Source organism: Equus przewalskii, chromosome 15 (assembly GCF_037783145.1).
Source record: "Equus przewalskii isolate Varuska chromosome 15, EquPr2, whole genome shotgun sequence".
In the NCBI taxonomy this organism is placed as follows: domain Eukaryota; kingdom Metazoa; phylum Chordata; class Mammalia; order Perissodactyla; family Equidae; genus Equus; species Equus przewalskii.
Genome location: NC_091845.1, coordinates 48,079,926 through 48,191,671, shown reverse-complemented (window position 1 = coordinate 48,191,671; position 111,746 = coordinate 48,079,926). Strand labels below are relative to the sequence as shown.

The following is a 111,746-nucleotide window of genomic DNA, read 5'->3' as shown; positions in this document are numbered from 1 at the left end:
AAAAGAGTGTTTTCTCATCTAAATTGAGTGGGGCACCACTGAGTTCTACAACATGAAATTCAAGGGCTAGAGAAAGTATCCATTCTGTCTCCCTCTACCACCAGTTTTCCCAGTGGAGAAACAGGTTCAGAATGGAAAGGGTTTGGCCCAGGTTCCCAGGCAATCAGTGGAAGAGTTAGGATTAGAACTAGTTCCCAGGACAGCGCTCCTTCCTGCCCTACCCAGTCTCGAGCTCAAACTGCAAGATAGCAGGAACCCTGAAAGTAAAGGAGAAGTGATTTATGACACGTGTCAGTCTCACATAATGTAAAAAAAATAATGCTTTAAGGTATAACTTCAGTCTTGACATCCCTTTAAAAATATTTATTTTAATGGATATCTCCGAGGCCTTTCATGACATAGGCCACAGGGATTACCCTGGGCCAGAGCAATTGTCTGGCAGCTCTCAACATGCAGTCATGCAAAATCCTAAATGACATTGCCAATCTCTATGTGGTGTTTCACAGAGGACTACCTTGGACATTCAGCAACATCCCTGCCATATATCTTTGAAAGTTCTGGTCCTGAGAAGTTTGTCTTGGTAAATGTAAGCTCTGGTCGCAATCAAAATAAAAGGACCAGGGACATTTTCTGGATAGTAAGGGAACCCGTCATCTGATATTGAAAGTCAAAAAGGAAGTCACAGTGGAAATTCTCTTGGCTTCTGACTCCTGTTGGTGTGTGTGGGCTTCTCCAAAGGTGGGTGCCAACTGCATTCCCTGCCCAGTTCTGACATTGTGACCAGTGGCATGCATTGGTAAGGTGGTAGCTGGGTGCCACCTGTAGTGGGAAAGAGTTATCACAGAGCAGAAGGACACATCAGAACTGGACATGTCCATGGTGGAGTGTCCTCACTAGGGCCCAGGGGCAGTGGCTTCCTTACTGGCAGTTTCATCCCCATTTTGTAATGAGTTAGATGTGCTCATGTTGACTTGATCACTAAGACCTCTAGTGACACTGTCATAAGATGGCGGGAAAGATGTGGCAGATGCAGTTTCAGATTTGTCTGGGAGCACACAATTTTCGTTTGCCAAGAACGCAACAAAGCCTTCATCTGGGAGTGACACAGCCTCCTCCTCAGCCCTGGGCACACCCGGGGCATTGGAGATTGTCATGGAGCGGTGTAGCACATAGCTCCGATAGGCCTTTTGAATAACAGTGGCTGAAATGTCTTCTTGCTTCCATCGGAGGGTGGTTGCTATTGGTTCATAGGATGCTTTTGAAAGATTAGTTGCCATGAACTTCTCCTCCATATTTGCCTTCAGAGAATCCAACTCCCCAGATTCTCCCAGAACGTTCTTGGTAAAGGCAAAAAGGATGTCCAAACAGTGGATCTTATCCCCAGGGACCAAGGGCAGGTCCATCTGGATTAATATATTCCGATTGGGTTTTGGGATTCGCAGGGGGCCAGAGAGGGTGTCTGCAAAATCTGAGAGGGCAGAAAAGGTAATAAACTGGGTGGCCTCTGGGTCGAACTGCTCCCAAGTCTTATAGAACATGTCAAAGTCGTCCTCACTCAGGGGCTCAGTGCTCTCCTCTGTGGCCACATTGAAGTTCTCCAAGATCACTGCAATGTACATGTTGACAACGATGAGGAAGGAGATGATGAGGTAGGAGGTGAAGAAGAGGATGCCCATGGCTGGGCTCCCACAGTTCCCCTGGGAGCCATTGCTGTTGGGCAGATTTGGGTCGCAATAGGGGGGCCCCGTGTTGAGGATGGGGCTGAGGAGACCATCCCAGCCAGCTGACGTGGTGATCTGGAAGAGGCAGAGCATGCTGTTGGCAAAGGTCTGGAAGTTGAACATGTCATCAATGCCAGCCTCCCACTTGACATGGGGGAAGCTGGACATTCCAAAGATGGAGTAGATGAACATGACGAGGAAGAGCAGCAGGCCGATGTTGAAGAGGGCAGGCAGGGACATCATGAGGGCAAAGAGCAGCGTGCGGATTCCCTTGGCTGCTCGGATCAGCCTGAGGATGCGGCCAATTCGTGCCAGGCGGATGACTCGGAAGAGTGTTGGGGATAAGAAATTTCCAAGTGACGTAAGAATTGCAGAAAACATCAGGCCTTTCAAAGAAAGGGGAAATGATCTAATTAGTACTTCCAGCCGTGAGTCCTGACAAAGTTGGCCGTGATCACATTCGCTCATCCCTCATCTCTGCTCCGTATGGACCTCCACATGAGCATCTGAATTCAAGGACTCTGGACCCTCTGAACCTGGCACTGTGGTTGGCCTAAAGTAGGGGCTCAGTGAATGTTTATTGTATAAATCCTCTCTCCCTCAAGCAAGCCTCATTCTTCCTACCATGTTCTTATCTTTCCCTTTACTTGGAATATCTTCTTAGTCAACCTCCATGGTCAAAACCTGATGTTCTACAGCCTAGCTCATCTGGAAGTGATTACACCATATTCCATATGTACACTGTCCTTTATCTGTTTCTATATATGACAACAGACCCTGCTCGTCCCTGAAAATTCAGCCTTTGGATCATGCCTGTTCCTCCACCCTGGTCCTGTGCTTTGTGAAGGCCAGGACCCCCTATGATTCATCTCTCTATCTCCTACTGCGAAGATTGACTCAGTTCCTGGCACATAGTCCTGTGGATAATTGTACAGAGCCTGGTTTTAATTATAAGGGGGCCTGAGGAGTTGGGCAACTTGCTGACAGCTAAAGCAAAATGGCTTTGAATGGCCAGCTGTCTGCATAATGGCTTTTATTTGTTTCTTTCATTTCCAGCTATATTTGAACTCTATGTTAGGACCTGGAGATGAGCTCGTTTAGGGTCAGTTACAGCCCCCCATCCCAACTATGAACGAGGTTGGAAAGATGAAGAATGTATATGACTTCCTACTTGATATCTAACTCGAAGATTTGTGGAGTGAGGTCTGGGGGATCTGTGAAGGCCTTGGGACCACCAAAGATTAGGCAAAGCCTTTGGGTAAGACAGGATTCAAAGCCTCTCCGGAAAAACGGTGAGGGCGTGGCAGCAAGCTCTCTCCTTGCTACAGTTCGCTTCACCTTCTTCCCCTACTTGCCTTTTGTCATATGAACATTGGTAGTCACAGTATTGTGTTGGAAGGAGGAAAGAAATGGGAGGACACTTTGGAAATAATTATAATTTTGGATTATAAAATCTTTACAAAAGTCCCTCTCAAAGTTCAGTTTAACTGGGACATTTTTTCATAGTGTGGGATACGTTATGTGTCTATATAATCTCCCAAGTTTCTGTCAGCCAACTGGTCTACATCTACTACAAGGGAGAATGAATCTTCATACTTGTGAACAGTATGTCTTGCTGGCGGGAAGGAAGAAATGGGGAGAGGGAGAGAGGGCAGAAGGAGGAACAGGTGGGTTCTTTCACTTGTTTTCTAGTTCTCTGTCTGAGTGATTTCTGCCCTGTGGATGGTGTTGCTGTGTGGGTTATAGGAACTGATAGTTAAGGTGTCCCCATTATAGAATTGAGTACTCTGAGTATATTTTATTCCTATAGTACTGATGTGGGAAGTCACATAAGAAAGCTCCCCTCTCTAACATAAAATCAAAATGGCCTTTAGAATCTCTCACTTTGGGAGGCAAACAAATAAACAAACAAACAAAATAAACCTCCTACAAAAAATAGCAGCAACAGAGAAATAAAACAAAACAAAAAACAAAAATAAATTTAAATCCCTCAAACAAACACAACCCAAGGCTGTGTTTCAGCAGCAGGGTAGGGAGACGGATTAAGTGTTGCCAAGTTGTATTTAGATGCTATTAGCTCTTCATGGTAAATCAATGGGTAATTAAATCTACAGCCATGCCCTGACATGAAGAGTGAGCAGGTCATGATATAATAGATCAAGGTAGATTTATAATGCAAGGTAGAGCTGGTGTGCTGCGATTTGGCCTTCATAGGGCCAAACTTCGGCTAAACCACAGGAAGGCCAGGGACAGTCTCCTGGTTGTTGCTGGGAGGCGGCTAGTTCATTAGAAGAACATTAGCCTGGTCTAAATTCAGCTCCGCCCTTTACAAACTCTATGTCCTCGCGTAACTTTCTTAATCTCAGAGGCTCAATTTTAAATGTATACAATGAAGATGGTAACACTCCTTCACAGGGTTGCTGTGAAGATCCATGGCGCCTAGCCCAGTGCTCAGAACTCAGCAAGCACTCAATTATGTCGGCTCCATTTCCCACTTTAGCCTCTGACTTTATTCGTTTTCTCTGAACTCCACTGACCTCAAAATACTGGGCTTGTCATTCAACACCACCCAGACTAGGCCATAACAGCACTGATCTCTTGGCGTTGATCCCTTGACTTTTCTATCGCTCATATTCCCTAAGTAGACAGTTATATAGAGATTTAATTCCAGACCCTTGACTTAAGAATCTCTTTTGAACAGTCTCCCCTTAGTCTTTTTTTAATCTGCTTTTTCTCCCCAAATCCTCCCAGTACATAGTTGCATATTTTAATTGTGGGTCCTTCTAGTCGTGGCATGTGGGATGCTGCCTCAGCATGGCCTGATGAGTGGTGCCATGTCCATGCTCAGGATCCGAACCGGTGAAATCCTGGGCCACCGATGTGGAGCGCAACAACTTAATCACTTCGCCATGGGGCCAGCCCCACCCCCTAGCCTTTCCTTACTCTTCTGGAAACCCATCTCCCTTTCCAGAAAGTATTTTATGGCTCACCTCACATCACATCAACCACTCTCTGCTTTGAAGACCACAAAGATAAGGCCCACTGGAAACTCCATCATTTTAGGTTCTCTGGAAGAGTGATTGTTCCCTATCAGCCCCCAAAGTTCTGGCAATGGCTGTTCACCCAGTAGGTGCCTGAAAACACTTTGTGACAGCATGAAATGGAACCTCTCCATTTCACTGAAAGGCCAGGGGCAATTTAAGTCTGCTGCTCCTAGAAGGCAGCAAATATGGGTCTCCTCTGGCATATAGCATGTGTTTTAAAAGTTTGTTGGTTGTCCCCTTGATTTTGCAAGAGCAGCCAAAACAACCCCAAACAGAGGCTGGGCTTCCCCACCATGTTTGATACCAACTTACTCCCAATGGAGAGGACTACAACAATGAAGTCAAACACATTCCAGCCATTGGTGAAGTAGTAATGCCTCAAGGCAAACATCTTCATGACACACTCGCCCGTGAAGACAGCCACAAAGAACTGGTTGATTTTGTTAAGGACTCTTGTCTTTTCTTCACTCTGCTCATCAGTCTCCACCATCATGGTGATCATGTTGAGGCAGATGAGGACCATGATGACAATGTCGAAAGTTTGTCTGGTCACGATGTCAAAGACGAAGCCCTGGTACTTGTTCTGAGAAAACAAGAGATGGTACATCAGGACCTTTCGACCAACATAAACCAGGCATCTGAAGGGGCTGTGTTGTTCTCCATAGATGGGTTTTTTTTTTTTTTTTTTTAATGTTTGTGACTGTGTATTTATATATACACATATATTTTATTTTTACTAATCACCTATAAAGTTTAAGTTAGTCTGTTTAAAAATATAATTACCTTCTGTTAAAAAATGTTATAGGTGATATTTGCACAGTCTTGAAGTGGGAAGGCTTACTTGGGAAAGTATAAAGGGAAGGAGAAAATAGCCCATTGTAGCGAGAAGGAAAAGAGCATAAACTGAGCATGTGACTACTGATAATTTGTTGTTGCTGTGTCATAAAATGCATGGCAACAAATGGTAAGAGATAAAGCTGGAGATTGCCTAGGTGGTAGGTTAGAAGCACACTACCATCCGATACATAGCAGTTTTGGAGGAATATTCTTCATTGATCCAATCACATAGTCACTGAGCAAACATAGATTGAGGTCTTATTCTCTGCTGGGCACTGCTTGTGGTGTTTTGGTCGCATGGCCAACACAATCCTCACATAGAGCTTATTTTTCTAGTTCCAGTTTGCTTTACGAAAATGTTTTTTTTTTTGGGGGGGGGGAGAAAAAGCAGAAAAAAAAAAGATTGGCAACAGTTGTTAGCTCAGGTGCCAATCTTTTTTTTTTTTTATTGAGTTATTGATAGGTTACAATCTTGTGAAATTTCAATTGTACATTAATGTTTGTCAGTCATGTTGTAGGTGCACCACTTCACCCTTTGTGCCCACCCCCCACCCCACCTTTCCCCTGGTGTCCACTAAACTGTTCTTGGTCCATAGTTTTAAATTCCTCATATGAGTGGAGTCATATACAGATTATCTTTCTCTCGCTGGCTTATTTCACTTAACATAATTTTCTCAAGGTCCATCCATGTTATTGTTATTGCAAATGGAATGATTTTGTTCTGTTTTGCAGCTGAGTAGTATTCCATTGTATATATGTACCACATCATAGATGGGTTTTTAAAGTCTGAATCTTTTGTCTCCCTCACACCATACTTCACATCCAAACAGAAGCCAAGTCCTGTTCTTAGCCCTTCCAAAATCTCACTCTTAGTTGATTCTACCTCATTGCCTCAATTTAAGTCCTCATTACCTCTCCTGGTCCCATGAAGTCACCAGGCACTTTGTCCTTGGCCATGCTCTACCTTCCATTTGCAATGCCCTTCTAGTCCCCTATCTTGGCTATCTAAATCCCAACAGTCTTGAGTGAGCCATCTCTCTTAAGTCCCACTTCCTCCAGAGAATTTTCCTTAATCACATCATACCACATTGTTCCATCCTTTCTTTGGGCTCCCACAGCCTTTACAGTCAGTCTTGAGTTCTAGCGTTTCAGGTATACTTCCTGTCTTCTCTATTAGACAATGAGCTCTTTGAGGATGGGGCCATGTCTTATTTAACTTTGTGTTCCTGTAGTGCCCTGCATATAGCAAGAGTTCAAGAACTGCTTGCAAAATTATTGACTCGAGGGTAAAGTTAAGTGTTATGGTACAACTTAGTCTTGCAAATGTTTTCTTTATGCCTGGGGCTGTGCAGATGTCAAAACAAATGCAGGTACACGGCATGGGGTCAAGTCTTGGTTGTTTGCATCCTTGGAGGGAGGCAGAGTGGTCTGGATAACCAAGAGATCATTTCTACCTATCTATTTTTATAACAGATTTTTTAAAAAACTGTTTTTAAAAAAGTTCCTAGTATGGCCCTGTAGTCTTTCCTGTGCTGTTACCATCTTACTGTTCTGTGAGTACTTGATCCCAACCCCATTCTCCACCCCTCACCTTCTCCCAAACCCTTCTCCTGACCTCTTTGGCACTCACTCTCCTTGATCTGCGAGTATCTCTTCCTTCTCAATGGCTGCTCATTCTTCCCCACCCGACCCATGTACCCCAGGCATATGGGGCAGGCCTGAGGTCCTTCTTGTTTCCCCTTGTCACTTCCAGACCTTTGCTCCTCCTGTGTCTTGTAAAACCCTTCCTCCTTTGAAGCTTGTGTCATCTAGCTAGCCTACCTCCACCTCCTCTTCATGCTGCCACTTACCAACATTCCGGCCCCTTTGCTTCATGACTAGTGAGTGAAGCTCTTAGCCACACTTGGCCACTCTTGGCTATTATCCCTCACGTCCTTAGCTAAATCTCTAATGACATAGTTTTTCCTAACTTGAAGAAAAGTCTTCCTGAAGTTCACATCTCCCTCCAGCTACCACCCTACTTCTCTCTTCACTTTCACCGCGAAATTTGTTAAAAGAGTTGTGTGTCATCATTGTTTCCCATTCCCTCTCTAACCCACAACAGCATAGCTTTTGTCCCCATCCTGCCAGTAAAATGGTTTTGGTTAAGGTCACTGATGACCTCTGTAGTGCTAACCTGAAGGACACTTGTTGACATTGCTTACCACCCCCCCCACTTTGAAACTCTTTTCTTGGTTCCCCTCATGCCTTACTTTCTTTTTTTCTCTCTTTCCTTTCTGGCTTCTCTTTTTTGCATCTTCTTTACCCAACTTTTAGGTGTTAGAGCTCCTCAAGGCTCAGTCCCAGGCACACTTTGCTTTTCACCCCATTCTTTCTCTCTTGGCAATGTCTCAAGCCTGTGAATTAATATGTGTGTGATTTTTGCTAATTATTTTCCTGTGTCAATGGACTGTAATCTTTGTGAGGGTAGGAACTTTCTCCATCTTGCTCACTGCTCTATCCCCATTGTCTGCATATTGCCTGACACCAATAAATGCTCAATACATAGAAGGATGAATGGATGACAGAATGGACAGCTCTGTTATCCACACCTCAAATACAATTATAAGGCCACCCTACTAGATTTGATTAAATTTAATTCTGTACAACAGGCAGTCACTGAATGTGTACTATGTGCAGGGCTCTGCATGAGTAGCTATGAGGGGGAAGAGAGGAACCTGTCATGAGTTTTACCATGGAGCTCCCAGGAGCTGCAAAGCAGGCAGAGGGAAGAAGGGCTGTGACAGAGGCTGGTTCCTGCTGTCTGCTTCATGATGGGGATGTGTTGCTACCCTGTGGGGTTAGAGCAAAGAATCAACCCCAAGTGGGTCTGGCTCCAGGTATAACTGCTGGCTCACATCTTTTCTGGGGTTGGAGGGGGATTGCTGGATCACTAATAGCTTTCATTTCATCACTGAAAACGGTGAAAAAATATAGGCCCATTCGTGGCCACATGACTTCTAATTAAACAGATCAGGCAACAACATTGCTAAGCATCTGGGTGTCAGATTTGCCCTGGATATTAGGATGATGGGGGTGGAGCAGCTTGCTGGCTGCTCTTGGTTTAGCCTGTGGGCAGGGATCACTCCTTTGCAACCCTCGGTGCTCTCATAGATGATGAAGTGGGTGACTGATGATGTGACATTCTGGAGCCTATTATTTTCCTATAAAGTGGAGTATGTGAAACGTCCTTTTAGTGATTTCAATAGCAGGGAATGTTATAGAATAAAATTTACCAGTCTTGTGGAAGCTGTAGTCTTTGCTATGGATGAAGCATAATATTTAGAACTTGGGCTTCGCTAGTGGCGAGAGGTAGTATGTATGTGCTACACATGCATGTCCCTATGTTGACCCAGGTTGGTCCTGCCATGAAATGGCACCCACGCACCTGTGGGGCAGAACTCCTGTGCCAATGCTCTGCTTATCTGACTAGCTTGACCTGTTGGGACTCCTGTTGGGATGAAGATGAGCATTCCAGTGCCAATAATCTGGTGAAAAGGAAGCTGGATCTGGGAAGGTGGGTCTTAGGTGGAGGAGGGAATTTCTCGTTTTCCTTGGGTTTCTTTCTTGGCTCTGGACTTTAGGGAGGGCAGATGACCAGGCTTGTGCCACTGTGCTGTGTGTGTCAAGATGTTGCCTGCTGTATGGATGCTGGCCAGGAGCTGTGATGGGCCAAGGCCTGTGGGCTCTGGAGGGCAGCCATATGCAGTTGCTGCTTGGGCCCTGCTCTGCTAGTTTCTCTTTTGGCATCCTTAAGATTTCAAAGTTTTGTTTAAATGTTCCAGCCTTGCCTCAGCTATGCTAAGGAGAGAGTGTTTGCCATGCTTGGACCTGAATATTAAGGAAAGAGCCATGTTCCTCCCCCAAAGCTAGTATACACCCCTACCATCATGAAGGATGGTGAATTTTAGGAACACAGTTCGGCTATGAGGCCTTTCTTCTCTTATCCATATGGAGGACCTCCACCAGTGCCAAGGTGGGAGGATCTTGGTTATGGCTTAGCTAGAAGAAATGGTGATTTTGTTGTACATCTTCCTGCCCAACCATTGAATTCCACTCCTATTGCAGTGCCTGGAATTTCAACATTAGGTTCCTACCTTTATATTAAGATAGTGTCCTCTCCAGGGTCCCTTTTTGAAATGCAGCCCACCCTGTCCCAGGGAAATTGCCCTCTTTGAGAGGAGGAAGCTATAGTGGCCTGTGGGATTGGTTGATGAGGAGGGGAAAAGCTGAGGCATTATAGAGAGATTGAGAGTGGGTTAGGAAAGGTACCAAAAACTGTCATGATTTTGCCAAGGTTGCCCCTTACACAGAACTCCTCGGTGTCTAGTTCAAATGTGGATTCAACATCAGTCCAGCAACCGGTAAAGGTCAACATGCACTCAGCTGCTGGTTTCTCAGGATCCTCCTTCCTTTGCCCCTGACTTGACTCTGTTTGGCTGAGCTCAGCCTTTCACCTACATCTTTTAATTTTGAGCCTATTCTTGCCCATTGGACTGGCTGGCAGAGCGGTACTCAATGAACATTAAGAACTTTCCCTCAGGCTCACCTAAGCCCAGTTATCTTTATCTCCTGGGGGATTTGGGAGGACCCTCTGCCCCTGCAGTGGTCTGAACGTCCTATCACTCCCTATTGTAACAGTTCTTTTTTTTTTTTTTTAAAGATTTTATTTTTTTCCTTTTTCTCCCCAAAGCCCCCCGGTACAAAGTTGTATATTCTTCGTTGTGGGTCCTTCTAGTTGTGGCATGTGGGACGCTGCCTCAGCGTGGTTTGATGAGCAGTGCCATGTCCCCGCCCAGGATTCGAACCAACGAAACTCTGGGCCTCCTGCAGCGGAGCGCGTGAACTTAACCACTCGGCCACGGGGCCAGCCCCACCTATTGTAACAGTTCTTATCAGAATTAAGAATAGTAATAAATTCATGACTCCGGTTTCCAAGTAAGGTATATCAAAGTTTATAACATTTTTTTTCTCTTGTAAATGTTTCAAGATTCTGTGCTCATGAAGTTTTTAGTGACTTATGCAAACCTCATGTCTTGATTTAGAAATCCTAATGCCTTGGCCAACAGAATGAAAGTCTCCATAATCTGTTCCTTTGTTGAAGGTCCTTAGGCTTTGCCCTTGCGTGGGGAAAGGCTAATGGGATTGTGCCATGGGCAGTACCTGTAGTTTCTTCATAAATGCTGCATCTTAACCACAGAAAGGTTATGTAAAGGGACAAGATGCCAATTCCATTCACTGGAGTGGATGGCTCAGAAATTCTCTTAAGAGGTTCAGTTGTATGTTTCTGACTTAGCAATACTCCCACTCACAAACCTGTTCATCCACTCCCAACAGGGGCCAACCAGAGGTTGTTTTCCATCTTCTGGCAGAGGGCTGAGAAGAACTTAGGTGATATTGTGTATGGTTTGGGTGCTGCATTTAATGGGGGGAATAAAAGGGCATGTCTCTTAGGGTCTTTGAGAATAAAGTGGAGTATGGCACTAGGTTTTGGTTAATCTTTAAACACTAGAGTGGGATAATTTTTGGTTCCTGTTGTGCAACCTGGCCGTGACCAAGAATGGTCCACAGATCCCAGGGGTTTTGGGTTTTGGCCATTTCCTCTGTCTACCTGTAGGCATGAGTTGGAATGTAGGGTGAAGCTAGAGATCCATTGCAACCTAGATCATGATGTGTAACCACACAAATGTTTCATCTCAGGGCTCTAACCACCCTTACTATCATTTAGCCTCATTTGCTCCCAATCCTATGCTTGAACCCTAAACCTGTTGGGGAACTCAGTACTTCCCTAAGCAGGTCTATGTGGAGCACCTGTAGGAGCTATGTTCACTGCAGAAGATCAGAGTTGCTTCTTGTAGACTTCTCATTCCCCATGCCTGGGAACTCTCATTACCTCATCCCCAAATTCAACCTAGATCTCCTCCTCCAGAGAGGGCACTGGCCAGACCCCCACCCAGCACAGATATAGGCTGGTAGGTTTGATTTCCAGACACACTTTGCTAGAGGGAAGCTCTGGGGCTCACCAGGGGCCGTGGGATGGGCTTCTGTGGTTTCTTGGAGCCCAGCTTCTTCATGGCGTTGTAGTACTTCTTTTGCTCCTCTGTCATGAAGATGTCCTGACCCCCTAAGTGCAGGAAAGGGTAACACACACTCCTGTTATTAAAGCAACAAGAACCCCCAGGGATACCAAAATCAGAGCATGCTGCAGGAGAAGGACATCTCAACCTTTCCCCTCTCTGCAGAAAGACATGCTAAGGCCAGGATCAAGCAGTGTCCTGCCCGGGTGCTACAACTGGTGACAGAGCAGTTGAGACTGAGCCCCAGCTCTGACTCCCTGCCGGGGTCTCTGGAACAAAGCCTGTTTCTCTTCTCTAGGAACCCAGCAATGCTGCCTGGACAGAGGGTGGAGAGGGTTTGGGAACAGAACCCAAGGAGAAGGTACATATCAGTCTAAAATTTGAGCCTTGAATCCAGCCTGCTGGTGACAGTCAAATCCATTGGGTTTCTAGAATCATAGTCCCTGCCAGGAGCAAAAGCTTCCCTCAGGGCCTCCTGGAGCAAAGACCCTGGGATCCAGCCCTTTGAGCCCTTTCTGGAGAAGAGGAGCTGGGGACAGTTATTGCCTTATCCAAGGGTCCTTGGAGAATCTGTGATTGGTTCCCTTAAGGCCCTGCCAGTTGCACTGCCCTCTGCTGTTACAGTGCCAGAAATTCCACCAGTGAAGATGTCTTCCTCCCTTAGGATTAAGTTTTCTTTAAGAACCCTTTGGACTTTCTTCATTCAACCCCTCACTTTTCACTTGCTGACATATATGAAAGCCTCCCATTTCAGTAGCATGTTTGTGTAAATTAGTCATTGCAAATGCTGGGGAAATGGGCTGAGATCTGTGGCATTAGGGAGGAGATTTCAGAAAATTCATGGACACAGAGGACTTCCTGGAGGAACATCTTGGTGAGGATGGGGGCAGGGCCAGGGACAGGGGCAGAGTGCTGGCAAGCGCTAGGTGGGCCACACTGACAATTCTGGGAAAAGAGTCAGCAAATACAGTTTCTGACCCCAGCTTGATCACTGGTTTGTCTCACTCTATCACTTAACATGGCCAGCTCCCTGTCTAGGCCTCGGTTTAGACATCTGTAAAATGGGAGAAAGAATTGCTTGAATGATCTCGAAGCCCTCTAGGGTACTGATGACACTGGTCAGCACTTCACAGCTGTCTCACTGAGCCCTTCAGTGAGGGCTCCCACAGCCCTGTCCTGCCCTTCTCATGCCCAGGACCCCGGCTGAGGACTTCCTGCAGGTGGGGTGCCCATCCTATTAGATATTTATTCTCAATTATAAAAGTAACTAACAGTTCTCCTCTAGTGCCTCCTGTGTGCCCAGCCCTAAAACTAGGTGCTTCTTTTTCTTTAAAAAAAAAAGATTGACCCTAAGCTAACATCTGTTGCCAATCTTTTTTTCTTTTCTTTTCTTCTTCTCTCTAAGCACTCCAGTACATAGTTGTATATTCTAGTTGTAGGTCCTTTCTAGTTCCACTGTGTGGGATGCCGCCTCAGCATGGCTTGATGAGCGGTGCTGGGTCTGTGCCCAGGATCTGAACCCACGAAACCCTGGGCTGCCCAAGCAGAGCACGTGAACTTAACCAGTTGACCACGGGGCTGGCCCCAACTAGATGTTTCTTACACAGGGTTTTATTTACCTCTCACCAGAACCCTGTGAGTGGGTATTATTAACTCCATTGAATGGATGAGAAAACTGAGGCTCAGAGAGATTTAAGAAATTGTCAGCGTCACCCATCCAGCAAGTAGTTCAGTGGGGAATGCAAGCCCAGGCTTGTATGATGCCGAGGCCATTGCTGGGCTCTCAATGCTGGGTTATGTGACTTGCCAACGTGACCTCTTTTTTCCTGGATCTTGGTTTATACAAGTCTAAAATGGTGCCCTATGTACCTCAGAGGAATGGAGGGTATTAAGTGAAAGGATCTCATGAAAGCATTTTACACTTTTAATGCCCTTGTATTTTAATATAAATGAGAGAGATTATCTGGGATTGGGTTCCTATTCATTAGAGTCAGCACCCATAGAGGCAAGGGTCTTCCTTCCCATCCCAAAGAGGGTTGGGACACTGCCAACACTGGGGCTCTGGCCCTTCCTGAGGTGTCCTGATTCAGTGCTCTGGGGATGAGGGACCCAGACAGAGGCAGCAAGTGCTGGAGCCCTTTCTTTCTCTATTACTATTTCCCAAAGAGTTACCTGGGACACACCCAACACTCCTGGCTCCAGCTGGGAAGACCGTGGCACTCTGGGAAAGAGGATGAGGACCCCAGGTGGGGCTCAGGGGCATTCCTGATACAGAGAAACGCAACTCTTCCAGCAGCAGCCCTGGACACTAGACAGGGGTGAGGGCTGCAACCAGGGGACAAAGGTCTGTGTTGGTGTTAAAGGCCAAAATTGGGCTCCCAGTCAGGCATGATGGGCTCTAAGTAGGGCTGGCTTTAGTCTTGAGGCCAGGGGACAGGAAGTATAAGATTTGCCACTACTGCAGAAACGTCCCAGCCCCACTTATCTTTTTTTTTTGTTGATTGAAGTTGTCAATTATGACCCCAACGAAGAGATTGAGGGTGAAGAAGCCGCCGAAGATGATGAAGATGACGAAGTACAAGTACATGTACACATTGTCCTCCCACTTGGGCTGCAGGTTCTCCTGTGGCCGGACAAGGTGGGGCGTGGGGAAGACAGGTGTCTTAGTTTGGGTTCACACCAAAAGCCAACACCAAGACAAGGACCTGGGTGCAGGGGGTTTATTTGGGAGGTGATCTCAGGAAGCAGGAGTGAGGGAAGGGAGGGCAAGCAGGAGCAGCAGAAAGCCAGTGAAGAGGGTGTTGTCAAGCAGGCCATTTTCATGGGCAACTGGCTCTCTATCCTGTTGGGGCCCTCTAAAGAACTGTGTAGAACACAACTCAGAATTGTACCACTGAGGGACAGGGAAGCTGGAGTATTTATCTACAGACTCTCAAAACTTTTCTATGAGGATTGCCCCGGGGGACATTAAATTCCCCGCCCTTGAGGGAGGGGCTGCTGAGCCAGCTCTGAACCACTGAAGAAAGTCAAGTCTCACATGTAGAATCAGAAATGCAGCACACGAGTGAACTCAGAGGTGGGCTGAGGGAATATGGGGCAGGTCATACACAGTGTCTGCCACAGAGGGAATACGTCTTTCCCTAACAGCGTCCCTCTTTTCCACCTGGCTGCCACGATAGTATCTGAAATGCCATCTTGTTCCTTCTGATGCTACTTTGTTCTTGCTACTGCCCCTACTCCTGCTTCTGCCCAGGGAGTGCCCTTACACACAGTCCTTTAGAAGTTATCCACTACTTTCCTCATTGGTGAGCAGAGGAAGATCTTAAGAAGCCTGGGGAGTGTGCATGGAAAGGGAACAGGCTAGGTTGGCTAAATATCCAACAGAGGGCCAGCTGGACCCTGCTCCAGGAAAGGATAGTGCCAGGCTGCTGGGTGATCACCGCTTGTGGTACCAAGGCACCTTCACTCCATTTCAAATAGACTGGCATGGGCATGTCACATGGAGGGGAAGGCCGTAGGCATGGCGGGCTGAGACTCACCTCCCGGGAATCAACAGCTGCATACATGATGTCCATCCAGCCTTTAAAGGTTGCCTGGAAACAAGGAGCAGAGGCCATTCAGTGTCTTCCCATTTGTCTATACTGGAATCTGTTTTGATTCACTTATTTGTTTTGCTCATAGAGTATCAGCCCCCCTGGAGCCAGTTCTGACATGTCTCTGTATCTCCCAGGGCTGAGCACGGTGCCGGGCATACCATAGCTACTCAGGAATTATTTTTTGAATGAATGCATGAACAAATGGTGGAATGCAGGAACTTGTGGGTAACTGCAATGACAAATGTATAAGCAATTGCATCAACACTTCAATGAATGGAGGACTGAATGACCAAGTGGATGAAGACAGGGGATAAATGAATGAATGGAAGTGTGAATGTGTTTGACTGTCATCATCACCAGTATTATCTATCATTACAATAGATCTGGAACATACTTTATTATCCTTTGGGAGATGATCTGCAGCAGAAGACTGAACATGTGGCTATACTATGTCTATTTTGTACAGCAGTGAATTCTAAGCCATCACCTGCTACAATCCCATGGCAGGCCCATTCTTTTATTCTATTCTGTTAGCCCACATTGGTCTAAGTGCACCACTGTGAGATCACATTCATTGGTAAGACCCTCTGGCCTCACAGTGTAGTCTGTAGGAATAGGAAATGACCTCAACTCACACTGAGTGCTACCCTTTTCAGTCTTTACAAAGCATCTCTGGGAGACCCCAGACACTCCATGTTATTGAGCACCCAAAGAAAGAGATGGTTGATCTCAGGACTCACCACCTGCAGAAGTGCAAGGTAACCCATTGCAACATTATCAAAGTTGACCTTCACATTGACCCAAAAGAAGTTGCCGGTGTAGTTTTGACGTTCACAGTCAGATTTGTTATTCACGATAGACAAAGGCACAAGAGAAAATTCTTCATTGGTGGTGTTGATGCACTTCTTAAACTTCCCTGCAAAGAGGTTCACGCCCATGATGCTGAAGATGAGCCAGAAGATGAGGCAGACGAGGAGGACGTTCATGATGGATGGGATGGCGCCCAGCAGGGCATCCACCACCACCTGGGGGGAGATGCAAAAGGACCTGGAACCCCACAAATGCCCCACCCCTCCTTGCTGGATCCCACTTCTTTCTACACTCAATCAGGCTGCTTCATGAGCCAGTGGCCTTTGGAAGCAAGAGAAGTAGGTTAATTAGTGCAATAATTCAGACTCAGAAAACTGAAAGACAATGGGCAGCTGAAGATCGGTTTATACCTTCTCTCTAAATTTCATTCAGGGCAGGTTTCTGTGACTTTCCTCAGGACTGAGGAGATGGATGAATTTACAAGTACACACATGCTCATTTAGAAGTGTGAGTACGTATGCTGTGCTTGCACATACAGAATTTTAGAACCCTGCTTTATTTTCCTTAAATACAACACACAAAATATAGTTCACAGCAAGCTTTGGTCAAGAATCAGTGAAAACTTAAATCCACATTCACAAACGTGCTTATTTGTAAATGAGCAACATGGAGATAAAATAAATATCAAACTATTTCAATCATAAGCTCCTACCGTTTGTAAAGGTACACGTTAATTTTAAAAGCCCACGTTTGTTTTTTGAAGACATGATGTCTTTGAGTCAATGGTGGAGGAAGAAAGCAAAACCTCACTTTCTGTACCAGGAGACTTCTGTAATTATGGGGCGGGGGAGGAATTAGTAGTCTCTCATCCCCCCATAAGACAAGTTCCAGGCTTGTGAGCATTCCATCCTGAGGAAGACAGTGAGGGCAAGGTGAGGCTGATATCGATGGATGAGGAAGGGATGGATGAAAGGGAAAAATCCATAGGACCCAATGACTGCGTTAGCTTGGGGAGAAGATGCATTTCAGTCGTTGATGTCTGAGGTGCTGAGCTGATGATGTTACTACATTTAAATGGAGAGTCAGAAGAAAGGCTCATTTGTCATGGAAGGATGAAGAACTTGGGATGTTCCAGATATTTTGGCAATAAAGACAAGAGGCAGGGTGGGGAGATTGAGGTAAGAGATGCTTGTGGAGCCATGAAGCAGGATCACTTCACCGAAGCAGGAGAGAGAGAGGTCTGAGCCCTGGTAGATGTGATAGTTGAGGTGAGAAGGGAAGAGGGCCTCACAAGGGGAGTAGAACGAGAACTAGGAGAGTGAGGACACTGCAGCACCACCAGTGTCTGGGCAGGAAGTGAGGACCCAAGAGCCAAACTGTGGGGTTGGGGCCCAAGCTCATGATCAGTGGTGTGGAGGGTGTAACAGGGAGAGGGGTACCAAATGCTGCAGACCAGAGTGGTTTAGAGATAGGGCTTACCCGCATGCCTTCAAATCGAGACAGAGCACGCAGTGGCCGCAGGGCACGGAGGGTCCGAAGGGCTTTGATGGATGCCATATCGGAATACTGCAGGATCTTCGCTATAAGGCTTGTCAGTGAGATCTGAGTGCAGGCAGAGAGCAAAAGCATTACTCTAGGGTCCCGGAAAGGTGGTCCTGGTGAAAGGACACAGGAAATCCCTCCCACCCCCTACTCTGTCTAAGCCCTTGTCTTGGCTCCCACCTTATTCTGAATTCCTATGAGAGGTCTAGAGAGAATCAAATCCCTTCTCTTCTATTAAAGATTTAATTCATCACTTATCTGAACCTCCAGGCGAGAAAAACTCAGTCTCCCACATTGCCAGCCCCTGGTATGTAGGTGGTCAAGCTCACAGTGTGTTAAATCAAGCTTCCCTTTCCCCTCAAGGGCACCAGCCAGCCCCAACGGCCTTGAAACTTTGACTTTCAGAGACTTGGAGAGATGATGCTCCCTCATGGAGGTTATGCTGAAAGTCTTTTTTGAGGAATATAACGTGAGTCTCAATTGCATGTCCTCAGAAAAGTGGGGTGGAAAGAGTCCTGGCCTGGGTGGGGTCTAGTTCCCTCTCAACCCCTGATTTTTTGTGACCTTGGGTCAGTGCCTTGTAGTCCAGGTTGCACTTTCACCCTTTGTAAAATGAGAGTCAGACCAAGAGAATCCCAAGGTCCTTACAGCTCTGCAGTTCTTCAGTGAGAGGGACTGGCATGGGCCCATGAGATCCAGCCTTGACAGAAAGCTGAGATATAGCGACTGAGTTGTGAGTCCCTGTTGCTCTGTTGGTTTTTCACTTTTTTAAAATGTTGGACCAAGGACTGAAATGGATACAAACTGATGGAAGAAGGGTCACACCTTCCGGGAACTTTGCAGGTGGCAGGGAGATACCATATGCACAGGCTTGAGCTTGCCAGAGACTGTGACCCTATCCTGTGAGACCCCAACTGCACCATGACTGGTGGGCTGAATTCAGGCTTAGCTTATCCGGGCAGCTAGGTAGAGATGTACACCAGAACTTCTGAAAGGGAGGGGTTTACACTTGGGTGCAAGAGCCTCAAACAATGCCTGTTCTCTAAATGGGTAGTGTATTCTACCATGACAAAGAACTGGAATGGAAAGGACCCCCCTTCCTCCATCCATGCAAGGCTCTAGACACCAGTAGGTGTCTGGCTGACTGAAGGCAGGGAGATTTGGGGCCAGTTCCCTCCTGAACACTATTCAGTCTTTTTCTCTGTCCACTGGGAAGGCTGCCTCATGTGCAAAATCTGCAGTTGGGACAGTCAGGAGCTGGCGCCTCTCCATCAAAGCCCTCCCACCCAAGCCCAGCTCCGCTCCCACTGCTCAGGCCACTAGCTGCCCAACTGGTCTCTAGGCCTCAGTAGTGCATCCATCCGACTGCAAATTTGATTACAATCGTGTCTCTCTCTTACTCCTAACCTTCTCTAGTGCTTTATCATCCTCAGGATAAGCTCCAGACTCTTTAGCCTGTATTATATGGCCACAGCCTGCATTTCCAGTCATATTTCACCCATATGTTCTACCCAAATCAAACTGTTCCTTAAATGTGTCTGTGTCTTTGCCTTTGCTCAGGGTCATCTTTTAATTAAGATTGGCCTCCTCCAGTCCTCTTTGCACCTCACTACTCTTGCTCATTGTATGCCCTATGTCTAATGCCACGTCCTATAGAGGAATGAAAGCAGAGTCATGTCTCTGTGTCCTTAAGACACTACTTATTTCCAGCAGTGCTCACCACATCTCCCCTTATAATATGTTTATTTCTCTCTGTGTGTCTTACCTGCCGGAAGATTAAAGTGTAAACTCCTGGAGATAGGGACAATTTATTTTGTGGCTTCTATCTCTCCCAGAGCACATCATAAGATAATTTATATTCAGTAGTTATAAGTAAACATTTGATAAACTGAAGAAAAGATAGAAGCATGTTGGGTGGATGGAAGGAAGGAAAGAAAGAAGGAAGAACATCTGGATGCAAGGTTGAAGGACGGTTGGATAGAAGAGTGGATTAAAGAATACAAAGATGGATAGACTAGATAGTTGAAAGGAAGGATGAAAGAAAGAAAGCAAAGAAGAAAGGATAAAATATGGAAGCATGGAATAGTGGATGGGTGAGGGAAGGATGGATGGCTGTATAAAATGGCTGATGGATGAATGGAAAGATAGAGTTGGATGGACAGATGAATGGAAGAGATTAGAGAATGAATGGAAAGTTGATTGGATGGATGACTGGATTGATGGATGAATGGAAGGAAAATGGATGAATGGACAGATGAGTGGAAGAAATGAAGGATAGATGAACAGGTTAAAGGAAAAACAGAAAGATGGAAGAATGAGTGGATAGAAGAATGCTTGGATGGAAGGTGCATGAATGAGTGAATAGAAGGTTTGACAACTGAATAGTTAGACAGAAGGATGAATCAAAAGATAGAAAGATAGAAGGGTCAAGGACCAGTTGATAAATGGACAGAAGGAAGGTGAGGCTGAATGTATGGGTAGAAGGGAAGAAGGAAAGAAGAATGAGAACGGATGGATGGAAGAGGATTGACAGAGAGGATAAATGGAAGAAGTAAAGATGAATGGATGTTTGGAAGGAAGGAAAAAGGAAGGGTGAATGGTTAGATGATAGGAGGAGGAATGTATGGAAGGAAGGATGGATGGTCAGAGGAAAGAATTAGTAGGAGGATGGATGGAATGAGTGAGTGCCCATTTAAGGTGATCAGGACTGAACCTAGTGAGACCTACGTAGATAGTAGTGACTGTGCCCCCCAGAGAGGTCGGTAGCCAGATTATAACATTTTCCCTTCATTTATGAATATGATATATGCACAAAATTATCGCCTGTGACTCAGATTTCAGGCCTCACAGTTAATCCCTGTGGTGCAGTGGCCTGTTGCTGCTAGCACGTTGGTATCAGGAAAGAAGAGAATTGAGTGCACAGACCTGTTGTGGAGGACCTGCCAACACGGGAGATGGACAGAATGTCCTGTACTGGACCCATCTAGCTTCAGGGGACAAGCACCAAATACAGACACATCTTCTGACACCTCTGATGTGTAGCTTTGGTGCTGGTGGCTGCTGGAGTGTGCGAGGCGGAGACAAACACAGCATGTGCCTCCCCCTGCCTGCAGGGACCCTCAACTGTACAGCAGTGAACAAATAACTCAGGCAGCCATCTTGCAAAGCCAAGAGGGCAAAGGCCTGGACAGAGATAGAGGGTAGTGGTTAAGATGAGGGGGAGATCACTCCTGGCTTTTAGGGGCTAGGAATGCTCCTAGGAGACTTTATGGAGAGGGTTTCCTCACAGCTTTAAGGAATCACAAGTCTAATGTGCAGGAGGCACTGGGTAAACCTCTTCATGGACAAGCTGGTGGCCACAGGTCAGGGTGGGTCCGAACACACGAGCTTCAGGTCATCACCTTTCCAAAGGACCCTCTGTCCATGTTAGTACCACTGGGGAGAAGCCAGCCGTGTAAGGTCAGTGGTTCTCAATCTTGGCTGCACATTGGACATACCCCTGAGCTTTTACAGAATACTAATGCCTGGACTCCACTCAGGACCAGTCATATCTGAATCTCTGGGAATAGTAGTGTTTGTTCCTTGTATTTTTAAGAGCTCCCCAGGTGAATCCACAGTGCAGCCAGGGCTGAGGACCAGCGAGTCAGCAGGTGGGCAGATTCTCTGTGCTCTGCCATCCTCAGCTCCCTTAGGTCCAAAAGCACCGTGAGTGGAAGCAAGGTCATAAGACCATTGAAAGCCTCAGGTGGCATCTTGCTTTGGATGTAAATACAGAGGGCAGTAAGTAGTCTTTCTGGCTGGAGACCTAGGAACTTGGGACTCCCCCAAGGGTCATCATTATGTCAGAATCATGTACTGCTTGCATCTTACCACTCACAGGTGTGCAGGGCTAGTCTCAGACTCCTTGCTAAGTGCTCAAGACTTTTCTTTGGAGTAGCCCTTAAGGACCAGGCCTCCAAGCTCCCTGTGCACTAGCTGCAGCCATCAGTCAGAGGTGAGGATCCCAAACCCCACGTGTGCCCACTGAGCCACTCACGTTCACAATGAGGAAGTCCAGCCAACACCAGGCATTGGTGAAGTAATTTTTGAAGCCATAGGCCACCCACTTGAGCAGCATCTCAAACACAAAGATAAATGTGAACACCCTGTCCGTGTACTCCAGCATGGCCTTCACCGTGGGCTTCTGGTCAAGGTAATAGTCTTCAAAGGCCTGAAAGGAAGGAAGCGGGATGGCAGGCTGCCTGGACCCACAGCTTTGGGGCTCAGGGACAGGGAAGGATCCAGCCAGCCCTGCCCTCCGCCCCTGGGAGGGCTTTGGTAACCAGCTAGCTTGTATCACGTTGTTTCTTCTGCTCTGGGGACGGAAGGTGTGAGAGTGAGGAGGCACTGTGAGATACAAACCATGACTGCCCCAGAGCCCACGGGGACACACAGCTCTGCTCATCTTTGCAGGGCAGCTGAATGCAAGTGAGAAAGGAAACCTTCTCGAATTGGATTTTGGAAGTGAACCAAAGGGATGCTAGCAGTGACTTGGTTTAAAAATAAAAGCATCAAAGGATGTTCACAAGCAGTTCACAAAAATGAAAATAAGAATCGCCAATGACCTCTGAAAAAGAATGTTCTGTCTCACTGGTAATCAAGGAAATTCAAATGAAAAGAAGATGCCTTTTTTTTTTTTTTTTTATCAGGTTGGTGAAGATGGAAAAGCATGGGTGGCAGGGGGTGAGGGGTCCCAGTGTTAATATGCCTATGGGGAAGCGGCTTCTTTCATACGTGGCCTGTGGGAGCGAAAACTAGTTCGGTCTTTTGGGAATCTAATTTGGTAATATGACTCAAAGCTTTTAGAAACCCAGCAATCCAGCAATTCTACCTTTAAGAATTTATCCTAAGGACACTAGATGTTGTTGGTGCCCCACCTAGATCCTGTTTGAGGGGCCAGCTGCCATGAATGTTGGCTGTGAACAGCTTGCAAACGTACCCCTTTCCTGAGGACTTCCCTGGGCTGAAGGGACCTGCCTCCACCTTTGGGGGTTCTATCCCCACTCTGGGGGCAGCGCTCAGCCAGTGACTGACTAAGGGTTTAAAAGGCCTCAAGGTGGGAGAGCTCTGGGGCGTCCTTTATGCTTCAGAGCTCCAGAGGGATCAGACTGAGGCTGGACTTCATCGGAACCCATGTCTTTTCCCAGCTCCTTTCCCTGTTCAGTCCTGCTTCCCTCACAGGCTCCACCTTGGAGCGCTCCCTCCACAAACTTCACAAGAATCTCTGCTTCCGATTCTGCCTCTATGACTAGACCTAAGACAGGAAATAAGCCAATGTCTCCAAAAGAGTGTGCTTAAGGATGCTCAGTGCTTATTAGAAGTAAGCACAGGGATGAGTTAAATAAATTATGGCACATTCCTGTAATGGAACACAGTCCTTAAATGAGCTAGGAGGAGCATATTTACTGAGAAATTACAGAATGCATAAATGTGGTTTCAGTTTTGTAATATTTATGTAACATATGCATAAGAAAGATGGGAAGGAAGTATACCAAAATGTTTTCAAAGTGAGATTCTCTTTGAGTGATAGGAAAATGGGTGATATTTTTTCTTTGCATTTTCCCATAATTTCCGAGCTTTTTTTTTTTTGCACTTTACTTTGTCAGATGAAAACTCATGTTATTTTTTTAAAAGCACTCAAAGTGAAAGCATAAGGAAGACTAAATTTGGTGCCAGCCTGTTTAGTCCCTTGGGGAAGGAGATGAGGGGGAGAGGGGAGAGTGGCTGGGTGGGGCCAGCAGCTGGCACAGGATGTGAGCACCCTGCTGGGAGGAAGGGGGAGCAGCTGGGTGTGTGGAGAAGTGGTCTAGAGAGAAGGGAAGGGGCAAGGGAGAGGGCAGAAGAGAAATGGGGAGAGAAGGCCCATGGGGAAAGGCTGGAGCCAGCGGGGTAACGAGGAAAGTGCCTTGTCAGCAGCAATGGGGTTATTATTTTCATCCAGGAGGACAGGAAGGAGGGAAGGGTAGGTGTGGAGAAAGCACTGCCCAGCCTCCTCTTGCCCTGCATGGTGGCCTCTGCACCCAGCACTGTCCTGAGACTGCCATTCCAGGTGGAATCATTTCTCTGGGCCGGGGCAACGGGCGCCTTCAGAGGCTGCCACACCCTCTCCACTCACCCAAGATGGCAGAGCAGCCCAGCTCCTGGAAACTCTCTTCTCCCTCAGCACAAAGCCATTGCTGGCCTGGTTTTCCTCCTACCTCTCAGATCATGCCTTCTCACCTGCCTTTGCTCCCCTCTAAGGCGGAGGCCATACTCTGAGCAGTGTTGGCACCTTCCTGGGAAATCTGGCGTTTAAGTGGGTGCCCAGATATTCAGTAGATTGTTTTCAGGAGTAAATGACACCTGATGGGTAAGACAAGTGAAAACACTTGGAGCCGTGTGTCAGGAGAGTGGGGCTCTAGTCTCAGCCCTTTAATTAATTAGCTGGGACCCCAGGAGGGTCCTCTCATGTCTTTGGGCTGTGACTTCCTCATCTGGAAAATGTGAACAGCTGGGAATGATGAGTCCCTTCCTATGTCTATGTCTACCTAGGTCCATTGGGAAGATCGGTTGAGATTGTGCCTAAGCCGTGGTATGGAGAGAAGCATCCTTCCTCATCCTCCAAAGCCAGGCCTTCAGCAAGGGGTTAGGAAGTGTCTCCTAACTCAGAATCTCTATGCCTGTAAGACCTCATTATTCATATGTGGTCTATGGACCAGCAGCATCAGCATCACCTGGGAGATTGTTGGAAATGCAAATTCTCAGGGCCCACCCCAGATCTACTGAATTAGAATCTGCAGCTTAACAAGCTCCCCAGGTGATTCAATTTTGAGAGGTGCTGTTGTAATGATTTGCTGTGAGTAACGGTATGATTTGATTTGAATAAGTAATAGTATTTGCAAGAGGCTTGATAGGAGAGGGAAGGATGGTCCTGTTTGCACTGGGCCTTCGGAGAAGGCCAGTGTGTTTGGGAAGTCAGAGTGGGAAGTCAGGGGCTTTGGGGTCAAATGAGGGCAAAGTTAGGTTTGGCTACTGACAAGCCGGGTAACCTTGGACAAGTTCCTTAAGCCCTTTGAGTGTCAGTTTTCCTGTCTATAAAGTGGGGTGCATACACTCATTGCTTGAAATACTTGCAGCTAGGTCTAGCAGGCCATGACACGGACACCTCAAGCACCTGCCATACCCTGCTGCTAAGAGGAGCCCGTGCTGGGCGGCAGCTCTCCTTCCAGCCACAGGTTGGGAACTTTCAGCCCAGGAATCAGGGGAGCCCCCGATGCAGCTCCGGCGCCTTTGGATGGTGGGTTTGGGGCAGGGACCCCACCTTCCCTTACCAGAGACCCGCTGCTGAGCAGGATCATGAAGATGATGAAGCTCTCAAACCAGCTGTGCTCCACGATGCGGTAGCAGGCCTTGCGCACCTGCCAGCTGGTGGCCCATGGAGACTTGGAGGTGTTCACTTTGCAGCAGGGACAGTGGCGAATGCAGCCTGTGGGGAGAGGTGACTGATGGTGAGTGATGTTCTCCTGAAAAAGGAGGAGCATTTTTGCCCTAGCCCTGTAGGAAAACTGCTCTGCTGGGAAACCCACTTGCCACCCCTTGGGAAAGGAATTCTCTCCTGGAATATGAGAGAAGCAGGGTTCCTTTTAGGCAGTGACTCAGTCCTGCGCTTCAGGTGTTCCTCTCCACCATAGATCTTGCCAGTCATCTCCTCCCCAACCATCTTCCTTCTTAAAGATCCTATTAGTGGTCCCTGTCCTTATGTCCACTCATCTCTGGAAGCCTGACAGGCCATCGGGCCTGGGCCTGGGGATGTCTGAGGGGCTACGTCTTGAACCCATGCTGAACATGACTGGGATGGGGCCTGGGTCCAGCCCAGCCCAGGGTCATGTGCAACTGGAAACTCAATGAAGTGTTTTCTTTTTTTTAATTTTAATTTTTTATTATTGAGGCCACAATTACTTTCATAGTATGAGTTACGTGTTTATTCATTTATTACACAAAGATCTGTTGAGAATATAATGTGCCTTGCAGTTCTAAACATTGAGGAAAAGGAAGAGTAAGACACAGTTCTGCCTGTCAGAGGTACACAAAGGACTGAGGGGCACAGATACGTCATGGCCCTCCTCTGAGTCCTTTATGTCCCCGATGGAGAGCGTTTATGGTGGTGACCATGTTTTCTCTTTTCAACCTCAAGAGGGCTGGTTTATACCTCAGGGAGGTGTTTTTGAGGGTGATGAGGAAGGCACAGCATCCTTTGTCATGTCTGACGTGGCACAAGATACAGATCCCACCAGTAGGCTGCTGCGAGTTGTGGCATTTGTGTTTGATGCTGGCCCTTCAAGCGGGAGTGAGGCAGCAAGGGGCCCTGTTTGTCTGTCTCTTGTGGACCCCCTGCCAGGGCCCTGGACACAGAGGTGCCAGATGAGTGCTTGCTGAACCGGATTCTGGCCCAATTAACATCAGTGTGAGGAGGCCTGGGGCTGCCACTTTACCTTCTGTGAAGCAGTCATCTGGCTCTTCAAGGTCATCCGCCAGCTCAGGGATCTTCCTCAGGATCTCCTCAGGGTCTGGGAAGTCCACTGTGCTGCCTTCTGAGGAGCTCGTGTCATCCACTCCCTGCAGGGCAGAAGCCCAGGGCAGTGAACTCAGCTTTCTGAGGGGTCAGTGACTCTGCACACAGTCACTGCAGGTCTCACTGACCAAGAGCCCCGAGATGCAGGGAGAGCCCCTGAGGCTGGCCCCCCCAACGGCGTCCCTTGCGTGTTTGGTGCCTCTCCAGCCGAGGCCCGGAGCAGTGATGCTCTCTGCGGAGCCTCAGAGGTTTAGCTGTGCAAGGCTTTAAACCTCCAGGCCCCTGATGGAGTGCTGGCGATGGCCCGAGACACCATAATTACACCCATAAAGACTCTCAGCATTCACTGGGCTTGAATATTTAATCATGGAGCAATGCTGTGGGGGCCCTGCTGCCCTCCTGGCAGCTCCAGCCCTATAATGTCTCCAGATGAATTCAATTAGGAGTTGAAGCTGCTCTCACATTAGTAAACCTGATAGCTTGGCTAATGGACCCAAATGGTGGGTGGGTCCCCATCTGTCACTGTCAGGCCCCTCCCTGCCTGGCCAGGGTTGTGGACAAAAAAACAAAAACAAAAATAAAACCAATACCCAGCAGTGGTGTGCTGAAAACATTGAGTAGAAAAAACTAGCCAGGGGAGCCCTTAGCATCTCAGCGGGAAAAACGACATCCACGTGTAGAAGGTAGCAACCCTCACCCAGCCAGAACCAAGCGGCTCGTGTTTACTCAGGGCCCCCAAATCCCATCTCAGCCCACCCTCTTATCTTACCCTGCTGGGGTCAGCCTGGCCCAGGGGCACACAGCCAGTAGCTGACATTCCTCAGGCTGAAGGGCTTGATAACTTGGGGATGAATGATGTCTCCCTTATCTTTGCCCAGCCCAGTGCCTGTTCCAGTGTCAGCGCTGAGTGGCTAGGTGTGAAGTGAAATCCCTGAGTTTCATACAGCGCTATTAAAGACGCTAAATCTTTACAGACACCTCTTTCCCTACAGCTTGTTTTCTTTAAAGGTTTGTAATGAAACCACCAAGTTTATTTTTACCTCTATAAGACATTCCTAAACCCTGATTCTTGTTCCTGCTCCGTCTGCGTAAGGCTGTCAGGACACCACTCACTACAGACAGCCTCTCCAGAGCACCAGAATGTTTTTGGTTTGAGAAAATGATGCCGACAAAAGAAAGCCGGGGGTGCGGGTCACAGAGAAGACTTCCTCAACCACGGGCCACACCCACTTTCATCTGCGGGCTTGGAAAGATACTTAACTCTCCCTGTGCAACGTCTTTTGTTTCCTTTTTTCTTGGCTGTCATTTTCTGGGCATTTATTCCATTTCAGGCAGGAGCTAAACACTTGACAAACAGCATCTCATTTAAGCTTCCAAAGAATCCTAACAGGTAGGCATTACCATTCAGTTTCACAGATGAAGACACCGAGGCTCAGAGAGGTGGAGCAACTGGTCCTCGGCGCCGCCCCGCCCCCCCCCCCCCCCCCCCCCAGCTTGTGGAACCTCACTCTTCCCGCTGAAATCACACTGACTGGCCCAGAGGTTAGGAGGGACTTTGAAAATTCCCAGAAGGAGACATGAGGTTATGCGATAGTCTGGAGACCCCCTCCTCCAGCTCCCACAGTCGCAGGGGACAGTGTCCGGCAGGCTGTTCAACCTCTCTAGCAAGCTCACATACCCACCTCTGCAGTGGCCTGAGCAGCAGCCTCGTCTTTCCACTTCTCACCCAGGTAGGGAGCCAGGTCCTCAGAGGACATTCCAGAGCCTGGGCTCCTGGGTGCCAGGTGGTCCTCACACTGCCCGACTTGCTGCAACTGCTCCTGAAAGTGAGAGGAGGTCCCAGCTGGGTCCCTGTGCCCACCCACAGCTGGCCACTTCTAAATTTGAAGAGATCTTGTACTTCATGGTCTGCCAGAGCTGAGGACCTAATATATGCAACTAATACACATTTATATATGCACACATACACACACTTGTGTGAAGTGAGTACGGAGATGCTATGGCCAGATAGATGTTTAACTCTTGGCTGCATTATGTATGAACTGTGTGACCTTAGGCAAGTTATTTAACCTCTCTGATCTTCATTTTTCCCATCTGCAAAATTGAGAAGGTAAGATCAACTTCATTTGGTTATTTTGATGACTGAATATGTTGATGCTTGTAAAACACTTTGCATGAAGTACTTGGCTCAATAGACATTAGCCATGACCATTATTACTTGTCTAGAGGTCACACTGGTAGCGGACTTGGCCATCTGGAGTCCTCCGAGAATCCCAAAGTAACTAAAAATGCCTGTGAGTGGAGACAGCCGTCACAGAGTTCATGTCCTTTACTCTGGGGATGGTGACGCTCTGCCCTAGGCTGTCACCCAGACAAAGGCATGTAAAATATGGCAGCTGATAACAGCAGCTGCTGGAACACAAGAGAAGTGACAGCTGCAGGGGACGAAGGCTATGGAAGAACTACAGACTCAAAGCACAGCTGTCTGAGGCCACTTAGTGGCCTGGCCAGCGGCCCTGTGTGTCCCCAGGCCCCACAGGAATCCCTGCCTTCCCACATTGTGCAGAAGCGCGTGCCCCGAGTCATTGAGAAGAGGTTAACGAGGGTTGATCTACGAGCTCAAGGTAGTAGGGAACTGTGCAAAATGTTTACAAATATATATTACCAAAAGGCTTAAGTGTGCTTTAAATTCTTTGGTGTCAAAAGGAACAGGTGTCATTTTCCTGCGACAACCCTGTCAGGAAAAGCTGGATAAATGAGTCACATAATGATCAGGACTCCTTAGGCTTCTGGTGAAGATTAGACCGGCCTTGCTCTTGGACAACATCCTGTTCTTAAAGGAATCTCATTAGCATCTCAGCACAGAGCCTGGTTTGGGCGGATGAAGGGCAGCTGTGTGAAAGACAATCCAGGCACCTCAAAGTGGCCTGAGGTGCACACGCCACCCCTGCGCCCTGCCTGCTTAGGGGAATTCTGATTTTTTCTTCCAGGCTCTGCCCAGATGCTGCCTCCTCTGGAAAGCCTGGCATGGCTTATGCTTCCTCACGTCAAGGGCTCCTCTGCCTGGCTTTCCCAGGGCTCTTCAAGGCTGTGCCAGCCCTGATGTTGGAAAACCTCTTATCATAATTTCCCTTCTGCTCCCGATCCCTCCAGCCCTGAGACCCCTCCCTGCTTCCTGTGGCTGTCCCATGGGACAACTCTCACCTGCCCTTGGGGGCTCGCTTCCTCCCCGGAGCTCCGAGCATCCTCCTCACCATCCTCCTCCAAGTCCTCCAGGTCAGATTCACCCTCGGCAATGGGCACAGAGACCCACACATTAGGATTGGTGATGAAGTCACTGTGGTCATCCCTGGGGCCTGTGAGAGCCGGGACCCCTGCAGGGCTCCCCATGGCTGTGTTGGCAGCAATGTGGTTCTCGGCTTTGGGGCTGGACAGTGGGAGTTTCACCACGAGCTGGGGCTCTGCCTTGAACCGGGAGAGCAGGCAGGGCCTGCTGAAGAAGCTGCAAAGGGCCTTCCTGGTGCGACGGCCAAACGCCTGGATTCGTGCCAGGGCCGCCTGCAGGTTGTTCACCTCCCCGTCGTCCTCTGGGGCCGTGAGGTTGTCAGCGCTGAAGGAGTTCAGCAGCAGGGCAATGAACAAGTTGAGCACCTGGAGAGGAAAATTAGAACAGGAAGATCCCTCAGTCACTGAGCTGAGCCCCCATGGCCCAGGAGGCTGACAGCTGGGTACCAGGACGGCCACACCTGGGCTTCCCCCTGCCTTCCCAGGATGCTTTCCCTCTTGGGGGAATGGGCATTCTGAGAGTAATTGGGAGGAGCCTTGAGGATGTCCCAAGTGTCCTGCCTCATGTGGACAAGGCCTGGAAGCACATTCTCCCCCAGAGAGGAGGATCACCCCTGCTGAGTGAAGGGACATTCAGGGACAATATATAAGAGCAGACAGGGCCTGCCCTAGGACCAGCCTCATGTGCCAAAGCCCTGGGTTCACTCTGGAATGCTGGGCACATCTCCTCACTGCTTCCAACTTCACGTTCTTCACCTGTAAGGAGGAAATGGGGACTCCCGACCTTTTGGAGTGGTTGTGAAGAGGACATGACACGAGGGATGTAAAATTGCTCAGAGAGGCAGACTTCCTGCCTGAGGCTTAGGGGCCCTTGTGGCTCTGCAGGGATGGGGAGCTCAGCCTGGAAGAGAGGAGCTTTGGCCAGCCTGCCACTTGGGGATGCGGACAGAAGGTGTCTCTGGCTCAGGGAACCTGGTGGGAAAGACTTCTGAAGAGTCTGGATTTGTGTTTTCATCCCTTTCTTGGTTTAGCTTTCTCTTGTCTGTAAAAACTTTTATGGGAAAAGAATCTAAATTGGGTGACTTCCAGGGCAATGAGAAGGGGTCTCCTAGAAGACAGGCAGGCAGTGCTGGGAGACCAAGGGCACCCAGAATTGCTGTGGGTGGAGACAAGCTGAGGGCAAGGAGCCTGGCTGGGACAGAGAAGGAGTGCTGGGCCAACTGGCAGGAGGGGCTCCAGAAGGGCTCCCCCCAAACCTTGGAGTGGATTCTGTTATTGTCATTGTGGGCTGGATGTTGTGCATGACCCAGCTTCTCTCTTTCATCTTGTCCCATTGTGCATGCCCTCCTGCTGCTAGCTAGGACCTGTGTAGCTTGGAGAAATCAGTCAGCTCTTACTCCCTTGAAGGAAAATATCTTCAAAGACCCCCTGGAACGGGGAAGGAAATTTTTCCTTCAACAACTAACAGCTAGCATTTATTGAGTTCCTGCCATAGCCCAGACACTGCACTGGGCAATTTGCATATGTCATCTCCTGTAATTTAATTCTTGCAGTAAGCCCATGAGTAAGCACTATCTGCTTGATTTGAAGGAAATTAAAGCTCGGAGAAACTGTCTCTTGCACTGGGTCACCCAGCTTTACTAGTGGTGGAGCTGGGATTCTAAACCAGGTGTTTCCTTCTCTGTCCTATGTGCTCACTCTAGCAAGTCAGGATGCCTCCCAGGGGACAGTTCTTATAATGTAGCCCTCATGACTTTGAAAAGGTTGAAGATGTTTCAGTCAGGGAGGTACAATGTGGGCATAAAAATGTGCCGTGACAGAGTCGTTTAGGATAACCCAGGAGTCTCCTCCATTGCCCCGAAAACAGTGCTCCCGGTGAGGGTCAGCACTCACCACCAGGTTCCCCAGCAGCATCACCGACAGGAAAAGGATGAGGCATATGGATTTCTGGCCGACTTCCATGCAGGCCCACATGTTCTCAATCCACTCTCCACAGAGGATGCGGAAGACGATAAGGAAGGAGTGGAAGAAGTCATACATGTGCCAGCGTGGCCATTCCTCATTGGGTGCAGAGATAATGTGCCTCTTGTCACAGTAGCTGTCCCCGAGGAGCTGCTTGCCAACCAGAGCGAAGACAAAGACAATAATGGCCAGGATGATAGTGAGGTTCCCCAGAGCCCCCACTGAGTTTCCGATGATCTTGATGAGCGTGTTTAAGGTTGGCCAGGACTTGGCCAGCTTGAAGACCCGCAGCTGCAGAGAAACAGAATGTGTTTGGTCCTGGTGGCTGTTCTATCATCTTTCATCTCAAGTCCTGGCCAGAAAGCAAAGGTCTGGGAAAAGCACAAGCAGCTCATTCCACTATTTTGGGGTGCTCCCTGGAAGCTGCTTGCAGAGACCTTCCTTCCTGTGTCCTCAGTTAGCCAGAAATATGACCAGTCCTCTATGGTCCCTACATATCAGTGTGCTTCACTGATTGTGGCAAAGTCAGGGGTCTTACTCTAGGCCGATGGTCTTGCCACATGTACTCTGCTCTGTAGCCACAGGCATCCTGAATGTGGGCCTATGCTTTGTGGGATGGAGCTGACAAATATGCAAGAACAGTCCACTTTTGAGCCAAGAGAGGCTAGTCTCCTGCAGCGGGGCCATGGCCCCTGCATTTGAGAGGTACTGGCTACTCGCCTGTTGGGGCATTTCTCATCTCGGGGCTGTGGACACCATCTGTTGCCCCCACCAGCTCTGAAATGGTAGGTATCTGTGATTTTATGGACTCAGCATTCATATGTTTATTTAATTGACCAACCAAACTGCCCATCTTATTGAACACCAGCCATGTATGTACGTGACACCGTGCTAGCCTGTGAGGTGTATGGAGAGAGGTATGTGGACTCCTGCCCTCGTGGACTAATGGTTTAGTTACAGAGACAAGGCAAAGACCCAAAAAGTCTTCATTGTAAACTCAAATGTGCTAAGTCCTACAAGACAGTGAAAGCACCGTGTACGAAGATGTATAAACACTTAAAAAATACATTTGTATGGTTCTCCAATTTGTTAGAAAGAAATGTCTGGGCTTGGCTGTCATGGGGTGTTTATGAAGCACCTGCTAAGAGCCAGGCTCTGCCCTAGGTGCCAGGCTGCCCTGCTGAGCAGAACAGAGCAGTGACAGTTCTGGCTCCCACACAGCAGTGAGTAAGTCCTCAGGGAGGAGGTTTAATGCTCTTATACAGGAAGTTCCACATCTGCTTCTCCATGTGATGGGGGGGTCCATGTTCACTTTAAACCTAATCTGGAACTCATTCTCCTCATACTGGAAGCAGAGCTTAAAACACCAGTTCTGTGGGGCTGGACAGAGGCAGCTGACAACACAAATAAAAACCAAGTGTTAATCACTGGACAGAGCCCTTTTGTGGAGAATATTGGGAGAAGGCAGTTTCCTTAGCAACGTGATTGATAAAAGTTTCCATCCTCACAGTAGACTCTGGATAAGTGCAAGAGCAGAGGCTGGAGTAGGGCCCTGACACAGGATCACAGCCACCCACCACGCCACAGAGCCTGTGGGGTGCAACTGGAGACAGTGAGGGTCACTTGAGGGACACTTGAGCAAAAAGACCAGGCGCTGCCTCTTGCCTTAATTGCACTTGGCTAACAATTTCCACTGGTTCCGGTGGGGTGGGAGGGGGAGAGTTTAGAAATGACTATTAGAATCCCCTTAGATAGCAGTTTGTTGTCCGTAATTAAGCTTATGTTAAACTGTAAACAAATTGTGTATAATTCTCATTAGAGGGCATGAATGGAGTCGTTCTCTATTAATTCTTTTGTTGTCTTTATAAAGGGTAAGAAAACAGGATCCCTCTACTTGCTGTTCCAGAGATGTCTGGGGTTGGAGGCCCCTACTGTTAGTCAGTCAGTCAACATACTCTTACAGAGTTTCTGCTGCTGGGCTGTGGTGTCCCAAACAACATGACTGACTCTTGCTGATGCCTAGAATGAGTGGTCCCCCATCCAGTTGTTCTCTGTAGTTTTTCCCAGCTTAGCATTACATTAAAGGAATTTCTTCATATTATCACATAATATTTATAAACTATTGCTTTTAATAGCTGCTGAATATTCCTTCACATTTAATTAACCATTTCTCTCGTTAATCTCATAATTAATATAAAAATTTCTATTTAGAGGGAAAAAAGACTGGCAGGAAATAAACCAAGTTGGTAACATGGATATATTTTGTATAGAAATATATCCAAATATTTCTAATCTTCGAGTCAAACTTTTCTATATTTTTCAACTTACTTTAATGAGGTTGCTTTACTTTTAGAATAGAATGAAAGGTAAGTCTAATATCCATCCTCTACTGGGAGGTCACCACTTGGTGATGACGTGGGCTTTGCACTTGTAAAAACTATCAGAAGACAGGATAATATGGTAGACTACATTGGGCCCTCCTTGGCTTCCTCTTTCCATCAAAAAATTACTAAACGTGCTGAATGACAAAATCTTAAGTGTATCGATAATCTGTCAATAAAGTAATTCTTCAGTAAAAAGCTAAATAAATATGGGAATTCAGAGATATAAACAGATTACTGAAGCTAGCTTTTTCTCTGAAGACATTTGCAAACTTGGGTGAGTCTGAGCATAGGTTTTAATGGTCTCATGAGGCCTGGGGAGCAGGAAACACAGCCCAGGGCCTGGCTAAGGTAGAGAGTCTAACAGGAATTTCTCCCCCCATTAGGACTAGATTCCAAAGAGCCAAACCCTCCATGTGAGGACAAACTAGAAATAAACCCAGGAGAAAGCAAGGAAAAGTAAATGTGTAGTGCCAGACACCAGGCAGAGGGGGCAAAAATTGATACCGAGAATTTGAAACCCCGAAGTGGTGCTTACATAGGACTTTAGCAGGAACTCACACTTCCTAGGTATTTCAAGCTGAGGCTTTGATTTAGAGCAATCCTACAAAGTGCCCTCCAGGAGTCAACATAAACACCCTCTGAAGGAACCAACCTGCATCCCGGGTCTCAAAGCATCCCCCTCAAAGGGCCTAAGAGTTGCAGTAAAAAACAAACGAGTACAGAAATAATGAGGCACCACGAGTGAGGGAGATCCAGAAGAAACCAGAGATGTGGAAACAGCCATTCCATTTCTTCAGGTAATAAAATTATTAGCCATGGATGACAGTATAATTAGATACAATATGCTTAAAGAAATAAAATACAGACTTGAACGTGTGTGCGGAGAACAAGAAACTATAAATAATAATCAAGAAGTTTTGAAAGATAACTAAATGAAACTTCTAGAAATGAAAATATAACACAACATCAAAAACTCCATGGAAGAGTTTCACACCAGATTTGGGGCAGTGATTAGTGGTTCAGAAGAAACTGTCCAGAATGCAGCCCAGAGAGATATAAGATAGAAAATATCAAAATGATGCAAAAGACGTGGAGGATAGAGTGAGAGAGTTTAACATACATCTAATTAAAATCCAGAAGGAGAAGAAATAGAAGGTAGTGGAGCCTATATTTGTCCAGATAATGTCTTGGAATTTTCCAGAACTGAAGAGAATCAAAAATCTACAGATTGAAGAAGATTGGTGAATCCTAAGCATTACTAATAACAAGAAAACCAGACCTACACACATGATAATGAGATTGCAGAACACAAAAGACAGAGAGAACTTTTTAAAAGCATCCAGAGAGACAGGAACAACAGTTGAATTGGAAGCTGACTGCTCATCAGAAACAACAGAGGCCAGAACACTGTGGAATAATATCTTCAATGAATTGAGGTCAAAGAATTATCAACTAGAATTTTATGTCCATAAGAAATACCTCTCAAAGACAAGGGCAAACTGAATGGCAAATTTCAGATAAACAAAACTGAGAGAGGTGACTGCCAGAAGGCACTCACTAAAAGAAATTCTAAAGGTGTGCTTCAGGCAGAAGGAAAGTGAACCCAGAAAGAAGATATTATATGAAGAATGTATGAAGAGCAAGAACATGCTAAGGATGGGAATGAGTCTAAACGAACGTTGAATGGATACGGCAATAATGTCTCCTGGGGATGGATACGGCAATAATGTCTCCTGGGGTAGGGCAGAGACTGGCTATATGGTCACCACTCGCTTTTGCTCCTCTCAGCCACAAAAGGAGACCACTTTCCAGCTCTCCTTGCATACAGTTGAGGTTATGTTATTAGATTCTGGCTGATGGAATAGAGATGGAGACAAAACTAATGTATACTACTTGCAGGCATAGCCATCAAACACCACGCGCTTTCTCTTCCCCTCCGGTGGCCACCATAGAGCCCAGCCATTGTAGACAGTGACTTCACACCATCCTGGATCCCTGAGTCACTACCTGGAGCAGACACTCCAGGAGAGCTTCCCAACCAGCTTTGAACATGCTGTGAAACATAAACCTCTATTATGTTAACTCACAGATTTAGAGATTGTCACTTCAACTAGGCATACTTATCTTGAGTAATGTAGAAATTGATACCTTGAAAAGAGCTTTTGCCCTTTCAAAAACATTGAATGTGTGACCCTGGCCTAGTGATCATGTGATGGACGACAAGGAAACGGACATAGGAAGGCTTGGAAAGTGTTGATCTCTGTTGCAGTGGCAAAACTATTACCTGCAAAAATGCTGGGGCAGGTCATGAGCCTCCTGAGCCAGCAGTCCTAGGGGAAGCTTTTCTAAAACAGAACCTTAGCATTGTGCCAGTTAGAATTGTTTATGTCTGTTCAGATGTAATAAGAAAGAGATTAGCTCAGGGGATGTTTGGCTGATTAATAAGAAACAAAAGGAAACAGAATCCAGAAGTTTAGAGGCTTGAAGTTTTAGGAAAGTACACTGCTTTGGATCTTAAACAGTAAACGACAGGATTAAGTCTTTAAGGGTTGAAGACCAGTTAAGTTTTTCAATGAAATGAAGTAAATCCTAGCAAAGATTGTATTAATGGTGTAGCCACCATTTGCGAGCCACCAGTTGAGAGAGACAGGCGTGGGGACAAGAAAGCAAAAAAAAAAAATAAAGTGAAATTGAGAGCCGTGTCAAAGAAAGTACCATGGGTGTGTGGGATGCAGAGTGGTCTGAAGCCGTGTAAGTTTTGAAGAAATTATATTACAAAAGAAACCGTGAGCCCTGACTGAAAAAACCATTGACTGTTTACAACTTAAAACAAGCCTTGGCCATCTTTCCACAGGGAGGAGGCAGGCTTTGAAGGTTATACCGAGGCAAAGTCACTTCTTGAGGAGTCACACCTACGGCTGACTGGTTTGCATCAGACTATGACGTGAGTGAGAAATAAGTCTTTATTGGGTTAAGCTACTCAGTTTTAGGGCTTGTTTGTACAACAGATAGAATTGTTTATCATTGATTAAGTCATATAGCTTTTTAAAAACAAGATAAAATGAAAATACGTAAAGTAATAGTAAGTTGGGAAGGGGTAATTGGAATGAAAAGTTGTCCTGGAAAGTAAAGATTTTAGCTAACTTTTGGCTTTGATTAAGTTAACTACTCATTCTGTAATTTCTAAGTTAACTACTCAAAAAATAAAAATAGAGGTTCCCAAAGCAATAAAGGCGGGAAATGGTACAAGGGAAAAAACAGTCCAAAATAAATCAAGAAGAGAAAGAGAGCAAAAATAGTAGGGCAGATGAAGGAAATAGAAAACCCAAAATATAATGATAGATATACATCCAAATATATCAATATTCACAGTAAAATAAGTCGACCAAATGCTTTAGTTAAATGATCATGATTTGGATTGTTGTAACTGAATAAAAACCCAAAATCTATATGCTATTTATAAGAGATATATAAAAACCCTGAAGATACATAAAGGCTGGAAGTAAAAGGATGGATAAAGATATGTCAGGCAAATTCTAAAAAAATTAAAACATGGATAGTAATACCAGGCAAAAAGATTTTTAAGGGGCTGACCCAGGGGCATAGTGGTTTAGTTTGCACACTCTACTTTGTCAGCCTGGGATTCGTGGGTTTGGATCCTGGGCGTGGACCTACATACCACTCATCAAGCCATGCTGTGGCACTGTCCCATATACAAAATAGAGGAAGATTGGTACAGATGTTAGCTCAGGGCCAATTTTCCTCACCAAAAGAAAGAAAAGAAAAAAGAGATTTTTAAGGCAAAAAGCATTTCTAGGGATAAAGAAGATCAATTTTTACTGATAAAGGTTTCACTTTACTGGGAAGATATAAAACTTAAAATATGTATGCATTTAATAACGCAGCCTCAAGATAGAACCATAAAGAGGAACAGATCATGCCATAATCATAGTGGGAGATATTTTTATACATTACCCTCTCAGTAATTGCTAGAACAAGCAGACAAAAATAAGCAGGGATATAGAATATTTGGACCACACGATGAACTGTCTCTACCCAATGGACATATGCGGAGTATTGCACCCTTCAACTGCAGAAGACACATTCTTTTCAAGTGCATAAGAAACGTTTTCAATATACTGAGCCAAGAGGAAATTACCAATAAATTTCAAAGCATTAAAATCATACAGTGTATGTTCTCTGACTATAATACAGTTAAGCCAGAACTCAATGGCATAAAGATAACTAGAAATACCACGTATGTTTTGAAATTAAGAACCATGCTTCTAATTAACCTTTGAGTCAAAGAATAAATCAAATTTGAAATTAGGAAATATTTAGAACCAAACAATAAGGAAAGTTCTACATATTAAAGCAGTTCTTAGAAGGAAACTGAGGTCTTAAATGAATATATTGGAAAAGAAAATAGGTTGAAAATTCCATCTTAAGAAGCTGGAAAAGAATAAAATATGTAGAACAGAGGATAAGTAAGGTAAGTAAGATAAGATGCAGGATTAATTGAAGTAGCAAACATTAATGAAGTAGAGAGGATCAACAAGCTAAAAGTCGGTTCGTTGAAAAGACTAATTAAATTGACCATCTTTGGCAAGACTAATAAAAAAATGAGAGAAAGCACAAATCACTACTTTTAAAGAAAGAAAAAGGTAACATAAGTCCAGGTGATAGAGACCCTTCAAAGATAATAGCATAGCACACACAACTTTCTGCTGATAAACTTCCAACTTTAGATAAGAAGGAAAATTTTTAGAAAAATACAACTTACCAAAACCAATTTGAGAAATAGGAAACCTGACTATTTCCAGAGCCATTAAAAAAATTAAATCAGTAATGAAAAATCTTGACCTCCAGATTGTTTCATTAGTGAATTCTACCAAACCCATAAGGAACAAATAATTCCAATCTTACCCAAAGATTGAGTGTAGGAGAGAGAAATATTCCTCACCTCTTTTTATGGAGATGAGATAACCTTGATACCTAGACACTAAAGCCTGTCAAGGACAGTGCGAGTAAGAAACTCACAGGCCAACTATTACTTATCAATATGGATGCAAAGATTTTAAGTACATTATTAGCAAACTAAATCTTCTAATATATAAAACATCTATCAAGATCAAGTTGGGTTTATCAAAGAATACAAAGTTGATTTAACATTAGAAAATCAATTAATATAATTCACCACTTCAACAGATTAAAGAAGAAAATCATGTGATTGTCTTAACACAGAACAATTGTCTGATAAAATTCATCATTTCTTCGTGATAAATATTTTTAACAAAAGATAGCTTCCTAAACTGATGAAGTTTTTCTTTTAATCTCTAAAATAATCTGCCCTCAATATCGGACTTGATGAAATACTGAAAGCATTCTCTTTGAGATCAGGAAAATGGCATGGATGTCTACTATTAACGCTTCTTTCCAAAAGTGTGCTGGATGTCCTAATCAGAACAATAATGTAATAAAAAACCCAAAATAGTGTAAGAATTAGAAAAGAAGAAACAAAACTCATTATTTGCATATGATATGATTGTGTAAAAAATTTAAAAGATTATATAGATAAATCATTAGAATTAAATGAGAGATTTCTGGATACAAAAATATCAAATAGCAAAATGCTACAAAAAGAAAAAAAAAGACAGAAAAGGACATTAAAAAGAGATTTCGAGGCCAGCCCAGTGGTGTAGTGGCTAAATTCATGTGCTTCACTTTAGTGGTCTGGGATTCACAGGTTTGGATCCTGGGCGTGGACCTGCACACTACTCATCAAGCCATGCTGTGGTGGCATCCCACATACAAAATAGAGGAAGACTGGCACAGATGTTAGCTCAGGGCCAATCTTCCTCAAGCAAAAAGAGGAGGATGAGCAACAAATGTTAGCTCGGGCCAATCTTCCTCACACACACACACACAAAAGAGAGATTTCATTTAGAACAGCATAATGAACTAAGGAGTTTCTAGGAATAAATCTAACAAAAGATATGGAGAAAATCTTTTGTGGAGAAAATTATAAAACTTTATGGAGAAGTTATAAAACTATTGAAAGATTGAAATAATTGGAGAGTATGCTATTTTCATAGATTGGAAGGCTACATAGTGTGAGGGTATATTTCTTCCTAAATTGATCTGTAGATGATTGCAGCCCCAATAGAAAAAGATAACAGCTTTGTTTGTATGCAGGAAGTTGATTTTAAAATGAATATGGAAGTGCAGGGGCCAAGATATTTTTGAGGAAATAAAACAAGGTGGGCGACATGCCTTATAGACACAGATTCAAGGCCAGTGCAGTAACTGAGACAGTGTAGTATTGGTCCAAGGACAGGCCAATGGATTAAAGGATCAAGGCCTTAAATGATAGGAAGAGAAAGAATGGTACTTTAAAAGAGAGGAAGAAGCAAGAATGAAGACACAGAATTGCCGTTTCTTCCTTCTTCCCTTTTTTTCTTTCTTTCTTCAATCAGTAAGTATTTATTGAGTTCCTACTATGTGCTGGGGCTCCTGCTAGGCCCTTGAGATAGAATGGTAAACAAGAAAGCTCTGTTGTTTTTCTCATGGAATATCAGAATAACAGTAAACTGTGGGGGAAAAGGTTAATTTGATGAGAGAATCCAACTGTAGAGAATGTGGTTGGGGAGGATCTTTCTGAGGGGGTGATGTGTGAGTTGAGCCAGGAAAGATGAGAATGAATGAGCTAAGTAAAGACTGGCGGAAAAGCATTCAAGGCAGAGGGAATAAACGTGCAAAGGCCTGGAGGCAGGAACAGTTCTGTTACATGTGAGGACAAGAAAGGAGGCCACTCTGGCTGGAGCAAAATGGGCAAGAGGAGATGTTTGGAGAAGCAGGCAGGCCCTGACTATGCAGAACTTTGTAGACCATCACGGGGACTCTGGATTTTTTCCTCACAGCGATGAGAAACCACTGAAGAGTTGTAAGAAATGCACCACACGAATGCAAGATGCTAATAATCGGAGAAACTGTGTATGTGTGTGTGTGTGTGTGGGGGGGGGTAATATGGGAATTCTCTGTACTATCTGCTCAGTTTTTCTAATAAATATAAAGCTGTTCTAAAAAATAAAGCCTCCTAATAAAAAATATGAAACTGATGTCTGGGCTGAGTGAATTTTCTGTGGTAATGTTCACAGCTCAGGTGCAGACATGGCAGAGGGAAATATTGGCTTCAATTCCATGTTAGGGTTTTGCCAAACACAAAAGTGTGAAGCGGCAGAGAGGAAAGGTGGTTGAGTCTGTTTTCAAGGGCATCATAATATTGGTGGACCGTGAAATCTAAGGCAGGTAACGAGGGAGGTGGAGATGATGGAGGCGGAGGACCAAATGATGCCAAGAAAGTGTGGGGCTGGTGGCCGAGGCGTTGTGAGTCAATCAGGATCAGGACGGGGGCATAGGGGAGACACCTGGAGAATTCTGTAGGCCCAGGCTGTGGAGTAAAACTGCCTATTTTTGGTTGTTTGAGACTGCTGGCTTCATGGAATCCCAACAAAAGTAGCACATAGACTTTAAAACACCAAGCTTGTGTTTTCCAAAGTATTCCAAAAATGTTCATATTTTATTAGGAAACTAACTTCGGGCCCTCCCAGGGCACAGGGAGGATAGAATAGTGCATGGATGGTTTCTGATGACCACTAGCTTAGGGACCCGCCTCTTGTCCTCATTTTCTAGGTGCTTAGAGAAATCTGTCCATCTGAAAGTGTGATCTAATTCTGATCTTCTCAGGTTTCCAGGTTATGCATCAGGAGCTCTGCAGGCTCGCTCTGCCCTCTCCTCCACAGGATGGTGAGAGCACCATCCTCTCAGGCAGAGGTCGTAAACCAATGGCGCATGGCACAAATGCATCCAGGAACATGTTTTGTTTGCCTTTAGAGTCCTTCGTATAAAATTGGATTCGTAGCCAATATTAAAAATATTCACATAAAGATCTACATTTCTGTTTCTTGTGAAAAATTGGAAACTATGGCAATAATGGACAAAATCACCTCTTTGGCTTAAGTCATGCTGATTTCTGTGTCTATGCCCCTCCCTGGAGTTGTCCTCCCTGTTGGCTCTGCCCAGGCAGGACCGAGTCGTCCCTGTCTGTTTCCATGGGACAAATATCCAGGGCCAATATCTCTCCCTTGCTAGTTTGATTTCATTGCCCACCTGGTTCCTTTAGGGTTTGAGTTTGCCACCGCGATGCGAGTAAATCAAGTCCAGGAGCTCAGTGCCATTTCGCTGGCTCCCCCAAGAGGGCCCCAAGCAGACCTTCTGGCCTAGAAGAGGACTTGGTGAGATTGCCAGGCATGCTTTCCTTCATCTCTCTCTGAAGCAAGACACAGGGCCCCCTGTTGGCACTGAGAGAATACTGAGAACAAGGGGCTCATGCTAAGAAGCCACACGATTTCTTCAAGCCTCTTGTCTACTCCCAAGGGTCGGTGAGGTGCCATGCTTCCTCCAGATGGCCTGGGGAACTGCAGGACCCCAGTTATCTCAGACTGTCCTCTTGGGAATCTGACAAATCTGATAGATATGGCTCTCATAAGAGCGGGTGACCTGTGGGTAGCGGGGCACTAGCAACTTGAATAGGGGACTCCTCCTGTAAAGGGTGTCCCGGAGCTGAGTTTGGAGAAGAGCCAGGACATGAGGGTACTTGGAGGCAGTTTTTGAGGTGCACAAGACATTGGGGCTGTGATTCGGGGCACCAGGAATCAGGATGACCTCCTTGAGGCAAGAGAATCTGGGACGCTGGAGTCAGGCAACCTGGCTTTGAGATGCAGGTCGCTCGGCAGCTGGGAGACTTCAGGTCACCATCTAACCACTCTGTGTCTCAGTTTTCCTCCTCTATTCATGGGGATAAAACAACTCTCTCCCAGGGTCATCATAAGCATGAAATGAGATATGTTTTGTCAGGGGTTTAGCACTGTGCCCGACACATTGTCAGTGCTCAAGAAACAGTAGCTGCTATGATTAGTGTTGTTATTTTTATTTGAAAGAGAACAGGAGCATGCTGGGAAGTCCCTTGTTGATGCAGGTGAGGGGACCCAGGCTCAGAGAGGAGAAGGCATGCTTCTACGGTAAGTAAGTGGAAAGCTCCAAGACTCCAGCTCCCAGGAGCCATGCCCTGCCCCCCTCCCATAGGGATAAGAAAGGAAGAAGGAGCTGGCTGGCCGGGTCTCCAAAAGACAGTGTCTGTTTCCAGGAGTGAGCCTCCCTGGATGTGGGGGTGGTTTCCCCAAGTCACCAAGCGAAAACATTACCAGGCGAAAGGTCCGCAGCACTGACATGCTTCCCTTCTTGGCTGCGCCCAGCTCCATCAGGCTCACAGTGACGATGATGCAGTCAAAGATGTTCCACCTCTTCTGGAAGTAATAGTAGGGGTCCAAAGCAATGATTTTGAAGACCATTTCAGCAGTAAAAAACACAGTAAAGACCTGTGGGTGGAAAAAGGATCCATCTCAGCAGTGTCTGGGGGGAGGGGACAATGACAAATAGGACAGAAGGAAGATGTCTTGTGTATAAAACAGCACATCCTTTTATCTTGTTTTTATTCAGTTTCTATATTTTCCGTAGGCTCCTGAAGGATTATGGATGGGAACATTCATGTGGCCCATAGAGAAATCTCTGGACCAGTGCTCAGGGAATGTGCGTTAGAACCCATGGTTCAGTGTTTCCATATGAATGGCGGTAGAAGTGGAGTAAGTGGATAATCATTAGGATAATTCTCATATAATAGTGGAAATGAGAAGTCAGTCTGGTTCAGTAGCTTAAAAGCATGGATTGTGGAGCAGCACAGACCCAGATAAAAATTCCAGCTCAGCCATTTCCTGGCTTGTGTAAGGTTGGACAAGGAATGCGTCTTCTCTGTTCCTCAATTTCCTCATCTGCATAATGGGCATATAAAATGAGATGATGCCTATGCAGTTCTCAGCAAAGGTCCTGGCAGATAGTAATTCATTAATAAATAATAGCTATTAGCAAGAACAATGGGAATACAATGTCTCCAAGATTCTTTCAGCTCTGAGTGTCTCTAATTGTCTTAAACAGGATGGAAGTCTGACATTGAGAGAGGTCAGGAGCAGGCTCAGCCATGCAATAACCAGCAGGAGAGGGAGGCAGAGGAGGAAGAAAGCAAAGATCAGGGCCAGGCGCTTTTCTCTCATTTGCTCTCATCAAAGCCTCTGGCCAGCCTGGAAAACAGAGACGATTGCGTCCCTTTTACAGTCAAGGGACTGGCTGAGAGTTTAAGTGACTTGCCTATTGCCACAAGACTGCAACTGTGTAATTCAAAGAGCATCTACTGAGCGCCCGTTGTAGAGAAGCCCTGTGGTGTGGCAGGGGTTGGGGGTGAGGTCCTGTGCCCTAGAGAGACCTGAGTCAACTCTGGCTCCAGCTTCACCTGCTATGCCACCTCAGGCACGATACTTAACCTCTCTGAGTCTTAGTGCCTTCTTTTGGGCTGTGAGGGTGACTGATAACTTCATAGCATTGTTGTGATGCAGAGATAAGACTTATAAAGCCCCTAACTCATCATAAGCACCAAACAATGCCTGCCTTTCTTTCTAGAAAATGGCACTGTGCTCTTTCACAGGGGTAAAGTCCTTTTCTCTTTCTTGCCTCAACTTTTCCAAGGTAAAATCAGGGCGTGAGCTCAGAGGTCTCTTTCGTAAGGCTCTCTGTAGTCTATGCTGACTTCTTGGAGAATGAACTCTCCCTTCTCTTTCCATTTCCTCTTTGCAAATCAACTTTAAATAGAATGTGACTCTTAGGCTAGGGGCTGCCAAAACTAAGGCACGCTGGTTTCACAGTATTCCAGAACCTACTGGAATCTTTTTCACATCTCTGGATTTTCAGGGAGTGGGGAACTTTCTAAGGAAGAGTAGTCACATTTTCTGGGACCTCTCCTTCTACCTAAGTCTGCAGCCTACGAGAGGATTCAGAAGAGCTAGAGGGTCCCGGTGGACCTAGTGGGCCACCTTTTGCGGGGTGAACACTGGTGTGGAGGACCACATGGTATGGGGTGAACACATGGAGGCAAGACCCTGACCTTCCTAGGTTCTGCTTATCACTTGTGTGTGTGCATGTACACTCTCTCGTTCGCTCTTGTGCACATTCCCATACACCCACATACATACACATACATTCAACACGCAAACTCTCTCACACACATCAGCAGGTCCTGTGAGGGAGTTTAGCCCAGGAGTTGAGAAGTGTGAGCTCTGGAGCCAATTGGCCTAGGTTCAAATCTCGATGCTGCCACTTACTCACCTCTATGACCTTGGGCAAATTATTTAATCTCCTGTGCCTCAGTTTTTCCTTCTGAGAAATGGAATAACAATAATACCTACCAGGTACCTACTGAGGGTTGTTGTCAAAATAACAGTCTACCAGGGTTGTTGTGAAAATACAATGAGATAATCCATGAGAAGCATCTGAGACCAAATCTGGTTTTGAGTAAGTGTTCCAATAAAGTTGGCTACTGTTATTATCCCTGTGAGGGGTCACAGGTTGAGGACACTTGTTCTCCCTCTGAGTCAGATACTTTACTCGGCATGTAGTGAAATCCAGTATGGATTTTATCTTGTTTAAAGCAAATAATACTAAAAAATAATGGAGGAAAATTTAAAGTTGCATCATGTATAAGCCAGATACAAAAGAAGAGTTCTGACTCCCTGACGCTTTTGTTACAACAGCAACCAGGTCTCCATGTTCCCTCCCTCTCATTATCTTCCCCTTCCCCTCCCACTCTTTGTGCCCTTTGATGACAGCACTGAAAAACCACAGTCACTGTGTTTTGCGGTCATAAAAGCAATAAAACAGGAAGGAACTTGCAAGTCCATAGGTTGTCTTTAGTTGGGAAAGGGACAATTATCCTCATTTCAAGGTAGAGGCAGCTGAGATCTGGAGAATTCAAGTGGCTGTCCTAAGTCCTGTAAAGGGGAGCTAGATGCCCCTAGGTCATGGCTCTCTTGGTCCACTTCTCTGTGCTTGTTCATCCCAAAGCAATTCCCACCAAATCAGCCTGGTCCTCCAGACTTGACTTCCTGCACTCAATGTCCCTACCTCTCCTTCACTGCTCCTCTGCTCTCAGCTGGCTAGATCAACACTCTAACAAATGACGGCATGCTGTCACCCACCCAAAGCCCCCCAGCCATGACAGCGCAGGCGATGGCTGGCACTGCACTCACAATGTTGCCTATCTGGAGCATGGCTTCGAAGGTGGAACTCATGCCGTGGTGCTCCATGGCCATAAAGACGGTGTTCACCACGATGCACAAGGTGATGGTGAGCTCTGCAAAGGGGTCCGTCACAATCTCGAAGAGAAATGTCTTGAGCTTCACCCACGTGGGGCAGCACTCCCAGATCAGATACTTCTGAGCCAATCTGGTCAGGCAGGGTGGGCATCTCTGCTCAGACTCCTCGAGTTCTGCATCACAAGTGTGGTCAATGATAGCTGTTAGCCATGCATTGTCTCAGAGTCCCGTCCCATGGCCATCCCCTAGACCTTTCCATTACTAATAACTACCACCTCCAATCTCCACTTCAGCACCCCCTCTCTCTGATTTCCATTTTCTATTTGTTGAGCTCCTCCAGTTTAGCAAGTGCAATCCAATCTCTGTCCCGTTCAGTCCTCTAAACCATGGCCCCTACACTTTTTAACTGTCCATTGCCTATGTCTCAACTTACCCAGCTTAGGTTTCATGTCCACCCCTCTACATACTCCCTTGCAGATATCCTCAATTCCCTTGCCCCTCTCCCTCTTCATTGTACTTCTTGCAAAACCCCAGCCCTGAATAAACCCAAAGTGCAGACTGTACCCAACAAAGTGAACCTAGTTGGAAAAATATGCACCCACGCTGACTGGTCCCACCAGAGATTCATGAGTCCCAGCTTGTCACTGTCCAGAAATCCTGCCATGTTTCTCCATTTCAGTCCACTCCTTCAGTCTTCCAGGATAGCATCGTCTCCTCCTCTCTCCTCCAGCCTGTACCTCTCCTTCTCTAATCCTCACTCTCTGCTGATGAGCTCCCTTTGATTCCCTCAGAATACAGAATCACTCACTCAAGAACTTCCTCTTCTTCCTATCACTGAGTCTCCAATGAATCTCCAAGTCCATCCCCACGTTCCGCCTTGTGCCCTGCTTAGTGCCTGAGCTCGCTGGACTCCTCCCACCTGTGGAGGGGCCCCTCCGTCTCGCACCTCCTCAAAGCCTGTGTCCTCCCCCTTCTCTCCTCTCTGGGCCATTCCCATCAGCATGTGAACATGCTTTCATTATATCTCTACTTTTAAAAAGGTCTCCTTGGACCCTACGTTATCTATCGTGTACTGTCCCCTTAACAGCAAAATTCCCTGTAAGAGTTTTCTACACTTAACCATCGCCAGTTTCTCACTTCCTATTCCCTCCCCGATCCCTGGAATCAGGGCTTTACCCCTTCTAAATTCAAATCCTCAGTTTCCAGTCCTCGCCTTACTCTGTCTCTCAGAGCATTTAACAGAATTTATAATGCTCTCCTTGAAACCTTTTGTCTATCTGGCTTCTGGGACATCACAATCTCTTGGTTTTTCTCCTGTTTCAGTGACTGCTTCTTCTCTGTTTCTATTCCTGTCTCTGTCTTCCCTTCCAGCCTCTACATGTTGGAGAACTCAAGTATTCTTTCCTTAGTCTCTCTTTTTTTTCTCTCTCTAAACCATCTCTATGCTGATTCCCCTCAAATTATATGTCCACTTTCTGATCTCTTCCTTAAGCACCAGGTTCATCTCTCTAGCTGCTTCCATCAACTCCCCACTTGGATGTGTAACCGGGACCACCTCTGTGGAGGGCAACTGAGTAGCTTTAGGGCTGTCTATAAATTCCACTGTAACATATGCACCCTGCAGATAAATCCAGCCTATCTGGGCAAAAAGAGGTGATGTCCATCGTTTATAAGAATAATAAAAAAGGGAACAACGGGTAACGTACCTTATGAAAAAGGATGAGACAGATTTAGTTATGAAGATATTAAAAAAATCTGTGAAATGTGTGTGTGTGTGTATGTGTGTGCATGTGTGCTTATATATGTATAGAATATTGCTTGAAGGACACAAGAGAAACTGGTGGAGCACACTGGAGCCTGAGGAGCAAGGAGGATCTTTGGTGGAATGGAGACATAGTTTTCATTGTACACACATTTGTAGTATTTTTTTTTCAATGCCAGCCTAATCTTTTTTTTTTAAAGGTTGGCACCTGAGCTGACTGACAACTGTTACCAATCATTTTTTTTCCTTTATTTTCTTTTTTCTCTTTTTTTCTTTTCTTTTCCTTCTTATTCTCCCCAAAGCCCCCCAGTACATAGTTGTATGTTCTAGTTGTGAGTGCCTCTGGTTGTGCTATGTGGGACGCCACCTCAGCGTGGCCTGACGAGTGGTGCCATGTCTGCGCCCAGGATCTGAACCGGTGAAACCCTGGGCCACTGAAGTGGAGTGCATGAACTTAACCACTCAGCCACGGGGCCAGCCCCTCATTTGTAGTATTTGAATACTTTTTTTACTACATGCATTTTAAAAAAAAAATGAGTTTATAGAAATAAATATATGCTCCAAAATTCTGCTGTTTCTTTTTCCCATAGATAATTTAAAAATTTATATGTAGCCAAATTTGTCAGTGCTGTTCTTTATGTTTCTTGCTTTCATGCCTTTTAAACAAAGCCTTTCTCACTGTGAGATTTAGAAAAATCTATCCATGTTTCTTCTAGTTCTTTTGTAGTTTTGCTTTTTTCATTTAAAATTTTGGTGCATCTGGAGTTTATTTTGAGTATGGAGTAAGATATTGATCCAGTTTATTGTTTGGAACCTCTGGTTATTTATATTAACACTATTTATTGCATAATACCTCATTTTCCAAAGGATTTGAAATTTCATTTTGGTCACAAGTTATTTCCGTATGTTTTCATATACACTTGTGCCCATTTCTCTTCCATAGATCAGACTGTTTATTTTTACTATCACATTGTTTTAATGACTTACTGTGGATTTATAATCTTTAAAACATTTGGTCAAATAAAGTAGAAAAATGAGAAAAATAATCATGGCTCATATCACAGACAAAATACTAATTTCATTAATAAATAAGAACTCTTAAAAATCAGGGAGAAAAAGACCAATCCAACAGAAAAAGGATCAGATAGTTTCCAAAAAGAAAATTCAAATGGTTTATAAATATTTGAAAAGATTGCCAACAATACTCAAAATAAGAGAAATGCAAAACAAGACTGTACTAAGATATTATTTTCACTGATCAGATTTGCAAAGATAAAACAGTCTGGTAATTGTGTTTGGGAGGGTGTGGGTTGAAAGGCAATATCGTCTATTGCTTGGGTGGGTGAAAATTGGTACATTTATGCAAAGCATCCATCATGTTTCAAAATTAAAAATGCATATCCCTTTTGACAAAGCAATTTCCCTTCAAGGTGTTTAACCTATAGTTAAATTTGTGCATGTAGAAAGTGATGTATTGGCTGCGGAGTTTGCTTCCCATCAAGAGCGGAATGGTTAAATAAATTATGGTACATCCATACAATGTAATACTAACTGTTATTGGAAAGCATAAGGATATTTACGTAGAATGATTTTCAAAATACATTAACTGAATAAACTGTGGTACAGAATAACATATGTGATATGCTACCATTTCCAAAGAAGGAAAGGCTATAGACTTTTGATTGAACGTATGTAGAGTATTTTTGGAAAGAAACACAAAACAGCTGGTTTGAGTATTGTTTCTGGGGAGGGGAACTGAGTGGACAAAGGGATATTTCTTTTTTATATATGCCCTTTTTTATATGCCCTTTTGTATCTTTTAAATTCTGTATAATGTATTGCCTATTCAAACAAAAATGTTCTAAACAAAAATTTGATAAAGAGAGTCTATTTAAAAACAAGAGAGAGAAGGTCTATTTAAAATAGTGGAGCAAAAAATGTACTGACCTTTCTACTTCCAGGAATCAACAAAGCTGTCAAGGAGACTGAGAAATAGAAATGCAAACTCTTGGCAATGATTTTTTGGATTTGACACCAAAAGCAAAGGCAACAAAAGCAAAAATAAACAAGTAGGACTATATCAATCTAAAAAGCTTCTGCACAGCAAAGGAAATCATCAACAAAATGAAAAGTCAACTTACTGAATGGAAGAAAATATTTGCAAATCATGTATCTAACAAGGGGTTAATATCCAAAATATTTAAAGAACTCACATATCTCAATAGCAGAAAACCAAATAATCTGATTTAAAAATAGGCAGAGGAACTGAACAGACATTTTTTCCAAAGGGAAGACATACAAATGGCCAATAGGTACATGAAAAGGTCTTCAGCATCACTAACCATCAGGGAGATGTAGATCCAAACCACGTCACACTTGTTAGAATGGCTATTACAAAAAAGACAACGAATGAGTGTTGCCAAGGATGTGGAGAAAAGAGAACCCTTGTGCATCGTGGATACGAATGTAAATTGGTGCAGCCACTGCAGAAAACAGTATGGAGGTTCCTCAAAAGTTAAAAATAGAACTATCATATGATCCAGCAATCCTAATTCTGGATATGCATCCAAAGGAAATGAAAATAGGATCTCAAAGAGATATCTGCACTCCTGTGTTTATTGCAGCATTATTCACAGTAGCCAAGATACGGAAACAACCTAAGTGTCCATCAATGGATAAATGGATAAAGAAGATGTGGTACATATATTTATACACAAGAGAATATTATTCAGTCATGAGAAGGAGGGAAATCTTGGTGTTTGCCCTCAACCTTGAGGGCTTGATGCTAAGTAAAATAAGCCAGACAGAGAAAGACAAATACCGATACTGCATGGCATCACATATATGTGGAATCTAAAAAAAAAGTTGAACTCATAGAAACAGAGAGTAGAAATGTGGTTGTTAGGGGTTGTTAGGAATGTGGAGAGTTGGGAAAATGGGGAGAGGTTGGTAAAATGATACAAACTTTCAGGCAAAGATGAATAGGTATGAGGATCTAATATGGTGACTATAGCTGATAACACTGTGTAACTGAAATTTGCTAGGAGGGCAGAACTTAAGTGTTCTCACCAAAAAGAAAAAAAAAGATAAATACATGAGGTGATGATTATATTAATAACTAGATGGGGGAATCCTTTCACAATGTATATGTAAATCAAATAATCACAATGTACTCTTTAAATATCTTACAATTTTGCCCATTATATCTTAATAAAACTGAAAAAAAATCTTGTCAATTAAAAAAAGAAAAGGATGCGTTACCCCTTCTACTTTCTGAAAGCACCAAAGGTATCAAGGAGACTGAGGAAGAGAAACGCAAACTCTACTTTTGCTCAAACCAGGTAACATCTGTAAACTCAAATCATAAGTGATGTGCAAAGGCTTTCATATGCAGCACAGGTCAATCAGGGTGCAGGAGACGCTCTGAAGGGGCACTCGAAACTGCAGATACCAAAACTGGCGAAGCATGGTTCTCTAAAGAAGTTAGCAAGTCCTGGGGACAAAATCAACAATCTCTGGTTAGAGCAAAAGCAGGAGCTTCCCTGGACCTATTTTAGCGCTAAAAAGAAGCACAGGAAGTAGGACTGAATGAGGAATCTTGCAGATACGCCATTATGGCAGGAAACAGCCTGTCTGTGAGGAAGGACAGGAAAAGAGACTCAGCCTTGTAAACAGCTTTAACATTGCTGATCTTGACTGTCTGGGGAGATGCAGAAGCTAAAAGAATCACGCACTTGCTAGCTTGCAATGTGATCACGGTTCCTCCCCAGAAGAATCTCCAGCAAAAAGCTAATCCAGAAAGAATTTTCCTCCTTTCCTTCTGTTACGATTAAAGAGGTGTCCCCCCTATGAGCAGCCAATGTCCCACTCATGCATCCTCTCCTGCCACTTCAGGAATCTATTGAATATTTTGTCTGTTTCCTTCATCTTCAGTCTCTTCCATTGTCACAGATCCTCCCCCTTAGCAGGTAAATATGCTTAAAAAAAACCCATGCAGGAAAACCAAAAAAATCTTCCTTCAATTCTACTTACACCTTAGTGTTATTTTACTGTCTCCTCCCCTTCACAGGCAAATTTCCTGAAAGAGTTGTCCGTATACAATATCTCCATTTCCTCACCTCTCATTTATTCTTCAATCCCCTCCAACGTGGCCTCTGCCTACTTCCCTACTCCACCAATCCTGTCTTGCTCAGATCACAAAGATATTCAAGTGATTAAAGCCCCTGGACTCTTTTCAGGCTTGATCTTACTTGATCCTTCTACAGCATTGCCTCTTTTGACCTTTCTATTCTTCCTGAAGGAATTTAGCCCCTTGGCTCTGCATTTTATTTTTCTGGGTCTTCCTGTATTTCTAGGCATTCCTTCTCAGCCTCCTCTGCTGGCTCCATGTCTTCTCTTCAATCATTAAACATAGTAGTTTCTTAGAACTCTGTTCCAGACCTTCTTCTCTTCTTACTTGATTCTGTCTATGTCACCTTAACTACTTCCCCCATTTCAAAATTACCATCTATATTCAAACTGCCTTCAAATATGTATCTCAAGGTCACCCTTGTCTTCTGAATTCTAGACCCATTTATCAAAACTCAACTTCCTACTGGACATCCCTACCTGGATGTTTCAAGGGCGCCTGAAACCCAATGTGTCCCAGACTCAACTCATGATCTTCCCCTCTCATCTTTCCTCAGTGAACCCCCCTGCTCCCCCTAAAGTGTTCCCTTTGAGTCATTGCACCAGCATCCCTCCAGAACCATATGACAACCAAGTCCTGAATCTTATGCCCCTTACAGAATCCTCCCATTTCCTGTCATCCCCACTGCCACTGCCCCAGAGCTGGGGCTCCACCATCTCTCACCTGGCTTCCGCCTCACCGGTTTCCCTGCCAACACTCTGCTCCTCTTAATTCCATTCTCTACGTGCATTCAGAGTAACATTTATAAAATGCAAATGTAGCTCCCCTGTCTGCAGTTCTTTAATGGCACCTCACTGCTTTTAGGATGAAGTCCAAACTCTTTGATATGGTGTAGAAAGTTCTGTGGGTCTGGCCCCAGTCCATCTCTCTAGCCTTATTTTGAGCCCCTGTCCTCTTTACTCTCTGTGTTCCAGCCACATCAGGCTTTTTAATTTCTTCAAGTGTTAGGCTCTCCTCTGCTTCAGGGATTTTGTGGTCCTTTCTGCCTGGAATACTTCTAACCCCAGGCTAACCTTACTGTATTTCCCTTAGCATACTGAACTTCCCCTTCAAGACACTCAGTACCTGGTAATAACTTGTTCCCCATCTTTCTCTCACTCAGCATGAGGGCAGAGACTAGGCTGTGCTCACTGCTGTGCTCCTGCTTCTAGTCTTCTGGTTTGGACAACTGCCAAGTCTTAGCTTGTATGCCGAGCATAGGTGGCTCAAGTGCCCTGAGCTCAGTGAATGGCCAAGGTCTTATTGGATTGAGCCAAACTTTCTCAGGCATGATCACTCCCAAAGAGGTGGCCTTTGTAAATCCTGTCACAACTCTGGCAGCATCAGGCATCTTTCATGTATTCCATGGGTGTAGTGGATAGATTGTCTGGCCAGAGAAGATCACACGTCACCTGCCTTATGCTCAAAAAACTTTGACCTAACCTAAGGTCATCTTTACCCAGATTCTCTGAAAAATGTCAGTGTTTCTCTTACCTGTCTTAGTCTTTTCTCCAAGTGTCTTCCTTGAGAGGAAGTCTTTCCTACCTCAGGATATCTGATCATTCCTTATTCTCTTCCTGTTCATCAGTTCAAGTCACTATAAATTAGCATCACCCTCCTTCAACATCACCTTTGTGCATCACACTCCTTCACCATTCTTTCAGCAACTGTTTGTTGAGTGCCTACTATGTACCATGCACTGCTCTTCTAGGAACTGGAAATCCTGCTGTGAGCAAAACAGACAAATCTCTGTTCTCATGGAATTTACAACCTAGTGAATAAGAATAGCCAACGTCTGCTGAGTATCTATTATGTGCCAGTCATGGATGTAAGCACTTTATTTGTGCTAACTCATTTAATCCTCATAAAACACCCTAAGATGTGATGTTTCCGCTTCTTTATAGGTGAGAAAACTGAGGCACAGAGCAGATAATGGAGCTCCAAGGTTGCACAGCTTACCATAAGGGATAGAGCTGGGATGCAAACCCAGGAAGTTGGGCTCCAGGGTCTGTGTTCTTAACTACTACCCTCTGTTGCCTCTCACCCATCTCAAGACCTCCTTTGTTCTTATCTAAATTTGGATGTGTTTAGGACACTCATTTTTTTCATTCCTGTCTAATTCCTGCAAAATGCATTGCATTTGCTGTTCATCTGTCTGGAACTCTCTCCCCCATGTTCTCACAAGTCTTCATTCAGATTTCTGGTCTCCTTAGAGAGAACGGCCTTCTGCAACCACCTTATGTAAAATGGCCCCTTCTGCAGCCCCCTATTCTCCATCTTCTTCCCTATTTTATTGTTTCTCCTACTTCTCATCACTACCTGAATATCTGTTTGTGTTTAGCATCTCTATACCCTGGCCCCAGGATGTGGATTCCATGAGCACAGCCTTCTGTCTTGTTCACCACTGAATCCCCAGCACCTGGAACAATGCCAGACACATGGCAGTGCTCGACAAATGTTTGCTGATGAGTGAAGAGATGAACAAAGAGGGAAGGAGGAAGGTTGATAGTTCTGAAGAATAAATGAGAAAGCAAGCTGTTTGTATTTAGTATTTGCTGTTTGATGGCTAACAGCAAAAAAAAAAAAAAAAAAAAAAAAAAAATTCCAAGCAGCCCACATAGCCAACAAAAAATCATGGACAGAGCAGCATGGTGAAATTCTACACACCTGTGAGAAATGTTAAGCATGCAGACAGCATTCTAATGAAAACAGATTGCTAAATAATTATCAGTGAGGAAAAATCATGGAAGAGGATGTGCACACTGTTGTTATTGGAATGTGTACACATTTCTCAAAACCCAAACTCAGGTATGCAAGAAATGTGATTTAAGAGTTGTTTTTCCCTGTAATTGAATTCAATTTGTACTTCAAGTCCTCAACCTGGGGACTTTGTTTTGGTTAATTCAATATCTGCTACTACTGCATTATCTGATCTGGTGTCTGAGTTCTGGGGGGCTCAAGGTTGGTGGGAGTTGAACTGGTCCCTAGTCATGGCCAGGTGTATTTCACTTGAGTCATCACCGTTCCCATCTGGTCTCTGGTGGGAGAGCCACAGAGATGGCTGTTCCCTCTTTGCCTCTCCACTTTCCCTTTTTGGCTCTCACTCAGTTTCTTCTGTAGCCTTCAGTGGGGGTGAGGTCATCATCCAGCTACTGTCCTGTCATGCCAGGGCCACTGGGCCCTCTCTGAGTCTGCCTCAGGCCTTCTCTACCAGGTACCTTACCAGTCCATTCTACACCACAGTTTCTGTGCCATGCTGGGCATGGAGGTATCTCTCTAAGGCTTGCCACCTCTGGCTTCACCTAGAAAGAGGGCACAGATTGGCTCTGTTTTCAAATCCCTCAAACATTTTTTTGGTTTCTGTCATCCACCATGCCTTTCCCTCACAATTAGGATTCAGCCCAGGCTTGGAGGAAAGCACACAGACCCCTTTCTCAGGAACACACCAACATCCAAGCTCCCTTCTCCCTCCTCTGGCCCATGACATTTTAAATGTGTCTAGGGGAGATAAATAACCAGCTATGACTAAAGCTGTATTTTCCATACCCCGAGTCAAAATAAAGCCTGGATAAGAAGAAAGGCCTTGTACTCAGGGTGAGGAGGATGCAGCCACGCTCTTTGGGAACTCCAGTGTCAGGTGGACATGACCCAGTGCCATTCTTTTCCTCCACCCTTGCCTTGGTGTAAGCAACTGGAACTTGGATGCATCCCCGGGGAGACTGAGTGGATTCCAACTTAATTGATGGAACCCTGAATTAACAAGGATTTAGTTAAATTGCCTGATTAATTTATTTAAATTGTCTTCTATTACTCAGCATAATGGGGGCTTGAGACAGAAATTAAGTTATAACCGTAAAAGTTACAGCCATGAGAAACATCAGGATAATTTTGCCATGTTTGAAAATTAAAGACTGTTCAATTTCTTGTCTACCTGCGGTAGCTTGAAGTTCTCTGGTGCCTGCCAGATCACTTTTTAAAATCTAGTTTTGTGAATATATATGAAGCAGATGTTAATCTGAATAAAAGATGAACTCGGGCATTTCATTCATTGGATTCTATTGTTTTTGCAAAATTATCCACGTTAAAAAAAACACATTGATAAAGGGTGATGGAACCAAGGGCATAAAAAAAGAGGAGTATTAGGATCCCAGGGCACAGAGATGGGTGCCCTTTGACGCCTGTTTTGGGCATCCCCTCTGCTGCTCATGTGGGGACTCATCATGGCACAAGGGATGGATATTCCAGCAAACAGTACTTACCCTCAAGGACAGAGGTCATGATACTGACAACACTCATTGCCCTTCGGACTCGGAAAGGTTCATTCAAGTATTCTGCTGATAAAAAAGTCTTCTTCTGTCCTGCATCAAGTGCCTGCTGGGACACAAACAGAGTCAGGACACTCTCCCAACCTGAAGTCTTCAGTGGCGAAGACTATCACTCAGCCTCTTATTGGCCAGTCTCTTGGGGTTGTGAGTTGCCCAGGGAAGCTATGAGCCTCTGCTTGGAGTCGTGCTTGGAGAAACAGGCTACTGCTTGAACTTGGGGTAGGAGCTCTAGCGTGAGGACCAGGGCACAGAGCTGGGGTGCAACCAGAGCCTAGGTTTGCAGCTAATGGAGGGACCTGGGCTCACCTGAGGTTCTGCAAACTCTTGCCCCAGGACAGGTACCTGGGTACCAAGGTGGGGACTGGGCTGCCTCCAGGGTCTCTGAGGTTTCTACCAAAGGGAGGTGACAGCTGCAGGAGCAGCAGGCAGTCATTATGAGACTCTGGGCTGTACACAGGACTTGAGACAGAATTCTTACTCCACAATGGGTTTTCTTGACCTCCCTTCCAATAGGCCCATTTTCCTCCCCAACACACAATCCCGTTCCAATTCCACCCAGTCTCTTTCTTTCTGAGGGGATATTTATGTGTGTGTATTGTCCAGTTTTAGTTGTCTGACACAATCCTTTCGACTTTTCCCTCTTCGGGGCTTCACCGGAAGTTCTGTCTGGGTTTTGTGCCAGTTCCCTACTTCTAGTCACAGACACACCCTGGATGTGGGGAGTCCGAGGCCCACGGCAGCTGATTCAGCACTAAACAAACCATTCAGAATCCAAATTCAACAAGCATCTGTTGAGCACCTGCCATAGGTGAAACTCATGGGTATACGGTAAGCGCTTGGTCCATATAAAGAAAGTTTAGAAAGTTTTCAACAGTTAGGACTCAACAAAAGACACTGACAGCTACTGTTGTCATTTGACAGATACATGTATATAAATGTAGGCACTTTATTATTCTATTTAACTCTTCAGCTATTTAGAAACCTTTTTATAAGGGGAGACACGGAGGCTTGAAGAATTTAAGGACTTGCTAAAGGACTCAGTAAATGGCACAGCTGTTATTGAAACCTGGGTCCACGCAACAAGGAAGGGCTTGAAGACTTGGTCTTCATGCCAAACAATTTAACTAAAGTGAATCAAGGTCAGAATATCTAGGAAATAACAAGGTTCTTGAATGAGGCACTTTCTAGAGTGTTCTGGCACATCCTGCAGGCTGGCCTTGACTTTAGGACTGTGCTGGCGATTCTCTGTGGCTCTTGGAGACCCGCTCTCCATCTTCTCTGCCCTGCTCTATACCCTCTGGTTCTGGTGAGGTTTGGCCAGTGGGAGGCACAGATAGGAGATTAGAAGCTGGAAGGAGAGGGAGTTGGCTATCTGTCACCTGGCTTCTTCCCTACTGGGCTGTGGCTGGGCTGTGGCTGGGTTGTGGCCACAATCCTCCACCTGAGATCACAGGTTCTGTCTGGCCGCCTCTCACACACAGCTGCAGCTCTTGCCTTGTTCTGGTTCTGGTCCTTTCCCTCATCTCCCAGCCAAGGTATGTCACAGCATCCCACTTTTGCTGGTCTCTAGGTGCCTCACTGTCCCTTCTTAGTTCCAGAGTCCAGCGCACACCTCTGTAAATACTTCAATAAACTCTTTCCCCTTGCCCATTGAAGTGGTTCATCTGTCTCCTGCTGGGACCCTGAATTACATGGCGTCCAATCAGAGAGGGAGCTAAGGTAACTCTGTAAGACTTATCCAAGTCAGTAGAGCCATATATTGGTCAGTTCACCACTCTGTTTGCAAACTGCTCTGTGTCCCTGGTTGGCAAGAGAGGGCAAACGAAAAACACTAGAAGCATCATTATTACTGAAACTGGAGGGAGAGCTCAAATTAAATCACAGCTCCCAATCCAATGAGGAGTCCCTGGTTTGCCATTATATTCTGTGATTATTCTGTTAAGAATGCTAGCTAGCTGGTCACCGTTGCCTAATTTGTGCATTTTGGCAAGTTATCTCTGAGTAAAGCAGGGAATACTTAGCTTCTGCTGAGATCTGTCCAGGGTACCTCCCAGGATTTCTCTGGGTCCCATTTGCCAAGCCCAGGGTAGTGTGCACAGAGCTACAGGCAGGAACAGAAGAATTTTCAATTTTTCTCCTACTCATCCAGGGAGCAAGCAGGCCCATCTTTAAAGCAGTGATATCGACCCTGATATCAGTTTCCCCACATTAAACCCAGCATATATGGGGTTAAAACCAAAACACTCATTCCCTGCTTACTCTCTGGCTTCCTGGCTCCAGAATCTACTATCCTCCATGGAGACAGACACCGTCAAGGACAAGCATCTGGACTATCTCCTCCCCACAAAGAGATACAGACTGGTGGGAAAGCTGCTGACCAGCAAGGTCACGGGCTCCCTCCTCTCTGTAGGTGTCTCAAGGCCAAAGACAGGCTGGTAGGAAACCTCCGACCAGCAAGACCATATGCTCCCCCTCCCCTACCTAAAACCCCAAATAAAAACCCTTCCTTTTAGCTATTTGAGGAGTTTGGGATTTGAGCGTTAGCTGCCCTCTCTCCTTGCTCAGCGCTGTGCAAAAATAAAATTCCTACTTTCTTCCACCACACCCGGTGTCAGAGATTGGCTTGCTGTACAACGGGTGAACGAACTCACTTCAGGTTCGGTAACAGCAGTGGTGTTGAGAATGGACAGAGAAATGCTGGAAAAAATATGGGATCAACCGGAAAACAATCTGTATCACTGTACTGCAGAGAAAACCAGAAAACCTGTTTGACCTCAGGTGAACCCAGTCTCTCTCTCTGGGTATCACTTGCCCTGTCTGTAAAATGGGGGTAGATGGGAGGTGTTGAGCCGAGTGAGGTTTAAAGGACCCTTGTGTGGGTGACATTCAGGACCTCTTGGCCATAGGCCTCTAGCTGGAGGGCAGCCCAAGAGAGTCTGGAGCATTCACAAACTCACCGGAACTTCGATGGCTCCAGGGGCGAGCTCACCAGTGGGCAATGTGGGGTGTCCATCTTCTCCATGCCCTGAACCAGGGTTGGGGGGTTGAGGCAGCGGACTCGTGGGGAGGGGCCCTTGCTGGCTGGCACCTCTATTCAGCAACAGGGATCCCCGAGGGCTTTCACTGCCTTCAGGAAAGGCTCCATCATCGATGACCCCATCAGGGAATGAGACGTCTTGGGCAGGGGCCCGGACATGGAACACACTGCCATGGCTAGCCCGGCGTCTTCCAGAGGTGAGGCCTAGGAAAGACTGGACATTGCCCCAAAGGAGCAGGAAAGAAGGCAGGCTGGCAGCTTGTCCTGCAGGCAAATCTGGAACTCAGCGCTTCCCTCCACCCACTCCCATTTCCCTGCCCTTATTCTCATGACCTTCCAGCAGAAAATGAAAGACACAGATCCAATGGGTATTCTAGATAAACATGGGTAGAGAACAGGGAAAAGAATATTCTTGACACAGCCTGGGAAAAGGCCAAGAGAGATGAGAGATTACAATACTTAGGATCAGCAAGTAGGTCAACATAGCCAAGGGCATGTCAGAGGACAATCTTGTCACCCAGATTGGTCATAGTGTTGGACAAATCTGTCTCCAGTTCCCTGCTCCACATGCAAAGTTATGACCTAGAGAGACTATTATGCACACCAGTACTGGAACAACCTTGGTAAACGGTTGTTGAATGAACGGGTGCACTACATTGTCTGAAAATTAGGTTCTACAATTCATTAGACTCAGCCTATATGGATGTGAGAGTTTGTGTTGCAAAGGAGGAGACAAGAGCTTTGTAATGTAATGAGCCTCCAGGATCCCTCGAGGCAAACTGTGAATAGTCAACAATGGGGAGATTGAAGATAGCATAGCAGCCCAATTTCCTGGAAGAATAATGCCATTCCTCCAAATCAATAAACATTTCCCATCAAAATCTTCCTGTGAGGGAAATGTGTGGCTTACAGTTGCCAGAGAAAAGGAGCTAATTTATAGGTTCAGAAGCCCTGGAGAGTTAATATGATGGGTTGGCTAGTTCCCATGACCACTGTGGGAACCTGACCATAACAAGTTATCAATTCTGTCCTCAGGTCATATAAAGTATTTCTAAAATCTAACCAATGACTTCCTACCAAACTCCAATGATACTACTGAATTTTCCTCCCCTTCCTTAATTCCTTTTATTTACTAAACTACCAAAGTTGGGACATTTTATCAATCAGAATCCTCTTTACTTATCCACCTATCCCACAGAACTGAGGTTTTCTTTCTTGATAATTTGGAGCTCAGTACTGTTCAGCAACTACCATTGCAATCCTGGTATTCTAAACTGAGCACCTTTGGCCTAGAATATCTGCCCAAGGACTGTGGAACTCATAAAAATCCACAAATCCTTCACACTTTTTGAACTGGCAAATCACACTTTAAGAATTGGCGGATCCTTATTAAAGACAGGATAACTGAATTATTTGCACTTGGGCACTAAGCAAACTAATGAAGAAACTAAGAAGAAAATTTTGGTCCCATATTTGACAGTCTGTGCCTCCTTGGCCACCAATTAACATTTCAGAATTAACCTATTTGACAAGCGGTGGGCAATGTCCTCTGAATCTAAGTGTTAGACTTGCCTTAAAATGCATCATCCAAGCTGGCCATCTGGTATCCTGTGGGTTCCCCCAAACCCTTGGTGTGTCTCTCCTAGGTGCTACCCCCAACCTTTCTCTCATTGCTGCTGGTCAGAAAATGGTTTTATATAAAAACTGCCTATGGCCTATTTTCCACATGAACACACCTGGAAAAAGAGGAAGGGAATGTCTTCTTGAATGGGCTCCACTCAATCAGTTAGGATTAAATAAGTGCCCAGATGGTGCCTCCTTGTCTTTGCACTTACATATTCTTCTTTCTGCCTGGAAAATACTCCTTCCCAAATCCTCCTAGTCCTCAATTACTGGAGGAACCTTTACTCACTATTTACTATTCATTTCAATTATCCCCTCCTCCATGAAGCCTTCCCTGACATACCCCCACCCCCATACATCTATTTCTAAAGCACCATGTATGTGTCTCTAATACAGTATTTAACACATAGCTGTTTTTATATCTGCCTCCTCCACCCAAATGGAATTCCTTGAGAAATGGACCATGTTTTAGTCATCTCTTTATACCAAGCACCTAGTATTGTTAACTTAACAAGACACAGTTCCTCTTTTTTCCCTCTGAAGGTAAGCCCGGATGGAGAGACAAGCACACACATCAAACAATTATTGGATATCCAGGCACGAATCTATGTGGGGCTAACTGAATGGGGGAAATTAAAGTCCAATTCAGAGCATCATTGACATTCTGTGGATGCTGTGGTTCATTCTGATCTATGATTGCCAGAGCCCTAGTCAAATCTTCTTTGAAACATCTTCTGAACTGTGCCCATGATGCCAGGTACTGCTCAAAAGAGGCAGAGCAAGGGGCAGGGCAGGCAGTGCATCAGTTAAGTTTACACATTCCACTTTGGTGGCCCGGGGTTCCCCGGTTTGGATCCTGGGTGAGGATCTATGCACTGCTTTTCCAGCCATGCTGAGGCAGACAACTCACATATAAAGTAGCAGAAGATGGGCCTGGATGTTAGCTCAGGGCCAATCTTCCTCAGCAAAAAAGGAGGATTGGCAGCAGATGTTAGCTCAGGGCTAATCTTCCTCAGGAAAAAAAAAAAGAGGCAGAGCAAGGAAAGGAAGAGCACAGACCTTGATAAATGCTGAAATGTGAGTATCACTGAGGCCAGTGTGCATGTGAGCACATCTATGTACATTTATGCACACCTAAGTCTGGGAGTATAGAGATAGGATTCCAAAAAGTGGGACATCCTTCAGATGAGCACAGGAAAAGAGACTGAGAGGGAAGTGAGGGTCAGGAGGCCCGAAAAATAGCCATGTTGATCCCCTTTCCCATACCATTAGTCTGGGAACTACCCTCCACAAGGGGGTTATTATCTCTAAAGCCTGTGGAAAAGGCATAACTGGGGTACACAGGACTTTCAAGTGAGAGGGAGGCGGTAGGAGGAAACTTTGTGAGTACAGGGAATCTTGGAGTGGGAGGTAGAAGGTTATGATGTTAGGCAGAATTGCTACAGGGTCTGAAATGAAGTACTGAAGTTGTTCTTAGGCTGGATTGCATCACAGAGATGAGTGCTGCGTTGCTCTGTGCCAAGGAGAGGTGAGAGTTTGAGCTGCGGGGGCTGAGGTATGAGGTCAGAAAGAAGCTTGTAAATAATTTCAGCACCATGGACAATGACACCCGTCCCCTCCTCCTGCTCCGGAATTGCAGGTAAGAATGTCAGGAGGAAGACGACCCTTGATGTCCACAGGTCCACAGACACCTCAAGGTCAGAATGTCCAATGTGAGCTTACCATCTTCCCTACAAAGCTGGGTTCTTCCTCAAGTACTCCTGTTTTAGAATCATTACTCATCTAATTGCTCAATCCCGAAACCTGAGAGTCATTTTGGACTCCTCTCTCTTTTTTCCCACATTCCACAGTCCCAATCTTGTTGATTCCTCCCCACCACCATAAGTCTTTATAAGCCACCCCTTTTCCCCATTCACAATACTCCTGTCCTAGTTTAGGCCACCATTGCGGGGTGGGGGTGGGGTCTGGATTACTAACACATCCTCTTAATCTCTGTACCTCCAGCTTTTTCCCTGCTACAAACCTCTTCCCACTTCAACCTATTGTTCATGGAAGCTGCCAGGGTGAGTAATCTTTGGAGCACAACTTGAGCCCCTTACCATCCTGCGCTGGTTGTAAGGCTCAGATTGGGGCGATTTGTTGTCATCTGTGGAGTTCTCTGACACCCTTGGCTTCATTCTGTGCCTTCTGTCATTGGCATTTTTGGAGGCTAAAGGTGATGCATTGTAGGAGTGGAGAGAGGCTGTGTCAATCCCCAGTGCTGCCAGCATCTGAAGAGAGAGAACAGCAGTTGAATCCAACAGTATCTGGTTGAACTTAGCATAAATGTATTCCCTAGACATGGGGTGTCACAGAGGTGAGGGTGTCTGAAACAGAAGAGATCAGGATTAGGACCTGGGTGGTAGTGGGATTGAGACATGACAGGAAGAGTCACCTCTAGGTCACCTCCCTAGCTCCCACCTTGTAGTAGACCCTATTGATGCTCTGCCTGGATCCCTTTTACCAGGTCAGTACACCCATCTCCAGCTGCTTGAGTGTTAGCTGATAATGGACCACAGCTGCAGCATTCTGCAGAAAATTTCATTTGACTACATTTGTCTGGGGAAGGTGTAGGGGTACAAAAGGCCAGCCCTCTTGCCTCAGAGTAGGGCTAACTCTGTGGTATGTCATGCCCCAGCACTCCCCATGGGATCAGGCTGAAGGTAGTCTTGCTGAGGCCACCTTCTTGTGTAATTCTTCCCCCGTCCCATGTGCTTCCTTCACTCTCCTTCTTAGAGAACCCCTCAATAAATTATTTGCATGAGATCTTTGCTCAGGTTCTTCTTTTGAGAAAACCTGCCCTGAGATCATCCCTGAGGTAAGATGAATCTTCCTACAGTTTTCTAAAATAATAGCCTTAATCTAAGTGGCTGATCCAGACCTCTGCCCAGGAATGTACAGCTTGCAACAGCCTTCACAAAGCTTCCACCCCTCACAGACCTCCTGCTCCTTCCGGAGCCTCTCAAGGGCCTCCTGGAATGTCTTCTCCTTGGCTTCAATTTCATCAATAGTTGCCTGGTTCTGCTCCTCATATGCCATGGTGACCACAGCCAAGATCAGGTTGACCAAGTAGAAAGACCCCAGGAAGATGACGATCACAAAAAAGATCATATATGTTTTCCCAGACACCCTCAGGGTCTGCAGATTCAACAGAAAGAAGAGAGATATATACCCAGAGTACAAAGGCTCCTGACATTGTCAGGCTCCTCCAGGAAAAATGTAGCCATACAGCTGACCCCCCTCCAACCAAGTCTGTAGGGAGACAGGCAGATCAATACCTGCTGGTAGAGGCGTTCCCATGAATCCTGTGTCATGAGGCGAAACAGTGAGAGGAAAGCCCAGGCAAAGGAATCAAAGCTGGTGTAGTTAAAATCCGGGTTGTCAGATGTTTTAAGGCAGAGATAACCTTTAGGACAGTGGCTGTAGCAAAAATAGAGAAGGTCATCAATTGCACAGCCCCCTGCTTATTGAGGGTAAAGCAGCCCAGGGCTACAGGAAGACCACAGGGTTTGAAGCCAAAGATTGGCCTTCCTCTTATTAGCTGGATGACCTTGGACACTTAGTCTCTTTAGGTCTCATTAATGGGACCATTGCCCAAATGGTTTCATTGCCCATTAAATGGGGTTGATAATACTTTCACTTCATAGTTTCATGCACAGGGGAGTGGCTTGGGGATGGCCAACTGACTGCCCAGACATGACCCTATAAGGTGGTAAGCTCTTTGCAAGTTCACACCAGGGGATGGAGAGTTAGTACCAATAATGGAGATTTAAAACCTGAGCCAGTTGGCATCACCTGCAGAGTTGTCTATCAAAGGAGGACTCACATTAGCCAAGTCCACTGACCAATTATACATAACAATGAAAACAACACTTTCCAATTACTGAGCACTTACTGTGTGCCACTCTCTCCCCTAAGTGCTTCAGACACACTATGATTTAATCATCTCAACAATCCTCTTTTATAGATGTGGAAGCTGGGGTTCAGAGAGAAGAAGTCAGTTGCCTAAAACCACACAGATGCCAATGTGTTTATTTAAAAGGAGAAATATAACTGTCAAGTAGCCTATGAAGACTGACCTACGAAGGAGGGCCAAAGTGAAGATGACTGCTTGGTGAGTATTGGGGTGAGGGTGCTGGACTCCTCTCTCTTATAATAAGGGGATAAGTTGGTGTCAAGAAGTATCTCTAAGCTCAGGGCATGCGAGGTGCTCTCGTACATTCTAGTGGGATGATCTGACTGAGAAAACAGTCATGGCTTGTTTATAGTTTGGGGTGCTACTGCTCCAGGATTCCTCCACCAACACTGACTTCTGGGGCTCTCTTTATTCCAGACAACCAGGCAAACACACAATCTCAGGGCCCATACAATTGACTAGGGTCCCAGCAACTTGATTATAATCATTCCCAATTCTGTCTCCAACTTTGGTTGGAGATGTGCGAATTCCCAAACTCTGTAGGCCCACATGTAAAGACGGTCTCTTGGTTTGCTCTCCCAAGGAACTAGCCAACCCATTACCTATGTTACCCATTTCCAGGTCTTCCATGGAACCTCTCTATAGCTGCTCCACATCAACAGCTAATGGCTCTAAGAATCAAATGAGACCACAATGCAAAGCTTCTTGCATGGTACCTTCAGCATAGCAAATATTATATGTAAAATGCAGAGTTAAAATCCCTGCTGTTTTTGACCTGAAGCTACCAAAAGGATGGACTGGAATAACACATGTGAAAGAAAGCTGAAAATCATCAAGTATTTCCTAGTACTTGTTCTCCACCTTGAGACCTCAGACTTTCCTCCCACAATGCCACTGGTCAGTGCAGGACTTCGCTCAGGGCTCTGGCTTCTCTGTGGCCCAGCACAGGACCCAGCTTTGGTGTTCACAGCATGCCCTTCAGGGCTCACTCTGCCCATCATCCTGAGCTGACCGCCACTTACCATCCCAGACCTACCCACTTCTTTGCCGCCTGGCCAGGACCTGCCCTGCAGGATGTCTGGTCTCTCTTGGCTCTGGAGCTGGGCGGGCAGCACGGATGGAGCCCACAACTTTACTACGAACAGCCCTTGGGCTACTCTGGAGCCGCCACCTTGAGAAATGCCATTATCCTGACAGGAAAAGGACATTGAGGGGGCCCTATGTTTAAATTTAAGTCAAAGGCAGGTGAAAATTGACATTGGAACAATCCTCTCCCTGAGCCAAACAGCCAAATGCCAAGTGCATTTGTGAAGAAAGAGGTCAAGGAGCCTATGTTGATCAAATTCTCCTATTTGTCCCCACTCCTCAGCTGTATCAGAGATTGTTTTCCTAGTGAGCTGAGTAAGGCAGAGCTCCACACAGGTCTCACCCAGCTCCACTTGGGCAATATGGGGCTGTCAGCCATTCAGGGAGTGGGATCATAGGGGTTTAGCGTTCCAGATCCCCAGCCATGGAGATGAGAGAGATAAGCCTTTCTAATCTGTTGCCTGGACCCTTTCTGTCCACGCCTGCTCCAGTGGTCAAAGCAGCTGGCAGACCTGAGGGGTCTCTTACCCATTACTTTGTCTCACATCTTGTTCTGCCACCTGGAATGGCTTCCATCCAAACTATCTTGTTCAACCAACCTGGAGACATCCCGCCTGCCCTTCATAGCTCACCTCAGCCCCCACAGACAGCCTTCCCTGACCTCCTCCCCTGCCTCACACCATCGCCTCACTGTGTTTCCCCAGCCAGTGGGGCCTCTAGCATGGCACTGGTTCTCCATCGCGTAATAGCTCAATGGATATGCATCAGAGCTCACAAACTGGCAGCTTGCAGGCTGACTTTGGCTTGCAGAAATATTTTGTTTGGCCCACAATATGGAGACATTTTTTGTAATTGGTAGAGAATATTTATAGTTGGGAAATTTCACGGAAAAATCTAAATTTCCAGTCTCTCTTTTAAAAGTTGGAAGAGCTGGAAGCGGTGGACCCACATGACAACCAAAGCTGGACTGAGCAGTGGCTGTCCCCTTTATCTGGGGCATGAACTCTCACTGCCATAGTTCCGCCCAGCCTATTCCTCTCATTTGTTGTGATGTGTCTGACCTTTGTAAGAATCTGAAATTGTGAAGTTGGGTGCATGTGTCTCTTCCTCTTTTGTGTGAGGATAATGAAACCCACGTGATTGCATTGTGATGATTAAATGTAGAACATTTGACACAAACTATATTTAATAAGTATTAGTTCCTTCCCATGGTAGATTGTTTTCAAAAATGGCCACAGGAATGCTGATGACAAGAAGGAAAATGAACTACTGGGCATTGGTGATTTGTCGTGGGTTGGGCACTCACCCTGCATCAGATCCATTGCCACACAGTAAGGGATCAGAAGTGCCCTGCTTCATGAAGTAGAAATCTGCAAAACAGAGGAGGGAATGAAAGCCTCATCTATTGTTCTGGATGTTCCAACCCAAGCCTTGTGTGGTGAGGGCAACACCTCCTAAGTCTTCTGCCCAAGCAAGGTGAGTTCCCTCAGCTACGTGCACTCAGTGGGCATGCTGGGACACTTGGAAGGGGAAAAGTCCCATCTGGGGACAGAAAAGCTGAGCAGTGACTTCAGCTGCGAGCCTCCCCCAGCAGAGGCAGAATGGTCTGCCTCTGGATTTATAGCTCATTTCCTTGTCAAAGGGACATTGGGCAACAGAAAATGAAGGACCCGCTTCAGGAGAAGCACTTCAGCAGGAAAGAGGAATGAAAATATATGTCTCTACAGGTCTGCAGGGGCTTCACACCCCTTGCCAACCAGACCTTTGTCCGTATGGCAGAAATTCGACTGGAGTTTTTCGTAAGAGGAGTAATTGGCAGTCTCGTTGAGAGTTGTGCAATCTTTGACACATTTGTTCTTGAGGTTGCCCTTGAAGAGCTGCAGGCCCACCAGGGCAAAGACACTCAGGCAGAAGACGGTGAGGATGGTCACATCAGTCAGCTTTTTCACCGAGTGGATCAGGGCCCCCACGATGACCTTCAGCCCTGCGGAAAGATGACAGCGACACTCCCACATGGATGAGGTACCACACACAGAGCATGTGTGCCTGGCATGCTTGCATCTTAGCCATCCTACCCTCTCCCTACATGCAGGTGGGAGGTATTTTACAAACTCTAGGGCAGTTCCAAGCCCAGTTCCTCAGCGGAACCTTGCAATAACCCTGAGAGGCGGGCAGGCAGGCAAGCAGAGATTATTGTCCCATTATAAAGATGGGGCAACTGAGACTCAGGCAATGCATTTCTTGTCATCTTAAGCTAATAAATTCCTCACAGTAGCAGTTCAATTTAAAAAACAATTGTTGAGTATCTGCTATGTTCCAGGCACTGTGCTAGACGTGAGGCTACTAACTTCACTCCAATCATTTGGCATCTGTCTCTCTGCACTCACCTTAGTTCTGGGAGGCAGCTTGAGGCTGGGGACACATGAGCCTCAATGCATGTGTGTGTGTGTGTGTGTGAGAGAGAGAGAGAGAGAGGGAGTGAGAGAGAGAGAAAGGCATACAGGGGAGATAGACTGAGACAGAGAAAGAGCGACAGAGACACAACAACACTAAGAGATGAACATCACAATAGAGTGAGACCATGAGAGACACTGAGAGAGTTGCTGAGGCAGAAACAGAGAGAATCTAAGAAGGAGCTATCCCAGAATCAAGTACAGCTGGCAGCAAAGATGGGGCCCCTGCTTATTTGAAGAAGGATAATTTGTTGCTCTGGCAAAAGAAATCAGCTTCTTTGGGAAAGCAGCTTCATGGGTAGCAGGAAGAGCTCTGACCAGGAAAGCAGTCTGGGATCTATCCTTGCCTTGTCACTTTGTTCAACAAATAACCCACTGAATATGACCCGTGTTAGTCCCTGGGCTGGGAGCTGAACAATGGTGAAGGCACTGGCATGTGGTGGGGTTGTCTGAAGACTGAGGGGAAACTCTGTAGGATTATCAAGCAGGTGGGCACAGATAAGAGCAGCCCCCAACTGAAGCCTGGAGTGGGGATGGGGTGAGATGGAGGGTGGGGAATTGAGGCAGACCAGGGAGTCTCCTCGAGGAGGTTGGCAGAGCCCTGAGGAGCGAGTATGAGTTGAGTAAAGAGAGGAGGAAGGACTCTCCTGATGGAAGGAGCAGCATGGTCAAAGGCTGAGGGACGAGCAGAAGTGTGCAGTATTTGTGGAACCACAGGTAGATTTTGGAACCAGATCTGAGGCAGACAGTGGAGAGAGATGAGGCAGGAGAGGGAGTCTGGAGAGGGCAGGTCTTGTAAACAAGACTCAGGGTCTTCCTGGCTAAGAGTAGGTAAGAGTGAGAGCAAGTGGCCGAACTGACTGCTTATTGCTAATGCTCTCTTCATGAAGAAGCTTGTCCAGTGGGAGCTGGCGAACACTTTCCAGTCGCTCCCTGCAGAGTCAGACATAGAGTGGAAGAAAGGGACTTCCTCTCCAGCATGAGTGTTGCTATCTTGCCGATGAAGGAATGGATTCTCAGGTGAGGGAGGGGAGATAATCCATCAGGCCACGAGGGGGAAGCGTTGAGTCCTGTCTCAGCGCTGTCACTCTCCCTCCACCAGTCAACGAGGAGTATCACTGGGCCACTTGTGACAGCAGAGATCTTGGAGGCCCAAGAACGTGAGCTCTGGTGGACTACTTTTGTTTACGAACTCTCTGTAATCAAATATTGCCTAATTGTTTTCTCCTCTGGGGGTCCAAAGATAGAGATCAGCCTCAAGGTTTCGGATCCATGGACATGGCAAAGACATTCAGCAGAGCCTCCGACTGCCTTCTCCCTTCCTCCCTGGGTCCAAGTTTACACCTTTGATTTAAGGTATAAATGAGAATCTGATTGGAGGCTCGCTGAACCCCACAACAACATAAAATGAGGACATGACCTTCTTGTCATGGATAGTGAGGCCATGTGGCACCATGAACAGAGTATTGGCCTAGGAATTGAGACATTGGGTTTCCAGGTCACACTTTACCTCCTACTAGTGATGAGGACTTGGGATTGTGTCTTCTGCTCCCTAGGCCTCAGTTTCTTTGTCTCTTAAGTGGGGACAATAGCCCATGCCCTGGAACTTTATAGGGCTCTGGTGAAAATCAGAGGAAGACTTTATGCTGTGGAAATCAACATGTGCTCTGAATAAATGTGCTGGTTAAGGCAGCTCACCCGGGATCACAGAAACTGTTTTTAAAGCTCTAAGAACTCTGAACGTCCGCAGGCCTGAGATCCCTCGGAGATCCATCACTTCACCAAGGTATCTGTAGGACCAGAAGTCAGTCAGCATCTCTGTAAGGGGAGGGTCCTGGGAGTGCATGCAGCATAAATGAGAACAATTTTGGGAACACGAGCCTAGAAAGGACCCAGAACAAACACAGAATCTAGTAGCACTTCCACCTATAGACCGACACTAACACTGATTCCTTTATTGCATTATCTTTCAGAATGGTCCCTTTGGGAAGATGCATTGTGTGTGGGGCTCTGTGCACTACACATATGGATGGATATTCAAGCATGTGGGCTTGGCCAACCAGTCTTCTCAAACACTGATTCCTCAGGGAAAGCACTTCATGCCAGGTAGATGCAAGGTTGAGCTTTGTCTGATCCACTTCGACAGGCCAGTTATGGGCTCAAATTTGAGGTCTCTGACTTCTCCCTGAGGGTGTGGAACTAACCCTGGAAAGTGACTCCCAAAGCAACACTTGGTGGCAAGAAAACCCCAGGCCGCGCAGTCCCAAACGAGGAAGCTGAACGGAGATAAGGAAACACCTCCAGAGCCTGAGCCTAGACACACCCAGAAGCTCCACACAGACACACAGACACATCAGCATGGAGAAATACTCACGCCAGAGTAATGACGCTAAAATCCAGCCAGTTCCAAAGATCTCGCATGTACGCAAACTCATTTAGACAAAATCCTCTTGCCAGTATCTTGATCAAGGCTTCAAAGGTGTAAATGACAGTGAAGATATACCTGGGAGTGAAGGTGGAAAAGGAGAGTTGACTGTGCCTGGGGAGAGCTCTGGGGGAGAGCTGCTGTGATTGCTCCAAAGGCAAGCATGCAAAGATCATCACCAGCTGGGAAAGGGAAGATGGGAAGGGAAGGAGATAAGACACAGATGGAGGAACTTAAAGGAGTCACACAGATGAGCAAGGTGGGGAGGGATGTGTGTGGCTCAGATGATTGCAGCATCTGCTGCTCTGAAGGTAGGCAGAGGGCAGTGGTAGCTCAAGAAGTACCACAAGGTTCAGAACAAGGATCTTCCTGTTCCATGAGGTTCCCAGAGGCTCCTCGCCCTGAGGGAAGCTGGAGGCACTTCTCTGAAATCGCTGAGGGCTGAAGATGTGGAAGAGGGCCAGGCCCTGCTACATCCCCCGTCTCCAAAGTTCTCTACTTCTGGCTGTCTTTTCTTCTCACACTGTGTCTGGTCTGCCTTGTTTCTGGCCTCAGGCATCCCAGTCTAAGAACCATATAAAGCAATAAGCAACTAAGCGTCATGGAAGAAAAAGGCATCTAAATTCACAAGCATTTTCTCAAGAGGATGGATCCCGTTAGAGGACCATCTCAAAACAGCCCTTTTATTCTTCTGGGCACTTTGTGGGTTTGGATTTGAACAGATGGTTCTGGAGCTGATGTTGAGAGTAGGGTAGTGTCTGTCAAACATTCAGAACCCCTCAATCACCTACAGCAGTGGTTCTAAAACTCTAGCAAGCACCTGAACCACCTGGAGGGCTTGTTCAAACGTGGATTTCCGGGCTCTTCCCCTAGAGTTTCTAATTCGGGAAGTCTAGGGTAGTGCCTAAGAATCTGCATTTCTAACAAGTTCCCAGCTGATGGTAATGTTGCTAGCCTGGGGAACTGCCCTTTTAGAACCATTGACAAAAGGGATTCAGATGCACATGTAAATCACATGTAATTTTGGATACATTAAATTTTTTAAAATTATAAACATAAACACTGGTGTTAAAAATGGGAAGACTTTTGATTAAATATGACAGATTGAACATATGTATTTACCTCCATCTTTTCTGAAATCCTTCTTAAATGATAGTAAAAGGATTTTTTAAAAAGCGCAAACCCACTAGAACGAAGATAATGGAGAACACAACAATAGCGTTTTGGAAACTAGAGTGCGGATGGGTGAGTGGCAACTGACAGAGCAGACCCAAGAAAGTGGAAACCTTAGCTGGAAGTGGGGCGTTCCCAGAAACCAGCCAACCCACATTGAAGAGCAGCTCAGGACTTAGAGATGCTAAGTGCTTCTGAAAGTGGGGATGGGGAGAGGGTGGCAAGTGGGGTTGAAAGGACAGTTTGAGAGTCTTTACAAGAAGCAGTTGGGCTAGACCCCACTCCACATCACCCATCCAGTGAGGAACTGCCTCCTCTGCTCTGGAAATGGACTGGATGTTCATTTTCTCAAGAGATGCACAAAAGGGAGAGAGCTGCATACTGAAACAGGAGTATCAAGAAAAAATTTACATGCTGGAGGCAGACAACCCTCTTCTTCCCCTCGGTAAGTGCCTAGAAGCCTGGCAGTCAGATTAATAGCCCGGGAAGATGCTGCACTTTTAATATGGACCGCCAGCCAATGAGCATCAGGAATTTGAAGGGTGCTTCTAACACCAAAGACTAAAGCAACCAAACAGGAAAAAAAAAAAAAAAAAAAAAAGAAAGAAAGAAAAAGAGACAATGTGGGGAGCAGAAGAAAAGTTAGGGGGAAAAACCCCATCATTAACATTTTTAGAGAGTTAAGAGACGAGAAAATAGTGGATACATAAAACAAGAACAGAATGCTATAAACAAGAATGTTCCCAGAACAAAACACAATTTTTGAAAACAAAAATATGATAGCAAAAGTAAAACATTAATAGGAGGGCTGGAAACAAAGTTGAGGAAATCCCATAGAAAGTGGAACAAAAAGACAGAAATGGATAAGAGGTGATAAAAGTATGAAAAATTAGAGAGTCAGGCCAGTAGGTACAATTTCTGACTAATGAGAAATCTAGAAAGAAACAGACAGGAGCAAATTATCAAAGAAATAATTTAAGAAAATTTCCCTAAACTGAAGGATCTAAGTAATCAGCTAAAAACACCCACAGTTGTTCCAAAACATGAATGAAAAGGCTCATATCATGGCATAACATCACAAAATTTCAGAACCTTGTGCACAGAGAGAAGAGTCTAACTTTTCTTGAGGGAGCAAAAATCACAGGCCACAAAAAAAACTATCAGATTTCTCTTTTTGTTTTATTTTGTTTTTTGGGTTTTTTTTTTTTGAAGAAGAAGATTAGCCCTCAGGTAACATCTGCTGCCAATTCTCCTCTTTTTGCTGAGGAAGACTGGCCCTGAGCTAACACCTGTGCCCATCTTGCTCTACTTTATATGTGGGATGCCTGCCACAGCATGGCTTGACAAGGGGTGCGTAGGTCCACAGCCGGGATCCATACTGGCAAACCCTGGGCTGCCGAAGCAGAACATGCAAACTTAACCACTGCACCACTGGGCCGGCCCCTCAGATTTCCTAACAGCAACCTTGGAGGTTATGAGACAATGGAACAATGCCTTCAAATTTTTGAGGAAAATAATTTCTAATACAGAATTTCTTCCCCAACTAAACTGTTAAGATGAGGGTAGAAGAAAGACAACTACAGATGTACAGTCTCTGAAAATTTACTTCCTATCTACCCTTCTAAGAAAGTTACTAGAGGATGCACTCTAAAAAACAAGGAAGTAACCAATAAAGAGGAAGACATGGGATGCAGGGGAGAGACAAACGGAATCCAAAAGAGGATGGAGAAGGAAAAATCTCCAGAAAAGAGCTGTGCATCAGGCCTAGAGAACATCTAGGTTAGATTAAAGCAGGAGATAGAGATTCTAGGAGTGATTTCCCCAAGAAAACTGGAAACTGATGTGTTTGAATAAACCGAAGCAAAAATTAAAGCTCTGGAGAAAAATTTGGGAGCAAATTGGTGATAAATATATAGAAAACTGAGCAAATGAAGAAACGAAATCCTTATTAACTCCAGAGAAAGCAAAAACATGCAAAAAGGAAATGTAATCAAAGTAATTGCATGACATATCTGTGAGTAGTAATTGCTTAATAATACTATTACATAATCATATAAGTAGTTGGACAATGTACATGTTATCTGGTTATCTAACCAAAATTTATAACTGTAATGGGAAGACGAGTCCAAGAGGAAATGAGTGTGTGTATGCGGACCCAGCTCTTTTTTTCCATAGCAGAAAGTCAATAGATGATATCTAAAATGGAAAAATAAAAAAATAGTAGTGTGAGTATATTATTAGAGACGGAGATATCAGAAGAAAGAGGTAAAAAAGCTGAGAGTAGTTGCCTCTGGAATTATGGGATTAGGGGTGAGGAGATGAGAAACACGAAATTGCTGTTTTTATTAGAATCTTTATAGAACTATGAGACCTTTTAAACTATAAACCTATATATCTTAAATAAAAGTAAAAATCAAATTAAAAAGTGAATAGCAGTAACATTTGTCCATATCTGTAAGAGGAGAAATAGTGTTTGAAATCATTCACAAAGAAATCTATATCTGGCTGGGTAGCTGCCTGAGCTGTCAGCTTCCATATCGTGTTGGTGTTCCCCCAACTCTTTATGTTTTCTAAATTAGAAAATCTTAACTCAGAATTATAGGCTGTTGGGAAACTTTGATGGATATTTCTGGCTTTCCAGATCAATCACAGATCCAGAAATTATGGAGAAATTTCTCTCTAAAGACTGTTTTCAGTGTTTCACCGGCCTAGTGCCACTGAAAGCTGAAGGTTAAAGGTCTCAATTTGGGAGACAGCAGCTGATGGAGTGACATCCTCTCTCTGGAGGCATTTGGCTCCAAGGCATTTCATCACATTCAGCTGCAGCATTTGGACGTGAGTTTTTATCTTTTTTTTTGTAGGGAAAGATTTGCCCTGAGTTAACATCTGTTGCCAATCTTTCTCTTTTTTGTTTTTCTCCCCAGAACCCCAGTGCATGGTTGTATATCCTAGTTGGGTGTCCTTTGAGTTCTTCTATGTGGGCTGCCGCCACAGCATGGCAACTGACAGACGGATGGTGTGGTTCCAAAACCGGGAAATGAACATGGGCCGCCAAAGCAGTGAGAGCGTGGGGCTTTAACCGCTAGACCATCAGGGCTGGCTCTTGGATGTGATTCTTAATATACAAAAGACATATCTGAAGTGGCTTTTCTGATGAATGAAGAAAGTCATTGAGTATTGGGAAAAACTCAAACTCTCAGCCATTGAGCCATTTGCACCACTGCTTGGTTTTAAGAATTCCGATGTCTAATCATTAAAAAATCCTGATATTTAGGCCCTGAAGTCAAAAATCCATACTGTTCAAAATCCTGAATGTATTACTGAGACACACCACATGTATTCATGGAAATGGTAATTTAAAAGGATTTCATTCCTTATTTTAGAACACTGTAAACCTTTTTGGTGTACCAGCCAGAGCAATTCTGTGTGGAGAGCAAGCATCTTGTACTCACTTCTCGTTTCAGCCCAGTAGGCTGAGGAGACGTATACTAAGTGGCCACAATCAGCTGGCATTCACAATTTCAACTACATCCCTCAACAGCAAATCAGAGTCTGGAGGCAGGTTATGGACCCCCTGCTGTGTTCCATGAATAAGGCATGTACCGCCTTTGGAAGCAATATTTTTCATTTGTATAGCAATGCCTTCCCCTGCTGACCATGTGGCTGGAGCTTCCTCAGTACCAATTCATCATATCTTTTTTTTTTCAATTGTGGAAAAATACATGTAACATAAAATTTACTACTTTAACCATTTTTAAGTATAAAATTCAGTGGCATTAAGTCCATTCACAATATTGTGCAACCATCACCACCATCCATCTCCGGAACTTTTTCATCCTTCCAAACAGAAACTGTACTCATTAAGAACCCCCCATTCCTCCCTCCCCTATGCCCCGGCAACCTCTATTCCATGTTCTGTCTCCATGAATTTGCCTGTTCTGCATACCTCATATGAGTAGAATCATACAAGATTTGTCCTTTTACATCTGGCTAATTTTACTTAGCATAATGTTTTAAAGGTTCATCCATATGGTAGCAGGTATCAGAATCTCAATCATTTTTAAGGCTGAATAAAATTCCATTGTATGTACAGACCACATTTTGTTTATCCACTCACCTGTCAATGGACGTTTGTGTGTTGTTTCTACCTTTTGGCTATAGTGAATAATGCTGCTATGAACATTGGTGTACAAGCTAACATATGTTTTTAAAGTCTATTTCATAGTTTACAAACTAATGATTAATTAAACCAAAAATCTCTTATATTAAAATTAGCTTCATGATAAATAGTGCAAAAAGTCATCGAGCACTTCTCTCTCACATATATGGTGACAACTGATTTATTCATAGTTTTATTCAACTATAAAGTAAAATGTCTGCTTGTTTACATACATAACCATCATTGATTTTAAAGGCCAGTCACATTATAAGAAATTCAATATTTCTGAGAAAGAAATTCCACTAATTGTTTCCTGATTTCTTTCCAACTGCAATATTTCTCATTGATTTTGAAGCTGGTTTCCTATCTTACCAGCAAGAGTATAATTGTGTTTGTTTTTTCCATGAGGAAGAATGATGACCATATAGTTTTCTCGTCTCTTCAACTTGTAACACCAAATTTTGACAATTTTGTAATGGAAAGCCTTATTTTGTGTTTGTACTAGAGATAGTCAATTGGTTTAATAGTGGGTTGATGAGTTTTACTGGAAAATAATGTGGAAGTTTTGGTAGCTTTATATTATTATTTGTTAAAAATGTTAACAGATAAAAACTAAGTACTAGGACAAAAGGATCATTGATCCAATGAAATTTAATTATCATTTTTCCTTGTCATGCATCCTGCTTTCTTATTTATTCTTTATCTGCCTTTGTGAGATTATCCACATCCATTGTCCACTTGTCTTGTGACGTACATATTCAAGCTTTAGATTTTTGACGAGTCCATTCATTACTTATATTTGTGAACTTATTTTATATTGTAGGATTTATTTTCTATTTTTGTCACTATTGTTTTATTTCTGTAAACCACTTTTGAAATCCTGACTCATTTTTTTGAATTGCGATATTATGCAATGCAACAGTAACAATGACAAATGCAAGTTTAACAAACGGAAACAGTAACTGTCAAATGATGATAAAACACGTTAAGATAAACTACCTGTGATTAATTTCACGTTAACCAGTATGAGCTAAATCAGTCCTTGAAGCACGTACCCTGCTTTTGAGAACGTAAAACGTCATAAATACTATGAAAATTAGAATTAATCTTACATTTCAGATTTTTAAATTATCTGTGCATAAAATGATTGCATTGCTTTTTCTTCTGAATTTGTCAAATGCTTTAGAGGTTACTGAGAGACTTCCGGTGATCAATAGAGATCTTTAGATCACTTATTGAGAAACATTGTAGGGGGTGAAGAGAGCTGAATTGCTCTTCCAAGCAGAGTGAGAAGAATTTTGAGTTCCCAGGGACAATACAGGAGGAAGACAGTGAGGCAGAGAGACGGAAAAGCAACCCAAAGAGACGTTTATGAGAGAAGATTATAAGTCAGCCCCATTTACCAAGATAGATCAAACGAAATACTGGCAAATTGAATCCATCAATGATCAAGCTGGAACTAATAAAAATAGATCAGCAAATTTTTTAATGTAGCCTCTACATTAATAATATTAATATATTAAAGACTATATAATAATCTTAATAAACATAGAAATATTGATAAAAACCAACACTCATTCAAAATGAAACTTTCAATAAACCAGAAGTGGAAAGAAATTTCCATAATTTGGTTAAGGGTAATTATGATAATCCCGTAGTCATCATGATAATAGTGAAATATTAGAAGCATATTCTTTACAATTAAGAGCAAAAGAAATTTGCTCACTATTATAGCTACAATCCAGCATTGTGCTGGAGGTCCTGGCCAGTTCAATAAGAAGGGAAAAATAAACAAGTGGTATAAGAATCATAAAGAAAGAAACAAGTTCATCATTATTTGCAGATGATATGGTTGTTTAAATAGAAAATCCAAGAGAATCTACAGAGAAATGTAACTTGTGAAGGAGTTCAGAAAGATAGCTGGATGCAAAACCAATATACGGAAACTAATAACATTCATATATTTTAGCAGTAAAAGTAAATATTCAAAAGGGCAACCAAAATGATAATGTACCTAAGCATAAGATATGTAAGAACTTTGCAGAAGACATTATAAAATGTTATGGAAAAACATAAAAGAAGGTCTGTATCCTTTGGGAGGTACACCATGCTGGTGCGTGGGAAGGCTTGGTATTATAAATGTGGCAATTCTTCCCATGGTGATAGATAAATTCAATGCATCTACAATCAAAGTTTCAACAGAGTTGTAAGAAAAAAACTTGAAAATCTGACCCTTCCATTGATATGGAAAAGTAAAGAAGCAGGAAGAATCAAAATGATTTTCATGAAGACAAATAAGGAGGGGGGTTATCATCAACTGGGTCAAATCTTATTGTAAAGCATTTAGAGCTGTGTAGTGTTGACTCAAGGAGTAACAAATAGATTACTGGGAGAAACAGACTTGAGTATGCTTGAGAATCTGGTGCATGACAGGGGTAGTAGAAGGTATCACTCAGGAAACAATGACCTATTAAAAATGGTGTGGGGGGCCGGCCCCGAGGCTTAGTGGTTAAGTTTGGCACCTTCCACTTTGGTTGCCCAGCTCCACTGGTTCAGATCCTGGCTGCAGACCTATAGCACTCATCAGTTGTGCTGTGCCAGCGAACACATATACAGCGGAAGAAGACTGGCACGGATATTAGCAACAGACGTTGGCTCAGGGCTAATCTTCCTCAGGAAAAAAAAAAAGGTGTTGGGATAATCCATATGGAAAAATATTAGAAGCCTATCTCATACCATGCACACACACACACACAAGTCTAAGAGGATGAAATATCTAAATGTAAAAAGAAATATGACTTTTAGAAGAAAATACAGGAGAATATCTTTATGGAATATTATATACAGTAAAAAATGAATGAAATAAGTCTGCATATCTCCATTTAGACAAATATGAAAAACACAATATTGACTTTTAAAAAGCTTCAGCTTAAAGCACACATATGGTATGGGATCATTCATACAAATTTTAAAAGACACAAATACTTTATGCATGCAGTGCCGGGCACCCATTCCCCTGTTTGCCATAGGTTCAGCTTCATTTCATGTGTTCTTTTCCAGGTGAGGAAGCATTTATCTTTCCACTGTGCTTTTCCCTGCAACCAAATTGCTGTATTTTGTCAAATGTTTCTCCAGATTCTCAGTAAGGTTAGCGATGGGTGTCCCAGGGCCATCAGAGGGCCTTTCAATTCTCTGTGAGCTCAGGGGCTGGGGATGGCGGGAAAGTTCTGCTCTGGTCACTGTTAACATTTTTGCATCTCCCTGCCCTTTTCACCTCCTCCTGGGGCCCAATCTGAGATGTTCTTCTCCACTTTGGCCCCAGTGGATCTCTAGTTTCTTTCTGAGCACAAGAAAGGATTAAAAAATGGAATACACACAATGGAACACATATATGTGGGATATATATATAATCCCACGAGCAGACAGATAGGCAGGCAAGCAGGGAGCTACCTTTATCAGCAGGTGACAGTGCAAAGTTAACGTTTCAGGGAGGGGTAACGGCAGGCAGGGGAGGTAAGGGATGAGAACTGCTTGCGTCCAAAAGACTGTATCAAGAACATGGCAATAGCTTTCGCTTCTGGTTCCTTACTGGCTACAATTTATTTTTACTAAAAAAGACACTGCATGGTCTTTATAGTCCCAGTGTATCCTAAGGATATTTACTCTTTTCCCCTGGGCTCTCAACAACATAGTAAACAACTAAGGACTGCTGTCAGTTCACATTTCAAAAATAAAATCTAGAGTTTGATAATTTTTATGAAGCTGAGGATGCTGAACAGCATCCAATACTCGTCATTGAGATTTCTACGGCTAGACCCAAATAGGTAGATTTTTATCTTTTATATTTTTTCAAAGTGTGTTTATCAAGGAAATTTGTCAACAATTTAGTTAACACAAAAATCTGACAAAGAATGAGTTTAATAATTAGTAGGAATGAAAATTGGTACAACTTTGGAAAAGAATTTGGCAATATCTCAAAAACTAAAATTGTATGTCCCTTTGAGCCACAATGCCTCTTCAAGGAATTCATCCCTCACATTTCCCCACGTTATGTGTACAGAGATATGTGTGTAAGGATATTCACCAAAGAATCATGATGGCAAAAGAAGAGGATTGTGTTGATTATGATCAACATAGAAGCCTATCGGTAGGATAACAGTTAAATAAACTTTGCATCATCCGTGTAAGTAAAATCTGTTCAGTCAATTTCTACAAAACATGCGCTGCTGGGATTTTTGTTGGGATTTTGCTGGATATACAGATTCATTTAGGCAGCCCAGACATTTCAATAGCGAGTCTTCTAATCCGTTCATATGAGATATCTTTAAATTTAGTTAGAGACTTGAAAATTTCTCTCAATAGTGTTTTGTCATTGTCAAAATACTTTATACTGTCGTTTTTCTGTATAAAAGTCTTGTGTTATTTTCTACAACAGCTTTTGGGTTTATTAATTCTGCTGTTTTTCTAACTAATTTTTTCTTTTAAATTATTTTTTCTTTCTGTTTTCTTTTCATTTATTTTATTGTTCTTTTCCTAGTTTTATGTTAGGTACTTAAATAATTCTTTTCATTTTTTACTGATATAAATATACAATCCTTCAATGCTGTGGATTATCCCCTGAGCACGTCTTTAACTGCACCCTATATGTTCTGATTAAAGTGTTTTTTATTTTCTTCCCTGGAAACTCTATAATTTTAGTTTGTAGGTTTTCTTTCATCTAAAAGTTAAGGGAGGTTTTTAAAATTGCCAAATGGGAATGCCTCTCTTTTTTCCCCCGATTTTGTTACTATTTTCTAATTTTACTGCAGTGTGATCTGAGAATGTTTTCTTTCTCATTTCTACTTTTTGGAGCTTATGCAGGTTTTTGCTGTGGTTTAATATTTGGTCAGTTTGTATGATCATTTGAAAGGCAGTATATTCTCTATTTTTCTGGGAATATAGTTTGATATATATTAACCAGATCTATCTTATTAACTACATTCCCAAGTCATCTATATTTTTACATGGTTTTTTATACATTTGATCTGCCACAGGCTGACAGAAATTAATCACACTTTCCTAGCACTACAGTGTTTTTGTCTGTTTACCCTTATACTTTTATAATTTTTGCTTTATGAATACTGTTGCCACATTATTTGTTACAAAGATATACATTACTGTTATGGTTTATTTAGCATTACAAAGTATCATTTTTGTCCAGTTTAATGATTTTTGGCCTAAATTCCACCTTCTGTGTTATTAAGATCATGCCCCCTGCTCGCTTTCTGTCTTTGCTTATATCTCTTCCTGCTCTTTAATTTTGACCTTTCCGTATGGCTTTGAGCAGTGTATTTTTATTCAACATAGAGTTGGATATTCTTTGTTATACAGTATGAATTTTTTTTGAAACAGATCATTCAAAACATTTATATTTATTGACATGACAGATTTGTTTGATCTTAGTTTGCTTATATTACTTTGTGTTATGTATTTAACAGTATTTTAAATATTTTGTTGACTGGTATGTTTCATTTGCTTTATTTTTTTGTGTATGATTCTGAATTTAGAAGAGTTTTTATTTCAGTTCTGGTGGTTGCCTTTATAAGTACAAGTTTATATTTATAACTAAAGCCATGTAATACCTTGCCCTTAGTACGCTATCTCTTTAAACAATATCTCATTTCCATTTGGCAATTCTCTTTCCTTTCTCCTCTGTTTGATCATCACCTGATTGTATTTAACAATATCTTTTTTGTGCTTACCTTTGTACTGTTAAATGTAATTATTTTTCTCTCCTTGATTTATTAACTGTAAAGAATACTCTTTAACTTCTTGCTATTATTAGAAGCAGCAATAAGTGAATGTTCTCTGCTCTTGTGTTCCTTCCTCTTTCTACTCCCAGTGTTTGCTGTGTGTATCTTGTCAACACTTTCAGAGCCTCTGCAGTTTTAGGGGATAAGATGCCTCGATCCTCCTTTTTATCCCTCTCTGCCGGCACTGTAGTTTAACAAGCCCTGATCTGCTGAGTCATTTGCCAGTCCTCCGCCCACTTTCCGTCTTCTGAGGTTGTTTTGACATCTTTTGTCCTCTGTGCTTTCCTCTCTCCTTCTCTTTGTTCTTGCATATTTATGCTGTTCTTATTCCCATGCTGTCATTTTACTGGCATTTGGAGAGGGTTGGGGTAAGATGTATTCGCGCTATCTTCCATATTTAACCAGACTCCCCAAATAACTCTTACTTTTGAGAGAAAATGCTTTGCATTAAAAGTTCAAAAGAAGGATAGAAATTTTACATGCTATATGATCTCAGTTATGGTATAAAAAGAGGGAAAAGAACAATAAGCTAAAATGCTAACAGTGATCTATGCGTAGTTATTATCTTCTGATTTATACTTTTTAGTATTATTCATTTTATGCAGTGGTCATTTATTTTTAAAATTACTTTGTTTTTAAGCTTTTTGTTATGATATCCAACATGCATGTGTTATGACCTCATTTAACCTTCATTATCTCCTTGAAGGCCTCTTCAATATAGTTACATGGAGGTTTAGGGCTTCAACATATGAATTTTAGGGGGACACAATTCGGTCCATAGCAGCTATGTGACAAATACTCACACCATGGAATATTATGAGCACCCCACAAGCCCTAGAGGTCACTACTATCCTAATTTTGGGTATTTTTTTCTTGCCCTTTTTATTTATATTTTTATCTTGTAAGTATACATCCCTAAACAAAATAGTTAAGTTTTGCTTGTTTCTGAATTTTGTATAAATGGAATCATACTTATGTAATGTTTTGTGTCTGGCATTTTTGTTCAATATTATATTCTCTTAAGACTCATCCTTCTTGTGTGGAGCTATAGTTTATTCATTTTCCTTGCTGTACATTATCCCATTTTAAGGATATAACTGAGATATTTAATGTACTCGAAAATTTATAGACATCTGGGTTGTTTCCAATTTTTTCCTTTTAGGGGCAATGTTCATAAACTTCCTTGTAGCTATATGCTGGTGTCCACAAGTGCATATTTCTGTTGAATGTATGTACAATGACACATAAGAGGATAATTAGAGGGTCACAGTCTCTGTGTCCTCACCTATATTTGGTAACACCCACTGCTTTACAAAAAGGTGGCACAAGTTCATATTCCCACCAGCAGTACATGAGTTTCTGTTGCTCCATGTCATTCTCAATACTTGGCATTGTCACAATTTAAAATTTTCCTCATCTGGTGAGTATACGATAATCCCTCAGTGTGATTTTAATTCATATTTCCTTGATCAAGAAAAAAGCTAAGAATATTTTCATATGTTTATTGATCATTTAGATTTCTACTTTTGTGAAATATCCATTTAAATTTTTTGCTCATTTTAAAATTGGTTGCTCTGACATATTTCTAACTGATTTGTAGGGGCTCATTATTCTGGGTATAAACACTTTTTAGGTCTATGTGTTGCAAATATCTTCCACTCAGGAGGCTTGCTTTTTCAGGCTCGTAAAGTTGTCTTTTGATGAACAGATATTCTTAATTCTGGTGTACTACAATGTGTCGAGTTTTTTCCTCTGTGGTTAGTTCTTCTGTGTCATATGTAATAAATCTTTCCCGAACCTGAAGTCGCGAAGATATTCTTCTCTGTGTGTGTGGGTGTGTGTTTTTCCTTCTAAAAGCTTTATGTCTTTGTCTTTCACCAAGAAATTTAGATCCTAATCCACCTAGACTTGATTCTTGTGTTTGGTGTAAAGTTGAGTCTTCATTGTAATTTTTCTTTTTTTGTATTTTACTACAATTCAAAAATGTTTTATTAAAAAGCGCAAATTTAAAAAAATGAACAGAAAAAACACTTTTCTCTTAAATCAAAAGTACAAACATTATAAAAACATTTTAGAAATAAATAGTATTGTGTGTTCATACTTTTCTCAAATCTATTTACTTTATTTGTTATATCATCTTCTTTATATACCATGTGATTCAATGTAATTTTTCTTTTGGGATTCTTTTTTTTTTTTAAGATTTTATTTTTCGTTTTTCTCCCCAAAGCCCCCCAGTACATAGTTGCATATTTTAGTTGTGGGTCCTTCTAGTTGTGGCATGTGGGATGCCACCTCAGCATGGCCTGATGAATGGTGCCATGTCTGTGCCCAGGATCTGAACCCATGACACCCTGGGCCACTGAAGCAGAGTGTGTCAACTTAATCACTCTGCCACGGGGCTGGCCCCATCTATTGGGATTCTTAATTCTTCAGCATCATTCATTGAAAACTTTCCTTTCCCCACTGTCCCACAGAACCACCTGTGCCACAAATTCAATGTCTGTATGTGCGTTGGCCTGTTTATGGGCCACCTATTCTGTTCCGCTCTTCTGACTAATCTTACTCCAATGGCGTGCAGTTTCTATTTAGAGCTTTGTAGTAAATCTTGATATTCGGTAGAGTGAGTTCTCTTCTCCCACCTTACTTTTCATCCTCAAAAATGTCTTGGCTATAATTTGCTCTTTGAATTTTCATATAAATCTTAGAATCAGTTTGTCAAGTAATTAAAAAAGGGCCTGTTGGGATTTTGATTGGGATCACATTAAATTTATTACTTTTTTGGGGAGTCTTACAATATTGTGACTTTGAATCCAGGGATATAATATATAGCTCCATTTATTGGATTGTCTGTAATATTACTCAATATTGTTTATAATTTTCTTTGTAAAGATCTTATTCATATTTTGATAATCTTATGTCTAGATATTTGCTATTTTAAAATGACAGTGTAAATGGTATTTTTAAAAATTGCTTTATTTTCTGCTTATTGTGAGTATATATGTATATATACATAATTGATTTATGTATATTAATTTGGACCCAGCTACCTTGCTATACTCTCTTATCAATTCTGATAGCTTATCTCTAGATTATATCAGCTATTTTATGCATACAATCATATTACCTGTAAATCATGACGTCTTTGGTACTTCTTTTTTCTTCTTACACCTTTTATTTCTTTTTCTTGCCTTACTACACTGGCTAGGATCTCCTTTACGAAGCTGAATAGAACTGATGAAACAGACATCTTTGCTTTTTTTTCTTCTTATCTCAAAGAGAAAGCCTGCCATGTTTCACAAGTAAGTACGAAGTTTGCTACTTTCTTTAAGGTGGTTTCCCTTTATCAGAGTACAGCAATTCCCTTCTGTTACTTCTTCTAAGAGTTTTTAATCATGAACAGGTATTAAACTTTATCAAATGATTTTTCAGCATCAAGTTGGCCGTATGATTTTTAGTCTTTAATTTATTAATAGAAATGAAACATACTTTCTATGGTGCATGTATTAATGTTATAGCCAGCAAAAGAAATTGAAAAATTGAAAAAAGAAAAAGCTCTACAGAGCTCTTGTTGTTACACTGAAGGTGTGTCAGGCTTGTGCTGGGGGGAAACCGCTTCCACACGTGTTGGTGCAGATGTTTTTAGAGAGGCCCCACAATCTGAAACTACAGAGATTCCATCTGTTAACCAAGGAGATAGAATAATCTCAGAAATATTAAGGTCACTTTGAAGTATACGGGCCATGACAACTTAAACAGCTTCATTCATGGGTTATTTTCTGAATATGTTCCAGAACCATTTGTTCTCAATTCTGTTTCAGTTTTGCTCCTGCCTCTCTTCCCTAAACATCAGTCATGTGTGCGCCTAGTAGGTGAATGTGTGTGTGGCAGGAGGGGCTCATCTTCCCAGGCCACCCCAGACCAATGAAATCAGACCCTCTGGGACTGAGACCCAAGCATCAATACTTAAAAAAATCTCCCCAGGGGGATTCCAATGCACAACCAAGGTTGAGAACCACTAATCTATAGCTCTTCAAAGCTGCAAATAATATATATGTTTATGAAACAAAGTCCCCAGAGAAGAAGATATCTAACCATTACAAAGTCAGACAGACAGTAGGATTCCATATTACCCAGACGAGACCCAGGAGGATAAATAAAAGAAAAAAGCCACCAAGTAAGGAAAGGGAAGAAGAGGGCAAAAAGAGAAGGCACAAAAATGACAGCAAATCTACTCACTCGAGTCTCTCTGGAAATTCAGTTTGGGTCATGAACACACAATTGATCACAATCGTGACCATGATAAATAAACTGAACCACCTGAGAAGGCCTGTGTTAAGGAAAAGCTAAGAGTCACCATGTTTCCTTGATGTCATCTATGATCACCTTGACGCTGAATGATTAAATTCGTAACTCTCAGCTAGGATCAGCTTTATGGTCTTGACACACAATAACCACTAACATTTGCCGAGTGCCTCCCCTGGGCTGAGTACTTCATCCACATTATTTCTAATGCAACCAACCTGCAGGTGGATATTATTATCCACATCTTGAAGCTAAGACAACAGGCTGACAAAGCTTAAATAATTTTTCCAAGGTCATACAGCTAGTCCACCACAGTGCTGAGATGTGAACTCAGATCGTCTGATAATAGAACCCTGAGTAAGACGGAAGGAAACAGAATCCGTTTTCCAAAATGTCCTTCTGACCAGAGGCTTTCATTTCATTATACAATATGGCCTGACATTTCATCCAGCAAATATCTCTTTTATCCTAAAAGACAGAATACTCCTAGGAGTTACAGATGAAGAGGGAGCTATCAGCTTTCGCGGGCATTCATTGAGTCAGATTGTTTTCCTAACTTAGCTGAGATCAGTCACACTGAGGAAATGGACTTCCGGCCAGGAATGGTGGAGGCAACACAGGGAAGTGAAGTACTGGCTCAAAAAGAAAATTCCAAATAGGATTAGGCTGCAGTGGAGAACTCTGAACAGCCAGAGAGGAGAATCTTGGAGGAGAGATTGGGCAAAGGGATTACCAGAAGGGGAAAGAGACATTGAAAAGGAAGGTGAGTGGAAGGAGGTAAAGAGATAGGAAGAAATGTTGGTGGGGAAAATCCAAAGACAAATTTCTTCCATTAGACATTTTTCTCAGGACTATCTGGGAAATTACTTAACAATTACTTCCTAAAGAAAAACGAAGCCTGAAGATAAACTTGACCTATAGAGAGTGTAAACCACTCATCTTTCATAATTTCAATTCGAGCCGAAGTATTTAAATCTATTTTAGTTTTCTCTAAATGCCTTTAATGTGCCCTGTTTTACAGTTACTTAGGAACACATCTATTTTGAAAAGAGAAATTCTACTAATTAAACCACATTTTCCGATTGACTTGCAATTAAATTAAGAAATTTGTTCACATGGGGGGAAAATGTTAACCCAAGGATTAAATTAAAATCATATCTCCAACTCCACAAACCTTTAAAAGTAATATGATATATTATGTATAATATTACTTGTGAAAACATTCATAGCAAATTTGATTAGAATTATAATTTTGGTGAAATGTTAATAATAAGACATTGAAAATTCCATACCTTGAAGAATATCTTTGGGGCTGGAGCTACCAAGTTCATGAGATTCAAATATATAAATGCAGACTTTTGTGAGAAGAAGACCCTCAACAGCTTTTCTGTCCAGCGGGAACTTGAACAGGCAATTATTTACTCATCAAATCTCAAGACGAAAAGAATATTCACTGGTCACTTGATTCTTTAAAGGAATTTTATTTCTAATTAGCTGTTTCTGACTTATCTAGATATTGTTCAACTTGGAGGCACAGAGAGGAATTTGTGTATTTGCTGTTTTTCTTTATTTGCAATTTTATGTAATTGTGTATACACGTATATTTTTAAAACACCCAAGTAGAGATGACATACTGAGAGAATAAGTTACCCTAATTCATTTCCATTAACTGTCTACTCCCTTACTGCTGACACTGCTCTAAGCAGGATACAGGCTTGACCTCCTAACTGGCTTTGTGACCTTGGACAATTTATTGGATGCCTCTGAGCGTCAGTTTCATCATCTGTAAAGTGGGAATGCTAATCCCTTCTTCAAGGGTTTCTGTACCTATGACACTGTTGATGCTCAGGAGGTAGTCAGCAAATGGTTGCCCACTATTATCATTAAATATCCTTCTATAGAATCAGAAAATCCAAGACTGAAATAAGAAAATAGAATTCCAACTGGTTGGCCATAAAGATAAAACATGTAAAGAGAAAATGTAGTGCAACTACAACAAGCATTTCATGTTGAGATGACCCAGTGGCAGGGCTACAGCTCACTGAGTGCTGTCCAGCTATCCGATAAGCTGCCCCAGTGTCGGGGGAGAGGGCTCCTTTTACTGGAGCCTCCTAGGGAGAGGCTGGCTCCCATCTGCCAGGCAGCTGAGGCAAGGCTGTTCTTGCAAATCAACCTCCTGGAAGCCAGGGCTGAATTTGTCATTAGGAATTTCCAGTTTGGGCAGTCATCAAGGAAGATCCTTGGAAACCAAGCCAAAGTCTCTTTTTTTGTCCTACTTTGGCTTGCCTTGAAAGAAAACAAAAACAAAAACTGAAGGCAGCTTCTGAAGCTACCTAAAGCAACTAATATAATACAGACATTTGACCAATGTGTCTCTAATCATTACTACATTCCCCAACGATGTGAGCCTCGGACTGTTGACATTTTTAACCTGCTAGTAGTTTTGGGGTAACTTGTGACATTGGCAGTGCGCCATGACCGATGTGATCCTGTTGGGACAACCTATGCTCTGCCCATCAAGGTCTGTTTTCTTTGTCCTCTGGGAGATGCTGCTCTTTTGCCAAATAAGCAGCCACTCCCCAGGATGGCTATGGCACAGAGTAACAACCCATACCTGTCTCATCTGCCCAAAGAAGACTTGGGGCCCCTTTACCAGTTACGATGTTTTGGGAAGAGCAGGCCACATATGGTAAGAATGTGCCTGAGTGCTTCAGCAAAGCTCCCCTCATAAAGAGGACATTTTTCAAGTTATGCATGCACAGGTGTTTCCAGTCTAGTCTAGATGAACCTAAACCCACTGTGGGTTGCATGAACACCTTTTCTGTCTTGGGACTGTTTTGGGATGTTGGCCACATTAAAACCACAAACACTTTTTTCAATTTAGTGATCCCTTTTTTCAGGATTCAGTTGGAGGAAGGCTCTACCACTAACCTATGAAGAAGGCACTGGACACATGGGCAAGGCTTGATTCTAACATGTGGAAGAAGCAACCGTGCAAAGGATATGAGTGGACAGACACTTTGATGGCTGTTCTTCTGATCAGGTTGAAAGGACTGAATAACCACAGGGCCCGAGTGGCACTAAACCGGGAAATGGTCCTCCCTTTGTTCAGCACCATAAATGTCTAAAACAAAACAAAAGAGAAGGTGGACCTCCAGTGAGAAACACACATCCTCACACAACCTTGTTTTTGAGCGTGAGTGGTATCATCTCAGGTCAATAAGAGCCAAATGGACCGGCAGAGAGTTAGGGAGGATCATATCCTCACCCTCCTAGCAAGACCCCAGGGTCTGTGGCTGACTGTGCATCCAGATGAGCCCACTGAGAGTGCCCGATGGACAGGCAGCTGACCCTAGGGCTGGTAAGATGCATCATGCCCAGGGTGAGGATTCTGGTAGCAGGAGGATGGAGTTCTGGTTGTATGGATTCCTCTTCTGATTAGTGGACCATCCCCGGCTCTGTAATGTTCCTTCTGCTCTTCACCTCCTGGTCTCCCCTTTTAAACCCTCTACTGGTTCCTCCTGGGAGGGTGAGAGTTTTGTCAGGCGAGAGGAGGGAGAAGGACGTTGCTGTGCTTTTTATTTTCTCTAAAAACCGTATTTCAGATGGCTGATTCCTGCCCCTCCCAACTCCCAGACATGCACACACCGTTTCTTTGGCTGTGAGAACATCTAAGATGCAATACCAACAGGGTAATTGTCACAAAACAGCTCTTGTTTAGACTAGTGGTCCTCAAACTTTTAAATTTCAGGACCCTTTTATACTTTCAAAAATTATTGAGGACCCCAAAAAGCTTTGGTTAATGTTCATACCCTTTTGCTTATACCATATGTGTGTGTTTGCATGTGCATGTGTGTATATTTACATATGTATATATAATATTAGAAATTTAAAACATAGGAGATTTTAAAACAAGAATATACAAGCATACCTTTTAGTAGCTGTTAGACTGAGGATGTCATCCCCCATCAATAGCCTCTACATTCACTATTGTATGTTCACAAAAGAGTATGAGTGAAAAAGACAAATGACATCTAAGTATTGCTATAAAATACTTTTGACCTCTTGAACCCAGTGAAAGGATTTTGGGAACCCTGGGGCTTCCAAGATCGTACTTTGAGGACCACTAGTTTAAATCATCCTGATTTCTGTTCTTCTGATCCCCTTCTCTTCTGTCTACCTCCCACCCTGACACCAAGATCTCTGCTCTCCACTTGCAAAGAGAGCCCACACCTCTGGACATCCTAGGCCAGAGCTCATCCAAGGGAACAGCACACTTCCTCTGAAAACTCCACACCAGTTGTCACTGCTTTGGAGGATTTAGGTTTAATTAGCCTCTACCATAAATACTATAAAGATTCAAACAGAGCGTCAAGGAGGTGAGTTAGAGATATTTTTCATTAATGAGTCTAGCTGACAACCACATCACCCAGGGTGCAGGGGGACTCCCTGGGCTGGGTGGGATAGAGGTTTCCTCTCTCAGAACTGAGAAAAGCTCTTCCAGCCAGTAGCCCTTACCCGGTGTGTGCTGTAGAAGGGGTCCAGATCCTCCAGCGGCTCCCCAACCAGCTCTGGCGGGAGCTCACCATAGAACTTGGGCAGCTTGTTGCAGGCTTTCAAGTCTAGCTGGGGCCGAGGCTTCTCTTCTGGGTCCTTCTGCTCCCTGTGCTTATCCTTGGCTTTCTCTGCTGCCTGCTTGGCAGCAATTCGCTTTTCAGTCTCCGCCAGGGACTCCGGAGTGAATCGACGGAAGTTGTTAGTTCCCAGGGACCCAAAGGGGAATTCCATCTTCTCATTCTTCTTCAAGGAGAATTTATACTTTTATGACAATGGACATAACCACAGAGAGGTAACAGCCTGCCCACTGGCCCTCTCCATCCCGTCCCTCCCACCTTTCTAGAAGAGCTCCAGCACCCCCCTCTCCAGTTCCTTCCTTGACTCAAGCTGAGCTCCCCCAAGACCCCACTGCTCCTCAGCACTTTTAGGGGAGGCTGTTTATTCCATCCTACTGCAGGTACTTCAGGCTAGGGTGTGTCTATGCTCTCCATGAGCTTCTAAGTCATTTCTCCTGTGTCTTTTTGTAACACCACCATCTCCACCACCAGATTTAGTCATACTGCCCTCTTCCCTCTTTCCCATGACCACTGAACAACAGGCGCTCTCCTGCATCCATCAAAGACTTCAGCTCATGTCCTACTTTATCTTGAGTCTCATCCTACTTTCTGACCACAACCTTTTATTTATTGACATTTTCAACATTTCTTCCCCTCTCTGAGCTTCATTTGGACCCCCAGGCTGCTTTCTCTTTGTCCATGGCTGAACACTTCTCTCCATATTAAGATCAGATCTTGTGGTCTGCCATTTTGACCGCTCTCTCATCCTGATCCTAAATTCCAAGTCTAAGTCAATCTAGATGAGTCTAATTCTGGTTTCTCTGAATCTGGAATGCTGAGGGGTGATGGAGAACATCAATGCCTCTTGGGAACCATGTGGTTTCCGCAGGCAGCAGTTTATTCTAGTCTGATTGTTCACATACCCTTCATCTTTTCTGGCTATTCTCTATTTCCCTTTGCAGTAAGACAGTGACCATGTTTCCTACTTCATGAAGAAAACAGTATTCTTTCAATTGCATACCCCCAAATCTCCAACCTACCTGCATCTACGCCCTCCATCCTTCCCTCCCTCCTATCACAACAGGGAGGATATCTTCCTTCGTCTTGGTTAAGGCCAAGCTTTTCCTTCTGCTTTGGATCTTAATGCCTCACTACCTCATTTCTCTCTCCCTACTTGTCTACTGGCTCCTTTCTATCCGCATTTAGGGATTCTCAAGTCTCCTTCAACTTTAAAAACTTTACTTGATACGCAGGTCATCCAGATCTTCCTCTCTCCTCACATTCTCTGCTGAGTTTCATAAAGGACTCACTTCCACTCACTGTCTCTGGTCACTCTTCAGTCCTAGCAGCTGGGCTTCTGTGTCCACTACCTCACCAAAATGCCTCCTTGCAAGGACACCATAAATCTTCTTATGGCTAAATTCAGAGGAACCTTTTCAGTTATTATCTTGATGGTTCTAATGGCCATTTTGATCACTCCCTCCTTGAAACATGGTCTCTCCTCAACTGCTGTGGCATATTCTCTTGGTTTTCCTAAGTTTCTGTCTGCACCTTCTCAATCTGTTCTTCCTCAGTTTCTCCCATACATGATTGTGAATCTTGGGGCTCTATGTTGTGCTTTTTAAATTTTTGAGTAATGACAATAGTAATAACATCAACAGCACTGATAACACTAGCTTTTACAGAGATTCCACTGTGTTCCAGACTCTCGACTAAGCAATCTGCACGCATTATAACGTTAATCATCACTGTACCCTACGAGGTATTATCTCTAATATTTAGATGAGAAACCAGGGTGGCAAGGTTAACTTTTCCAAGATCACATTACTAATAAGTGGCAGGACAGGTACCCACTCCTGGGTCTGTCTGATACAGTCTCCTCAGAGCATCTCATCTATTCCTGTGGTTTCAATTCTCATCTATATGTAGATTACTCTTGAGTATTTATCTCCAGATCTCACTATGTCCTTGGGGCTCCGACCCTAATTTGGCGTCTCCACTTGAATGTCTAATGGGCACTTCAAACTCAACATGCCCCAAACTGAACTCACTATCATCTCTCCACCCCTTTCTAATACCTGCCTGTCCTCTAAGGCTCTCTCCCTCTGTGAATGGGCCCAAAGAGCCTATTTCTGTGCCTGCCCAAAGCTTGAGTATCATAGTTATGTCCTTTCTATTTCATGCCCACATCCAATCAGACATTCAGTGCTATTGATTCCATCTCCTTAGTATCTTCTCTCCATGTCTGTTTAACCTCGCCTTCATACCAGTAGTCCAGTCTCTGTCATCTCACTGACTTCGTATTTGTCCTTTTGCTTTCCCTTAAGTCCTTTCTAACCTATCCCCCAACTATAACCAAATGATGTTTCTAAAATGCAAATCTGGTTACATTATATCCTTACTTAAAATCCTTCTAAAGTGCCCCACAGCACTCAAGACAACCCAAACTGTGTGCTTACCTCTTCAGTACTGTCATTGCCAGCCATATCATTTTTATTAGTTTCCCCTTGAATATGACCCATTCTTTTTCATCTTAAGGCATTTTCAGGTCCAATTTCCTTTGCCTGAAATTATTGTCTCACCTTGCTTTGCCTGACTAACCCCTTCTCATTCTTTAAATCCTCCATTTCTGACCCTATGTGAAGTCTGCGTTAGGATTATAATTTCATGCTCCCATAATTCACTGCATTTCCCCCCATAAACCTCTGATTTGTACCTGCTATTTGCTTCTCTATTTCTCTCACTAGATTGTAAGCTCAGGGAGAGCCGGGAACACATCTGTCCTGTTCAGTGTTGATTCTCCAGGCGCTGATACAGTGCCTGCCTGGCATTTAGTAGACACTTAATAGATATTTGTCAAATGAATAGTGGTAACTGCAAAGTTTTCAGAAACTGAAAAACTAAAGAACATTTTGTCAGGAAAAGCGCAGCAAAAATCACAAATCCAATCGTAGAAATATAAGGAACCAAAGAGATTATTGAGTCTAATGACTTTTTTAGACTAGTACACCCCAAAGTCGAGCAGATGGTGGCAGGGACAGCTATTGAATCCGTTACTGCTATGCCAGAGACTCGGCTTGCTGTCACCAGTTCTCCTGTGTACTGTGGTCCACAGAGAAGCCCTCACCCCTCTGATACCACCCCTGTTCCTAATGCCCTCCATGACTTTCTCCTGGAAACTTACTCTGCATCCTTCCTATTTCTCTGCCTTCTGACCATTTGTCCTTGGTCTATCTCTTAGGGAACTTTTCAAAGTTTACCTAGTTTACAGGATTAAACATCTGTCTTCTATCTCAGAACTTGTATATGCTGTGTGCCCATGTCCTGATTAAATGATGTTTTTATGCAATGGTCGCTCAAACACTGTTGACTTGATTGAATCCAATCAGTGTCTTTAATTCTTTCCTTCTGAGGAACAAGAGCTAAGTTAACTTTCTCTTCTTTGTCCAGAGGAGAAGAGCTGCTCATATGTTGGAATCAAATTTGAGTCCCAGGACTCAGTTACAGAGGAACAACACAAGGACTCCCTGTGACTGGAATGCAATGTTTAGAACTGAGCATAGGACTAAACCAGAATTATAGGTGCTGTAACTGGAGCTTGAAGTCAAAGCTGGCTCAGCCACAAGGCTGACTTGACGCCAAGTGCCCATGATAATTCTGCTGGGCCACCATAAATCCCTTTGGCCAAGGACATGTTTGTTCTCAGAGCTGGGGGGGGGGTGGGGGGTGGGGGTGAGACTATGCTCACAGGTGGGAATTTGTAGTGATGTAGTGTAGGTACAAGGGCCCAGTCCTTCTCCCAAGACTTTCAAACCAGGAGAGAGCTCTGGCATTTGGTCCCTTGATCAAAGTGGTCTCTCTCTTTCCATCTATTGCCCGGTGATTTTACGTGGCCCCCTGAGATAAACATTCGGGTGCAAGTAGTTTATTTGAGAGCTAATTTCAGGAAACTCAGAGAAGATGAAAAAGTAAGATAGAAAGAAGAAAGCCAATAGTATTTTTATGATCAGATTACTCTTGTGGGCAACCAGGGCTCAGAATTGTTTCACTGAAGGATAAGGATACTGAGGTTTTATCTAGCAGTCCTGCCCCTCAGCAGTTGAGAGTGACTCCAAGAATGCTAACTCTATAGAATTTACAGCAGTAACCAGAGAGAGATGCAGGAAGCCAACATATAAGGAAAGTGTCTGCAGGTAAACTCTGGGCCCCTGGGGGATATGGGCAAGATGCAGATAGCGACTGCTGCTACACTCCTGGTCTGTTGTGCAGCTGCTTACAGACCTAACTGGGAATCCTTATTTCTGGGTCCATTTGAACGGAGTGAGGAAGGCGTGTCCCTTGTGAAGCAATCATCTTGGACCTATGTGTTGCAGGATTAGCCTGGGCCTAGGATTCACTTCTTGGATTGATGGCTGGGGAGGAGCTGATACAAGAAACTTCTATTCTCCCTCATCTCCAAGCTCAGCCTTGGCTTTTAAATAGTTCTCTTGAGTATTTTGCAGTTATATTCCCTCCAGCCCAGTAGCTGTCCCTGCTAAGCAAGGCTCCCTGTTTGGTGGACATGGAGCTCTCTCAAGATGAGCCAACAGGCCTATTTGGTTCCCTCTGCCCTCTTAATGTCAAGTATGAGAGGACCCTTCTCTATTGCTCCTCTAAAGAGCCCATGTCATCCAGAGCCTGCAGGACTTTCTGCGGGAAGGTTAAGCTCCAGGAATACTAACCTCCATGATGGACAGAGGAGATTAGCGACAGGGCCAGTACTTTCTTCTCTGTAGTGAGGTCTCTCTCTGCCTCCAGCTCCCATGAGCCAGCCCCAGCCCTGCAGAAACTTCTCTCACCACAGCCCCCATCATTCTTACTGTATGATCAGTCATAGGGGTCTGGGCTCAAAGCCTTCAGAGAGGACTTCTCTAACCCTGCATTTCTACATTCCACAGAACTTTAGTGCACTGTAAACAGGTGGTCTGTGGAAAAAAACAATGCTAGCAGAATTTCTCCCATTAAAATGCATCTGTTAAAAAGTATGGAAGATGGTAATATGTTTTATTGTTCTTTTTATCATGTAATGAAATGCTTTTAAGAAGTGACAGCCATTCCTGGATGTGACAGGAAGATAGGGAAGGCCCAGCTCCTTGAGCACATGGCTGCACTTGCTAACTGAGAATGTGCTGCCTGCTTGATCCTCTACAGCTTGGCAGTATATTTGTAATTTTTTGGTTGTTAATAAAATAAATTATTTAGTTTTTCTAATTGGGTGCTTTTTCTTCTAACTTTTTTTTTTTAAGAAAAGATTGTATGAATAAGATTTTGAACATTTCTTCAGCTGTTTGATTCGTGAACCCATTTTCGCTGTTTATTTGGATCTGAGTGCACCTGCATCTCCTAAAGCCCTTTGAAGACTTAATAGTGCAGGACGACGATTTTAAAATTGTTCTCTGGTCCCATAAGTTTGCAAAATCCTGACCTAACACATGGTCTCTAATGCTGCCACACTGGGTCTCTGGGATCCTGGTCCACCATGGTCCATGCAAAACCTGGAAGGCACTCCAATGACTCTCTAGGATTTCTGTTGGATGAAATGTTCTCAGGAAGCCTGCCACCTCTAGGGCTATTTTGGAAGTAAACAGGATGGCTGGCCGTCACAGATGGGAAGAGCAGTATCTATGTAGCATTTTCCCTATTTACTGTAGGGAAGCTGGATCTGAAGCTCCTACAATAGGTATCCATCCTCTTAGTTCTCTGCAACAACCACTGGCTCTGTGAATAATGTAGTTTTCCCACCTGTTCTAGTTCTACAGTGATCTTCAAATGCCAGACCACAGCCTGGTGCTGGACCAGCTGCATCACTGTCACAGGGAAAACAAGTTAAGATACAGATTCCTGGACCCCACCTGCAAAGATTCTCATTCAATAGGTCTGAGGAGGCTTAGGAAGGTGGATTTTCCAAACTTATAGCTGAAGCTGTTGAAGGCATTCTGCCTTCGAGAGGCACTGAAAGCCTCTGCAACTGTGGATGTGAGATGGAGAACAGGTCAGAGTTACAGGATCAGAGGAGGATCTGATGACCTACTCCCACAACTCTGGAACTTGGATGAAAGTCCTGGATTCTGGAGGCAGGTCAGAAGCCAGAATTGGGAGTGTTAAGGAAGAAGTGACCTGGCACCAAGTGGTGGGGTGTTCTTGGTGAGTTACCTTCCCAAGAAACTCTGACTCCTCAGAGGTTTTTGTGGGGCTGTCCTTGGGACCACCTTCCTCCTTTTGTCAGAATTAGGGCAACTGCTGGCTGGAAACTTTAAAGAGCTTACACTCAGAGGATGGGAACAAAGAGTGGGATTTGGTCATTTCTGAGGATTAAGCTTCCGATGGCATTTATCCTGTGTCTGAGGTTTCTAGGTTACAAGAGGAGCTACTGGGACTCCTGGGTTTCCTCTTGATGGGCCACAGAGGCATCTTATGCACCCTCTATGAGCTCTAACAAGTGAGCAGTTTCTAAGAAGAAACACAGTCAACTAAAGGTAATTGAATGGATGTTTCAATTTGGTGTTTCACATTTGTCACTTCACTGATAATGGAAATAGCTTTGATTGGTCTTTGGTCAAGACCTATGATCCAGGGAGGCCGGCTGACTCAGGGCTGCTAAATGAAGGTGGATACGTATAAGGGTGTAAATGATGGTCTCCCTGAGATTACAATGGCAGGGCAGGACAGAGGGTCCCTTCTCCTAGCTTCTGTTGTTCTTAGTAGGAAAAATGTTTCTTTGATTGTGCAGCAAAAGTGAATTGATCACAAAGAAGACTGAGCCTCATGAGAAGAACTACTTAAATCCTCAATCCACAGCAACATCAACAGTGGGCATAATGCATGATTATCTCTTTTAATCCCCACAGAAATCCTGTGGAGTAGGTACAAGTATTTTCTTACATATAAGAGAACTAAGAATCAGTGAGGGTCTGTGCTCACTATAGATTACAGAGGTGTTAATGGACTAAACAAACTGTCTCTGAGTCTTTTGATTCCAGATCCACTGCTCTTCCATTGCTGGCGTAGGTCTGGCTGGCTAGAGTAGTTCTGGAATCCCACTGACTGGGGCATCACTGGAGGGTTCTGGGGCTTGAGAGATACGTGAGCTGGTCTGAATGCATTCAGATTTGGTGAGGTTTCCAGGGGCCTCAGAGAATAGCTTCTTTGTCTTGTATAGCTCACTGAGGTTCTTAAGAAGCCAATAGAGGACTTTCCTCACTAATGTAGCATTTGGCTCTGTATGGCAGATCCGATGTGGGCAAATAGGTAATTCTAGTTTTTCCAGAGCCTGATTAGTAGGTAAAAATATCAGCCCTCACCCCATTTAGGATAGCACTTTCTCATGCTTCTCATGGTTGCTCTCATCTACTATATACAACCAGTATTATCATTTTCATTCATGTGACTCCTAAATCTGGACTTTTCTTCTGAGCTCCAGACCAGCTAATCTGATGCCTTTGGACATATCCCATTGAGAGCTCCATAGACATCTCAAAATTATTGTCTCCCATATTCTCTTCATCTGTTCTCCACCCCAACTTCTCCTCCTCCTATGGTCCTTATCTCAATAAATTGCATGGCCATTTTTCAAAGGTGGAAACTTAAGGTCCTCCTTTATGCCTCTTTCTCCCTCAAATCTTCCTCCTTTATTCCAGATATTGTTTTAGACTCTGGGGATACAGCAGTAAATAAGCTATAGATCCACAACCTTTGGGAGCTTAAATGTAGCTCTGAGTCTCAGCCAACTTTTCTAGCCAGCTTCCCAGACAGATACTTTCCAGAGAAGAAAAACACTGAAGTTATGATGACAACGTGGGTAGTCTGGAGTAACATTTGAAAGATAAATCTAAATTTATATCTCCAGCCTGGGCCTTTCACCTACATTCTAAATTGTTATATTCAACTGTCCTCTCGTCACCCCTAACGTGGATGTCTGATAGATGTTATAAAGCCTAACTATTGATTTCTTTACCCCAAATGTGCTGTTTCCTTAGTCATCCTTGTTTCAATAAATCGAAACTTCATCCTTCCAGTGGCTCAGACCCCAAGTCTTGAAACTTTGGAATTATCCATTACTTCTCTATATCAAATCTCAGGTGCAGTCCCTCAGAAAATTCTAATGACCCTGCTTCTGAAGCATAGCTGTCTGCTTCTCATCACAGCCACTGCTGCCACCATAATCTAAACCACTACCACCCACCTCCACTGCTACTGCCATAGTCCAATTCATTGTTATCTCTTGTCTGGCCTCCTATTATGACTTCTCAACATGTCTCACTGCTAGCATTCTCTCAAATCCTTGCAGGCTATACTTTTTATGGCAATCAGAGTGATTCTTTAAAAACATTCTCTGAAGTTCATCTCTGAGCTCACCTCATATCATTCTCTCTATTAACCACTGGAACCCCTTCCCACAGACCAGCTTGCTATTTCTTGGACACTCCAAGCACACTCTTTCCTCAAAGTTTTTGACACGCTCTTTGCTCTGCTTGGTATTCACTTCCCATTTATAAACCACAGCACACATTTAAATGTCACTATGTTGGGGAAGCCTCCTGTGACCATCCTTTCCCAAACAACAGCCTCTGGCCACTCTCTATCCCTCATCCCTCTTCATTTTTCCTCATAGCACTTTTAACCAACTATTAACTATTAACATTTTATTTGTTTATTATCTAGCTCTTTCAGCTAGGGTTTTAGCTCCCTGAAGGTATAGATTGTGTCTGTTTGGTTAACTGTTGAACTCTCAACACTGAGAACAGTGCTTGGCACATACTAGGTGATCAACAAATATTTGTGGAATAAAGCAATGAATAAATTCAAGGGATCTTGAATGGGTGTGTATCAGATAATTACAGAACAATGCTAGAGCTTTTCATCTGCCACCAGGATTGAATTTGGGAAATACAAGGAAGAGAAAGCACAAGTACCTGAACTGTGAGACCAGGATAGGTAGAAACTGACCACTTTCCCTGTTGCTAGGAAAAAAAGGGTTTTCTGTTCAATAACAACTTAAGGCTTAGGGGTCCTAAAATCCATCCTGATTTGGATGAAATTGGTTCTCCAAGGTGAGAGGAGAACAATGAAGGCTGGAATCTGGAGGGATATGGGGGCAAAGAGGCATTGAACATTACAGAGATGCTGCAGTGAAAGAGAAAGAAGAACAAGGATAAATCATTGTCATAGAAACAGCAGAAAGAAAAGTTTTAAGAACTGCTGAGCCTAGTTCTAGTAGTTGGAATGGTTTTAGTCATGAAGATTCAGGGGGAGTGTGAATAAGTATGATGGAGTGGAGAGGATGTGACTAGGTTGCTCAAGTTGCCAAAAGAGGGTGGTTGTTGGGATATGGGTGTAACTGCAAACATGACTAAACTAATTATAAGAGGAACCCAAAGAACAGGACCACGATAACTAGCTGCTGCCATAACTTTGCTGCCTGGTGGAACACCACGCATGTTGTCAGGATGTCACTAGGACTGAGAGTGTGGTTGGATCTTTCATGGTACGAGATTGAGAGTGTGACTGAGCTGGTGCTGAGAAACAGTGACCAAGTCATTGACAAATCTGAGTGAAACTGTGCTGTGGATGGTGCTGAGAGTGTGGTTAAGCTCTCTAGTCCATGGAATGAGCAGCCAAGCTAGCTTTAGCACTGGGAATATTGCTGGACTCTCCATGTTAATGGGAGCATGAAATTAAATGTCTCTTTTTTGGGTGGGTGTGGCCAGACTAGTCAAGGCTTAGAGAAGTCTCTGAGATGTCAGAATTTTAGATAGTCAGTTATGCTGACATGTGTCTAGCTGAGCTGTCCATTGCCCTGAAAATTTTCATTGCTAGGCATTTGATTGGAGCAACAAGGCACCGGACACGTGAGTAAGCTGTCCAGGAAAAAGGTAGTATTTGAAGTATCTATGCCACTTGGAAAGTGTAATAAACTGTGATGATAACAGTGAGACTATGTTATCCACAATTCTGCCCAGTAGTCAGAGATGGAGCTTCAGCTACTTATGGCACCAGAAAAATATCACTGAGCCATTTTTAAAGTTGAATAGTCCCGAGTTGCCCCTGGTGCTAAAAAAATGGGGCTATGGGAATTCTTGCTGAACGTAATTTACCTCTGAATGATCCAGAGATAATAGCTAGCTAATATGTTGTCCAGGAATGGGGCACAGCAAAAGTATTTACATTATGGAGGAAAGTGCACGTACTGTGCGTGGTTCTGAAAGAGTAAGGCAGTACCTAGTATGACCTTGAGCTGTCCGTGGTGCTGAATAAGAGCTGTGGGTATGGGTGAGAGCTGAATGGGACTGGTTTTCTGTGAGGCTTGGTGAGTAGCTGATCCGTTTGTAGTGCTGAATGAGTGTGTCAGGCTGAAGTGCTGAGAATAAACGAGTTTCTCTGGGGGCTAAAGTGGAAGAAAGGAGTAATTCAAGGAAGAAAGAAATCTGGGAGTTTGGGGAAGAAAGTATCTAAAGGAGGTTTAATCAAAATATCTCTGTCCACAAGAATGGAGACTCAAATGAAGCTGAAGAGGAGGAAAATATCCCTTTCTCAAGGGTCTTTGCCTCCCTACCATCTCCCTCAACCACTGAAAATGGATCATAATAAGGGGAAAAAAAATCTTCACTAAGGAAGAAAACAAGCTTCTCATACCATGATCTGGGAGTGTCGTGGACCCAGAAACTCAGGTTGGTGGATTGAATCAGTTTAGAGACTTTGATTATAGTTATTCACAAACCCCAGAGAGGTAGTGTGGTTTTTTCAACATAGCACTGGGCTTAGAGACAGGAAACCTGAGTTCTGACACTAACCAAGTCTTTTGAATTCTCTGATCCTCATTTCTATGATTTGTAAGCTGGAGATGATGACATCTGCCCGGCTAATCTGACGCTGTTTTTGGGAGAATTGAATAATGTATGTGAAAGCGTTTTTTAAGCCAAGTACCATATAAATGCACAATATAGACTTTAATATTTCCCATTACACGTACAATTTAATAGCCAATAGCCACTTAGTCTATTTCAATTCCACACTACCAGCTCTCAGTATATAAGCTAAATAAACACGTCAGATCATTTACAATTAAACACAATATAAAGAATTCATAATGTTTCCACTTTACTTCTCATCCTGCATCTTTAGTGTGTGAATACTTTTGAATATGGTTCAGCTGCCCAAAATAAAAGTGTTTGTTTAATAAGGTAATATAAGTCACAATGGACTCAAGAATTTGAAGGGGTTTCATGCTGTGGATAAGAGTTTTTATTTAATATGTATAGAATCTTCTTCCTTTCTTCTATTCCTAATACTCTCTCCCAACAGAATTCTTATCCTATTCAACAGGACCCTATCAGAATTTATCACTAATTGATTTAGAATCCTTGGGGGAGGGGACCTGGCAAGCACTGTGAGTTCTAATAATCTTTAAAACTGTGGCTTAACATGCCCAGGTATATTTATGTAAGGCAAAGATTTTGTAAGGATAAAGTGCAAGCTTGATTCAATAAGAGTGTTAAAATCCATATAGATGATTCTTTGCCATTTGTAAAGTCCTAGTGGACAGCAGAATTTGGGCATCAATTTCATGACTGATTAAGGCTTTTTAGGAATGCTGTGGTTCCCTAGCATCGGATTTAACTAGATGACATAATATCACAGAGGCCATGCATGACAAATGCATCCTTTAATACATGTCATTACTCCTTCACACACTTTAATATGTCTCTCCCAGCCCCCTTCACTAAAGCTTTTAATAAGTTGTAAATGACCTTCAGGGTGCCAAATCCAGACAAAGTTTTAGATCTCGACTTACTTGACTTTTCAGCAGGATTCAACACAGTTGACCACTCTATTTTTCTTGAAATCCTCTCTTTTTGTCTATTCCATCTGTGATTTCATCTTTTCTTTCTGGCCATTAAATATTTGAGCTTTCTGGAGTTCTATCCTAGCCCTCTTCTATATCCCCTCTCATGGAAATCTAATCTTCTCCCACGGTTTTAACTTCCACTCAAACCTGTCTTCTGTGCCAGACCTGACTACCTTCTTGTTCTTTTTGGATATCAACTCCATCTAAATTGACTTCTTTCTTGTTCCCTATGTTGTTAAATGGTACCATCAAGCACCTAGTTGCTCACATCAGAAACCCACAGACTCTCTCTCTCTCGCTTTCCACATACGCTCCAACCACCAAGCCACAGCCATTTCTTATCTGGCCTCTCTGCTTGCTTACTAACTGGACTCTGTATACTCTGTTTTGCCTGCGTACATAGTAACCAACATAATCTTTTAAAAAGGCAAATATGATCATATCATGCCTCTGGTTATACCTTTCAAAGGCTTTCCAAGGCCTTCAGCCAATGTCTCAATTCATTCACATGGCACATAAGACCTGGCATGATCTGATCCCTGCCCACCACCTCCTTCTACATCACTCTTTCTGCTGTTTTCCTCCTAGTGCTTACTCTGGCCTTTTTTCAGCTACCCAAATTCACCAAGTTCCTTTCTGCTTTGGTAGCTTCACACATGCACTTTTTTCTCTCAAAAATGCTTTTTCTATCCCTTTCCATTGACTGGCCTCTACTTTTCCTTCAATTTAGTTTAAATATCACTTCTCCAGGGCAGCCTTTCTGACCCTCTGGACTAGACTAGTTTTCTTTGTTACTCACTTGCACAGGCAGCCTGTACTTTCACGGTGGCCATTTATTTCAGTAGTTATCTATTCAGGGTCAGCTCTTATGCTAGAGAGTAAGCTCCCTGATGTGAAAGACCACGTCCATCTTTTCCTTTGCTGTATCCTTAGCACCCAAGACAATGTGACACATGCAAGTGCTTGATAAATATTTGCTGAGTAAAGGAAGAAATGAATGAAGGATGGCAGATTTCTCAGAGACTGACCATTTTAGAGGAGCTCCATGAATGTGACCCATGATTGTTCCATCCAGAATTTCTGTGGTCAGTTTCCCTAATTTGACCTTAGAGTGAAAAAGAGGATTCCCACTCCCCAATGACTGGTCTTCTCTGGTGTGGAAAGGGGAACCTGGAGCTGGACATGGAGGTAAGAAAACTGAAGTAGGGGAGAAGACGACTGAAGGAGAATTCAGTGGCATTTGCTAAGATAGAGTCATTGTGATGCAAAGGAAAGAACCATGATTCGGGAGTGAGGAGACCAGTTCAGCCCTGGACCTCCTGCCGACTTGCTTTCTCATGTTGAGTATGTTTTTTGTCTCTGAGAAGCAGTTACCACACAGGAAGATGAGGAAGTGCTCTGAGGTGACCTTTGTGAGCTCTGGTGCCTCATGAATCTGGAAGTAATGCTATGGGTTTGACTCATTCTATTCTGATCTTGTGAGGAAACTAAGGTTTAGTCTAATTAAGGACTAGGTAAGTTCCATGAAGACAGGTCGACTTTGCAATAACAGGACTGGGTTTGATCATGTACCTGGCAGAAGTATTTTTCCCTAACATGATTCATCTGTTAAGTTGCCTTCTGTATGCAACTCCTGGCGGAACAAGAGGATTCTCCTTCATATTTATTTTGGTGCTTGACTCTCTAGGGAACAAGAAGCAACAGATCTGTGTTCTCCTGGCTACATCAAATGTGAACATGGCCTTGTGCCTTTAAGGTTCTGGGGCTTCTTTCTCGAAACTGCCATAGCCCAGAGGTGCCCAGCTGAGTTGCTGGAGGTTGCAGGGTGAGTCAGGAATACTTAGCAAATATTGAGAAATTCTTTGATTCTCAGTAATTTCTTAAGGCCTACTGTGCATTTAGCACTATTAGGTGTTGTGGAAGATGGTGTGGTGTAGCGGAAAGAGCAATGGGCTGGAAGTTGGGAGACTGGAGTCCCAGCCACAGGGATGTAACAAATCATGTTTAGTTTTTAGGTATCTTCTCCCTCTGGATTTCAGTTTTCTCATCTGTACAAGGAGGAGATTGGTCTAAGTGTATACTGAGTCCTTTCCATCTTGACAAAAAGCCATGTTTCTTGTTTGGGAGGTCTTTGAATCTTCTCAGGGAGAAAAGAAACCCTTACAACCAGGAAATAATTAGAAAAATAAATAAGGACTAAATTATGTGGTTCTGACCTTAGAGTTTTAAGCAATAAAGACAAATGCCTCAAGGTATTGAAGAAGGGAGGGACCAACATAGACCAACATAGAGAGGAGCTGGCAAAGACTTCCTGGAGGAAGCTGTTTACAGAGTGTTTTTATGACTGTATGTGTCACAATATGAGTGCCACATCCTCTAGCTAGGAGAGGCGCTGGGACCCTAAAGAATAGGCAAATGCACACCCAGGTTGCAGGTTCCCACTGGGACACTTTCTGCCTGTGTCTGGCCTTGGTTGAACACTTCCTAAAAGCAAAGACACCTCTATGGGGCCCCTTTCCATGAGGTAATTCTATGATTGTTAATCTTCTTAAGCATTAATTATTTGAGAGCCAAATATGTTTCTCATGAACAATAATCTCTCTTTTTCTTGGCCAAGTTTCTAAAGAAAAAATATGCAAATTCTGACAGGTAGAAATGGGTTTTGGACAAGGTTCTAAGGCAAGAGCACTGTGAATATTATGTAAATGCCAACCAATATAATGCAGCCCATCGGTTTATTCTAAGGAAGCAAAGGTACTCAGAAAATCCAGTGCCACTGCATGCTCCCGACATTGAAGGAGTCGGTCTTTTGTCCACAAATCACATTCTGATTTGGTCCTCAAATTCTGCTTCTAAATGGCAAATTCTGACAAAAATAGTGCATCTCCTTTTAGGCCGCTGCTTAAATGTCACTTCCTTAGAGAGGCCTTCCTTAATCTTGCCTTTCTAAATTAGGTCCCTTCAAGATGATCTCCCAAAGAATCCTGTTCTTTCCTGACTCTTATCACAGTTGATAATTATATCTATTTGTGTTTGTTTAATAACTGTCTGCCCCACTAGACCGTAGGTCCTGTGAGGGCAGAAACAAAATTTATTGCATCCGCAGCTCTGTGCCCCCAGTGTCTGGCACAGTGTACAGCAGGAAGTATTGTCCTTAAGTAAAAACGGGGTCTTAGTGAAAAAGTTAAATTAAAAAAACTCAGCAGCACATGTTTAATGTTTCAGATCTTTCAAAATGCATTGTGGGATTGCAAGTGATATTTGAGTCCTCTAAATTTTTTTTACACATTTTTACACTTATAACATCTCTCCCCTGGTACAACAAAATATTTTCTGTTGGTTAAGAAATTAGTGTATAGAGAAGCAACATAGTATAATGGTTAAGTTCTTGCATTCTGGAGCCAGACCACCTGGGTTTAAATCCCTACCCTACAAATTACTAGCTGTGGGACATTGGGAAGTTTAGTTTAGTTCCTTGTCCTCAGTTTTCTCATCTATAAAACAGGCATAATAATAGTGCTATGAGGTAGTCATGAGAATTAAATGAGTGCTTAGAACAAGGCTTATATATAGTTCTTGGAACAATGATTAGAACATAACAAGCATTATATTAACTTTGCTGTTAATATTACTATTCCACAAAGGAATATAATTATTAAGTAGTTGACCCGGAAGAGCTACATCTGATTTCACACCAAACCACATAGTCTCCTTGAAGTGCGACGATCTCCACTTAACAGATGAAGAATCTGAGACGCAGGTGGGTAACGGATCTCGCCCAAGGACTCCAGCTAGAAAGAGGCAGAGCTGGGCCGACACTCAGATATTCTAGTGATTTCCGTACTCCAGCACTGATACTGTCAGTTCCCTGAGGATTGCCTTTCTCCTGGCCCATACTGATTTCCCATAGAGCGGGGATTGGAACAGATGGAGCAGGAGATACAGTGCAGTGTCTGGATGGGCAGTGAACCAGTGGGCCAACCAGGACCTTCTGAACTGACTCTGTTATTAACCCATTTCCACAGATAAGGCACTAAAGCCTTGAGGCTGGCTTAGCCAAGTTCACAACCTACTGGAAATCTAAGTCATTATTCTTATCTCTTCTGGCCAGAAGGCAAAGAATAAAAATATTAACATTGATTATTCTTGGGAGTGATATTACTGGTGATTTCTTTAAAATAGGGGGATCTTATACATACACAAAGTAAAAAAAAGTGCACTAATCTTAAGTTTAAAGCGTGATGCTTTTTTTTTTAACGCATGCAAACACTTGTGTAGCCACCACCAAGACCAAGATACAGACTATTTCCTGTACTCCAGAAAACTCCCCTATGTCCTTTGCCAGTGGCTACCCTGCTCCCACCTGCAGATGACCACTATTCTGACTTTTGTCATCAGAGTTAGCACTTTCTAGGTATCTCTGATCCTTTGCCTATGTCACCGCACCTGGTACACAGTAACCTCCCCTCTCTTCTCCATCTTAGATAAGCCCATCCATTATTCAAGGCCTTCCTCAACTTCCTTCTCCCTGAAGCATCCGTGATTTGTCCTGCTGGTCAGTTTTGTGAGCACCTCACAATAATAATAATAATAATAATAACAACAATAATAATACCACCATGGCTCACTCCACCTCCTTTCCCCTAGGACTGTGTCTAATGCAAGGTCAAGCTCACATCTGCTGATGCCTTCATCCTGGGCTTTGAGTGCCTCAGCTCCTCTCTACAGAGTGTGAACAAAACATCTCCAGTAGGATCCCCCTCCTGTCACCTCTGAGTCAGTCAGCGCCACACAGTGCGGGGGGAACACCTCACATTGTTGACAGAAGACCTGAGTTCCTGCTTCTTGTGCCAGTAACCAGCTATGTGACCTTGAATAAGTCACTGAAACTGAAACTCTAGGTCTCAGAGTTTCTTTATCTATAAAAAGAGGGCATCAGACTAAATAATCATATGGATAGTAGCTAACAGGCTGGGCTAAGCCTTCTGTACATCCCCCTGTTTAAAGCTGGCAATTGTCTTGTGAAATAGGTATTATTATGGACATTTTGCAGTTGAGGAAACAAGAAGATGGAGGGAGAGTTGCCTAATGTGCTGATAAATGGCAAAGCTGGGATGCTGACCAAAGTCCGGCTCAGTCCACAGACCTGAGCCCTCAACCTCTATACTCTACACCTGGCCCTGGTCACTGGGACCTCTTCCTGCTCTTCTGAACCAGTTCATAAAGCACGGCTCAGTCTCTCTTTGGAGAGCTGGGGAAAATGCACGACAATGAACAGCAAGGTAAGAAGAGCCACCGTGGAATCTAATGAGCAAGATGGACCCCAGTGACGTCCTCCCCAAGGACAAGCGCTCTAAGCCTCCCAGAAGGGACGCCAGCAGGCAAGGGAGAGAACACATTTGCTTGAAGGGGGAGGAAGAGGGAAGGGACATATCTGAATCTTTTTCCCATGTGATCCAGGACACCAAGCCATGATGTTTACTCAGGAAGCACTTACTGAACTGCTGCTAATGTGTATAAAGTTTTGATGAGGGTATAAAAATCAAGGCCAAGACCCTGCCACTCATAAATTCACACTCTGCTGGGGAGAGACACAAATAGGAGCACCACTCTAATAGGAGATGTGTGCCATACAAATAAACGTGAATGAAGAGGCGAGGCAGAAGCAGAGAAAGGGAGAGAGGGTAGTATGCCTTATGGGAGCGTGGGGTCTGTCCAGGACTTTGAAGGACAGGTAAGAGCGGGGCAGGAAGTGACTATGCAGAAAGCGCGAGTCCAGTGGATGAAGACTGTGTGAGAAAGGGCACAGCAGTCCTAGAGGGGGAAAGGATAGTGTTCCTTCCATGGGCTCAGGAGGCAAGGACTCCAAGCTCACGTTACTGGTTAGTACGTGGCACCCTAAGACCAGTCTGCTCTGAGATGGGGGGAGCTATGGGGAGCATGGGGCTGCTGCTCACAAAACAGCTGAGTTCTCAGGAGTCTTCCTGACTTGACTGGGCTCTGAGACAAGGGAATGTATGCGCAGAGTCAGTGATCACTGGTTTTTCTCCTCCTAGAATCACGTTTCCCTGGCAATATTTATTTGTAAAAGGCTCCTTTATCCACCATTTACCATTACAGACCATTCTCAGATTCCTTTTCCATTTCCTTCTGAGGATGATTTTCTCAAAACTATCCTCGCAGATATATGCTCTACATATGCCTAGGGCCAAGAAAAAAATGCTGATATTTCACTTTAAATGCTTGTTCATTATTATTATTATTACCACCATTATCTGACTGCTAAGTGAGTAGACAGGGAACCAGTAAATTACTTTTTAAGACCACTCTAAAATCTTCCTAACATTTCAAACCAACTTTATGCCATTTCAAAACAAATTCTTTCATCTGACTAAAAGCAATCCATTTCCCTGTGTCATTTCCACCTTCCTCCCACACCACGTGGCTAGAAAGCCCAACCTTTAAGCTTCCGTTACTCAAAATACATACATGTGGTTGATTTTATCTGCTTCATTTTGCAAGTCCTGTAAAGCTGACGCAAGCTACATTTTAAAATCACAGCACATGTCTCTCTTTTCTGGCACCAATCCAATCAGGTAATCGTAAAGAGCAAATCATGATCAAGAATCAAATTTTCACTAAGTGCGCTTGAGTTATGGGGGGAAAACTGCCAGAGACAGAACCACAGAAATTTCTGAATGAGTCATTCTTCTGGATTGCAGATTTGGGGCTAAAAACAAAGCTTAGGTGGCTTTGATCCTCCCTGTTGTCATCTTTCTGAACATGAATAAATGTTCCCCTGCGGCTTGAAAACACGCTTGGTCACCTAGGTTTGTCTTCTTTCACCACAATCTTAAGTGTTCCTTGACCTGGCTGTCCATCAGAATTTTCTAGAGAGCACTGAAAAAATATAGATTCCTGGCTGTCACTCCTAGACGTTCAGATTCAGTAGGTCTAGAGTGGAGTCCAGGAGTCTGTGTTTCTAAAAATTTCTCCTGTTTATTCTGATGTGTGACCGAGAGTAGAAACCACTGCTGTCAACTCTACCCACATTCCTACAACAAAAGTTCTCATTGCCTCGAGTTTGAGGCAAAACTTATCTCTGAAGGAGTGTCCCACCTTTTACCCAAAGACCATGGATTCTCTGCTTTCTATGTCTATTCTTATTTAGTTTTAACATTTTCATCAATACTCCTAGGATAGTTGGCCTCTGTGTTCCTAGCTTTGGTACAATTTCTGAACTCATGCCTGCTAATAAAACAACTCTTTCTATCAGTGTGACTCTCTGAAGAGTGTAAGCTTGACATTGATGTGGCATGTAGAAATCGATAGTTTTGGGATTTAGCTATAATTTTTTCCCCTTATCCTTCAGAGGAAGGGAAGCAGCAAGAGTCTTCTATACAAATAGATTAATAGTAACTATTTTTCTAAGTACTGTAGGTGTTTTGGGAAGGTCTTTCAAATAGCCTACAAAATGTGCTTCATTTTTGGCTCATGGATAAAACCTGTAATTCTTCCCATATAACCCCAAGCATCCGTTTTTACACCACTAGCCATAGACTGGCCCCCAAGTCCCACAGCCAAACCTTTGCCGCTCGACCTTGCTTGTCTTCTCCTAAGAGATCCTCTCTTCCATCCCAGGTCGTCTCCACTGGAAACCACGAGCTCCTGGAACATACGCTCAGCTTAACATTCAAGCCTGAAGAAGAAACTCCATCAGATGTCTGTTCTGCCAGGAGTCTAGTGAGCCGCTCTGGTAGGGGAGGCAAGGCCAAGACCCCCAGTTTTGCAAACTTACACTTGTTTGTCCTCCTCAGTGGAGGTGGTCCAGCCTGTCGGATGGGAGACTCGCTATTGTTCAAGGAGCTGCGAGGACTCCTGCTGTCTTGGGGGCCATTCCCATTCCCATCGTGAGTTCCACCCTGGTGCTGGTGCGGCAGACAGTGCGCTCCTTGGATGGAAGCAGGGCGGGGGGAGAAGCTTATGTGTGATTAGATGGTAAAGTAACAAATGTGATTTTAAATGATCTCATGGGATTTATTGAAACCTGAGGAAGCAAAGAAGCTGCACTTAGATAACAACGCCCTCAGCGTCCACACCGGCCTCCCAGCCTGGAGCGAGGCTGCCTTGGATAGCGGACAGGCAGCTTCCTCCCCTGATCCACGAGAGCAGAGCTGTGCCCATTCCCATGGTGCCTGCCTTGTCTCTAGAGCCTGGTTCCAGAACACCCACATTTATTAAAATGTTTTTGTTCCCCTTCCCCAACTAAAACTTAAAAATTTTACTTTTTGCATTTTTGAAAAATTTAATTGAAATATGTATATGAATAATTTTCAGATTCTTCATGCATACTCAGTAATAGGCCAGGTCTCGTGAAACAGCAGTTTGAAATGAAGTTATAAAAAAGTCTGAAATTTCAGGTTTGGTGAAAGAAAAGATCAGGAGAAGATAAGCTGTCCACATGGCCACGGGACCAAGAGGGAGAGGGAAGTGAAGCTGAGAGGTCACAGCCCATCCCGACTCCCCTGTGGCTACCTGGGTTACTCTGGGCTGGCGTGGGAGCTGTCCTTCAAGGCCAGTTTACACTGCAGGAAACTGGCTGGATGCTTTATTGTATTACGACTCTATTTATTCAAAACCTCCCAAGTCAAACAAAAAGCAACTTCTTAGATCAGGATTCGGTTCTTATGAAGTGATGGCCTCTCCCTGCAGGGACCACAACTTTCAAAGGGATAAGCCAAGAAGGGCCCACACTCCTGCTCCAAGGTATAGTTTGGTAGAAAGGGTGGAGGCTCGGGATTTGGGCTCAGGACAGGTCCATGGCGCATGGGGAGGGAAGATGGTG

The 111,746-nt window shown here is 43.9% G+C and overlaps 1 protein-coding gene across 7 annotated transcripts; it reads right to left on the bottom strand.

The window, feature by feature from the left end:
* Positions 1–352: 352 nt before the first annotated feature.
* SCN10A (sodium voltage-gated channel alpha subunit 10) lies at positions 353–110,840 on the bottom strand. Of its 7 annotated transcripts, none has more exons than XM_070577222.1 (29): positions 110,700–110,840; positions 110,488–110,569; positions 90,923–91,204; positions 89,410–89,528; positions 86,339–86,419; positions 70,928–71,056; positions 70,252–70,343; positions 67,863–68,084; positions 67,407–67,470; positions 64,377–64,518; positions 64,039–64,236; positions 63,159–63,329; positions 59,357–59,650; positions 56,334–56,448; positions 46,079–46,317; positions 43,151–43,324; positions 31,435–31,794; positions 29,461–29,907; positions 27,939–28,076; positions 26,177–26,300; positions 25,016–25,170; positions 21,703–21,876; positions 17,604–17,726; positions 16,055–16,339; positions 15,258–15,311; positions 14,200–14,341; positions 11,665–11,765; positions 5,078–5,348; positions 353–2,107 (listed from the first exon to the last, which is right to left on the bottom strand). In XM_070577222.1, the coding sequence occupies exons 3-29, from the start codon at positions 91,190–91,192 to the stop codon at positions 894–896; spliced, it is 5,898 nt and encodes a 1,965-aa protein (XP_070433323.1). In that variant the 5' UTR covers positions 91,193–91,204; positions 110,488–110,569; positions 110,700–110,840; the 3' UTR covers positions 353–893. The 7 variants fall into 7 exon arrangements, with proteins under 7 accessions (XP_070433323.1, XP_070433329.1, XP_070433325.1 ...); XM_070577228.1 differs by having other exon boundaries at positions 56,334–56,445; XM_070577224.1 differs by having other exon boundaries at positions 90,923–91,201.
* Between the last annotated feature and the right edge of the window lie 906 nt (positions 110,841–111,746).

Bases quoted from the DNA above. Each gene is read 5' to 3' on its own strand.
- SCN10A (XM_070577222.1), bottom strand. From the start codon at position 91,192: ATGGAATTCCCCTTTGGGTCCCTGGGAACTAACAACTTCCGTCGATTC. The intron at 14,342-15,257 runs GTGAGTCTCAGC...GTCCGGCCACAG, and splicing joins CAGCTGTTGATTCCCGGGAG to GAGAACCTGCAGCCCAAGTG. The intron at 5,349-11,664 runs GTGAGCCCCAGA...TTGTTTTCTCAG, and splicing joins AGCCCATCCCACGGCCCCTG to AACAAGTACCAGGGCTTCGT.